Source organism: Gymnoscopelus microlampas (genome assembly GCF_963454915.1).
Source record: "Gymnoscopelus microlampas genome assembly, chromosome: 11".
Classification (NCBI taxonomy): domain Eukaryota; kingdom Metazoa; phylum Chordata; class Actinopteri; order Myctophiformes; family Myctophidae; genus Gymnoscopelus; species Gymnoscopelus microlampas.
Genome location: NC_139948.1, coordinates 40853340 through 40997518, shown reverse-complemented (window position 1 = coordinate 40997518; position 144179 = coordinate 40853340). Strand labels below are relative to the sequence as shown.

General features: G+C 40.7%; 5 protein-coding genes and 1 long non-coding RNA gene across 6 annotated transcripts in view; 5 read left to right on the top strand and 1 right to left on the bottom strand.

Moving 5' to 3' along the window:
• Nucleotides 1-5074: 5074 nt before the first annotated feature.
• nr1d1 (nuclear receptor subfamily 1, group d, member 1) lies at nucleotides 5075-17608 on the bottom strand. The gene is made up of 8 exons (XM_084071389.1): nucleotides 17094-17608; nucleotides 10005-10292; nucleotides 9783-9871; nucleotides 9437-9581; nucleotides 8442-9190; nucleotides 7847-8032; nucleotides 7303-7513; nucleotides 5075-6881 (listed from the first exon to the last, which is right to left on the bottom strand). Exons 1-8 carry the CDS (start codon nucleotides 17122-17124, stop codon nucleotides 6661-6663), a joined length of 1920 nt encoding a protein of 639 aa, XP_083927515.1. The 5' UTR covers nucleotides 17125-17608; the 3' UTR covers nucleotides 5075-6660.
• A 9185-nt stretch (nucleotides 17609-26793) lies between these two features.
• Nucleotides 26794-133683, top strand: LOC311054759 (uncharacterized protein; the record flags this gene model as incomplete). Its single annotated transcript, XM_084070764.1, has 35 exons — nucleotides 26794-26851; nucleotides 35495-35806; nucleotides 36066-36371; nucleotides 36557-36844; nucleotides 37380-37679; nucleotides 39357-39650; nucleotides 39784-40110; nucleotides 40241-40375; nucleotides 41815-41941; nucleotides 43490-43693; nucleotides 49081-49147; nucleotides 51623-51833; nucleotides 52555-52689; nucleotides 53221-53362; nucleotides 54037-54188; nucleotides 60385-60522; nucleotides 62515-62601; nucleotides 63074-63367; nucleotides 77536-77829; nucleotides 101145-101438; nucleotides 101622-101948; nucleotides 102078-102212; nucleotides 103622-103748; nucleotides 107597-107800; nucleotides 108799-108822; nucleotides 113066-113152; nucleotides 113748-113842; nucleotides 114744-115037; nucleotides 128476-128766; nucleotides 128896-129054; nucleotides 129930-130229; nucleotides 130327-130653; nucleotides 130770-130892; nucleotides 132309-132435; nucleotides 133488-133683. 35 exons carry the CDS (start codon nucleotides 26794-26796, stop codon nucleotides 133681-133683), a joined length of 6981 nt encoding a protein of 2326 aa, XP_083926890.1.
• Nucleotides 84394-92490, top strand: LOC311055726 (uncharacterized protein). The gene is made up of 10 exons (XM_084071995.1): nucleotides 84394-84445; nucleotides 86649-86681; nucleotides 86782-87093; nucleotides 87205-87507; nucleotides 87698-88000; nucleotides 88882-89208; nucleotides 89793-90122; nucleotides 90815-90949; nucleotides 91483-91624; nucleotides 92285-92490. The coding sequence occupies exons 1-10, from the start codon at nucleotides 84403-84405 to the stop codon at nucleotides 92442-92444; spliced, it is 2088 nt and encodes a 695-aa protein (XP_083928121.1). The 5' UTR covers nucleotides 84394-84402; the 3' UTR covers nucleotides 92445-92490.
• On the top strand, nucleotides 97915-99535 carry LOC311056402. Its single transcript, XR_014601875.1, has 3 exons — nucleotides 97915-98034; nucleotides 98801-99106; nucleotides 99303-99535. It is a non-coding gene; the product is annotated as an uncharacterized lncRNA (long non-coding RNA).
• Nucleotides 117797-123898, top strand: LOC311055725 (uncharacterized protein). Its single transcript, XM_084071994.1, has 10 exons — nucleotides 117797-117814; nucleotides 119968-120000; nucleotides 120128-120439; nucleotides 120553-120858; nucleotides 121041-121340; nucleotides 122095-122424; nucleotides 122518-122652; nucleotides 123133-123268; nucleotides 123410-123514; nucleotides 123660-123898. Exons 1-10 carry the CDS (start codon nucleotides 117811-117813, stop codon nucleotides 123823-123825), a joined length of 1827 nt encoding a protein of 608 aa, XP_083928120.1. The 5' UTR covers nucleotides 117797-117810; the 3' UTR covers nucleotides 123826-123898.
• Nucleotides 133684-137565: 3882 nt separating the features above from the next.
• LOC311056397 (uncharacterized protein) overlaps nucleotides 137566-144179 on the top strand; it is an 11511-nt gene continuing 4897 nt past the window's right edge. Inside the window, exons 1-4 of the mRNA XM_084072970.1 lie at nucleotides 137566-137594; nucleotides 140294-140423; nucleotides 141127-141186; nucleotides 141672-141821. Of these exons, the coding sequence (XP_083929096.1) occupies nucleotides 140295-140423; nucleotides 141127-141186; nucleotides 141672-141821 (339 nt within the window). The 5' untranslated portion in view covers nucleotides 137566-137594; nucleotide 140294. The remainder of the gene's footprint in view (nucleotides 137595-140293; nucleotides 140424-141126; nucleotides 141187-141671; nucleotides 141822-144179) is intronic.

Below are 144179 nucleotides of genomic sequence, written 5' to 3'. Positions count from 1 at the left end.
TCACTGTAAACCATGGCCTCTTGGGGGCTCATTGCTTTATAATATTATTGTTCCCACATCGGCTGGCTATAATGTGTGGCATATACTTTCCCAAATTGACACAAAAAAGTTTCTAGGCTGAATCACACAGCCTGGTATAGGTATTATAACCTCAAAATGGGTGCAGGGAGGATGGGGATGGGGTGTAGGCTACTATTTCGTTGCATCCGTTTCAACTATTCAACAAGTAGAATGAATAGTTGGTGCTATGAGAGGTGAAATGTAACCCCCCACCGCCAGGTAAATCTCCATAGGATCAAGTGATATCACGATGAATGGTGTTCTTTGTGTAAGCTAACGCTTTATACTGTGGCTTAACCGCACCCTGCACCATCTTATTTCCGTGAGCATGGCACGCAGTACATGTGCATGGTATTTGGATATGTTAAAGATGTGCTTGTTTTTTTTATTTAATAGGGGTCCAAGCAGCAAAGTTCCAGGAACTCTCTTTAGCCTAGTGACTAACTACCAAAAAGGGCTTAAGTTTTTTGGGATACCACAACTGGGGGTAGAACAAAACACAACATTTTCCCTCATATCTAAGGCCTCCCATACATTAAATGCCGTCTTGTATAAAATATTTGGTAAGGTCGGGTCTATAATGCGTTATAACCACATTTATAATGCATTACGATGCACTTTGGCATTATGACACTTGTAATATAAACATGAATGTTTATAATTATGCCTAACAAGGTTTATGAAGTATTATAACTTATAATAATATCATTTAGAAGTGCTGGTCATAATGCAACTCAGTGGAATGGCACATTATAACTACCAGTTTACACTTTACTTGAAGGTCGGGTCTTTAATGCACTATAATCACATTTATAATGCATTATAAATGTGATTATAATGCATTATAGACCCGACCTTTAAGCAAAGTGTTACCTAGTCGGAAAGTTGTCAGAAACATGTGAATATCTTGATGAAAGTTGGAAATATAGACCCATGAACACATAATAAAAACTGATATTGATATACTCATTTACTTTGTAACACTGCCCATGGATTGTCACAGAAACACCAATGTTGGAAAGGTGTGGTTCAGTGTTGCCATGTCTGCTTATTATAAGCGACTTTGGGCTTGTTTTTCTGTAAAGTTGCGTGTAAATATTGGTGGTTGTGTTTTTTTGGGCTTGTTTTTAAAGTGTAGCTGCTTATTTGGGCTTGTTTCTAAAGTGTAGTTGCTTATTTTGGCTTCCTTCTAAAGTCTAGTTGCTTATTTCGGCTTGCTTTCAAAAAGATATTATTTAAACCAGTGGTTCTCAAATATTTTCAGGTCTTGGACCCCCAAATTAATATGTATTTGTCCCTCCCTGACCCCCATCTGAAAAAACAGATTTGTGTTGTTAGAATGGCTGTACATATTCCAAATATTCCACATTATATTTCAAGATTATTTTTAAATAGCAGACTTACAAACTCACAACGCAAGCTTGTAGATCGGCTATTTTCAAATAGCCAATGTATGTAGGTTTAAAGTGCTCATGTGGCCTAGTTGCTTTTTTTGGGCTTGTTTTCATAGACCTGGTTGCTTATTTCTCTCGCAGAATCTGGCAACAATGGTGTGGTTGTGCTGAATACAGCATCAATATCACGTGTAAAGCAGGCATAGTCTGGGACTTACATAACCAAATATAAGAAGAAGTGTTCTACTTCCAAACAAAAGGAACTGAAACATTGTCATAATGAAGGCTCCGGTCCAAAACAAATTATTGGCGGTGAGAAGAATGTTGACACAGGCCTATTCAATGTTCCTGCAAGGAAAGGTCACTTGAGGAAAAAGGTCCAAAATGTGAATATACTGTATTAATGATACCTTTCATATAATTATGGAAACAAATTTAATCAACAAACAATTTAATCAGGTTGAAATTGAATTAGAAAGCCTTAATTGAAATGTTTTGAAAATTAATTGGAAAATACTTTCTTAAGAATGGAAAATAACAGTGTAGCTTCTGGCTCGGTGAATTAACCTTCACTTTGTGTACGAAAAGGTGTTTGAGTTCAGTTTTTTTGTTGTCTGTTGACTTTTCATTAACTTTGCATTAACATCCAACTCAAAGACAATGGCATTTACTGGTATCATTTGGCGTTTCTGTCTTTACAGGGTGCCGATGGGTAATGTGATGTCTCGGACGTCATCATTTCTTGGCACGGGAAAAGTCTCTAGGCTTCTAGACCACTAGTTCTCAAAGCAAAATGATTAGCATTTTAAACACTGAAGCCCTATTTTATTTCTACAAGGTCACAACACAATGTGATGCACTGTGAGCTGGGAGCTCTGTTAGTTTTGAAAAATGTTGACAAAATAAACACAGATTCTGCACAAAAATGGGGTCAAATTCGTTATACTACTATGCCACCATGTGTAATGCCCTAGCAACATCTAGATGCTGAGCAATACATCTCATAAGATGCTAGTTAAAAGCTCAGTTAAAAATGTGGGTTTTTCCCCTTTCATGTTGATGGAAGCATGAGGAAAACATCAAAATGTATCAGAAATACTGTATATTGACATTATAGACCAGCACTTTTCCTCATGTGACTTACTTTTTTTTGCAACATTGAATTTGTCCAAATTCTTATGGAGACTTCATTATGTCAATGTTTTGTTGTATTTTATTTGGGACTTGTCATATATTCACTTATGTAACTCACATACAATGCCTGCTCTCCACGTGATATTAACTGGATTCAGCAGCACATCCACACCCTTCCCACAAGCCAGTAGTGTAAAGTAACCAAGTATTTTTTACTTTCTTCAGTATTGTCAATACTTTTACAGTACTTCTATATTACTTCTTATTTTCCAACTTGAGTTCATTTTTCATGTCTTCTTTGAATTTGTGTAAATCTACTCAACCCTGGCTAAAATTGCACATTTCCTAACAGATTCTGTGGAGCAGTGAGCACATGGTTTCTGTTAAGTCATCCTTTGAGCAGCAATGAGCATCATCATGAATTCTTCCCTTCTTGTCCGTCACACTTTTTAAAAAACTTTTCACTCCCCCGCTCATTCCAATAAAGTAAAAAAAAATTAAGGGGTTAGTTTGAACTTGTTTTCAGGAGCTCAAAATTAAGCAACAACTTGCTGGCCTCACCACCCACCTCTCACAGGTTTTCAATCACAGCAAAACAGTTGACTTTCAAACTTCTCTCACTGTGGTCATTTGGTAAATGCCATGCTGCTGATTATAATATTAAAGTTCCCACATCTGCTGACTATACTATGTGGCAAAAACTTTCCCATGTTGAAACACAAATGCTAGGCTGAGTAAAGTATATAGGTAGCCTATTATAACCTCAAAATGGGTGCCGGCGTTGATGGGGGACATGGAAGGAGTAGGGCAGGCTACTATTTCATTGCATTCGTTACTGTTCTATCAGTATAATAGTTGGTGCTATGAGATGTGAAATGTAACCCCCCACCGCCAGCTAATGCATGCAGTTGATGTAGCCTGTTGGCTAAATCTCCATAGGATCAAATGATATCACAATGAATGGTGTTCTTTGTGATGCTTTTATACTGTGGCTAAACCGCACCCTGCACCAACTTATTTCCGTGAGCGCGACCATGGCATTAGCTGGATGTTTGAATATGTTCAAGATGTGTTTGTTTTAATGTATTATGGGGTCCAAGCAGCAAAGCGCCAGGAACCCTATTTGTTTTCTCTCATAATATTTTTTATCCACAAAAAAGTGTTTGCGCAGGAAAGGCCGTAAGACTTAAAAATGCCAAAATGTCCATGTGGTTTGCAAATTCCGACCACTACTCAGACACATACTGTAGACTCTCATTGACCTCAAGGTGGCGCTTTAATAATCAAATTTACATTCTTGCAATGATCTATAATACTGTAGCTTGGCCTAGAGACAAAATTCCTTTAGCATTTTATTTCTCTCAGGTCATCTGAATGTTTGCTCCACTGGTCTTCAAATTTTATGACCGTCAGAGTTTTCTCAGAATCTATTTTCGACATCTTGACAGAAACTGCTGAGTCAGTTGTCCCAAAACGTAGTCAGGATCAACGACATTCTTCACTGGTCTCAAGTTGTTGAATACATTTTTAAATTCCATTCCATTTGTTTGTTTCAATTATACGCCAATATATTTGTATCAAAATAGCAACAAATGTCATGTGAGTCTTCCCTGAAGGTCATATGTTTATGAAAGTAGAGTTATATACCTCACCAGAGCATCAGCATATAACATAGTGGTGAACCATGAATTATTTTAAAGAAAATCAAGAGTTTTGCTTGTTGTCAAGAATCAAGTATTCAATTCATTGCAATATGCTTGCAATCAATTGCACTCATTGCCACTTGAGGCCATGTTTTTATTTCTTTCCTTTTATTTACTTGCAGAGATCAATGGACAAACTAAGGGAGGGATCCAAATTGGCCTGTCACAATTATTACATAATCGTCTAATCGCAATTATTTGAGATAATCGCTATTATTTTTCATAATCGTTTCCATGTTGAGAAATGTTGAGTTCATACATTTTCAAATATTAAAAAAAAGCAGAAATAGCAGATCTACAAGCTCAGCGCGTCATTTCGCTTACAGCTTGTAGATCAGCTATTTCCGCTATTTTAAATGTTCTTGAAAGTATAACATTATTATGTCAGTAATGTCTTTGTATATTTAAGTTACGTGTCATTTCTGCCCTGTGCAATTTTTGATTATTTGTATTCATATGTTCCAATGTTCAATGCCAAAAACACTATTAAATAGTTTGTCGCAATTATTTGTGTGGCAATTAATCGTTAACTTACATTTTTAACCGTGACAGCCCTAGATCCGAAATGAGTGGAAAGAAGAAAAATAGCATTTGATATAATTCAAATTGACTTAGTTTATGTTTATGTAGGTAAACTGTTGCCTGCTGTCGAGAAAAAACATGGCAAATGATTTGACTCCTTGGTAGACCAACCAAAACCAAAAACACACCGGCTGTGCTCATTGACGGTGCTTGAAATGTGACTCAGGTTGACTTTTAAAAACCTTCAGGCACACCAGAGCTGAGAGTGCCCAAAATCCATTTCTTTGGGAGGTAGAGGGAGGAAGCTCACACGAGACAAAGTGATAGATGTTTTTTTTTATTCTTAATATTATTTATAATAATGCCTCTTACAACATAAGACACAGTTTAAAATACAGACAAACAGGATATTTGAATGAATTCCTTAAAATGCATGTCATTTTTTGTTTTGTTTAAACCTTAAACAATTGTGCCCCACACAGTTTCATGGAATAATCACATTTGCGCCATGAGCGAATGTCATGGTATATTAACAAAATATATGTTTTATACACAATTCCCCAATCTCTTCAAGTATATGTTTTGTATTCAATGGCTTTCACAATGGATTTGTACATGGGAACTGTGTATGCGTTTGTGTGGGTGTGTAAAACAAATGCACACTACTGCATAATGTATCACTGCATATGGTTAGAGAATGGGCTCTTTGAGGCATCAATATGAACACAAAATGATCTCTTGGAGGGTTCATGCTTGTGTGTGTGTGTGTGTGTGTGTGTGTGTGTGTGTGTGTGTGTGTGTGTGTGTGTGTGTGTGTGTGTGTGTGTGTGTGTGTGTGTGTGTGTGTGTGTGTGTGTGTGTGTGTGTGTGTGTGTGTGTGTGTGTGTGTGTGTGTGTGTGTGTGTGTGTGTGTGTGTGTGGATGGATGGATGTTGCTGGTTGAGTGGCCTGTCTTTTTGGAAAAGTAGGCTTCTTGTATCATTTGTGTCTACAGTTCACTGAAATACAATAAAAATTCAAGTCAGAGTTCTACCCCTTTGCTTTTGAAGCACACCATTTACTACAGAAGTACCCCCACACCATGTCCTTCATATAGTTCTTGCTTTGCAAGTATTCAGTCACCAAGTCACCACTAAATGCCCCTAACCCCATTGGCTGGCATTGGATGCCAGTCAGTTAAAATAGGGACAAAGGGGATTCAGTTTTTTGTCCCCTTAAAGTTTTAAAGACAAGTGGCCTTCTCTTGTATTTGTCGTGTACTTGGTCAATAAAACAGGATCCATAGCCTATGCTATCTTCTTTTATCCAGTGGGTTCAATTGTTTATAGTGTTAATAATTTATTCCACTGCAGGTTTGCCGTAAACTTTGTTTGGCAATGAGTCAATGTGTCACTTGCTTGTCACACAGCAAGCATTGGGATTAAGTTACTTCTCGGGGGAACGTTGCAAAAAGTCTTGTCGGGCAACAATTCTAAAAGTCTTGTTCTTACCGTGGAAAGCGACATGTTGCCCATGTCGTCGCCACACGCCAATAAAAGATGATGAAAATAACCGGGCCTCAAAGAAATTCTACAGTGGTAGTTTGATGATGCAATTTTCAGGCGTCAGAGGGGAGGGAAGAGAAGTGCCTGGAAGCGGCATCTAGTTTCTTTCCCCTGTACAGACTTTGACACTATTTGATGACCTCATCGGCAAGAAGGGATGATGACAAGGATGATGCAATAATCAGAGAGGCCAATGTGGTTGGAAGGTAGGAAAGAAGACAGGGTTTCTTTCCAGGTGGGACATGGCTGTCGCCGTCGATGTTATCGCCCCGGGCAACACGACGGCCACGCAGCGATCGGGCATCAGACGATGCGGAAGGAAAGCAGGTTCTCGGAGTGCATGTTGTTGAGCGTGCGGAGGTCCGGCAGCTTCAGGAGGAGCTTGGTGAAACGGGCGGAGTCGCCGTGAAGAAGGTTGTTGTCGATGCCGGGCGAGGATGACTTGTTGACCAGCGTGCGCAGAGCTCTGATTAGATTCTCCTGGAGGTGTTCCACCGATGCCACATTCTCTATACCAGACCGGTCTGAGAGAGAGAGAGAAAGAGATAGAGAGAGGTCAAATACCCGGTAGATGCAGAAAAAATGGAGGCATGTTATCCTGTCATGTCCATGCATCTTGGATGGCAAGTCACTTTTTGGATTAATCGAATAATCGAGAAGTTAACGTTTTTCTTTAATATATAACCAATCGATTGACCACTTAAGCCCTATTTTATACTTCGCCACACAAAGATGTTGTGCCACAAAGAAAGGAAATAGCACGTAAGCAAGTGATCAATCTGCTATTTTCACCATTTTTAAAGGTTTTTGTATTTTTTCACTTCACCTATAATGACATGCCCATTTATTATTATAATTTTTTGTATCATCAATTAAATCGATTGGCTCAATAAACTGTTGCCCCCTTACATCCATCCATCCATCCATCCATCCCTGCATGCCTACCTGCAGACACCAGCACCACGGCGGTGAACAGTCCCAGCTCCTCCGGGCTGAGCTCCAGGAGGGCCAGTTTGTGGCTGAACTCAAACATGGCCCCCAGGAGCTCCCCCATGCCCATGGCGCGGAGCTCCTGCAGCCCGTAGGTGGCGCCGGAGATGAAGGTCAACGTCTGCTCCTGGACGTTGAACAGCGAGGAGAAGCGCACCATCAGCACCTAGATGGGGGAGGGTGTCTTTAGTTGTGGTTGATTGCTGAGAACAATTGTTTAACCTTTTTGTATTAAGTTAAAAGGATGTTTGCATTCTAGAGTGCTTGTATGTGTGTGTGGTTTTGTATGTCTTCCAACAGTATAGGTTGGTGTCTGTGTGTGGGTCTTTCTATTTGTGTCTAAATATATCTAATAATCTCTATACTAAATGTGTATATGGGCTCCTGTGTGTTTCTGTTCCCCATGACACCTTTAGTCTTTCTATTGGTGTTTCTATTCTTGGTGTGTACACTCTACTCTCAGGCTGTGGTTCTATTCCGGGAGGTGTGCCGTGTGTACCTCGAAGGTGCCGGCCTTCAGCAGGGTGACCTGGTCGTTCTGAGAGAGAGCGCTGAATCCCGGGATGTTTTTGGCGAACTCCACCACCTCCCTGACGGCCGGGGTGAAGGACAGGGAGAAGTCCTCCCAGATGTCCTGGGCGGACTTGGACGGGTCCGCCTGCGGGTACATGTTCATAGGACATGCCTGAACACACAGAGAGAGAGAGAGAGAGAAGAAGGAGGTTTAGGATTGATGCTCAGTCAGTTTAAACGGTGCACAGAAGAACATAGTTCTCAAAGGTGGGGTACAGGGACTTGAGGTTCCCTGGAGCGAAAAGAGGAACAGTTTAAACACTTATGCCCTGTAAAAAAAAAACGGCTATTTGAGAAAAGCAGATCTAAAAGCTCACAATGCGTCGCATTGGGGCGTGTTGTAAATCAGATATTTATAAGAAATGTTGACAAATCTTGTCACGTGTCACAAATCTTCTCTTCTTTTCAAATGGGGTTCCGCGGCCAAATTCATGTACATTTGGGTTCTTTGACATGAAAAGGTTTGAGGACCACTGTGCTAGAACATGCTATAACGTTTGTGCCTGCGCGCGTGTTCTTACCAGCACTATGCCTGAATGGTTTTTCATTGGGCAGTTCTGCCCCTGGAATGCGTGGCCGCCACCCAGTCCCTCTCCTCCAGTCAGGTTCATGTTATGCAGGCCCCGCCTCCCGTTGTTGTGGTGATTTTGTGGAATGTTGCGTCCGTTGTCGTGTGCCGCCGGGCAGCCGTTGCGCCCGGACGCCAGGCTGTTGTTGTTGTGGCGGAAGATGGTGTTGTCGAGGCCGTTGGCATGGTAACTGCTGGGGCAGCGGTTGGGCCCCCAGTTGTCCAGCTCGCCGTTGTGCTGGCCGCCGGCGTGGTGGTGGTGCGGCGGCGGCGCCGGGGGCGTGGCCAGCTTGTCGTGGGCGTACAGGAAGGTCTCGCGGTGTGCGCGGGCGATGGCGCTGATGGTGGTGTCCACCCCGGCCGGGCTGGGGGCGCAGAAGGGGGTCGGAGCAGGGGAGTGGGCTTGGGGAAGGCTCTGAGGGGCCAGGGCAGCGAACGGGAGAGAAGGAGGGGAGGAGGACGCCGGGGCCGGCGGGGAGGGGGAGGACGGGGCCACGGCCAGGGGCAGCGCCGTGGGCTGCGGCTGGGGGGCCAGGGTCACGCCTGGGCACGGGGAAGCGTGGGGAGGGGGGGAGGACGAGGAGAGGCTGGCGAGCTGGAAGTCGTTCTGCAGCTGGTTGTTCACCATGTTGTTCATGGCACTCTGCATCTCCGCCAGCATCCTCTGCTTCTCGCGCTTTGGAATGCGACCGAAGCGCACGGCTGCAGAGAGAGGAGAGAGAGAAGAAAACATTTAAGCAATGCTGTCCTCCAGTACAACAAAGTCCAAAGTATAAACAAATTCTAGATGAGGGGACTTCCATGGACGTCAAAGAGACAGGCAACTATCAAGTGATTGATAGTTGGGTACCGAATGGTCCCTTACAGGTCTGTAATGCATGCCAAACTGGGGGTTCTTGAAATTGAAAAGGTTTGAAAGCCACTGGTGTGTGTATAGTGTGTATTCACCATCTCTGCTCATGCCTACTGACAGGCACTTCTTGAAGCGACACTGCTGACAGCGGTTCCTATTGATCCTCATGATGATGCAGGTCTCATTCTTCAGACACTTCTTATACTGGATGTTCTGCTGGATGCTACGGCGGAAAAAGCCCTGGTGGTGGAGACCAAAGAGACACGTTACTGACTGATTCTACTTGACCGGCATTGAGTAAAGGTCAGTGTCTGACTTCCTGATGAATGACTGACTTATCAGACTGACTGACTGACTGAGCTCGTGGACGACTGACTGCCGGATAATTTAAATCAAACCATTGTGTGTGTGTTTGTGTGTGATTCTTCAGTAGCGTCTCACCTTGCAGCCCTCGCAGGCGTGGACTCCATAGTGGAACCCTGAGGCCACGTCACCGCACACCTTACACAGCAACACCATGCCATTCAGCTCTGTAAGACACAAACACACACACACACACACACACACACACAATGTCAGTGGTGGTCAGAACACAATGCTCAGAAACCAGCGTAACAATTTTACAAAAACAAAATGGTTGATGGAGTGATTCTGAACACTTACTGGTGAGACTGGCCACAGACTTGCTGGGAGAGGCCCTGAGCGAGGCCCCATCGTCCCTCCCCCCCCGCGGGGATCCGCCGGATGAAGATGAGGAAGAGGAGGAGGACAAGCTGCCCTCCTCCCCCGCGGAGCCTGAGCCCGAGCCTCCTCCGCCGCAGAGGAAGGAGGGAGGCGAGGAAGAGGCCGAGGTGAAGAAGGTCAGGGAGTCGGAGGTGTCGCTGTACATGGAGACGGGACTGGTGCGGCTGGGAGAGCCGGCGCTCGAACCCACGTAGGAGATCACACCTCCTGGAGGAGAGCGAGAGGAAAGGAGGGAGGGGTGAGATTATTATTGTTTTTCATTATTATTTTGTTTTTTTCTTATCTTTTCTTTGCATTCTTTCATTCATCCTGATGTGGGAGTAGAGTCAATTAAAGCGAGGGAGGCTTGTCTGTTTTCTTGCCTCCATGGCAACAGTGTTTGTGTGTGTGTGTGTGTGGGGGGGGGGGGGGGTGCCCTTGACTCAAAACAACTCTACTTTCTAGGAATTTTGCAAAGGGAGGGGATGGGAGTGAGGAGGAAGGAAAAATATTTGTCTGAAGCAAAAACAAGATGGGCTTTTTCTTTCTTTTTTCTCCGTTCCTTCTCCAGTCTTTACTTTCCATACAAGCAGTTCCCTGACCTTATTATAGACTGCTTAATATCATAATAATTTCAGATATAATATCTCTAATGTTATATGTATTGGATAATACAATACATATAACAGTTGGTATGTTTTTTCTAGACTTGCCAGATTGGTTTGGACTGTAAACCTTCTTTTCCCCCCGAAATCGAAAGAAAATAAGTGCGATTTAGAGGGCAAGAAAAAAACCGTGTGTGTGTGTGTGTGTGTGTGTGTGTGTGTGTGTGTGTGTGTGTGTGTGTGTGTGTGTGTGTGTGTGTGTGTGTGTGTGTGTGTGTGTGTGTGTGTGTGTGTGTGTGTGTGTGTGTGTGTGTGTGTGTGTAGTGTGTGTGTGTGTGTGTGTGTGTGTGTGTGTGTGTGTGTGTGTGTGTGTGTGTGACCAGACACAACCAGTCCCTCCACTGTTTTCAAAAATATATATAGTTGAAAAAGATTTGAACATTAGCCCAAAACAGCACCGCCAGCGTTAATATGGTTAAAGGGTCCAGAGCTTTATTTTCAGCTTCTCTGTCACTCAGGTTTGAACTTCCTGGAATGAGACTTTGTTGCTGGGAAATGTTGGCCCAAGCTCTTCCCTTCTGAATGTTTGGTTTTCACAGTCTGGAAATGTTTCTTTTATTGTCAACAAGATTTGTTCCGTTGTTACCAGGTGCTTTATGCCAATAACAAACAAATACACTAATAATAAAAAATAGTATACATTAAGCAATGAATTGGTTGATTCAATTACCTCAGCTAATTTGTCTCATGAAGATATTTCTGATTAAATCACTAAGACAGCATCAGCTGTTTTTTCTTTTAATATTTCTATCACTAACCGCAGTTATGTAACTAATCAATATACAGATGGCTAATCTGACATGTATGGCCTGCCCTACAGCATAACTAATCAATATAACGATGGTCCTTACTGTTTGAAGATGGATGACCCAACTTCACCTCTTCCACCCCCCAACGCCCAACTTCCCCTCAGAGAACCCCACCGTTCCACATGTGCAACAGCTTAGCCTGTTTTATAGACCGTCCTGCATTAGCCATGAAGACTAGTCCCACTGACTTAACTGGAAAAGGTTGATTTACTGTCAAGATTATGGGACACATGATATGAGGAAATAGGCTCCAGCACCAAATTGACAGAGATGTGGTTCCAGGGAGCTGCTTGAAGGAAACTTTTCCAGTGCGTGAACTGAAGCTCCAATTACCGGTTATAGATTCAGCACTTAAGTTTGTGATTACCGCTAAACCGCAAATGGACGAAGAAAGAGCGTCAGCTTACCCCTCTGTGACACATCTAGTCTTTATATGAATGACATATCTAGCTTATTTATTTCCCTGGTTGAGGTGCTGCTGACCACAGAATATAAGGGCTGTAGATGTAGGAAGCCAGCCAGTGTCCCACAAATGTTCCATTTTCATTATTCAGTCTGTGCTGCACAGACAGGTGGTAGGGACATGCTGATTTGATTTTAAGGACACAGAGCCCTCGTTGGAGGGAGTCGAGTGTTCCGGCCTTTCTCATCGTCCTGTGGCGGTGCCTGTGCACGTGCCAGGCCTGCACGTGCATGGGCCCATCTCCTCTCCTCTCCGATGCCACTTCTCCTCCTGTTCTGTCTCTGTGGGGCGTGGAAGACTTATGAACGATTTATACGTTGGTGTTGCGCAATGAAAATAGCAGATCGACAAACTTTTAGATTGCCTGTTTCCGTCGCTTGCCACAAGTAACTGATGTTTGTCACGCCATGCGACATAAATTAGGCTTTACACACACACACACACACACATATATACCGTTTTTGTTTGTTTGTTTTTCTCCCACGATTTTGTAGACCATTTTCTCACCCAGTGCCAATTGCCTATGTAATCATGGGCGCTACTCTCCCTCTGCCAGCCTGGGTAGAGCCCAGAACTGAGCTCATGCCTCCTTCAATGCATATACCGTTTCTGACAATGTTGTTGGCACTTTCCAAAATGTACTCTGCAGTGTTCAGTTACTTCTGTGGTTTTGTCCCTAACTGTATTCTGGAAATTGTAGTTCATAGACAGTCGCTGTAGGGACAACAGACAGAGCTACCAAAGGTGTTGCCAAAAAGGCTATACTAAAATGAATGTTACACAGTATATGACTTTAAATAGCTGAGCGAGACTCCACTGTGTCCTGTTTCACAGAGATGTACACAGATAGCTAATCATCTAAATAGTTCCCATTCAATATTTGTTGTATAACAGGACACTGAAAACAGCACCATTGCTGTCAGAGAGGCCATTAGCCTCTCTGATAAGTGATAACGATAAATATGCCTTCCTGTTGCTCAGTGTTGTTGTCTTGAAGTCAAGTCTAAAGGCCAATTGATGTTTTCATTCATTCGTTAATCTAGCTAGCAGGTAAGCAAGCCACTTGGGAAGCCACCCAGCCAGCCCATCATGAGTTATCATGATTACTTAACTTTGTAGGGACAAGCACAGAGGGTCACAGGGTCACTGTGTCACCACAACAGAGCACGTGCTCTGAGGACATGGTACTCATCTTGGCTCCTCCCCTCACCCTGCAACACATGGTACCGCTGTGTTTCTCTGTCTATCCAGACCACCAACCTGCATTCTCCCTCCCTCCCTTCCTTCCTCTTCTCTTTCCTTCTCTATCTCTGTTTCGTCTTTCTTTCTGTCGCGAATTATTTGTGCATATAAGGAGAGGCTTACAAGTCAGCTGAGAATAGTTGGTTGCTTGGTAGCCTATTGGTAGCCTATTTGAGTTGTTTATTGTGGTTGAAGACCAGTTGGTTAATTATTCAACACTGTATGTCTAGTATGGGGGTCAGAGGGGTCAAGTTCAAGAGACTGAACTCCAGTCAATGGCTGGACGTTTTTCTTTTCTTTTTTTCACAAAATGCTGACATTCTACAACATTAACCTGATGCGTAGACCTTGAATTAATGTTTGTGTCCCTGAGGTTTTTTTAAAACGTGTTAAATGGGGTTACATGGTGGTAGGCGGCAGCAAATTTGCCCGCACTCAGAATTCGATAAGTCACCGTTTTCGGTGCAACGCGTGGTTTATTTGCTGCACAACAGAAGATCGTGAGCGCTGGAGATCCCTGACTGCCCAAGCATCCACCATGACACCCCTACGGCCCCCTAGGCCATGGGATGAGTGAGTGAGAGCCCAGGTCTATGAAAACAAACAATTTGAGCCGATCTACAAGCTCACAATTGTAGATCTGCTATTTTCAAAAAGAGGAAATAATAATCTTGAAAAAAATAGGTAATTTTGGAACTTTTTTTAAAAACATTTTAACAATACAAATATTGTAAGGGGACTAGGGATGGAGTCCCTGGCACTACATTTTCGTGGTCCATGGACAAAATACAATGTTTGAGAAGTGAACCACTGGTTTAAACAACATTTAGAAAACAAGCCCAAATAAGCAAGTACACTTTAGAAACAAGGCCCCAAAAACCGCAACCCGCAACTACCAATTTTTACATGCAACCTTACAGAAAAAGAATCCCAAAGTCGCTTATAATAAGCGGACATGGCAACCCTGGCTCTGTCTGTACGCTGTATGAGAGGCTGGCGTCACGTGTTCCAGGCCACGTGCATCCCTCCAACAGCAGGCCAGGCAACGAGACCGGCTCTGCTGTACGCCCCGCCCCCCGCCAGGGCACCGCCCTCTTTAGAAGGTTCTCACGTTTCCTCCATTCATTCCCTAGTGCACGCGCACGTGGACGGATTTCTCTCTGTGTGGCGCTGTCCTTGGTACCTGGATCTGAGGACGCTGTTATAATACTACTACTAGGCCACTAAGGCCACTGGTGTGGTTCTCAACCTTTTCAGGCTGTGACCCCCCAAAATAATCATATTTGAACTGGGGACCCCCCACCCTGATAAGCACTTGAAATGTAGGAGTTGAGGCATTTAGTTTGACTCGGTTCCACAGATGAATATCGTGATAATAGCCGATCTACAAGCTCACAACCTTGTAGATCGGCTGTTTTCACAAATGTAACCTCTTTTTTTTATATTATTTGACAATTTGGCCAACGTTTGACCAGTTTTTATAGTATAGTTTGCTGATCAATTTTGATGCAGTAATGGTGTTTTTCTTTCTTAGATTTCTTTTTTTTAGGTATTAAAAAGATCTTAAAAGTCCTTAAATTTATCACTTCACTGTCATCTGGGGACTCTCATTTGGAGACCCTCCTGGGGGTCCCGACCCACAGGTTGTAAACCACTGTAGGCTGCTGGAATAGTACTGTTGGTATCCATGGGGGGGGGGGGGGGGGGGGGGTGTACAACAGCAGATGCTCACTGCGACAAAGAGCTGTCTCAAACTCTTTCTTGAATGAATGAAATAAACATTCCTCTATTTGTCCTTTGCATAAGCATTCTCTTCACAGATACACAAGTGCCTGTGGGGATATTACTGTCATGTTCTCTGGATTTACTATAGCGCAGTTTAATTAATGCGTTTATTGTTGTACAGGACAGGTGATGGATGAGAGAGAGGGGGGGGGTTATTGATCCCAAAGGAAATTCCACAACGGCCGGGGGGAAAACAGTCAAAGCACATGGCAGGCATGGCTTGCGTCACTCAAAGTTAAGTGGGTCGAGGATGGAGGGAGGGGGTGATAAGATAAGATCAACTTTATTGATACCAACAACAAAGATAAAATAGAATACTGTACTGCTGGCCCTATGAATAAATACAGACTAGTGAATGTAAAAATGGATCATGTTGTACAGTCTACAATGAGTAGCCTATATAGTGCATTTATGCACCTATCTAGTTCGAATTCAGACATCCACTCAGTGCGTGTCAGTCAGATATAGGGAATGTGAGAGTGTATGAGGGAGAAGGATGGCAGAGAACCGTGTGTAGTAGGCTATAGTCTACTCTGACATGGGATTATGTAATGAGCTCAACCTGTGGTCAGTCAGTGGCAGGACGCCGTGGAGAAAACAAAACGCACATGGCTCGGTTTACCGGCCATGTGAACGATAACTAGTGCTGAGTGGGACACGCAGCGGCCCGTCGGTCCACCACGCACCACCTGACACCAAAAGAGGCTGCATGACCCAGTTCTCTAAACTAGGCCACAGGACTTTGACTAGAACCAAACTTTTTAATTATTGGGCCAGTCTGTATACTTTGAGTCCTTCTAACTCATTCTAATGCTTGCATCGGTTGCTTATACTGATATATACCAGCATCTCTCTGTTATTCTGATAGACTACACAGCAGGCCACGTTTTTTTCTATAGGTGGTCACGGACGGTATTGATTAAAAAGTACACGGGCCAAGATATTCAACTGGTCGATGTTATTTATTGCCACCCTTGTCGAAAATGGGATGTTATATGATATCACTCATCAGCCTTCGCCATCCGTTGAATGTCGTATGAATGAGGGTAGCAAAGCAGCCCCAGAATGTATAGGCTAAACCCAGGGAGTCGCTATGATTCTGATGCAGAATTTGGTAATTCCCTGATTAATGAATTATGTATTTACGCACAAGGCACAAGCATATCCACCTTGCAGTCTCATTTAACCCAACCAAAGACTATAATTGAGAGTGATCCGGTCATCCGGATACGTGATTAAACATCAATATTGACCAATTGACGTTTCATGCAACACACCATGCAGGATTGCCGTAAAAAATAAATTACGCGTTTAAGCGCATTTTACGCACAAGACGCTCAACTGGTATTGGCTGAGCTATATACAGCTATAGGCTACTATAACTCCATCAACATTTAACATCAGTTCCAAAGTCACAACAATGCAGATCGCATACTGAAACTAACATGTAGGCTAATATATCAGTGGTAATGGTTAATAACGTCATAGACTAGTTACGCACAACACCGTCTCAGCCAAAACAGGGGTTATTATAGGTGGATGACGTGCTGTTTGGCATCTAGAGAGCGATGCGCTGGTTTCCCGGGAAGTTGTATTTAACTCCGCATCGAGGTTTTCCATAAAATACATTTTAAAGCCACAGCACGCGCAGACCCAAACTATAACCTCATCTCAGGCTATATATATAAACCACCCGATACCTTGATTATCAGCCCATAGATTGGGCTCCAATCGGCATACAATCATTCCATACATTTGGGCCACTTGGGCCCAAGAGACCCAACTAGTTGCGTCTTATCAGCCCATAGATTGGTCTCCAAATCAACAGAAATCATTCCATACATTTAAGCCCAACTGACCCAAAAATGTGGAATGATTGAATGCTTGTCTGCTGATTGGAGCCCAATCTCTGGGCTGATAACCTATAGGTATCGGGTGCATGGACACACACACACACACACACACACACACACACACACACACACACACACACACACACACACACACACACACACACACACACACACACACACACCACACAATCTTGTACAATGTGGTAAATTACCTGTGTTGTTGTTGGTGTCCATCGCAGTCATTCTGAGTCCCAAAAGGTCAAGTGTCACGCTGCAAGACGGAATCTTCTCAAAAACCTGGGAGCTGGATCTCTTCTCTGTCTCGGCTATAATAAGCCCGAGAATATTAACGGACGGCAGAGTTTTGCCCTGTCCTATTTTTTCTTCACTTTTCAGATCAGATATATAGCGACTCCGAATATTCAGATATCGAACAAATATCTGACTGTGATTTTTTTCCCCTTCACTTCTTGACTTTATTCACAAGTTGACTTGTGAAATTAACTATCAGAAATATAACCTCCTCTCGTCCCCCAGATGGCAGGAGATGAGCAACAGAAACAGTGATTTCTGTGCACTGTGTGCGGGGACCAGCGGTAGACTCGGTGTTCCAATACTCATTCTCAGTTTCACGGGGTTAATGTGGAAAAACAAAAATGCGTCGACGTCAGTGATGTCTGTCTGTTGTCTCTGTCTGTGTTTACTCCGTCTCTATCGATCCGTCGGATTCTGTCTGTGTCTAGAATAGATGTGAGACAAGCTTTGCCTCTCCTCTGGCTTTTTGCTGCTGGCTCCCTCCTCCCTCTTTGCCTCTCTCTCCCCTCCTCTCTCCCTCCCCCTCTCTCTCTCTTTCTCTCTCTCCCCTGCCTCTCACTAGTGATGTGAAGTAACTAAGTACATTTACTCAAGTATTGTACTTGTTAAGTACAACCTTTGAGGTCTTTTTTTTTACTTTACTGGAGTATTTTCAATTTTCAGTAGCCTACTTTTACTTCTACCCCACTACATCTCAGAGGCAAATATTGTACTTTTTACTCCACTACAATTGTTTGAAAACTTTAGTTACCAGTTACTTTGATTATCATTACAAAACATACATTAAACCACTTCAGCCCTATACACATTTCAGCCATTTGAAAATAGCAGATCTACAAGCTCACAATGCGTCTGCTGTGAGCTTGTAGATCTGCTATTTTCAAAAGATTTTTATACATTTGCAAACTTGTGAAATGGGGCATTCTGCACAATGAGTTCAACTTTGGGTAGGCCTATAAGAAATGTTTATGTCAATTCTTTTGTACTTTTACTCAAGTAAGCTTTGAATTCAGGACGTTTACTTGTACAGAGTAGCCTATTTCTACATTGCAGTATTGATACTTTACTTTTACTTAAAGTAAAAAATGTGAGTACTTTTATTTTCCACCACTGCCTCTCTCTCTCTCTCTCTCTCTCTCTCTCTCTCTCTCTCTCTCTCTCTCTCTCTCTCTCTCTCTCTCTCTCTCTCTCTCTCTCTCTCTCTCTCTTTCTCTCTCTCTCTCTCTCTCTCTCTCTCTCTCTCTCTCTGTGGTGCGCGCGCACCGAGAGGGAGGCCTGTCTTCTTCGGTCGCACGCGGCAGAAAAAGGGCCCACGTGACCGCGGGGGGAGAGCCTCGTGCCCCAGTGACACACTTTCTCAGCCCACAGATCCCAGTGTACTTTCTGAAATCCCCGTGCACGTGGAGTCCCGAGCGACCATGGGACATGTAGTCATTTTCTAGTCAAAATGTAGTCATGTTGTTTTTCCCCCTTATTTTTTTTTTGGGTGTTCTAGATTCTTCAAACGTTAGAGTCGTGAGACTCGTGAGATGTAACATAAATTATGCAGATCTCAAAATGTATAGGCTATCTATATGACTGTGTGTGTGTGTGTGTGTGTGTGTGTGTGTGAGAGAGAGAGAGAGAGTGTGTGCGTGTGCCTCTGTGAAGTGGTGGAAAGAGTATAGGCTACTCACATTTTTTAGCCGCGAGCTGAAAGCGCTGCGGTTCTACAGACAGCCTCAGACATCGTCACTCGCGACACGACATGTTTTCGACATGTTTTCGGGACACCTATTTGTCTATTGGCTGTCCTGGCTGTCCTTCACTACTTTACAGCCAATGGGGAGACACTACTTTAAAGCCCATGGACGGCCCATGGACGGCCAATGGACGGCCGTCATTCACAGCACCCGCCTCCCCTCGCAGCACCCCCCCCCCTCCGTCTCCATCTGTCCCTCTCCCAAGTCCCTCTCTCTCTCTCTCTCTCTCACACACACACACACACACACACACACACGCGCGCACGCTCTCTTTCTCTCTCTCTCTCTCTCTCTCTCTCTCACACACACACACCAGCTCCAGCGAAAAGTTTGTGGTTGCTTTGTTGATGTGTTAGCAACATGCTATGCTAACCGTAATAGTGAGAGGACAGAGTGAGAGGCTGAGAGTCATAAAGTCATTAAGTCATAAAAAGTCGGCCAGCGGAGAATCTTCTAATCATCTGTGACTTACAACAGCCGCAGGGCTTCAGTGTTGATTTAACTCTGAGGAGCAGTGGAAGTACTCAAATGTTTTACTTGAGTAAAAGTATTAATACTGCAATGTAGAAGTACTCTGTTACAAGTAAAAGTCCGCAATTCAAAATTTACATGAGTAAAAGTACAAAAGTGTTGGTATCCAAATGTATTTAAAGTACCAAAAGTAAAAGTACACAAATGTTTGAAAATAGCAGATCTACAAGCTCACAACGTGTCGCGATGCGACACTTTGTGAGCTTGTAGATCAGCTATTTTCAAATAGCCTTGGTATAAAATAGGGCTAAAGTGGTTAATGTATGTTTTATAATGTAATAATTTATATCTGCAAAGTAACTAGTAACTCAAGTTTTCAAATAATTGTAGTGGAGCAAAAGTACAATATTTGCCTCTGAGATGTAGTGGAGTAGAAGTACAAGTACTGAAAACTGGAAATACCACAGTAAAGTGAAAAATACCTCAAAATTGTACTTAAATACAGTACTTGAGTACATGTAGTTACTTTACACCACTGATGACATGCCTGTCTAAGACAAGTCCCAGAGTATTCCTAAAACTGTATATATCTGTAGGCTATTTTTATTTAGTTATTATTGTCCATTTTATTTTCTTGCTTAATATTTTCTTTTCTTCATTATATCAATTATATGTAGAACCATCTGTGGTACAAGTTCCAACAACATTTCGCTGCTTGTATCTTTATGAGTCAGTAACAAATAAAGCTTCTTGAATTCTGCACAATCCTAATGTTGTAATTCACTGCAGAAGGACTTGTTTTGTACCACAATAGGTAGCCTAGTCCTATACCGGTTACTTATTTTTATTTTAATGTTAAGACATTTATGCTTGAATGACAGTGATTAGGCCATAACATGTTACAGCACTATACAAAAACAAGACATGACAAAGTCATAATATAGCCGCAAAATGTCATATTGAGGTATGCCATTTTTTGGCAGAGTTCTTCTACATTGCAGTATTGATACTTTAACTTGAGTAGTTGGGGGGGGGGACACACACACAATACAGCTGCTAATAATATGAATGTCAAATCATATTCAAAAGGACATATATATTTTTTTTAAAGTTTTTTTTTTTTTTTTTTTTTCAAAACGTTTTTTTTTTTCATTTTTTTTTTAAATTTCAATTTCTCAACGGCAGATTGGGGCAAAAAAAGCCTGCCGCTCGCGGCTAAATTATGACTTTAGTCATTTCTTGTTTTACTTCAGACTTTAGATCTGTTATTTTCAAATGGCCGAAATATATATATAAGGCTAAAGTGGTTAATGTATGTTTTGTAATATAATAAATATCTATCAAATAATTGTAGTGGAGTAAAAAGTAGCCTACAATATTTGCCTCTGAGATGTAAAAGTATTGAACATTGGAAATACTCCAGTAAAGTAAAAATACATCAAAATTGTACTTAAGTAAGTATGTGTACTTAGTTACTTTCCACCACTTTGTGTGTGTGTGTGTGTGTGTGTGTGTGTGTGTGTGTGTGTGTGTGTGTGTGTGTGCGTGCGTGCGTGCGTGTGTGTGTTGGGGGGGGGGGGGGTTGGAGCAGAGGAGGAACATGCATAGCTAGAAGAGAGTGTAGGTCAGCATGCTGTCCACATACACATACTGTAGTTCAACGAGTTCATGTTTAAAGCCAGCCATGTGAGCTGTGGATTGGAGATGCACTGAAACAACCCCTGAGGCACAATGTATATCAGGATGATGATGATAATAACAGTCAGCACTCAGCAAGTGTTGAGTTATCTGCTTAAGTGCCAGCAATGGTATTTTAAAAATAATATTTAAGTGAGTCATGGACATTTTTACTGACACAGATCATAAGCACAAATAAATGGTTGCACACCATGACACCAACAGTCAACAGTTAAAGGATGAAAACCCCAAAAGCTCGAGAAAATAATGTCCATTGTGGTCCTTTTGGTGTAAGTTGTCGATGATGGATGGATAGACAGACAGACAGACAGACTAATTAACTATGTGCATCGCTTAACATATATATTATATAAGTATCCAAATATTTAGTCAATTATTGACTACATATTTGCTAGTCAATAATATATTCACTCCTCTGAGGCTAATAAAATGGGCAGGGAGAAGATGTGTTCTATGAAGTTTAACCCATTAAGAAGACCTGAGGCCGATTCTACAAATGCAACTTTTTTTTGTGCCAAGGACGACCCCCGAAATGATATATTTGGCCGCGGACGCCCATCTGAAAATATTTTGTGCCAGGGACCCCCAGAAGAGAAGATTTGTGTTAAAAATAAAAAAAAGATATTAAACATTTTTCAAACACTTTCAACATTTTTCAAGAATGTCAAAAAATAGCAGATGTACAAGCTCGCAGCATGGCTCAAAGTGACGCGCTGTGAGCTTGTATATCTGCTAAAATCTAAAATGACACAGATGCTTTGCCGGTTTTAATGGATTAAGGAAACTTTTGTCTCTCTCCAGATTTATTTAGTTTATCGTCTAATATAATATGCAGCCTAAGTAAATAACAGATTCAAATTCACCTATACTGTACCACTCTCAACCTACTGTATAGGAGACTTCTTTAGTTTGTCATTAGACCCAAAGAGTATTGACTATGTTTTCACAAGATGGAGAGACAACTTATTATCTGCTTAACCAGACACTGATTGAGTTCTGCACAATTTTTCTACCTCTGATTTTCCATTGTGAGAGACTAGGAGAGCTGAATCACCAGCTGCTTTAGCCTACTTAGAATGATTAGTGGTGTTTGCTCCACTGGAAAAAGGAAAAGTGCCAGGCAGCCAGGTATTGAAGACACATAGCTCAGCCTGTCAAGTACTTGGTAAATGGTGCATTTATATAGCACCTTTATCCAAGACGCATTACAATGTGCATTACATTCACCTATTCACACCGACAGTAGAGGAAAACCATGCAATTACTCAAGTACATTTTTAATTCCGGACTTGTACTTGTAACAGAGTACTTCTACATTGCAGTATTGATAATTTTACTTAAATAAAACATTTGAGTACTTTTTCCACCATTCCACCATTGGGAGGTCAGTTGTTTGAAGCTATATGGACCAGCAGAGGACATATTTTAAAGAACCTGGGTGAACTAGCTGCTTCACCAGCACTGCTGTGGTAACCTTGAGCATGGCACCCGATTCATCCGCAACGCGTTGTGAGCTTGTAGGTCGTTTATTTTTGGCAAGCAACGCTGTCATGCATAAATTAGAGATTACAACGACTGTTTATGTTTGCTACTGGGACAGCCATTCTGGGGGAAAAAGAGGAAATAAGAAAATTCTTTCGGAAGATATTTATTCATTCATCATAACATGTACACTCTCAGAGTAAAATTAACCCTCAGGATTTTACTGTGTAGAATCTGACTTTTAATTGGTCTATGACACCTAAGCAGTCTATGACACCTAAGGTTTGAACATTCAAGGTGAATGAAACTATTAATAGTTATATGGATAATACCAATACCAATAATAACAATCATCGTAATGGCACGAAAAAGTTTTAGAACTACTGCTGTAGAGCAAACCATGTTGGAGCAGACCAGACCACCAAAAGAACAGTTTTGAAACCTTGTTGGTCAAAATGGAACCACACAGAAGACTACTCAGCAACTTAACTTCTAAATGTGACATTAACACTGATTAGAGATGTAGGTTAAAGTATTTAAGGTTGTCAGCAAGAAACCCAAGAACGACCATGAACAATCTGTGCCGTGTAAGCCAATTCATAGCAGCCCTCATCTCAACTATTGTTAACCGCTGTACCTGTGAGCAAGCCTATTAACTGCTCCAGTGGAGCAGGTGAGTGGCCAGCAGTGAAAGACTGTACACAGTAAAAAATAATCAGTGATAATTTAACCCTGTGGTTCTCAAACTTTTGAATTTCAAGGACTCCCATAACGTTTTTACTGTGTACAGTAGTAGTAGTTTGTAATTGCATGTACACGTATTTGTTACTGCACGTCCTTAATTAAAAATACACCATAGTCTCCCACATGACTTGAGTAATTAGATGTAAACTAGAAGTTTTAGGGAAATGTGTGGGAAGGCAATAATTGACCCACTTACCACAATCTGGTAAGTGATGAAGTCGCCCACTGTTGCCATGACCTCTAGGGCCACACACATTAACACACTTTAACTTATCTATGGTATCATGCAGTCTCCAGCAAATTTAATGAGAGAGATGGAAACATAATGGTTTGATTGGACATCTCAACCTACTGCCATTAACAGGATTCGAACTCTCAACCTTCAGACTAATAGGCTGCAACACTACCTATAGTGCTATAGCTTTGTCCAGGCTGATATTGTCTGTTGAAGATCATAAACTCTTGCCTTCTTTCATGAACCAAGCCCCTGTTTCACTAACACTAAGATCACTCGTTCACAAACCATTTACCAATGAATAAATTGTACATCTCCTCAGAACCAAAACTAGTGAAAGTAGCCGATCTACAAGCTCACAAACCATGAAAAGTTGTGAGATTGTAGATCAGCTATTTTCAGAATGAAGTATGTCATACGTTGAAAAAACGTACTCTCAAATAAGCATTTCAGGTTATCTTTACCATTTGCATATGTATTCATTGATACAGTCATGTTGTTTGCAATTCAACTTAAATTAAGTCTGCATCAAGTGAGGCTTGAACTGGTTTGGTGGCAATGTCATGTTGGTGATTGAAGCCACTTTGGTCTTGTTGCATTTAAGAAGCAGCATGGTCTCTAGGGGGTAAAGTAGGGCTTTAGGCTCTTAGTCTTGTTGATGAAGAGATGAATTTTACCCATTGTAAGCATCCTAAACTCTGTCATACTGATTTTAACAGTAAATTCTTTCACATGTTAAAACATGGTATCGGGGTTGTTCAACCCCTCGGCCCGATTTTTCAGAAGAGGATTATTTATTTTGCCTTTCTTTCTTTAATACTTTACACTCACACTGGTGAGAAACACAGCTCCATTAAGAGAACACAGAAAGATGTGGAAAAGTGGTGCTATGTGCTGCCATTAAATTGCAGAGAAGGCTGCAGAGGGAACTTTCTTGCCTTACCCTAGACATCTTTGTGTGTGATGTGTCATCACCTTCATTAACAATGATTGATCACCTGGTATTGATTCTTCTCTTTAAAAAGTGAGCAAACACTGTATTATTCACACTGATGAAGGCTGGATAGCCGAAACGTCCATCATGTTTGAGGCATATGGAACAATAATAATAAAACATTTACTTTTATTTCTGATTGCAACCCTCAGCATTATGATTTATTTAACTTTCTTGCCTTATTCATGTCATTGAGAACTTCCTTTCAGGATAATACAAATTTCACTCTTTTGAATTTGAATTGGCAGACCCTAACCCCAACCACTTCTAAAATAAAACTAAACAGAACCTTTTGATAGGTGGAGCTTATTGGGGGAGGTACACAGTCTGGGAGTAAGTGATGCCTGCAGTGTGGATAATTTCAGGGCAAGAATGTCCCTTAACCAAGAAAGCTGGTTGCACCAGACCACTTGAAATTCTAGCAAGGCATATAGCCAAAGTATAAAAAAGGGTTAAAGTGGTTAAATTAACACATTTTGCTGGGGACCCGAACCACTGTGAACCTGTGACTGACCATACCTGCCAGCAAGCCCCCTCAAGCTCTGTAATACAGGTCTGCACTGTGAGACAGAGGACCTTTGTAAGGAGATATCTAGGTCTGCTCTAATCAGATTCAAAGCATTTAATTCCCAGTTAGATTACCCTGATCTGGGCATTTACCATTTAAACAAGGTGTAACACCTGATATCACCACACAACAATGACAAGAGGAGTGAGCTTTCGGGAAAACTTCACTGAATGATCCAATACAGTAAATCTTTGTATGAATCCAAATGGGTCACGGGTGTCTTTAGAAATCCACACACACAATGGTGGTGTGTATAGGGCCAGAAGTGACTGCTGTTCTATGAGTATGGAATGGCCCTTTTGTCTCTCCAGAAAATAGAGCACATATTTACATGACATGACATGGATGAATGAATCTCTCTCTGGGAGCACTGTGACCAGTTTTCCTTACATCCTGGTGAGTGCACTTTTGGCATGTACAAGGTTTGGTATCTCTTAGCAGAGAACAGTATAGCCCACATTCACCCAGAGCATCATACAGGCTCACAGCGCCATACCCTGCTGTGCTGATTGCATGCCAGGGATGGCCGGAACATATTTTGTGCTCAGTGACACGTGTAAGAGAACACAATGTGAGCTAAAATGGGACAGTACAACCAGAAACGGGCAAAGAACAAGTAATCTCAGTGAAATTACTTTAAAAAAAGAGAATACCGGTATGCTGAAAATGAAATCTTTGCCTGTGCCCATTGATAGTGATGAGCTTGGCCTCTGAATGATTTCAAAGTGCTATAGAATTTATTTCAACAAAATAAAAAGTACCTAATGTTCATGGTGTGTTATTTTTATACTGAAAAAGGGTTTCTAACCCTGACAAAAGTCATCAGTAATATTCAGTTTCAGTTGGTTCAGTTGGTGTGTTATTTTGGTGCAGATAATCCTTTTGGAATGAAACCTTTCACTTGCAAATTATGCAGTTTGATGTTTGTTGCATCCTTCTTAGGTGCACATCTATGTCGTCTCACCCGTCTGGCACTCCCTAAGCAAACACAATTTCTAATTATTTGACCCAAGTCTTATACGTTCTAACCTGGCTCCAGCCCCTGAATCGATAGCCTCGCATTCAGTGAAACGAAATGAAAATTCAGGCCGTGTCAGTGTCAGGCTAATTATGTTCAAAAATAGAAAAAGAAAAGAAGGAACTCAAAGGCAGAGCGTAGGCGTAAACTCCCTTTCAAGCGCTCCAGAGCAGGAAGTTGGTGAAAGGGCAATTTCCACCCCTCGCTTTCATTCAAAGGGCTTCTAATACCAGCAGGGCTGTCACTCAGTAAACGTAATCCTTTGTGGAATCAAAGTATTTTTGTTATGATAACAGATTAATGGATGGATTGATGGATTGATGGATTGATGGATTGATGGATTGATGGATGGATTGATGGATTGATGGATTGATGGATTGATGACTGTTATCTGTTTGTACACGAACAAATACCCCTCGCTGTCACACACACACACACACACACACACACACACACACACACACACACACACACACACACACACACACACACACACACACACACACACACACACACATATATATACAGGCTATGTAGCCTATAACCCTTAGTAGATCATAGCCTATATCCAAAGCAACTTTCCGTGGACCAAACACAGCACCACATCATATTAATCAATGTCACACATCACATGCCGGGTTTATAATGGCCCCTGCTGACGATGCATCATCAGACATTGCGTCTCATCACGTTTATGCCTCACGTTGGTTACCTGTAGCCCCCCACCCTCCACCCACCCACGAGGCAAAGATAGATGATGAGGCAGGCAGCTCCCACTCATCACTAGCTGATCAGTGCCAGAAGTGTGGACAGTGGTAGAAAAAGTGTACTCGCATTTCTTACTTAAGTAAAAGTATCAATAGTGCAATGTAGTAAAGTCCTGCAGAACCACTGTGGAATGTGTGGATGTGTAAGGTAGGCTTTTGGATGAAGGCATTCATTCTCTTACATGCCACCTTCTCACCTGTTTATGTTTATGAATATGTGATTTGATTGGATCTACTGTAAGCAAACAAAAGAAAAGAAAAAAAGAAAGAAAAAAAGCCCTGCTGTTGGAGGCTTTGAAAGTCTTTTAAAGTTCACGTGGAGGAGATGAAGTGTAACTTTTACAAGTGGGTCATCCCATGCATATTTAGCCCACCCACCTGCTAACCTACTGTCCGCGTGACTGCATGCACAGTCCCGGTAGCCCGCAGCCAGTGGTGTAAAGTAACTAAGTAGGCTACATTTACTCAAGTACTGTAGCCTACTTAAGTACAATTTTGAGGTACTTTTACTTTACTGGAGTATTTCCCATTTTCAATACTTTTACTCCTAGGCCTACTCCATTACATCTCAGAGGCAAATATTTTACTCTCTACTCCACTGCAATTATTTGAAAACTTTCGTTACTAGTTAGATTTGAATTATTATTACAAAACATAACCACTTCAGCCCTAATTAAACTTTGGCTATTTGAAAATAGCCGATAACAAGCTCACAGCGCTTTGCACAGTGTGAGCTTGTAGATCTGCTATTTTCCAAAGATTTTTTATACATTTTAGACATTTGAAAACTTGTGAAATGGGACATTCTGCATATTGAGTTGCCTACTTTTACTTTTGGTCCTTTAAGTATATTTTAATGCCAATACGTTTGCACTTTTACTCAAGTTGTCCTACATTTTTTGTAGGACTACTTGCAGTGATACTTTTACTTAAAGTAAAAAATGCGAGTACTTTTTCTTCCACTGGATATATAAAAGTAAAAGTATCAATACTGCAATGTAGAAATACCCTGTAGGCCCACAAGTAAAAGTTTGGAATTCACAATTTACTCGAGTAAATAAAGTACAAAAGTATTGCCATCAAAATGTTGTTAAAGTACCAAAAGTAGAAAGTAGGCTACTCATCATACAGAATGTCCCGTTTCACAAGTTTTAAAATGTGTAAAAAACTTTGGAAAATAGATGATCTACATTACAAGCTCACATTGTGTTGCATCAGGAGGCATTGTGAGCTTGTAGATCGGCTATTTTCAAATGGCCAAAATATATAGGGCTGAAGAGGTTAATATATGTTTTGTAATGATAATAAAAATGTAAGTAACTAGCAACTAAAGTTTTCAAATAATTGTAATGGAGTAAAAGTATAATATTTGCCTCTGAGATGTAGTGGAGTAGAAGTAAAAGTACTGACAATTGGAAATGCTCCAGTAAAGTAAAGAAATGACCTAAAAAATACTACTACAAAATAACAAGTAGAGTAGCCTACTTGAGTAATTGTACTTATAGTTACTTTCCTATATGAGGATGAACTTGAAAAGATGCCGACGTCTCAATTCTGCCAGGTAGCCTACTTTAGATTAAAATGAAAATAAAAATAGGCTACAGTCAGTAGCCTACTTATAGCCTACACTCAGCACCCCATGGATAATCCTGACATGATAAATAGGCTTATAACTACACTGTAAACCAACCACTGTCGCATAAGTGTCATCATCATGCCATGTGAACAGTGTTGCCAGATTTTGTGAGAGAAAAAAGTAGATCTATGAAAACAAGCCCAAAAGAAGCGACACATCAGCTATTTGAAAATAGCTGCATCGCGACGCCTAGTGAGCTTGTAGATCTGCTGTGTTCAAAGAAAAATCTTGAAAAATAAATGTTTTTGAAACATTTCAAACTTTGTATTGGGGTCCCTGGCACGAAATATGTTCAGATCTGTGGCCAAGTTCATGTTCATTTGGGGGTCCTTGACATGGAAAAAGTTTGAGAACTGTACTGGTTTAAACAACATTAGGAAACAAGCCCAAATAAGCAACTTGACAGAAAAACAAGCCCAAAGGCACTTATAATCAGCATACATGGCAACACTGATGTGTGTGCGTGTGTGCACGCGTGCGTGCGTGTGGTACTGGAGTCGAATCCTCACTTCACCCGCATGACGACAGAGGAGGGTCAAGTTTAGATCACATAGGCTGGAGGGATCGTGCTGTGATTGGCTAGTCTGATGTTGTCAGGCAACCGCTCGTGCGTGGAAACCCATTTGCATGCCTGTGGACCTAACTCTATGCTGTGGACAGTATTTAACCTGAAAATACTGGAAATACTCCAGTAAAGTAAAACAAAAAAAACTCAAAATTGTACTTAAGTACTGTACAGTACTTGAGTAAATGTACTTAGTTACTTACTTTACACACCACTCATTGTTTATATTTAATCTACACATTTGCCTGACAACCGTCTGGCCAATCACAGCGAGTGCGTCCGCCCGGGCTATGGGGTGAGTAGCTTCTGCAGAGGGAGGAGCTAATGTGACGGGTGTCCCGCTCGGTCACCAGGCTGCTACACGTGAGCGGGACAGTGTTGCCATGTCTGCTTATAAGCGACTTTGGGCTTGTTTTTCTATAAAGTTGTTTGTAAATATTGGTATTGTTGCAGGTTGCGTTTTTTGGGGCTAAAGTGTAGTTGCTTATTTAGGCTTGCTTCCTTATGCTGTTTAAACCAGTGTTTCTCAAACATTTTCATGTCAATAACCCCCAAATTAATATATATTTGTCTGTGGACCCCCAAAAATAGCAGATCTACAAGCTCACAAGATCGTCTATTTTCAAATAGCCAATTATGTTTAAAGGGCAAAGCGCTAGCTTCTTTTGGGCTTGTTTTCCTTGGCCTGGTTGCTTCATTCTCTCGCAAAACCTGGCAACTAATTATGTTATTCATTTTTTATTATTAACTAATTTTGCTGGGGACCCCCAAGACGGTTCTCAAACTTTTTGGTGCCATTAAGGACCCCCAATCTTTGAATATGTTGTGCCAGGGAGGGGACCCACTGAATAGATGATTTGTGTTAAAAAATGCAACATTCTTAAAAAATCTTCAAACACTTTCAAGATTTTTTGAAAATGTTCAAAAACAGCAGATGTACAAGCTGGGAGTGCAGCACGAAGTGACAAGCTGTGAGCTTGTACATCTGCTATTTTTGAATAGCCAACGCATACAATATGGATAAAGGGCTTAAAATGTATTAACACATTTAGCTGGGGACCCCCTGGAACTCCCTCAAGGACCCCTGGCTGGGGGTCCCCGGACCCCACTTTGAGAACCAATGCCCTAGACACTCAAGGACCATGGGGGTCTGCGGAGTCCGGATCCCACTTTGAGAACCCCAGTTATAGAGCAATCATATTGATTTTGGGTCTCATCTAAAGTGTGAGCACTGATATATTGACTGAAAACAGTGTCAGTAAGAATTAAGAAACCATCAGCAAATCAGTGGATAGGAATTATTTATTTAATTATGTATTTAATTAAGTATTTGTGTTGTTTGTCATTGTTAGGTTTACAATTTATTTTGTCAATGTACTGTACTGTATAGGCTACAGCCTTATAGGCACCTGACACCTTTTTGTAGGCTACATAGCCTGTAATTAAACAAGCGTAGCAGATCTACAAGCTCACAACTTGACACGTCTTTGTCACGGTCCGCTCCGCGGGCCGTGGACTCATTGCCCTTATATGGTCGTGGACACTTTAGGCCTGTTCTTTAGGCCTGTCACGGTCCGCTCCTCGGTCCCTTATAAGGTCTTGGACTTATTATGCCTTTGTTCTGTTCTTTACCTAGTTTGGTTATTCTGTTACTCTGTTGTTGTTTCCCTGCGTTTGTTGTGTACCTTATTTTGTAGTCTTGTTTCCTGCATGTTGTGCCTAGTTACCGTTACCTGTCTTGTCTCACCTCCCTGTTGATTAGTCATGTTCTCCTCCTGTGTCCTCTTAGTCCCTCAGCCTATCCCAGTGTTGATTGTCTGTTGAGTTCACCTGTGTCTTATTATTTCCCTGTCTATTTAATCCCTGTGTTTGCAATCTTGTTTGTTCATTGTATTATGTTGCGTGCTGTTACATCCTGAGTTCAGTCCCTTGCCTGTATTATCACCTTTTGAGTTATTAAACCTGTTAAACCGACCAGTTCTGCCTCTGTCTCTCCTGCACTTGGGTCCTACAATCCTGCCCTGACTCAAACCGTGACAGTCTTCAGCTAAGAGATTTGGTATAGAGGGGAAAAAAGTATTTGACTCACACCCATCTGAAAATATTTTGTGTAAATCTTGTATGGGGGTCCCTGACTCCCATACAAGATTTGTGATGTTAAAATATTTGCACAACGTATCACATCACCACATGTTTGAGTTTGTAGGTCGGCTATTTCCAAATAGCTGATGTATATAGGGTTAAAATGGTTAAACAGACCTCTGATGCTATAGGCCTATTAGCATTTTTTTCCTGGGGACTCCCTGGAACTAACCTGACTACGTCAAATGGAAGAAGCTTGCGACACACATTTTGTTTCGCAGCCTACTTCCTGAAATCAAATGCAAATGAGATTTCCGGAGGGAGGGGGGTTTACCAGGCTACCCTGGAACCCCCTCAAGGTAGATGGACCCACCAGGGGTCTAAAGCTATAACTTCCCACCAAACAGACTACTTCACACTACCCTAAACCTTATCCTAAATGCTAACTATAAAGCCTGAAATTGCATGTATCTGCAGGAACTCTGATGTGTGTTTGTATAGGCTATGATATTAAAATTCCTCATTTAATAATTGTGGAAACTGAAATCCTCCAGTCCAAACAACTAGACTAGAGTATCAGTATCAGATGAAGCCACCAGTCAAGAGATAATGGTCTTGCCTGGAACAGTTAGGCCTATTCTCAGATGTCAGCTCATGCTTTAGGCTACTGTTAGAAGGAAGTTAATGTACAGCAACTACTGTCTTTAACACTTTTAAGCGGTCATTGAGGCTTCCTCTTTCTGCAATCATTGCGCTGCATGTTGACACGTTTTTTTTCACACTTTAAAAATTTAAAAAGTATTCTCTCTGTCTACACACCACACTAACGACTATGAACTATGAAAAAATGTAGGCACATCAATGTTGTAACACTACTGGCAACTCAAAAAGCACAGTTCAGAGGAAGTCATAGACAGACTGGAGGTGATGGTGTGGTGCCTGATCCGTCCTTCATGTTTGATTCTGGTAGTGGTAGTAGGTTTTCTTTTTTTGAAATAATTACTATAATCTTTATTGGCCTACTACCTTCAAATACAAATTCACACTAAACGCTGTTAACATAAGTTGCCTACTATAATAAAAGTGTCATTTGTGCAGAGAAATACTAACCTCTGCTACGGTCTAAAACATTCAGGGACATTTACTATGTTCCTACATTCATACATTAAACTGGTTGTTTAGGTTCAACTTGGGTCACAGTCTCAGTTACATAATCAAACTCTCTGCCCCAATACTGATACTGAGACAAACAGTGCCCTCGTGCTGTGATGAAGAAGAACTGTGGTTGAAAGGACCTGGCTAGTGACTACAATGTTTATTCTAAAACATTAAACAATGTCAAGATGTCCTTATGATGTTTTCATAAAATAATGTCTTCTGTGTGTGACAAAAAGATTGTTGTCAAAATGTGCTGAGTTAGTTGTTTCCTTTGTCAGTAGTTGTCCTCTGACATTTCTATGTATCAATGTGATAATTGCCCTTGTGATAATTGCCCTTGTGTTAATATGTCTCTGAAGTCACTTAAATCACCTATATCTACCCCATTCTGATGCTCGATTTGAACTGCAACAGATTGTCTTAACCATGTGTGCATGCCTAAATGCATTGAGTTGCTGCCATGTACTGTAATTAGCTGATTAGAATGTGTGTTACCGTGCAGTTGGACAGGCGTACCTGATAAAGTGGCTGGTGAGTGTATATTCCAATAGTAATCATTGTTGTACAGTCTTTGTTCAGTAACAGGGGTTTCCCTGCCTCTCCGCCTCTTTAGTAAACACAAAATACATTTTCAAGTGGGTTGTATATTTAATCCAATCAGGATATAGAACCCCACAAACTCCACCTTTTCACATCAGGTTGCTCCTCTATAGTAAACCTGAAAATGTATTTTCTGTTTGCTATAGAGCTGGAGAGATGGGGAGACGATGATTACTATACTGCGTAGAGCTATTTAACACTTATTTTAACAAAAAAACACTTACACTACCTTTAAACACTGCACTGCTAGAAAGAAACTGACAGTAGACAATAGGCACAAGACACGACCACACAAAATACATACGCTTTTAGGGTTTGTTTGCATGTCATAGCTTGAGGATGTAAATTATTTAAGAAGGTGGACCTTCATGGAAAAAGGTTTGGGAGCCATTGTGAGAAGTAAACAATGTTCATTGTAGTGGAATTTGTATAGCTGTTTTATTTTAACCCATTTTGGATGGGAACCCCTATTTGTAACTATACCTTTCAAGACAGGAACCCCTTCTGGGGTTGTTATTGCTAAGTTAAGACCCTGCTTGATACAATCTCATTGTTGATAGTTATTGTCATTGGCCTTTCTTCTAGTTCAATTAACTGAAACAAGGCAAAGAATTCTGTAACTATCTATAGTGTTGCTTTCTTCTTATTGTCATTAAGAAGGAAGTCACACTAGAAGGAAGTCGCACAAACAGATTCTAGATGAGCACAGCACTAATTACATCTTCCTAGTTCAGTCTTCAACTCGAGACTGGCAGAGAAGACTATCAGCCTCTCCACCATGGGACTCATAATATGGAGACAAATCCTGTATTTGAACATGCGTGAGTGCCATGTTTTATTCTTTGATCAATTGATAATTATATTAAAATATAGAAAATATATTTCCCCCCTTTTCAGATCCTTAAAGTTTCTATTTGAATCTTAGTGAAGTGAGAGGGGTCAAATTCATAGAGTGTCCATTTCTCTGCATGAATATACAGCTGTGGGCCTACAGTATGTTTGGATTGACAATTGGCATGTAAATAACAAAAACGAATTATCTTACAGTGAATCCTCTGCCAACAACAATGATATACCTAAATCTATTATATGCTGCTGTATAATGATTTATTGCTGTAATTTGTTTACATATCTTTATGTAATTTGCACTGTTATCACAGCACAGGATATATACGTACTGTATGTACATAACTGTATACAGAACATATCTATTGCTGATGGTGTACCACTACATTATGTCTGCATACAGTCTGCTGTGTATTGTCCATTTATTTTACATTATCTGGGTATTATTATGCTGTCCTGTGTATTGCACTGTAGCCTATATTGAGCTGTATAGAAGAACATGGAAATATTAAGTTAGCACCGCATTGTGTTTAGCTTGGTTTGATCGCTTTGCTGCTGCTGTGGTCCTCAGATTCTTCAACCATCACATGGTTTCACCATGTGTATATGTGGTTTTCCCAAATAATACAGTTAAAGTTAAAGAATTATTTACACCCATAAGGCTCCTTCATGTATGGACTATTAATGGCCTCATCATAGAATTAGCTAAATGAATCAACTTCATTATTCAAGTCAATGTTTAATATACAATACAATCTGTCAAATATGAAGTTTCGAGATATACTGTAACATAACACAATACAATGTCATATCAGCTTTGCACTGCTTCTTGTTTGCTCTATATGTTTTATTCACATTTCATCGTCAATTGTCTCGCATTTTCTCTCAGTTTTGGAGATAGAGCTCTTGTGCTTCCTCATTAATTGAATGTCAAGATAAAGAGGACTTTGCTGGCTTCACCCTGCAAAACACAACCATAAAAAAGTTGTATCTGTAGCACGACGGTACTTATACTTAGGCCTGTCACAATTATTACTTAATAATCGTATAATCGCAATTATTTTGTCATAATTGTTTCCATGTTGAAAAATGTTCATACATAAAAAAGCAGAAATAGCTGATCTATTTCCGCAATGTTTACCTTTTTTTTTATAAAATGTATAAATGTCAGTCATTTATTTTATTTCAGTTATTTGAAATATCTTCCCTGTGCAGTTGTTTACTAAGCCTAAAAGGCAAACAGAAATGTATTTTGTATTCATATGTTCCAATGTTTAATGCCAAAAACTAAATTGTTAATCGCAATTATTAGTGTGACAATAATTGTCAACTTAAATTTGTAATCATGACACTGCAGCCCTACTTATACTGAGCTGTTATTAAGAAGATTTTCACTGTGGAAAATGTTAACATATCAAGGTTTTACTAAAATGGACACAAATGACAGAAAGCTATATAGATGTTGTATCAATGTGTCTGTAATGCCACGGGTGATACTTTGTCACGATTAGGAAAACATGAAAGTAACTCGGTGTTCTCTGCTTTTCCACCTACAGTGTCTGTTTTCCTGTACATACCTACACATACAGGTCAGCATCGTCTCTGAAATAAAAAAAATATATACATATTTTGACAAAACAAACAGTTAATGAAATGAAATGTAAAATGTGAATGTTTGTTTTTTGTTTATAGAAGCTGCCCAGATTAGATTAGTCGGGTCTTCTCTGTGCTCTGGAAGAGTGGAGATCTATTACAACAACCGCTGGGGAACAGTCTGTGATGACTTCTGGGACCTGAATGATACTGAGGTGGTTTGCAGAGAGCTGAACTGTGGGAGGGCACAGAGTGCTCATAAAGGTGCCTATTTTGGACAGGGGAATGATCCAATCTGGATGGATGATGTGGGTTGTTCAGGAAGTGAAAAGTCTCTAACTCAGTGCCCGCACAGTGGATTTGGTGTACAGAATTGTGGTCATGGTGAGGATGCTGGTGTCGTCTGCTCAGGTAAGAATGGATGTCATGTGACTCACCCAGTGTGAGTAAGCGGTGCCTACTCTGATGAGTGTGTGCTGTCATTCAGGCGGTACAAATCTGTGTGTGTGTGTGTGTGTGCATGTCTTGAAGTGGCGCATGTGTTGCATCTTTGCCGTGCTCAAACGGACGGACGGACCCACACACACGGTCAAATGTAGAGCGGCTGGCACCGCTAAAAAGAAAAATCTTGAAGGTACAACACCATTTCATTTTATTTCTTTCTGTCCAGGTCCAGTGGTGAGGCTAGTAGGTGGTGGACGGTGCTCTGGCACGATGGAGGTCTATCATAGTGGTCAGTGGGGGACGGTGTGCGACGACGGCTGGGACAGCAATGATGCCGCTGTGGTTTGTAGAGAGCTGGGTTGTGGGAGCGTTACAACCACTCTCACACCAGATTATGCAAAAGGCATCGATAAGATCTGGATGGATCATGTTGCTTGTTCTGGTACTGAATGCTCGGTGACTCAGTGCTCACATCGAGGATTTGGGAAACATTCCTGTAGCCATTCAGAAGATGTTGGTGTTGTTTGTTCAGGTAAACTGATTAATCTTGATGAGATAGAATTACTGTTGATAGAACCTGGATGAATATGATTCCAGTTCACTGAATGAGTGGAGTTCAATATTCTCAAAAGCATTAACACTTAATTCATAATTGCAGTTCCTCCAAATAGTGATCGGGAACAGCAGTTGTTCAATGTGAGATGTTTTCTTCTGCAGGACAAACATCTACTGGATCATCTTATAAACCATCGCCTAGATTGTCTGCATCCAATTCAGCTCTTTCACCAGGAGAGCAGTTGATCCTCACTTGCTCAGTTTCACCCCAGCTCTGTCCACCTCTTCTTGTTAACTTTTACAAGGATGGATCTTCCATTCAACGTCAGACCAATGGTGAGACGTTCACACTGTCCAGTGTAGACTCTTCTCACCAGGGACGTTATACTTGTCAATACTCAACTCACAGCACCACAAGCTCCTACAGCAACCCAGTAAACATCATTGTTGGTGAGTCAAGACATTTTATGGGACCTTTTGGAGCCAGAGATCATGGTAGAAACTCTACAAACAAACCTAACCCAGGATTAATGGAACTATATGTTATTATAATTACTGTATTATATGTTTCGCTTTTGGCAGAGATTAGAGGGACATTGATGCCATGTTTTTAACCACTTGAACCCCAGCATGCCTATTCTGGTGGGAACATTCGCCGAAAATAGCCGATCTACCAGCCCACAACATGTCGTGCTGCGATGCGTTGTGAGCTTACAGATCGGCTATTTTTGGCGAAGAGATGTAGATGGAAAAAGGTGGTCCAAGTACAGTTGTAACTCAGGTCTGTTTTTTACTAAGAATTAGATAGAGGGTTTCAGTGCTTAAATCATCTGTCAAACTAGCACTTGTTTCCAAGGGACATAACATCCAGAAAGTAGGCTTGATTGGCTGCTTTTATAAAAGCACAAACTACAAATATACATGATTGTCAAAAACTATTATTAAAACAGCGTATTCTTTTACATTCATATGCTACTATTTTCAGTGACTCTCCCAAAGCCCAGCATCTCAGTGAATCCTGTCAGTGAGGTTACCTGGGGTAACACAGTTGACATCACCTGTTCCATCACGACTCAGCATGTGGGAGGAACATTCACTTTGCAAAAGACCTCCGATTCATTTAGAAAGATCCAAACCACCAGTGGCAGTGACACGTCATATACCTTCAAAATCCCTAATGTGGACTTTGTTCATGAGGGGTCGTACCAATGTCAGTACGAAACAACAGTCTCAAGCAGACCCTTCAAATCTCCTCAAAGTGACTATTTTAGATTCTCTGTTACAGGTGAGGAAATAAATATTGTATTAATTTCATTATATTAAAATGTAGTGAAATAATTCTAAAAGTACAGCTGCTGCGCAGCAATGGTCAGGGTCAGGTTATTTGAGGACTGGTCGGACATGTGCAGAGTTTTGTTGATGCTACTCATACACCGAGTTGGCGGTGCCTGTTACATGAACATGTCCCGACATTTTGGGGAAAGTTTCAAAGTGATAGCACGTTTTAAAATGTAGATGGTTACTTTAGTGCCACCCTTAGGAGTATCGGCCCACAATGCCAGTTGAGGAAGTTTGTCATAGGAATGGACCTGTGTGCAAAGCTTTGTTTATTTTCATGCATGGGAAGGCAGGATTCCTTATTGGAAGAGATAAGAACAAGAATGACAGGAGTGCACAGCTGCTCGGCCCCTTATAATATACAAGGCTACTAATTAAAATGTTTTTATTCTCTTCCCCATTCATATCCTACTATTTTAGTGAGTCTCCCAAAGCCCAGCATCTCAGTGAATCCTGTCAGTAAGGTTACCTGGGGTAACACAGTTGACATCACCTGTTCCATTTCAACTCAACATTTGGGAGGAACCTTCACTTTGCAGCAGACCTCTGGTTCATTTAGAAAGATCCAAAGAGTAGCAGCTCCTATACTTCCCTAATATATTCCCCTATATATTCCCTAATGTGGACTTTGTCCATGAAGGGTGGTACAAATATCAGTATGCTATAACAATTTCAAGCAGACCCTTCAAATCTCCTCAAAGTGACCCTGTTATGTTCTGTTACAGGTGAGGAAATAACTATTGCATTATTTTACTTAGCAATGTAGTGACATCATTCTGAAAGTACAGCTGCTGTGCAGCAATGGTCAGGCCGGTCTGGACCTATGTGCAGAGTTTTGTTGACACTCATAATGAGTTGGTATTGCCTGATAACGAACACAGAACCTTGTGATTCAAAGTGGAGTGCTCTACCGACCAAGCTACCCAGGCACACACCATGTTAGTTACTGTTCAGTACATGGATTTAGTGAGAAATATAACCAAGCAAAAGTCTGTCATTCAAGGGAACCTTTTGCAGAATTGTACTAAGCAGAAGTGGTTCTGCTTATAGTTTCTTGCTTTACTCAAGCCTGTTATACCACAGCATGAAACTCATCCTCCGTTGACATGATCAATTGCTCTACTAAGTAGCTATCTGGTAAATATTATCAATTAAAATGTTACACCTACTATTTAGTTAAATTCAGATCACCTTAAAGGAGCAGTTCACCCCAAAAAAAGTACTTATTTTCTATCAATTACACACCCCATGAAGCCTTGCATTCATGGAGATTATTTCGTTTTTGTCGCCTTCCTAAGCCAATAATTTAATGACTGTTGGGTAGGAGACTTGCAGAGTCTTCTACCGGAGACATTAGCATCTTTCCGCCATAAAATGTAGATGGTTACTGTAGCGCCACCATTAGGAGAATCGGCCCACAATGCCATTTGAGGAAGTTTGTCATAGGAATTAACCTGTGTGCAAAGTTTTGTTTATTTTCATGCAGGTTTCCTTATTGGAAGAGAAAAGAACAAGAATGACCGGCAGCATAGCTGCTTGGGCCCTGATAATATATGCTAATATATAATAATAATTAAAATGTTTTTTTCTTCTTTTCTTCCCAATTCATATCCTACTATTTCAGTGATTCTCCCAAAGCCCCGCATCTCAGTGAATCCTGTCAGTGAGGTTACCTGGGGTAACACAGTTGACATCACCTGTTCCGTCTCAACTCAGCATTTGGGAGGAACCTTCACTTTGCAGCAGATCTCCGGTTCATTTAGAAAGAAACAAACCACCAGTCGCTCGTCATATACCTTCAACATTCCTAATGTGGACTTTGTCCATGAAGGGTCGTACCAATGTCAATATGAAACAACTGTTTCAAGAAGACCCTTCAAATCTCCTCCAAGTTACTCTGTTAGGTTCTATGTTACAGGTGAGGCAGAAAACGATAGCATTATATTATGTTAACTGCTTAAAATGTCTAAGAATTCACACCCTGGACTCAATGGTATACACCAACGTAATGTTCCATTATAAAATTATGAATTATGTTTCTGTGTGACCAGTGAGGCTGCCGCAGGCCAACATTTCTCTGACAACTCCATACGCAGTGCTGGTCTGGGGTCCTGGGCATTCAGAGGTCACCAGGGGTTACAGCTTCTCCATCACCTGCTCCATTCTCCCCCAGTATCCTGGAGGCTTCTTCTCCCTCATCTTCTCTGGCTCCAACAGCAATATCAAGCAGCAGTCAGCAGTCAACCACTCTGCCTCTTTCCAGTTCCCTGCAGCAGAGTATGAAGACCAGGGCAACTACAGCTGTGTCTATGACGTCACCGTCTCCACACGCAATTTCACTTCTAAATGCTCAGAGCTGCTCAGCGTCTCAGTCAACCGTGAGAAGATTTATATAAAGGATCAGCAAATACACACACTATCACAAACTAGATCTCAGTTACTTGTATCTTTCAAAATGTTATATAACTACATTTTTTAATAAATACAACTTTTTTTTCTTTCTTCCAGCCTCTCCAATCCCTCTGCTAGTGGGCGGAACTGTAGGAGGTGTGGTCCTGCTCTTACTTCTGCTGCTGATCGGTCTCTGTCTGATGTGGAGGCGGAGACACAGAAAGCCTGTGGTCAAGACTGATCCCACAGGCTGTGAGTAATTATCTCGGCCAGGCCGAAAGGCCGGGAAGCTGGCATTATGTTTTCGACCCTATCCGTGTGTGTATGTCTGTCTGTGAGCAACTAATCTCGGACACAGCTTGACCAGTTGCAGCTTTGCATGCACACACCCTGAGTAGGCCAAAGAAAGCACACACATTTTTTCATGAATGCTTTATGCTGTGTTCTTAGATCAAGACGCAACTGCCCATAAAGGCCACACCCATTTTGCGGTTTCTACAAAACCCACTTTTTGCTACTCCTACACCACTGAGGAAGATTCTAATTCTTAAAGGAGATGTACACCATGTTCAAAGTGGTTGGATAATGGCAGCAAAGTGGATGACAAAATGATTTTACATTTAGAGACAATGCATGATAAACTGACTGATAAACTTTGCATCCAAATCCCATTTTAATGAAGTTGAGTTCATAAATATGATGATGTTGTGTATTTAGTTTTATTTTATTTTATTTTGAGCGTGATTTCCTCTACTATGACATCATAATAGAGCATGTCAGTTATTCCTGGACTACAATGGCACATGTTTTGTGTAGTTCCAGTCAGATCGGCCCCTCCAACTGATGTCTCATATAGATAGCACATTCTGTGGTTTCCTGTTCATATTGCAACTCGTGTTTGGGTTGTGAACAACAAGAAAGTTGACAGTGATACAAGAAGTGGTAACGGACATACACTTCATTGTGGGTGTGGTTGTGCTGATGTAGCTATTTTCTTCTCTGTCTTGAGAGCCTCATAATCATAAAAAATCCCCTAATGTGTTAAACATCTGCAAAATATGAAGGTATCAACATCTCTCATTCAATCTGATGCATCAACTCTAACTAATGCTATGCTCAGTATATTCTTTTGACCTCACATCGTGTAACAAAATAACAACATTTCTGCATCCCCCGTTTTAAGAAAAACCTTTTGTGCTCGGGTAGCAGAATCAGTAGAGCGTTAGCCTTTGAATCTTAAGGTTCTGGGTTAGCTCCAGGGTTCAAGTGTGGTGCTCTACCTCAGCAATTCATCTTCCAAGGGTCTAGCTACTTACTTTTAAAAGTATTATTTTTCCTCGAGTAATTCTATTTTACTTAAGGAAACTTTCCTCAAAGTGAGAGTGCTTTTACCTGCTTACAATATATAGAGTGTAATTAGATTAGCTTTTCTTTCTGTTTTATTTCAACTTCCTCTTATTTTTACATATTTTTTTTGTCCTTTTATAAATGTTTATTTTGTGTATTAATGCTTTGTTTATTAATATCTTGAAGTTTTGTGTAAATCTGTTTGAATTGATTTATCGTTGAAATGCGCTATATAGATACACTTGCTTTACTATGTACCAGTATTGGAATTCAATGAGATCAAGCTGATATAACATATGACACCAACACTGATATACATTATGTATGTATGTATTTCTTCCAAGGTGTGATGAACACCTACAACACTGTGGTCAGAGCCAATGATGAAGGTGATGAAGGAACCTATGGCAATGCAGGGGCCATCATCTGTCACCAAAGCGACGATGATGACAGCGATGATTATGAGAACGGGTCAGTTAACTGAGGGTTTGAAATGAACCTCACTTGAAGAATGTCTCAAGTGAATTAACCTGAGTGAAAAGAGATAACAATGCAATACTATACTGATCATAATAGCCTAATAGTAGTAATAATCATCATAATCATCATCAGCAGCAACAACAACATTACATTACATTACATTACATTACAGTCATTTAGCAGACGCTTTTATCCAAAGCGACTTACAATAAGTGCATTCAACATAGGTAGGGAACGAAACTACTAATCACCAGAAGTCTTAAGTGCATTTCCTGTAAAAACAAGCAACCAAGAGTATAGCTAGCGCTAAGGTAAAAGTGCAATATATCAGCTACCTACTTTCTTAAACACATGAGATAAAATAGCCAAATCAAATGAGCACAAGCTAATACAAAAGTGTATCGACTAAGCAAGATCCAGTACAGCAATACAACAATAGTTCCTACAACTAGTTAACAACAACAACAGCAGCAGCAGCACACATGAGGTGTCATCTTTTCTTTTAAGTTCTTTTAAGTTTAAGTTGGTTTTAATGGAGGCTAAATGTGTTCCCATCTCATGTGCCATTCATTAACTTATACACATTACACTGAAATGATGTAAATGCGTAAATAAGTAAACTTGATTGATATAGCACTTCTCACAGAGAGGACTAACACAGTGCTTTACAGATTAGGATTTAGACCTGAGGCCAATTCTAAAAACACCTTCTAAATCCTGAACTAAGTTTTCTGAAAAATAACTACACACAGAGGTGTTCCCGGCTTGAAAGGTATATATAACAACACATAGGTGTAACAAGGCAAACACGTTACACACATATTAAGATTAAGGACATTCCACAAACACTTGTTTAAACAGTAGTGTTTTAGGCCGTTCTTAAAAGTTACAAGGCTACAGCTCTGAAGACCTGTGGAAGTAAAGGGCTTTAAATTCCAAAGTCTGGGAGCTGAAGATGAAAGGCCCTGTCACCTTTAGTTTTTAGTCTAGTACGGGGAATAACTAGTAGACCCTGGTCAGCAGACCTTAAGGTCTTGCTGGGCATATAAGGTTGGAGAAGGTCAGTTAAATATACAGGGGCCTGACCATGTAGATATGTGAGCACCACAGTGCCAGTCCAAGGCGGCCACGACCGAAGTAATATGACACCTTCTGCTGGACCTGGTTAAGAGTCTCGCAGTAGCATTTTGGATTAACAATTATCTCTAACTCATGGTGTGAGACAAGCGACCTGAGCTTTGTAATGTTCCTACGGTGGAAAAAACATGTATAGAACTTGATGTACGTGTCGAGGTGCATATAGTCTGTTCAAAACTGGTGCCAAGGTTTCTGATGTTGGAGCGCACATTGGTTTTGAGGGACCCAATACAACCAGCCACCTTAGGAACAATTCTATCAGAGGCAACACTGAGCACCACAGTTTTAGCCTCGTTTAACTAAAGGAAGTTACTCGCCATCCAGGCCTTAATGGCACACAAACACTCCAGCAATACATAAAAATCAAAACGAACACTTCTCTTCTTCTCTTGTCGACCTCAGAGACTTCATGGCAGCCAGTAACATGGACAAACATGTCTACAACCCTGGTGCGGTAGAGGAAGAGGAGGAGGATGATGATATCTATGCCAATGCAGACATGTACCCCGAGAGCAGCACCAAAGAACACCTCAACCCTGGAAGGAGAGTAGTGGAGGGTCAGAGTGATGAAGATGAAGACAACATCTATGCTAACTATGATGGCTAGTAGGTAATGACCATGGTCATCATCAGTTACTTTGAATACATTCAAGTCAGTTCAGAATTCAGTTTATTTAGTTGGTTCAAATGTGTGTTACCGTACATTGATTTCATTACAGAATGAAAACAGTACCATACATGTTTGTTATTTTGAGTTATGAACACATTTGGATGTCAGGAGAGGGATCTCCTCTGGTAGACTTGACAGTTAGTTCATGTTTGTATATTTTGAAACATTCGGCTAAAAAGAAAATGTTGAACTGTCCTTGATTACAATGAGCTAATGAAACTGGGAAATATTTGAGAGCTGACCAAAATAGGCTAGTATAATCTCTTGAAAGCTGTAAATTAAAAGTTTCTGTTATTTAGGTTGCATGCATTTTCAGGAAACCTTTATGATCTACATCATTTTAAAGTTGTGGTTAAACTCACAAATGTTCCAAAGGAATTGGTTTAGGTTGTAATTGTGCTTTTATTACTGTTGCCATTGCTGTCTTGTTTTGGTTTATGTACTTTATAGATATAAAAAAAATCTCTAATGAGGCCCATTATGTGTTGACTGTCAACTGCAAACTTCAACTCACCATCCCAATAGTTTGACCATGCATGAGACCCCATCATTCCATTTCAATATGTATTAGGGTGAAACTCTGAATTGGAGCTTTTTAATGTCACAAGGATGACACTGCATAACTTAAAAAATATTTGTGTTGTGCTTTGGATATTTGTTAATTACTTTTTTGTTTTTAAGGTACATCTATGGTGCTTGATTTTTTTGTTGAAATTAATAGATGTCAAAATGTGTGACTGTGTGCTGCATTCTATGTGTGCTGCATGTCACTGCTCTCTAAAAAGAGAGTACATGGGGCCCTCTTGTGACCAAAAAGGGAATCTTAAATATCTCTAGTCTTTTCTTGTTTTAATTTCTAAACTACAACTAAAGTATTTTGTTAACGCTCATGATTGTCATCATGAGTGTTACTGTTGATGATGTTTTATTAAAAAAAAGTTAAGATGTTATATTCTTGTGTTTATTATTACTCTTTGCTTGAACTCACATTTGGAATTAATTGTATTATAGTATAGTATATTATACATTTCTGCCCTACTGGGGAAACATCCTGTTCATCCTTTTATTAGGCCTAATCATTCAGTCTACACACAGTATATTAGCATGTTAACAAATGGTAGCCTACTTTCATCTTACAGATCTGCATGGGAGATGACGGCATTGTCATCAATTGGGATTGTGCAGAGGAGGATTTTAACCACTTACGCCCTATGGCAAAATTGCTTATCCAGAAGCTCACAAAGTGTCTCATTGCTACAATGAATTTATTTGTAAATACATAAAATGAAGAGAATTGAATAGCAAGCTGGACATGGGTATGCTGATGGATCTGTGAATATAGAAAAAATAAGAAAATGCCTACAAATATTGCAACAGATGAGCTTTGAGTGTAACGTATGATGAGGATCGCTTACTCTACTCTGGCTGCTGACTAATAAGTAACATCTTCAGTAATGCCTCGCAACGCATACTGTGCTTCCATTCGGGGTAAACCAAGTTGCTGGCAGTTTGAGGGAAACAGTGGCATGTTTGCAAAGCGCCATCTCTGAATATATCCAGCTGATGAACATCAAGGTCAACAAATATAGGAATCACAGGAATGACTGCAACTTCTCTCTTTGACTACACAAGCGTGAGCCAATCATTATTCACACAACATAACATGCCCCTTATGACATCACTCCCCCAGCTACCCAAACTCTGTCTCTATTGATGTCCATCCATCTCAACCCGTAGAGTCAACAAAGTCTACACATAGACACATATCCACACAAACTACTTTTAGGGTGTGTTTGCATGTCATGGTAGCTTGAGGATGTCATGGAGAAAAAAAGAGGTTGGGAACCACTGTGAGCATGTGCAGTCAATGAAAAATTTCCAACAACAAACAGGAAGACACTGATTAATACAATGTTATTGTTACTTTTAGTGTAATGTTTGGCTCTATGGCTATTTTCTCCCAGTTTAGAACAGTAGAAACAAAATCTTACCTTCTATACCTTGTTCATAATCAGTTTGATCCAACTACTTTTGAACCATACTGTTTATTGTTTGTTATTGGTGATCAATGATTATAAACTAAATAACTATAGAGAATGTAAATGGAAGAGAACTAAATGTCAATATAGAGGAAGTCTCAGTTCATGGTTTCCTGCACATAGAGCTCACCACATCTTCCTATATCAGTCTTCAACTCCACTGGAGACTGACAGAGAAGACTTTAGAGAAGTCTCTCCACCATGGGACTCTTAATATGGAGAAACATCCTGTACTTGAACATGAGTGAGTGCCTGTTTTTATTATTTCCTGCGTATTAATATATTTAAAATGTGTTTTGTCCTGTGTACCAAGTTTGTTTTGTTTTTTGTTGTTTTTTGTCAGGGCTTTTGTTGTGTGGATGCTGAGAATGTTAATCAATACTGTTTTGTACACTGCTGATATACATAATATGTGTATGTGAAATATCAATGCAAAACCTAAATGATAAAAAATATATTTAAAATAACTGTATGTCTATAGGTGTGCTTTCCCCATTAACACATTCTTAAAGTTTCTATTTGAATCTGGGTGAAGTGAGAAGTATTGTAGCTAAATAAGTAAGACGTATTTATGATAATAGCTGGTAGCCTACTGACTTGAGGGCATTCTGTGACTGTTACGTCACCCTTAACACATTGTATGTATTGAATATTAAACCAACTGGTCACAGCCCAGCTTTTCTGTGCAGTGTTGTCTGCTGTTAGATGGATCCCAGAAATACATTGTGACATTGATATTGCCCTCCTCAGCGGTCACATGGTTTCACCATGTAGTCTCTCCAAATGCAGTTACAGTTAGTAAAATATGTTAATTTTAACGCTCATAAGCTTAAAGAAGTTATTGGCCTCATCACATAATTAACAGAATTAATGTTTACCATATTAATTATGACGTTTCAATATACTGTATATTATGAGTGACAACTTACATTTCTAAATACTTTAGAATTGAGTTACAGAACAGAATTGGGCTATTTTTGTGTCAGGCCGTGTGGCGATTTCCTCACAACCATGACATCATGCATATCATCATAATGTGAAAAGAGGAAGTTGACTGAAGTTGCACTGAAACGGAAGACTGAATGAGATACACTTGCTTCAATTGTCAAATAGGCCTTGAATAGAATAGATACTTAGCCTGCTTGAAGGTTCTCACCCTCATCATGGAGTGGATTGGAGGGGTTTGTCCCTCATTCTCTTTTCCAGATTACTGTCACTAATTGACATAATGAGCATAATGTGCATTGAATGAGATAAAAGCCATTGGACAGGTTTTGATTGGCACCTATCAGTATCAGTATTTAATTGTGCCAAATTCTCTTTATACCAAAATGAGCATTAAAGTGTCTTAGTGTGATTAACTTCTGTGTGATGCTGTTCTTTTTTTCAGATACGTTTAAGAATGCACTTCAAAAACAAAACAAAACTGTTAGAACAGAGAATACGTTTAATCTGCTCGTACTTTCATGTTACTATACAGTATTGAGTTGTTATGAAGAAAGTTTTCACAATAAAAAGTAACCTACTACAATATCACATGTCAGGGTTTTACTTAGATGGACACAAACAAGATACAGGAATGCACATTCCAGAAATGATCCCCAAATCTTATGTTTTGCTTCATTGTCCCATTGCAATCATGGTGAATGTCATTTTTGTCTCCACCGAGACCATGTTTTTGCCCCTGTCCCCTGTGCATGTGTCCGTTCGTCCATGTGTCCGTCCGTCTGTGTACAGCTAATCTCTGGCACCGTTGGCCCGATCAATGAAATTGTGCACACACACACACACACACACCCTGGAGGCCAGAGCAGGATCCTCTGCCCCAAACTCTGCCCTTTTCACGTCGTTCTGTTATAACGCCACCTGGAGGCAGATTTTGGCAAATCACATTTTTTTTATATTACTACTATAGATTTTGTCCAAACATCACGCATATTGGTACACATGATCTCTATAGTCATGTGATCAAGACGGATCTGTCCAATGTTTCATAATCCATTGGCTAAGATTGGCTTCCAAAGTTTGCAGGAGTGAACAAAATGCGAAGTGAACAATATTGCGACCGGTAGAAGCTGGGCCATTAATAGGAACTGCATGCTAAGAGAACACGGAAGAGAGCTTCTATTCCAGCACCTATTCCTTGGGCCTTGGTACCCATTACCTCTATAGTCATGTGATCAAGAAGGATCTGGCTAAGATTGGTTTCCAAAGTTTGCAGGAGTGGCCTGTTTTGAACAAAATTCCTCAAATCATGAACGCAGCGTCAGATTGCCTTGAAACATTGTTGGCCCACAATAAGCTACCTGCCCTGGCGGAGCTGTGCTCTGAGGAGCACATTTTTCTAGTCTATAAATGTATTCCAAAGTGTAATTTGGACCCCAGGAAGAATAGTCTTCACTGTGGTGAGGACTAATGGGGATCCGTAATAAACTAAACTAAACTAATGCCACTGGTGATATGTCATATGTTGACATGATTCGAAGATCATTCATGAAAGTAACTCAGTATGCTCTGTTTTTCCACCTACAGTGTCTGCTTTCCTATACATACCTTCACATACAGGTCAGCACCTTCTCTGAAAAAAAAAACATAATATCTTTTGAAAAAAGAAAAAGTTAATTAAATGAACTAATGTGGATGTTTTTTTGCTTTTATTTATAGAAGGTGCTCAGATCAGATTAGTTGGGTCTTCTCTGTGCTCTGGAAGAGTGGAGGTCTATCATAACAGCAGCTGGGGAACGGTCTGTGATGACTCCTGGGACCTGAATGATGCTGAGGTGGTTTGCAGAGAGCTGAACTGTGGGAGGGCCCAGAGTGCTCCTGAAAGAGCCCATTTTGGACAGGGGAATGGTCCAATTTGGATGGATAAATTGCGTTGTTCAGGAAGTGAAAAGTCTTTGACTGAGTGCCCACACAGTGGGTTTGGTAAACATAATTGTGGTCACAGTAAGGATGCTGGTGTCACCTGTTCAGGTACGACTGGATGTTGTGTCATTCATTTGAAAGAAATGATTATTATGAAAAATCACAAAAGTGCAATATAATCTTTTCTATATTTTTCTTTCCTTCTTTCTGACCAGGTCCAGTGGTGAGGCTAGTAGGTGGTGGAAAGTGCTCTGGCAGGGTGGAGATCTATCATAGTGGTCAGTGGGGGAGGGTGTGCAACAACAACTGGGGCATGTGGGAGAGTTACAAACACTCAAATAAAGTTTGGAAAAGGCATTGGTAAGATCTGGATGGATAATGTTGCTTGTTCTGGTAGTGAATGCTCTGTGACTCAGTGCTCACATCCAGGATTTGAGAAACATGACTGTGGCAATTCAGAAGATGTTGGTGTTGTTTGTTCAGGTAAGATATGTAAAATGTATTTGAAATTATTGCTTCACTTTTGATAGAACCTGGATGAATATTTGATTCCAATTCACTGAACAAGTGGAGTTCAATCTTCACAAAAGCGTAACAGTAATTCATGATTGCAGTTCCTCCAAACAGTGATCTGAAGCAGCAATTGCTCAATGTGAGATGTCTTCTTCTGCAGGACAAACTAGGCCATCTGCTAGACCAGCCCCTATATTGTCTGCATCCAATTCACTTCTTTCAGCAGAAGAACAGTTGATCCTCACTTGCTCAGTTTCACCCCAGCTCTGTACACCTCTTCATATGAATTTTTACAAGGATGGATCTTCCATTGGACGTCTGACCTTTTTAGGATCCCAAAAGACCAATGGTGGGATGTTAACACTGTCCAATGTTAAATCTTCCGACCAGGGAAGTTATACTTGTCAATACTCAGCTCACAGCATCAGAAGCCCCGACAGCAGCCCAGTATACATCTTTGTTGGTGAGTCAGGAGTTTTTATGGGACCTTTTATTTTTTCTTGATTGTTTTCTATGCCTTTATTTATAGAGGGATAGGGAAAGTAAGCTGACAGGAAATGGGGAGAGAGATGGGGGGGGTGACATGCAGCAAAGGTCGTCAGGACCGGGAGTCGAACACGCAACACGCTCAGGTCAGGTCAGGCTGGCATTGCAGCCTAGGGTGCCTGGACCGTCACGCTATGGCCCAGGCCTTATGGAACCCGTTTCTGAATGGATTCAGTAGAAACTCTACTGTCCACAAACGTAACCATGGTGCTGAAGATACAGTTCCAAGTAAACTCTAAATGTGATTAATTGGAGAAGGACTATGTTATGAAGTAATTTTGGCTTTTGAAATTAGAGGAAAATTAAACAAATAGTACAAATAGTACTGTAACAAATAGTGTCACTCTAAATGTATGCTTTTTTGTGTTTGTCAAACTAGGCATTTGTCAAAAGTTAATTTAAAAAAAAGAGAAGAAAATGCTAATAATTAAAATGTACAACATAGTCCTTACTTCCCAATAATACTATAAAGGTTCATCCAAATCAGAAAACATGGATAAACAGCAATGCAAGACATCACTTTTGCGTTTGGGATTAAGGAGAAACACACAGCTCGCTACGTCCTCAGAAGTGAGGGTAATTCAGCCGAAACAACAATATGCAGAAAATGTTCAGAGTCAACTGAACAACAATGATAATCACAAAGCACATTTGGAGTGGTTTACACACCATTACTGACTTCACAGCCATACCAGCTGGGTCTCCTCCTCTCTTCCAGACAAGCTATACTGCTTTTACGCCAGATTTGAAATGACAGATAATCAGAATCAGAATAAGCTTCATTGTCACGATCACATTCACATTACAGGTGTAAAGAAGTGGGTGAACTTCATTTTTTTGCTGTATGTGAAATATCTTTCTTTGTGTGTGTGAGCAGTGAGGCTGCCGCAGCCCAACATCTCCCTGACGTCTCCCCACACAGAGCGGGTCTGGGGTCCTGGGCGTTCAGAGGTCACCAGGGGTGACAGCTTCTCCATCACCTGCTCCATTCTCACCCAGTATTATGTCATCTTCTACCTCAACGTCTCTGGCTCCAACAGCTATATCAAGCAGCAGTCAGCACCGAATGCCACCCACTCTGCCTCTTTCCAGTTCCCTGCAGCAGAGTATGAAGACCAGGGCAACTACAGCTGTGTCTATGAACTCGTCTCCACACGCACGTTTACTTCTAACAGCTCAGAGCTGCTCTACGTCTCAGTCAACCGTAAGAGACTAATTCATGTAAAGGGTCAAGACCAGTGGTGGAAAAAGTACTCAAATGTTTTACTTTAAGTAAAAGTATCAATACTGCAATGTAGAAATACTCTTACAAGTTACAAGTAAAAGTCCGGGAATCATAATTTACTTGAATAAAAGTACAAAAGTATTGGTATCAAAATGTACTTAAAGTTCGAAAAGTAGAAAGTAAGCAGAAGGTCCCATTTCACAAGTTTTCCAATGTATAAAATGTATACAAATCTTTCAAAAATAGCAGATCTACGAGCTCACAATGTGTCGCATCGCAACACATTGTGAGCTTGTAGATCTGCTATTTTCAAATGGCCAAAATGTATATAGGGCTGAAGTGGTTAGTGAATGTTTTGTAATAATAATCAAAACCTACAAAGTAACTAGTAACTAGTTTAGTTTTCAAATAAATGTACTGGAGTAAAAGTAAAATATTTGGATCCGAGATGTAGTGGAGTAGAAATAAAAGTATTGGAGATTGGAAATACTCAAGTAAAGTGCAAATACCTCAAAATTGTTTTTTGCTGTATGTGAAATATCTTTCTTTGTGTGTGTGAGCAGTGAGGCTGCCGCAGCCCAACGTCTCCCCACGCAGAGCGGGTCAGGGGTCCAGGGCGTTCAGAGGTCACCAGGGGTGACAGCTTCTCCATCACCTGCTCCATTCTCCCCCAGTATTATAGAGGCATCTTCTACCTCAACTTCTCTGGCTCCAACAGCTATATCAAGCAGCAGTCATCAGCACCGAATGTCAGCCACTCTGCCTCTTTCCAGTTCCCTGCAGCAGAGTATGAACACCAGGGCAACTACAGCTGTGTCTATGAAGTCGTCTCCACACGCACGTTCACTTCTAACAGCTCAGAGCTGCTCTACGTCTCAGTCAACCGTAAGAGACTAATTCATGTAAAGGGTCAAGACCAGTGGTGGAAAAAGTACTCAAATGTTTTACTTTAAGTAAAAGTATCAATACTGCAATGTAGAAATACTCTGTTACAAGTAAAGGTCCGGGAATCAAAATTTACTTGAATAAAAGTAATAATAATAATAATAATAACTTGGATTTATATAGCGCCTTTCAGAAACCCAAGGACGCTTTACAGTACACACAAAAGTATTGGTATCAAAATGTACTTAAAGTTCGAAAAGTAGAAAGTAAGCAGAAGGTCCCATTTCACAAGTTTTCCAATGTATAAAATGTATAAAAATCTTTCGAAAATAGCAGATCTACAAGCTCACAATGCGTCGCATCGCAACCCATTGTGAGCTTGTAGATCTGCTATTTTCAAATGGCCAAAATGTGTATAGGGCTGAAGTGGTTAGTGAATGTTTTGTAATAATAATCAAAACCTACAAAGTAACTAGTAACTAGTTTAGTTTTCAAATAAATGTAGTGGAGTAAAAGTAAAATATTTGGATCCGAGATGTAGTGGAGTAGAAGTAAAAGTATTGGAGATTGGAAATACTCAAGTAAAGTACAAATACCTCAAAATTGTACTTAAGTACAGTACTTAAGTAAATGTACTTAGTTACTTTCCACCACTGGTCAAGACACAGCTTCAAATGTAGATCTCTGTTCACTTACATGTTTCTTTCTTTCTTTCTTTCAGCCTCTCCATTCCCTCTGCTAGTGGGCGGGACTGTAGGAGGTGTGCTCCTACTCTTACTTCTGCTGCTGATTGGTCTCTGTCTGATGTGGAGGCGGAGACACAGAAGGCCAGCGGTCAATACTGATTACACAGCCTGTGAGTAATCATCTTCGTCTTAATACATCAACGTATTCCACTGATTTCCAACTCCAGTCCTCTAGCCGCAGATTACTGCTGGTTTTCATTATAATCTAATGGGGACAATGCCTGATAGAGCTAGATAGTTGACTCAAACACAAGATGAAGCCACAGAGAGTTTTTTATCACACCGTAACCACTTAAACCCCATACGTTGTTGAGCAGAATACCTCAGGGCTCTATAATAGTGCCCTTTTTGTTTTCCTTAGACATTAAATATCTTTGCTGAAAATAGGACACGATGCTCATCAGTCTTGATAGTAATCCACTTCTTTGTGGATGTGATTGCACTAATTTTACTCATTGTACTGTAGCTTTTTCTTCGCTGTTTGAGAAACTCATGATCATAAAAGAAATCCCCTAACATCCTAAACAATGTTCAAACCATGAATATATCAACCTCTCTCATTCCATCTGGTGCAACTTGTTGCCTCTGAACCTGTTACTGCTCAACCCTGTTACCTCTCAACAAGTAAAATGTATTCCCAGGTGTGATGAACGCCTACAACAAAGCGGGCAGAGCCAATGAAGATGAAGATGATGATGAAGAAGACTACATCAGTCCAGATGTCTCCACCTGTCACCATGGCAACGATGATGACAGTGATGACTATGAGAACGTGTCAGTACGGTGAGTGTTTGTAAATGAACCTCATTTGAAGAACGTCTTCAGAGATAATCATTATAATGGCTATTATCATCATCATCGGCCCGGACTGCTGGCGTAGAGGTCCGGGCTCCTAGGCTATAACGTATCCTGACATCGCATCGCGGGTTCGAGTTGCGTTCACGACGATATATGCTGCATGTCTCTCCCCATCTCTCTCTCCGTGTTTCCTGTCAATCTCTACTTCCCACTATAAAAATACAGGCAGAAAAGCCCCAAAAAAATCTTGTCAGGTGTTTGACCTGGAAGGGAAAAGAGTCTTTGACCACTGTGGCGTGAATGTTTGTTTGTAATGCTGCAATGTGTGTGTTTGATTTATCAATGGAAACGGGAAAATCTAATTTTATCATATTTATGCTGATATATGGGCTTGGGGCTGTATGGGTCTGGGGCTATGATATATATAGGCCATTTAATTATTTTTTTTCGGAAATTCTGCAGATGATGTGTCCAATTCTTTTTTTTTTTTTTACCACTTTCAACCTGGTGTCCCTATTATGGGAACATTTCTAGTGTTTTTTACCCTCAAGATTGGGTACAGATGTATGTGACATCTTATCTTTTATTTTAAAGCTCAAGTTGATTTTAATGGAGGCTAAATGTGTTCCCATCTCCTTGTGTGGTTCATTAACTTACAGACATTACGTTGAATTCATGTCTTCTCTTGTCGGCCTCAGAGACTACAAGGAAGAGCAAGAGGAGGAGAATGGTGCTATCTATGCTAATACATATATGTACCCTGAGAGCAGCACCAAAGAACACTTCAACCCTGGAAGGAGAGTAGTGGAGGGTCAGAGTGATAAAGATGAGCAAGACAACATCTATGCTAACTATGAAGGCTAATGTGCTATAAGACCTTGTTCAACATCAACGTAATTAGATTCATGTCAGATTCATGTCAAACAACACCACCCGTAGTTTTTGTGCTGAGACTCAATCATTTGATGACAAAATGTTGTGGAATGTGGACCAGAACAAAAAAAAATACACCCAGTGTGAAGTGGGCGGTGTGTGGTCATCACAACATGACTCACTTAAAAAAAAAAGGATAGATGACTTTTTTTTTAAAGTCCATACTGCTATTCATAGGGCTGCACATGTGTCATGTGCTTCGCTAGCCAATCACAGTCCTGAATTTGCAAAGTCAGCCAATCACATTACAGCTAGTGGTGATGACACTAGCTGTAATGTGATTGGCTGACTTAGGCAAAAGTATAGATTTGCATTGACAATGGAAGGGTTAGGGTTGTAGACTGCGTTGTAGACCATTGGCCAATCACGGTGCAGGATTGGTCAGTGTCCAAAACTCACTTATAGGGGGCGGTTACACCGCCCCAAAAACAGCACTAGGAGGTGTGCTCCTTCTGACCAATAAAGTAATAATCTTAAAAATCTCCTATTCTACTCTTGTAGAGTAGAATAACAGTAAATGTTTCCAAACAATAAATGTCCAAACAATAAATGTCCAAACAGCAAATGTTTGGATGTTCATTTCTATTTTGTGTTATTTGAAATAAAGCTATATATTTCAGAGAACATTTTATATATGTATATATTGACTATATTGACTGATACATATTTTGTATCATTCCAAGTGTTACAGTATTACTGTTGATAGTTTAATAACATTTTGTAGAAAGGTAATGATGTTATATTCTTGTGTGTTTGTTATTTACTATTCAATAAAATGCAGTGTGAACCAAAGTAATATTTTGAATTCAATGTGTTATGGTGCCTTCTGTTATTTATTTATTTATTTGGTCTGCCCTACTGGGGAAATATCCTGTCCAGTCTGTTTGCTGCTCATTCAATGTACAATATTATAGCATGATGGTAGCCTACTTTCCTTTTACAAATGTGCATGGTGGCATTAGCATAAGAAAACTCAGTAATATTGAAACGAGTTAGAGTCATGCTCACACCCTTTGGTGTAGGGAAGAAAGAGCAGACCCAGTACAGACCCACTGGTCAAGTTTAATAAGTACTGAGGGTTCAAGTGTTTAAATGTCTGAAATAAAAAGAAAACATGAATTTACTCAAGTGTATGGATCTACAGTATCTATGAAAAAGTTTAATCTAACACAATTTCATACATTATGTAGTGGGGGTCCCTGCTTCATCTCTCTCTCATAAGCGGGTCCCTTCCATCTCTCTCTCAGCTAAGAAGCTAGAAGGTGCTCAGATCAGAATAGTAGGGTCTCGATGCTCTGGAAGACTGGAGATCTATTACAACAGCCGCTGGGGAACAGTCTGTGATGACAGCTGGGACATGGAAGATACTCAAGTGGTTTGCAGAGAGCTGGATTTTGGCATTTTTGGCATGTATTTGGTTTGGTATCTCTTAGCAGAGAACAGTATAGCCCACATTCACCCAGAGCATCATACAGGCTCACAGCGCATACCCTGCTGTGCTGATTGCATGCCAGGGATGGCCGGAACATATTTTGTGCTCAGTGACACGTGTAAGAGATCACAATGTGAGCTAAAATGGGACAGTACAACCGAAACGGGTGAAGAACAAGTAATCTCAGTGAAATTACTTTAATAAAAGAGAATACCGGTATGCTGAAAATGAAATCTCTGCCTGTGCCCATTGATAGTGATGAGCTTGGCCTCTGAATGATTTCAAAGTGCTATAGAATTTATTTCAACAAAATGAAAAGTACCTATTGTTCATGGTGTGTTATTTTTATACTGAAAAAGGGTTTCTAACCCTGACAAAAGTCATCAGTAATATTCAGTTTCAGTTGGTTCAGTTGGTGTGTTATTTTAGTGCAGATAATCCTTTTGGAATTAAACTTTTCACTTGCAAATGATGCAGTTTGATGTGTGTTGCATCCTTCTTAGGTGCACATCTGTGTTGTCTCACCCGTCTGGCACTCCCTAAGCAAACACAATTTCTAATTATTTGACCCACGTCTTAATTACGTTCTAACCTGGCTCCAGCCCCTGAATCGATAGCCCCGCATTCAGTGAAACGAAATGAAAATTCAGGCCGTGTCAGTGTCAGGCTAATTATGTTAAAAAATAGAAAAGAAAAAGAAAAGAAGGAACTCAAAGGCAGAGCGTAGGCGTAAACTCCCTTTCAAGCGCTCCAGAGCAGGAAGTTGGTGAAAGGGCAATTTCCACCCCTCGCTTTCATTCAAAGGGCTTTTAATACCAGCAGGGCTGTCACTCAGTAAACGTAATCCTTTGTGGTATCAAAGTATTTTTGTTATAACAGATTCATTGATGGATTGATGGATTGATCACAGTTATCTGTTTGTACATGAACAAATACACTGTAAATACCCCTAGCTGTCACACACACACACACACACACACACACACACACACACACACACACACACACACACACACACACACACACACACACACACACACACACACACACACACACACACATACAGGCTAGGAAGCCTATAACCCTTAGTAGATCATAGCCTATATCTAAAGCAACTTTCCGTGGACCAAACATGCACCACATCATATTAATCAACGACACACATCACATGCCGGGTTTATAATGGTTTATAATGGTTTATAATGGCCCCTGCTGACGACGCATGCCAAGTGCACACGTGCATCGATGAGAGAGAGGAGGAGGAGGAGGGGTGTCACACAGCAGCGTAGGGTGTTTTACATGACAGGAGAGATTATGATGGGATTGTTTGTCCAGAAGACATTTGAGGCGACGAGAGTTTTAGATATTGACCGAATAAAACAGATGGGAGGGAGAGGAAGAGAGGAAGGGGACACGGAGAGAGAATGATGGGGAGGGGGAGGGGGAGAGAGAGATGCATCTCATCACGTTTATGCCTCACGTTGGTTACCTATAGCCCCCCACCCTCCACCCACCCACGAGGCAAAGATAGATGATGAGGCAGGCAGCTCCCACTCATCACCAGTTGATCAGTGCCAGAAGTGTGGACAGTGGTAGAAAAAGTCTACTCGCATTTCTTACTTACGGTAAGTAAAAGTATCAATAGTGAAATGTAGAAATACTCTGTATTAATTAAGTAAAAGTCCTGCAGAACCACTGTGGAATGTGTGGATGTGTAAGGTAGGCTGAGGTGCTTCAAAATGTCTGAACGTGCTCATGGGTTTTGGATGAAGGCATTCATTCTCTTACATGCCACCTTCTCACCTGTTTATGTTTATGAATGTGATTTGATTGGATCTACTGACAAGGTTCAACCACAATGATATAAGCTTGTTTACAGTGGTGTAAAGTTACTAAGTACATTTACTCAAGTAATGTACTTAAGTACAAATGTTATGTATTTTCTACTTTACTGTAGTATTTCCAATTTTCAACATTTTGAATACCGGAATCTTTACTTGTAACAGAGTAATCCTACCTTGCAGTATTCATACTTTAACTTAAGTAAAACATGTGAGTACTTTTTCCACCATGCTCATTTATTTTACAACGTAAGCAAACAAAAGAAAAGGAAAAAAGAAAGAAAAAAGCCCTGCTGTTGGAGACTTTGAAAGTCTTTTAAACTTCAAGTGGAGGAGATGAAGTGTAACTTTTACAAGTGGGTCATCCCATGCATATTTAGCCCACCCACCTGCTAACCTACTGTCCGCGTGACTGCATGCACAGTCCCGGTAGCCCGCAGCCAGTGGTGTAAAGTAACTACAGTAAGTAATAATTCATACTCAAGTACTCTAGCCTACTTAAGTAATATTTTGAGGTACTTATACTTTACTGGAGTATTTACAATTTTCAATACTTTTACTTCTACTCCACTACATCTCAGAGGCAAATATTTTACCTTCTACTCCACTGCAATTGGAAGAGGAGGAAGTGGATAAAAATAAAAATAGGCTACAGTCAGTAGCCTACTTATAGCCTACACTCAGCACCCCATGGATAATCCTGACATGATAAATAGGCTTATAGCTACACTGTAAACCAACCACTGTCGCATAAGTGTCATCATCATGCCATGTGAACAGTGTTGCCAGATTTTGTGAGAGAAATAAGCAGGTATATGAAAACAAGCCCAAAAGAATTAAGCGACACATCAGCTATTTGTATATAGCTGCATCGCGACCCCTTGTGAGCTTGTAGATCTGCTGTGTTCAAAGAAAAATCTTGAAACATTTCAAATTTGTATTGGGGTCCCTGGCACGAAATCTGCAGATCTGTGGCCAAGTTGTGGACACATTTGGGGGTCCTTGACATGGACAAGGTTTGAGAACCACACTGGTTTAAACAACATTAGGAAACAAGCGCAAAAAAGCAACTTGACAGAAAAACAAGCCCAAAGGCACTTATAATAAGTAGACATGGCAACGCTGATGTGTGTGCGTGTGTGTGCGTGCAACGCTGATGTGTGTGCGTGTGTGTGCGTGCACGCGTGCGTGCGTGTGGTACTGGAGTCGAATCCTCACTTCACCCCGCATGACGACAGAGGAGGGTCAAGTTTAGATCACATAGGCTGGAGGGATCGTGCTGTGATTGGCTAGTCTGTTGTTGTCATCATAGGCAACCGCTCGTGCGTGGAAACCCATTTGCATGCCTGTGGACCTAACTCTATTCTGTGGACAGCAGGCATGTGCACACATAGATATGAAAGGGGGTTCGAGCCCCTGCCCTTTTACCCGTCGGGGAAAAAAAGTGCCCTCTCCAGAAAGAAAAAAAAAAAAATCTATTACCCAAAAAAAGAAAGAAATGTCAACTACCCCTAGCGGCCTAACGGTAACGCCGACGGAAGTGTTGTAGATGTGTTGGATGCAGCTCAAAGTTAACTTTACTCAGGTATCTAGTTTGTCGCCGTCCGACCTTCCTAGCCCGTGTTATTAATGAAAAACGGGGCGACAACGGCCAACACTTAATCAAAAACCGGCAAAAGTGGCCGTTTTCAAGACGTTTTGGCCATCATCTCTGGAACAGAAGGTCCAATCTGCTCAGTTCAAAGCTTGTTGGCTGCGTGACGTTGAGGACATTAAGTACGCAATGACGTCTTTTTGGGTTTTCGGGCCTAAAAGTATGGTAATTGTTCGGGCCGAACTTCAGGCCGGCTGGCAATATGAATTATGAATAAATTCCAGCCCCTGCCTCTCCAAATCCCTCTGCACGTCCCTGGTGGACAGTAACTAAACTGAAAATACTGGAAATACTCCAGTAATGTAAAAAAAAATACCTTCCTCATTAATTGAATGTCACGATAAAGAGGACTTAAAGAGGACTTCGCTGGCTTCATATTCATATCCCTGCAAACCACAACCATAAAAAAAGTTGTATCTGTAGCACGACGGTACTTATACTTAGGCCTGTCACAATTATTACTTAATCGTATAATCGCAATTATTTTGTCATAATTGTTTCCATGTTGAAAAATGTTCATACATAAAAAAGCAGAAATAGCTGATCTATTTCCGCAATGTTTACCTTTTTTTTAAATAAAATGTATAAATGTCAGTCATTTATTTTATTTCAGTTATTTGACATATCTTCCCTGTGCAATTGTTTAGTAAGCCTAAAAGGCAAACAGAAATGTATTTTGTATTCATATGTTCCAATGTTTAATGCCAAAAACTAAATTGTTAATCGCAATTATTAGTGTGAATAATTGTCAACTTAAATTTGTAATCATGACACGGTTTACCAGGCTACTGCAGCCCTACTTATACTGAGCTGTTATTAAGAAGATTTTCACTGTGGAAAATGTTAACATATCAAGGTTTTACTAAAATGGACACAAATGACAGAAAGCTATATAGATGTTGTATCAATGTGTTTCATAGTGTAATGCCACGGGTGATATGTGATGTGATACTTTGTCACGATTAGGAAAACATGAAAGTAACTCAGTGTGCTCTGCTTTTCCACCTACAGTGTCTGTTTTCCTGTACATACCTTCACATACAGGTCAGCATCGTCTCTGAAATAAAATATATATATATACATATTTTGACAAAAAACAGTTAATGAAATGAAATTTAAAATGTGAATGTTTGTTTTTTGTTTACAGAAGCTGCCCAGATTAGATTAGTCGGGTCTTCTCTGTGCGCTGGAAGAGTGGAGATCTATTACAACAACCGCTGGGGAACAGTCTGTGATGACTCCTGGGACCTGAATGATGCTGAGGTGGTTTGCAGAGAGCTGAACTGTGGGAGGGCACAGAGTGCTCATGGGAGTGCCTATTTTGGACAGGGGAACGATCCAATCTGGATGGATGATGTGGGTTGTTCAGGAAGTGAAAAGTCTCTAACTCAGTGCCCGCACAGTGGATTTGGTGTACAGAATTGTGGTCATGGTGAGGATGCTGGTGTCGTCTGCTCAGGTAAGAATGGATGTCATGTGACTCATCTCAAATGTTTATTTAAAAAATCACACCCAGTGTGAGTAAGCGGTGCCTACTCTGATGAGTGTGTGCTGTCATTCAGGCGGTACAAATCTGTGTGTGTGTGTGTGTGTGTGTGCATGTCTTGAAGTGGCGCATGTGTTGCATCTTTGCCGTGCTCAAACGGACGGACGGACCCACACACACGGTCAAATGTAGAGCGGCTGGCACCGCTAAAAAGAAAAATCTTGAAGGTACAACACCATTTCATTTTATTTCTTTCTGTCCAGGTCCAGTGGTGAGGCTAGTAGGTGGTGGACGGTGCTCTGGCACGATGGAGGTCTATCATAGTGGTCAGTGGGGGACGGTGTGCGACGACGGCTGGGACAGCAATGATGCCGCTGTGGTTTGTAGAGAGCTGGGTTGTGGGAGCGTTACAACCACTCTCACACCAGATTATGCAAAAGGCATCGATAAGATCTGGATGGATCATGTTGCTTGTTCTGGTACTGAATGCTCGGTGACTCAGTGCTCACATCGAGGATTTGGGAAACATTCCTGTAGCCATTCAGAAGATGTTGGTGTTGTTTGTTCAGGTAAACTGATTAATCTTGATGAGATAGAATTACTGTTGATAGAACCTGGATGAATATGATTCCAGTTCACTGAATGAGTGGAGTTCAATATTCTCAAAAGCATTAACACTTAATTCATAATTGCAGTTCCTCCAAATAGTGATCGGGAACAGCAGTTGTTCAATGTGAGATGTTTTCTTCTGCAGGACAAACATCTACTGGATCATCTTATAGACCATCGCCTAGATTGTCTGCATCCAATTCAGCTCTTTCACCAGGAGAGCAGTTGATCCTCACTTGCTCAGTTTCACCCCAGCTCTGTCCACCTCTTCTTGTTAACTTTTACAAGGATGGATCTTCCATTCAACGTCAGACCAATGGTGAGACGTTCACACTGTCCAGTGTAGACTCTTCTCACCAGGGACGTTATACTTGTCAATACTCAACTCACAGCACCACAAGCTCCTACAGCAACCCAGTAAACATCATTGTTGGTGAGTCAAGACATTTTATGGGACCTTTTGGAGCCAGAGATCATGGTAGAAACTCTACAAACAAACCTAACCCAGGATTAATGGAACTACATATGTTATTATAATTACTATATTATATGTTTCGCTTTTGGCAGAGATTAGAGGGACATTGATGCCATGTTTTTAACCACTTGAACCCCAGCATGCCTATTCTGGTGGGAACATTCGCCGAAAATAGCCGATCTACCAGCCCACAACATGTTGTGCTGCGATGCGTTGTGAGCTTACAGATCGGCTATTTTTGGCGAAGAGATGTAGATGGAAAAAGGTGGTCCAAGTACAGTTGTAACTCAGGTCTGTTTTTTACTAAGAATTAGATAGAGGGTTTCAGTGCTTAAATCATCTGTCAAACTAGCACTTGTTTCCAAGGGACATAACATCCAGAAAGTAGGCTTGATTGGCTGCTTTTATAAAAGCACAAACTACAAATATACATGATTGTCAAAAAGTATTATTAAAACAGCGTATTCTTTTACATTCATATGCTACTATTTTCAGCATATATATAAAGCCCAGCATCTCAGTGAATCCTGTCAGTGAGGTTACCTGGGGTAACACAGTTGACATCACCTGTTCCATCTTAACTCAGCATGTGGGAGGAGCCTTCACTTTGCAAAAGACCTTTGATTCATTTAGAAAGATCCAAACCACCAGTGGCAGTGACACGTCATATACCTTCAAAATCCTTAATGTGGACTTTGTTCATGAAGGGTCGTACCAATGTCAGTACGAAACAACAGTCTCAAGCAGACCCTTCAAATCTCCTCAAAGTGACTATTTTAGATTCTCTGTTACAGGTGAGGAAATAAATATTGTATTAATTTCATTATATTAAAATGTAGTGAAATCATTCTAAAAGTACAGCTGCTGCACAGCAATGGTCAGGGTCAGGTTATTTGAGGACTGGTCGGATATGTGCAGAGTTTTGTTGATGCTACTCATACACCGAGTTGGCGGTGCCTGTTACATGAACATGTCCCGACATTTTGGGGAAAGTTTCAAAGTGATAGCACGTTTTAAAATGTAGATGGTTACTTTAGTGCCACCCTTAGGAGTATCGGCCCACAATGCCAGTTGAGGAAGTTTGTCATAGGAATGGACCTGTGTGCAAAGCTTTGTTTATTTTCATGCATGGGAAGGCAGGATTCCTTATTGGAAGAGATAAGAACAAGAATGACAGGCAGCACAGCTGCTCGGCCCCTTATAATATACAAGGCTACTAATTAAAATGTTTTTATTCTCTTCCCCATTCATATCCTACTATTTTAGTGAGTCTCCCAAAGCCCAGCATCTCAGTGAATCCTGTCAGTAAGGTTACCTGGGGTAACACAGTTGACATCACCTGTTCCATTTCAACTCAGCATTTGGGTGGAACCTTCACTTTGCAGCAGATCTCCGGTTCATTTAGAAAGCAACAAACCACCAGTCGCTCGTCATCTACCTTCAACATCCCTAATGTGGACTTTGTCCATGAAGGGTCGTACCAATGTCAGTATGATATAACAATTTCAAGCAGACCCTTCAAATCTCCTCAAAGTGACCCGGCTGGATTCTCTGTTACAGGTGAGCAAATAACTATTTCATTATTTTACTTAACAATGTAGTGACATCATTCTGAAAGTACAGCTGCTGTTTTGTTGATACTCATAATGAGTTGGCAATGCCTGATAACGAACGCAGAACCATTGTGACTCAAAGTGGAGTGCTCTACCAACCAAGCTACCCAGGCACACACCGTGTTAGTTACTGTTCGGTACATTTATTTATTTAGTGAGAAATATAACCAAGTAAAAGTCTGTTATTTAAGGGAACCTTTTGCAGAATTGTACTTCCACTTCTGCTTATAGTTTCTTGCTTTACTCAAGCCTGTTATACCACAGCATGAAACTCATCCACGCCCTCCGTTGACATGATCAATTGCTCTGCTAAGTAGCTATCTGGTAAATATTATCAATTAAAATGTTACACCTACTATTTAGTTAAATTCAGATCACCTTAAAGGAGCAGTTCACCCCCAAAAAATTACTTCTTTTCTATCAATTACACACCCCATGAAGCCTTGCATTCATGGAGATTATTTCGTTTTTGTCGCCTTCCTAAGCCAATAATTAAATGACTGTTGGGTAGGAGACTTGCGGAGTCTTCTACCGGAGACATTAGCATCTTTCCGCCATAATATGTAGATGGTTACTGTAGCGCCACCATTAGGAGAATCGGCCCACAATGCCATTTGAGGAAGTTTGTCATAGGAATTAACCTGTGTGCAAAGTTTTGTTTATTTTCATGCAGGTTTCCTTATTGGAAGAGAAAAGAACAAGAATGACCGGCAGCATATAGTTGGGTCATTTATGGCACTTCCGTGACCGTGGAGAGCGAAGGTCCGTTTCTCAATGGATTTGTCATCTAGGAGGGTTATTAAACAAATTTAGCCGGGGTGTATTTTTTTAAACGGCGGGGAAAATTTGTGGGAGACCAAAATCCAAAATGGCTGCCGTGAAAATGAACTTTTTAATGGTTTGACCTACAATGATGCACAATACATGGTTTCAGAGCTTATTTTGGTCAAGGAATACATATATGGTGTTTATATAATGATTTGACCTATTGTCGACCTTCAAATGCAAGATGGCTGCCAATTATGAGCTCCAAAAGGGAGTTTTTTCGAAATCGTCACAGAGCCTTCATATTAGGCTCAAATGAAAGCTCTGCTCATGATGAGTTGAATACTATACAGTATAAGTACACAGAAGTAATCTCTGAGGTCAATAAAGTCAATGTTTGTGTGTAAACAGCAGTTGCTGATTTGCGGTTTCCCATTAAATAGGGTAGGCTACTGAGAATATGGTGTCCAGTTCATCCCATCACATTTTCATAATGAACCAAAGATAAATGAGCTCTATAGCCTAACATAAAATAGTATTCTGTATGCAAAGCTAGAAAGGTTAGTTGCTTGAGGTGAATTTAAAGGTCAACTCATTTGTCACCCTTATTTTGTAGTATTGCTCCCAGTGTTTCCTGTCTGCCTAGTTACTTTTACCTGCCTTGTCTAACCAGTCTTGTGATTTTGTCAGTGTTTCCACCTGTGTCCTCCTAGTCCTCCAGCCTATCCCAGTGTTGATTGTCAGTTGAGTTCACCTGTGTCCTGTTAATCCCTGTATATTTAAGCCCTGTGTTTGCACTGTGGTCTTGTTGGTCTGTAGTCATGTGAGGTGAGGTTTTTAGTTGTTGTTCTTTGTGCTCAAGAATCTTGGACATTAGAGCGTCTGCTATTCCAGATCCCTTGAATCGCTTGTAGATGGCATAGATGTAGGACATCAACTGGTGGAAAGTTACGAGGATTGGGAGGATGTCCTTGAACATTTCTGGATTCTCCGCCTTGAGCTGAGTGAACGTCTTGTAGGTGGGCAGGTGACCAACAAGAAAGGAGAATGGAATATTCTTCTGCCGCATGGCCTCCACATGTTTCACCATTATGTCATTCACCACTGACTTGCTTGGAGGTTCATTGTATGTTGTGTGGTAATTAGGCATGCTCTTGTTGGGTGGTGGATGACAGCAGGACTGGGCACCACTGTATCCTGGAACTCGCTGCTCTTCAGGTGGTGGTCTTCTGCCATGATTGTCTACACGAGACAGTGCATGTATTACAGAGCGAGCACGCTGCGGAGCTGACCCATCCACTGGTGGATCTACCCTGGGACAAGCAGGTGACTCACTCTTGCTACCAGGGGGGGCATCTGTACTGGCAAACCTTTGTCAGTTCCGCACACTTCTGCTTTAGCTGTGCAGAGATTTCCTTCTTCTTGGTGAGCGTTTCAGCAGTCTCTTCGCCTGGTTTCTTTCCATAGATCTCTGGCTGCATGTACATGACATTTGTTCGATGGACTGGTGTAGAGTCACCTGTCATAGTGTCAATCTTGAAGTCGTCATTGTCGATGATCACGATAGCTGGCTTGCTGTCTGCGATCTCGTGTGGGCAGGTTGCTGATGCCTCCACATCCATCAGAGCCCAATGGTCATAGAGGAGCAGTGTGTCTGCAAAGCTGATGCAGACACCGCTCTTGTGCAGAGTGTCTACCAGATCTTTACTCCTTGTCATGCCATGGACATTTACTCCCAGGTTGATAGCAGAGCTCCGCAGTGTGCTCGCTCTGTGATACATGCACTGTCTTGTGTAGACAATCATGACAGAAGACCACCACCTGAAGAGCAGCGAGTTCCAGGATACAGTGGTGCCCAGTCCTGCTGTCATCCACCACCCAACAAGAGCAAGCCTTATTACCACACAACATACAATGAACCTTCAAGTAAGTCAGTGGTGAATGACATCATGGTGAAACATGTGGAGGCCATGTGGCAGAAGAATATTCCATTCTCCTTTCTTGTTGGTGACCTGCCCACCTACAAGACGCTCACTGAGCTCAAGGCAGAAAATCCAGAAATGTTCAAGGACATCCTCCCAATCCCCGTACCTTTCCACCAGCTGATGTCCTACAGTACATCTATGCCATCTACAAGCCATTCAAGGGCTCTGGAATGGCAGACACTCTGGTTACAGCAGGGGTAGTAGTGGAGGGGTTGGTAGACCAAGCACTACGAGGAAAGCACTACAGACAGGGCGTGCTGTGCATCCTGCTCTGGCGAGAGGTTCTTATCCAAAATCACTTGTCCAAGATTCTTGAGCACAAAGAACAACGACTAAAAACCTCACATGACAAAGGTCTACAGACCAACAAGAACACAATGCAAACACAGGGCTTAAATATACAGGGATTAACAGGACACAGGTGAACTCAACTGACAATCAACACTGGGATAGGCTGGGGGACTAGGAGGACACAGGTGGAAACACTGACAAAATCACAAGACTGGTTAGACAAGGCAGGTAAAAGTAACTAGGCAGACAGGAAACACTGGGAGCAATACTACAAAATAAGGGTGACAAATGAGTTGACCTTTAAATTCACCTCAAGCAACTAACCTTTCTAGCTTTTGTAGTGCTCACTTGTGCCACTAGTCGGTGAGTGACACTTCTAGTTGTAACTTGTGTAATCGTGTAATCTGGGCTAGTCTAGGTTTAGTTCTAGGTTCGACTGCTGGAGCTGTGGGGAATACTTAATGAGACTCAGATACAAAATGTTAAATGATTGCCGGCTATTTATATTGAAAAACATTAAACATAAAACAAACAAACATGTAAGCAACAATGGGGAAATACAAATACTTTTGGTACCAAACACTGTGGCAATTGCTTGTCACTTCAATTCTCACAGTTCACTGTATCTATGGGTGCACCCTTCTAACTTGAACCTCAGTAGTCACCTTTAAATTCAAGCTTGTTCTGTTCCAGTTATATCAAATCAACAATCTCAAAATAGGACAATTGTGTCATACAACCATAAACATCCACCCTTTAAATAAAGTAAGTATTTCCACTCAGTCACAATTCCCAATGTGAGGAGGTAAGGTAAGGTAAGTGTCAGTATACGTGTTAAGGTTCCAGGGGTAGACCAGGAGGGTAGGTCAGTATACGTGTCAGAGTTCCAGGTGGGTTCCAATACCTAGGAGGTAAGTATCTGAGTTCAGAGTTCCAGGGTGTGTGTGTGTGTGTGTGTGGGGGAGAGTGGGAGAGAGGGGGAATTGGGAGTACTGCAGCTGAGAGTGGGGGAGTCTGCAGTAGGCCTACCACACAGTAGAGTGCAGTAGAACTGTCCAGTGATCGCTGTCAATCACTCTCTAGATCCTGGGTGGGTTAGCTCGCCATCAATTGGAACGGTCACTGGAAAAGATCCAATCCAACAAAAAACCTGACCTGTCATCAGACAGGGTCAGAGAAATCCAATCAGTATCATAGATTCTACTGTCTGTTTTCTATTCAGTTTTTAACCATGAAATAACATTACATGAAACTTTTTAAATGAAACAATAAATGAAATACTGTTTGCAACACTCTGTGCATACTATATGCAACACTGTGCATTTACTCTTTGTACATACTTTTTAAACAACATATGTACTTTAAACAAAACCATCTTCACATGAATTCAATACACTCTTGTCAAATGCAATGCAAAATGGATTACATACATTTTGTAATCAACACTTGAAAACAAACTCCATTTTTAACTACTACATAGAATGTGTTCACCATTAACTCAAATTACAAAAACATCATCCCTTAAATTAAAAGAATGAACAGTCTCACCGATTCTGTGAAACAGGCTGGGCACAAACATGAAATGGCTGCCCCAGTGAATCCACAATTGGGTTCTAGAAGTCAAACAATACCACACATCAAAACCAAAGTAATTTTAACTTATTTGTTACTCTTCAAATGAAATTGTTACTCTTCAAATGAACTTATAACAACGGGTGAGTTACCTTGCTTCTCTGTGGTTTGCATATATTTATTTCTTCTAGATCTCAACTTCTCCTCTCTGTGTTCTGTGCTGTCTGCTCTGTGCAGCAGTGGCTTTTTTTTCTGGCTGCCTCTAACCTCAACAGCTGAACTGACTCTAGCTTGATTGGGGAGTGGTTTGATTAGTGCAGGGCTGCAGGTGTGAGTAACTGGCTGCCTCTGAAGGTCAGCATGACCTGATTGACTGCTAAATTGGCCAGAACCACTTGTCACTCTAATGTCAGTGGGAGATAATGTGCAGGTATTCTGCACCACTCAGTTGTGTAGTCCATTCCATGTGTGTTACATCCTCCCTTCTTGACGGTATGCACGTCCCTGTGCATTCAGATGACGAAGGTTGCATATCAAAGGTCTCCTAAATAGTCTGAGCAATCGAAACCTTGCATGGAACTTGCAAATGCCTCACTCAGGCCTTGGAAGAGGGAGTTCACAACAAATGATAAGGGTTGACCTAAACTAGAATATTGAAGTCTCTCAGGCCTCTCACGTTGTCTCTGAGAACGACGGACAGAGGTCTCAGTATCTTGGGGTAGTTCATTCTGTGTCTCTACTGAACTGGACTGGTCAGGTGCAGTTCCATTTTTTCCAGATTCCTCCTCTTCTTGCACATCTGACAACATTGGGGATGGCTCATGTACAGTGAGGGCCGTTTCCTCAGGTGGTTGCAGACATGTGTCCAGAGGGGAGCTGTCAATGTCCTCCAAGTCATTTTCAGGTAAGGGGTCTGGTCCGGTTAAATCATCACATTCGGATGGGATGTCCTCATCAGGTAAGTTGACATGTTCGGGTAGGTTTTCCTTTACAGGTTCTTCAATTTCCGGTTCCACGGAATCAAATAAATTATGTAGAGATAATTCTCCATCTGTGTCCTCTTCAGGGGATTCAACTGCCGAAGGAACTTCAGGAGATGACACATCAGGTGCATGTGATTGTCTGGTCACACAAGGAGCATTCCTCAACTTGTGAGTATCTTGGTCTTGTGTCTGACTAGGATATCTAACCATGGTAGGTAGATTCTCTGAGTCAGAATCCTCGTCCTCTTCACTCTCAGGATCAGGATTCTGTCTTGTCCTTGGTCTCCTGACAGTAGGCTGTCTGACAGGTTCGTCCATTGAGGTTGCGGGTAGAAAGCCACAAGGGAGCAACAGGTCTCGATGTAAGGTGCGTACAGGTCTATCTTTACCCTCAGGCTTGACCGTGTAGACCGGCATCTCTCCAGCTTTCTTGATGACGACATAGACATCATCCTCCCACCTGTTTGCTAGTTTGTGCTTTCCACGTATCTTGACATTACGGACAAGAACTCTATCACCCACTTCCAGGGTTGACTCTGTGACTCGTTTATCAAATCGGTTCTTGTTGCGTTCAGCATTCTTCTGGGCGTTAGAGGTTGCAATCCTGTAACTCTCTTCCAACCGGCACTTCAAGTCACTGACATATTGAGAATGAGACTTTCCACTGGTATTGATGGGTAAACCAAAGGCTAAGTCGATTGGAAGCCTTGGTTGTCTCCCGAACATTAATTCGTAAGGAGAGAATCCTGTCACCTCGTTTTTAGTGCAATTATAAGCATGAACAAGAGGCTTGACAAAGTCCTTCCAGTGCTGTTTATCCTGTTGACTTAGTGTCCCAAGCATTTGGAGGAGAGTACGGTTGAATCTCTCGACCGGGTTCCCTCTGGGATGGTATGGTGTAGTTCGCACCTTCTTCATGCCCGTTATCTCACAGAGTTCTTTTATGGTCTTTGACTCAAAGTCAGGGCCTTGGTCACTATGTAAACGCTCAGGAAACCCATAGTGAACAATTAAGTTTTCCCAAAGACTCTTTGCTACAGTACGTGCTCGCTGGTTTGGAGTCGGTATTGCTACCGCGTACTTAGTGAAGTGGTCGGTGATGACTAATATATCTTTAGTGTTGGACCGGTCTGGTTCCAAGGATAAGTAGTCCATACACACCAGTTCAAGAGGTCTACTGGTCTTTATGTTAATTAGTGGAGCGGCTCTCTCAGGTAGGGACTTGCGAAGAACACAACGCTCACAGGTTCTGATCATCTTTTCAATGGCCATGTACATTTTTGGCCAGTAAAATCTGGCTCTTGCCAGATCCACTGTCCGCTCAACTCCCATGTGGCCCATGTCGTTGTGGAGGCTCTTAAGTGCTACTGCTCTCAGCTCCTCAGGAAGCACTAGCTGGAAGACGATATTGGGTCCATCTTGCCTCCTTCGATACAGCACTCCATTCCGCAGTTCCAGGCGGTTCAGCTCACGTAGCAGTAAGGGAAGTTCAGGTAGTTCTTCTCTGAGACTGGTAGGTGGAGTTTGACCAGTTTCAATCTGAACGATCACCTCATTGATTGCAGGATCGAATCTCTGCTTCTCTCTCAACTCATCCTCAGACAGAGAGGGAATTAGAGGGAAACCATCAACTTGTTCTTCCTGGAAGCTGTCTGGAATGGCTGTAGAATGATGAGCAAGGGACTCAACTAGAGCTAACTCGGGACTAGAGATTTCGGCATCGTTGCCTTCAGTAACGGTGACAATGTGTCGGTCACATATAGCTTGGACCACATCTTGAGGTACAGCGTGTGAATGTTCGGCATCACTCAGGTGATAATCCGTGAACTGCTGGATTCTTTCACTCTCCTTTCGTGATGTCGGGTCATCCTCCGGTGTACCATGAGAGCGACGAGACAGTGCGTCGGCATCTAGGTTTTGCTTGCCAGCTCTGTACTGGAGTTGGAAGGAATAGGTGGAAAGGGCAGACAGCCACCTGTAACTTGTCGCATCGAGTTTGGCCGATGTTAGGACATAAGTCAGGGGGTTGCTGTCAGTCACCACCGTGAAGTCTGTACCATATAGGTAGTCAGCGAATTTATCAGTAACTGCCCACTTGAGGGCCAAGAATTCAAGCTTATGGGCAGGGTACTTGGTTTCACTCTTTGAAAGTCCTCGGCTTGCAAAAGCTATGACTCTAGGTTGTCCATCCTGGATTTGGTACAATGCAGCCCCCAAGCCAATTGTACTGGCATCAGTATGTAGGATGTAGGGAAGCTGAGGGTCTGCAAAGCCCAAAACCGGAGCTGATATCAGTTTTTGGATTATCAGGTCAAAGGCTTCCTGGCAACGGGGTGTCCACCTTTGACCGAAGGACTCTTTTGGGTTGTGGTACTCTGAGCTTGCACCTTTTTCAGGTTTCTTTCGTCCCTTTCCAAGTGGTGGATATCCAGAGGTTAGCTCGTTAAGGGCCTTTACGATGTTCGAGTAACCCTTTATATACCTTCTGTAATATCCCGAAAATCCGAGAAAACTACGGAGCTCCTTAAGGTTGGTCGGGACAGGCCACGTTGTTAAAGCCATGATCTTTTCTGGGTCGGTTTCCACACCCTGCTCTGAGACTATATGACCAAGGTATTTCACCGAGGTCTGGAAAAATTTACATTTTTCTGGAGCCAGCTTCAATCCATATTCCTTCAGTCGCTGTAGTACATGCTTCAGGCGCTTCTCATGCTCTTCTAAGGATGATGAGAAAATGATCAGGTCATCAATGAACACTAAAACCTCCTTTAGGTTCATCTGTCCCATACACTTCTCCATGAGCCGCTGGAAGGTTGACGGCGCATTAGTGATTCCCTGGGGCATTCTGTTGAATTCCCAAAATCCTAATGGGCAAACAAACGCTGTCTTCTGTTTGTCGGATTCTTCCATTTCTATTTGGTAATACCCCGACTTCAGATCGAGAACAGAGAACCACTTTGACCCAGCCAGCGCAGAGAATGCCTCCTCTAGCTTTGGAAGGGCATACGCGTCCTTGATGGTTTGAAGGTTTAGCTTCCTGTAGTCTATGCAAAGACGAACGGAACCATTCTTCTTCCGTACGACTACAATGGGGGAAGCAAATGGGGACTCTGATTCTCGTATCACTCCTGAGTCGAGAAGTTCCTGAAGATGTTTCCTCACTGCATCCACATCATGTGGATGTATGGGACGGCCTCTGAACTTAAAAGGTGTGTCATTGTTCAGCTTGATATGGTGTTTGACCTTATCTGTCTGTCCAAAATCCAGGTCATGTTGAGAGAAGACTTCTGGCATGGAATTAAGCATTTGTGTTGCTCGTTCCTTCCATTCGGCAGGTAAGGGAGAATCACCGAAATCAAAGCTCAACTTTTCAGGTTGACTGGACTCTTTCTGCATCTCTGAGTTTTGTTCTTTCACGGTCTGTTCTTTGTGAAGCACTCGCACTACGGCATTAACATCTGCCAGTACTGTTCTGGGTGGTATGACAATGTCATGATCAGTTTCATTTTTTAGCACAACAGGCAACCTGCAGGGCTGCTTCATTGGCAAAGTGACTAGGCTGGTTGAAACCAGTAGGCCACCAGGTAAGGAAGAGACTGATGGTTGTTCCAGGATGACATACTTCTCAGTATGAGCATTGGACATGTTAACTGTTCCCTCCAGAACGATGGTCTGTCCTGCGAGGACAACCTCAGGGCTCTTTCCTTGCATCTTCACCCCGCCAAGGGTATCACTGCTGGAGATATTCTGACGCAGTCTGAGGATTTTAAGAACAGCTCGGTAGCCATAAGCTGAAGGCTGAAATGTAGAGAGGTTCTGATCAGCAGAGAAGTCTGCATAAAGCACGTCAAGAGTGTTCGTGCCAATAAGCACATCTTGGCTTCCAGAGCGGAGGTGGGGAATAACCAGGGCTAAGGTGTGAACCTCAATATCAGAGCCTACAAAGTCTTTAGAGAAAGTGATGGGGACCTCTATATATCCTAAGTAGGGGACTGATTCACCATTGGCACCCTCCACATCAAGAAGACCATTTAGTGGATGGATAGTCAGGTCTGAAAGATGGTTTTCATAGAAAGACTGGGGTATAGTTGTCACTTGGGACCCCGTGTCCAAAAGACAGTTGGTGTCATTTCCTTTGATAATCACTTGGGCTGTAGTTTTATTTCCAACAAGGCCCTTTGGAATTATTACAGACTGTTCTTTGGCCTGAACTCTCTTCAGGTCGGATTTGTTTGGTCTGGGACTAGATTTGTTTGGTGTTGCTCCCATATGTCCCTCGATAGGAGCAGCAGTCAGTTTAAATGGGTCTTGTCATCAGAGGCATTAGCAGTTTCCCACATTGCCTGCTTTTCTCTCAACTGCTTTTTCTTGGCAGCTACAAGAGAAGGATCTGGCTCATTGTCACAAGCAGTCTTGATGTGACCATCCTCACCGCATTGAAAACAATACCAAGGGCGTGGCATGCTGTTGGTCTTGGTGGTAGGTCTCTGCGGTTTGGTTTCTTTATTTTTCGCAGGTCGGGCCTCCGCACTTGCTGCAGGGGACTGAGATTTATCTTGTTTCGGGTTCTGTTTATTGCTCTCACTCTTCATGCTGCTCAGCTTGGCGCTGAGGTCTGCTATTTGTTTTTTCAGCATTTCGAATTCCGTGACATGACCAGAATCAGCAGTGGCATGTGCTGTTTGTAGATGAGACATTGTTCTCTGCTTAGTGATACTAGGAGCAGGCTTGACAGTACCTAAGTGCTGCCTCATACGGCTGACTTTCGCGGCCTGTATATCCTCTTCTGTTCTTAGCATCAGCAGAAGTTCTGGGAAGGAAGGCGGAGTCTCCCTTCTTTTTCCTAGCTGGAGGTCAATTATTAGAGCATTATCCCAGCAGCCACGGCAGAACTGCTTTAGGAGCTGCTTGTCAAATTCTTGTGCGGACACACCACCGCGCCGCATAGTCAGGCTCAGACACACATGCAATCTATGGAGAAATGCGGACGGCTTTTCATCATGATCCATAAATGTACTCATGAACCTTGCGTAGAGTTCATCACCATCTTCCACCGTTCCATAGGCAGAGTCAAGTAGTTCAATATAGGCAGAGGGTTGAGCCTGTGGGCCTAGATGCTTGATTAACTCCGCAGCAGGTGGAAGGAGACTGTCAAGTATGCGGTGTGTGCACTGCAAGTCAGAAACGGAAGGATCTTTCATAAGGACTTCAACGCTTGCGCGCCAGGTGTCATAATCTGCTTCGTTGTTGGGTCGAGGGTTTTTCCCTGAAAATGCTCGTAGTCTATTTGCAGTGAAGTGTGACGAGGTTTCACTACTGCGAACGACGTGTTTGACCACCACTCGTTGCACGTTGGGTGTATTTAAATCAATTGTGGGCGGTAATCTGCCCTGAGCAACAGCTGGTGTCGCTGACATTGAGAGGGAGTCGGTCAGGTTTTTAGTTGCTGCATCATGAGGGGATTCAAGGACTGGAGGATTAGAAGGGTGAGAACTTTGAGAAGACAATGGATGAACTGGTACTGGTTGTTCTGTGGAGAGGGATTGCCTCTGATCAGAGGAAGAGGGGGGAGGGGGAGGAGTGAAAGACAATGTAAGACTCTCCAGTTCTTCTTTTAGCATTTGCGCTAGAGAGTTTCCGCTCAGGCTGGCAATTGCACGCAGCTCGTCCATGTACGTTTTGGTAGCATTAACGCGGGCATTTAGCGTATAGACACTTGCCAAACTCTGTATTTCGTAACCAGTATTTGCAAGAGTGGAACTATTAAGCTTAAGCGGCAGCAAGGGCTCTAATGTTTCCATGGCAGTGCCACTTTTGAACTCTGCTATACAGTGTTGGTGAAAATCAGAATTTTTGTCATCAATGGGTATGAGTCGATTAATTTCACCATATTGCTTAAGATAAGTATCGACTTCATCATCAGCAGATGTCCCTGTCAGTCCACTAACTATTACAGAGTTGGGGATTTTGATCGATTCTTTCATTACAATTTCCATGTTGCCTGACTTTTGTTTAGATACCAGATTTTGAATGTAAACAGTTGCAGATCAGTGATAACCAAATAAGTCTGACAATTAAGCATCCAACACAGCTCCTGGCTAGCTCGCCAAATGTAGTGCTCACTTGTGCCACTAGTCGGTGAGTGACACTTCTAGTTGTAACTTGTGTAATCGTGTAATCTGGGCTAGTCTAGGTTTAGTTCTAGGTTCGACTGCTGGAGCTGTGGGGAATACTTAATGAGACTCAGATACAAAATGTTAAATGATTGCCGGCTATTTATATTGAAAAACATTAAACATAAAACAAACAAACATGTAAGCAACAATGGGGAAATACAAATACTTTTGGTACCAAACACTGTGGCAATTGCTTGTCACTTCAATTCTCACAGTTCACTGTATCTATGGGTGCACCCTTCTAACTTGAACCTCAGTAGTCACCTTTAAATTCAAGCTTGTTCTGTTCCAGTTATATCAAATCAACAATCTCAAAATAGGACAATTGTGTCATACAACCATAAACATCCACCCTTTAAATAAAGTAAGTATTTCCACTCAGTCACAATTCCCAATGTGAGGAGGTAAGGTAAGGTAAGTGTCAGTATACGTGTTAAGGTTCCAGGGGTAGACCAGGAGGGTAGGTCAGTATACGTGTCAGAGTTCCAGGTGGGTTCCAATACCTAGGAGGTAAGTATCTGAGTTCAGAGTTCCAGGGTGTGTGTGTGTGTGTGTGTGGGGGAGAGTGGGAGAGAGGGGGAATTGGGAGTACTGCAGCTGAGAGTGGGGGAGTCTGCAGTAGGCCTACCACACAGTAGAGTGCAGTAGAACTGTCCAGTGATCGCTGTCAATCACTCTCTAGATCCTGGGTGGGTTAGCTCGCCATCAATTGGAACGGTCACTGGAAAAGATCCAATCCAACAAAAAACCTGACCTGTCATCAGACAGGGTCAGAGAAATCCAATCAGTATCATAGATTCTACTGTCTGTTTTCTATTCAGTTTTTAACCATGAAATAACATTACATGAAACTTTTTAAATGAAACAATAAATGAAATACTGTTTGCAACACTCTGTGCATACTATATGCAACACTGTGCATTTACTCTTTGTACATACTTTTTAAACAACATATGTACTTTAAACAAAACCATCTTCACATGAATTCAATACACTCTTGTCAAATGCAATGCAAAATGGATTACATACATTTTGTAATCAACACTTGAAAACAAACTCCATTTTTAACTACTACATAGAATGTGTTCACCATTAACTCAAATTACAAAAACATCATCCCTTAAATTAAAAGAATGAACAGTCTCACCGATTCTGTGAAACAGGCTGGGCACAAACATGAAATGGCTGCCCCAGTGAATCCACAATTGGGTTCTAGAAGTCAAACAATACCACACATCAAAACCAAAGTAATTTTAACTTATTTGTTACTCTTCAAATGAAATTGTTACTCTTCAAATGAACTTATAACAACGGGTGAGTTACCTTGCTTCTCTGTGGTTTGCATATATTTATTTCTTCTAGATCTCAACTTCTCCTCTCTGTGTTCTGTGCTGTCTGCTCTGTGCAGCAGTGGCTTTTTTTTCTGGCTGCCTCTAACCTCAACAGCTGAACTGACTCTAGCTTGATTGGGGAGTGGTTTGATTAGTGCAGGGCTGCAGGTGTGAGTAACTGGCTGCCTCTGAAGGTCAGCATGACCTGATTGACTGCTAAATTGGCCAGAACCACTTGTCACTCTAATGTCAGTGGGAGATAATGTGCAGGTATTCTGCACCACTCAGTTGTGTAGTCCATTCCATGTGTGTTACACTTTGCATACAGAATACTATTTTATGTGAGGCTATAGAGCTCATTTATTTTTGGTTCATTATGAAAATGTGATGGGATGAACTGGACACCATATTCTCAGTAGCCTACCCTATTTAATGGGAAACCGCAAATCAGCAACTGCTGTTTACACACAAACATTGACTTTATTGACCTCAGAGATTACTTCTGTGTACTTATACTGTATATTATTCAACTCATCATGAGCAGAGCTTTCATTTGAGCCTAATATGAAGGCTCTGTGACGATTTCGAAAAAAACTCCCTTTTGGAGCAAATAATTGGCAGCCATCTTGCATTTGAAGGTCGACAATAGGTCAAATCATTATATAAACACCATATATGTATTCCTTGACCAAAATAAGCTCTGAAACCATGTATTGTGCATCATTGTAGGTCAAACCATTAAAAAGTTCATTTTCACGGCAGCCATTTTGGATTTTGGTCTCCCACAAATTTTCCCCGCCGTTTAAAAAAATACACCCCGGCTAAATTTGTTTAATAACCCTCCTAGATGACAAATCCATTGAGAAACGGACCTTCGCTCTCCACGGTCACGGAAGTGCCATAAATGACCCAACTAATAGCTGCTTGGGCCCTGATAATATATGCTAATATATAATAATAATCAAAATGTTTTTTTCTTCTTTTCTTCCCAATTCATATCCTACTATTTCAGTGATACTCCCAAAGCCCCGCATCTCAGTGAATCCTGTCAGTGAGGTTACCTGGGGTAACACAGTTGACATCACCTGTTCCGTCTCAACTCAGCATTTGGGTGGAACCTTCACTTTGCAGCAGACCTCTGGTTCATTTACAAAGAAACAAACCACCAGTCGCTCGTCATATACCTTCAACATTCCTAATGTGGACTTTGTCCATGAAGGGTCGTACCAATGTCATTATGAAACAACTGTTTCAAGCAGACCCTTCAAATCTCCTCAAAGTTACTCTGTTAGGTTCTATGTTACAGGTGAGGCAGAAAACGATAGCATTATATTATGTTAACTGCTTAAAATGTCTAAGAATTCACACCCTGGACTCAATGGTATACACCAACGTAATGTTCCAGTATAAAATTATGAATTATGTTTCTGTGTGACCAGTGAGGCTGCCGCAGGCCAACATTTCTCTGACAACTCCATACGCAGTGCTGGTCTGGGGTCCTGGGCATTCAGAGGTCACCAGGGGTTACAGTTTCTCCATCACCTGCTCCATTCTCCCCCAGTATCCTGGAGGCTTCTTCTCCCTCATCTTCTCTGGCTCCAACAGCAATATCAAGCAGCAGTCAGCAGTCAACCACTCTGCCTCTTTCCAGTTCCCTGCAGCAGAGTATGAAGACCAGGGCAACTACAGCTGTGTCTATGACGTCACCGTCTCAACACGCAATTTCACTTCTAAATGCTCAGAGCTGCTCAGCGTCTCAGTCAACCGTGAGAAGATTTATGTAAAGGATCAGCAAATACACACACTTTCACAAACTAGATCTCTGTTACTTGTATCTTTCAAAATGTTATATAAATACATTTTTAAATAAATACAACTTTTCTTTCTTTCTTCCAGCCTCTCCAATCCCTCTGCTAGTGGGCGGAACAGTAGGAGGTGTGGTCCTGCTCTTACTTCTGCTGCTGATCGGTCTCTGTCTGATGTGGAGGCGGAGACACAGAAAGCCTGTGGTCAAGACTGATCCCACAGCCTGTGAGTAATTATCTCGGCCAGGCCGAAAGGCCGGGAGGCTGGCATTATGTTTTCGACCCTATCCGTGTGTGTATGTCTGTCTGTGACACAGCTTGACCAGTTGCAGCTTTGCATAAACACACGCAGTAGGCCAAAGAAAGCACCCACATTTTTTCATAAATGCTTTATGCTGTGTTCTTAGATCAAGACGCAACTGCCCATATAGGCCACACCCATTTTGCGGTTTCTACAAAACCCACTTTTTGCTACTCCTACACCACTGAGGAAGATTCTAATTCTTAAAGGAGATGTACACCATGTTGAAAGTGGTTGGATAATGGCAGCAAAGTGGATGACAAAATTATTTTACATTTAGAGACAATGAATGATAAACTGACTGATAAACTTTGCATCCAAATCCCATTTTAATGAAGTTGAGTTCATAAATATGATGATGTTGTGTATTTAGTTTTATTTTATTTTATTTTGAGCGTGATTTCCTCTACTATGACATCATAATAGAGCATGTCAGTTATTCCTGGACTACAATGGCACATGTTTTGTGTAGTTCCAGTCAGATCGGCCCCTCCAACTGATGTCTCATATAGATAGCACATTCTGTGGTTTCCTGTTCATATTGCAACTCGTGTTTGGGTTGTGAACAACAAGAAAGTTGACAGTGATACAAGAAGTGGTAACGGACATACACTTCATTGTGGGTGTGGTTGTGCTGATGTAGCTATTTTCTTCTCTGTCTTGAGAGCCTCATAATCATAAAAAATCCCCTAATGTGTTAAACATCTGCAAAATATGAAGGTATCAACATCTCTCATTCAATCTGATGCATCAACTCTAACTAATGCTATGCTCAGTATATTCTTTTGACCTCACATCGTGTAACAAAATAACAACATTTCTGCATCCCCCGTTAAAAAAAAAACGTTTCGTGCTCGGGCAGCAGAATCAGTAGAGCGTTAGCCTTTGAATCTTAAGTTTCTGCGTTAGCTCCAGGGTTCAAGTGTGGTGCTCTACCTCAGCAATTCATCTTCCAAGGGTCTAGCTACTTACTTTTAAAAGTATTATTTTTCCTTGAGTAATTCTATTTTACTTAAGGAAACTTTCCTCAAAGTGAGAGTGCTTTTACCTGCTTACAATATATAGTGTGTAATTAGATTAGCTTTTCTTTCTGTTTTATTTCAACTTCCTCTTATTTTTACATTTTTTTTTGTCCTTTTATAAATGTTTATTTTGTGTATTAATGCTTTGTTTATTAATATCTTGATGTTTTGTGTAAATCTGTTTGAATTGATTTATCGTTGAAATGCGCTATATAGATAAACTTGCTTTACTATGTACCAGTATTGGAATTCAATGAGATCAAGCTGATATAACATATGACACCAACACTGATATACATTATGTATGTATGTATTTCTTCCAAGGTGTGATGAACACCTACAACACAGTGGTCAGAGCCAATGATGAAGGTGATGAAGGAACCTATGGCAATGCAGAGGCCATCACCTGTCACCAAAGCGACGATGATGACAGCGATGATTATGAGAACGGGTCAGTTAACTGAGGGTTTGAAATGAACCTCACTTGAAGAATGTCTCAAGTGAATTAACCTGAGTGAAAAGAGATAACAATGCAATACTATACTGATCATAATAGCCTAATAATAGTAATAATCATCATAATCATCATCAACAACAGCAGCACACATGAGGTGTCATCTTTTCTTTCAAGTTCTTTTAAGTTTAAGTTGGTTTTAATGGAGGCTAAATGTGTTCCCATCTCATGTGCCATTCATTAACCTATACACATTACACTGAACTGATGTAAATAAGTAAATAAGTAAACTTGATTGATATAGCATTTCTCACAGAGAGGACTAACAAAGTGCTTTACAGAGTAGGATTTAGACCTGAGGCCAATTCTAAAAACACCTTCTAAATCCTGAACTAAGTTTTCTGAAAAATAACTACACACAGAGGTGTTCCCGGCTTGAAAGGTATATATAACAACGCATAGGTGTAACAACGCAAACACGTTACACACATATTAAGATTAAGGACATTCCACAAACACTTGTTTAAACAGTAGTGTTTTAGGCCGTTCTTAAAAGTTACAAGGCTACAGCTCTGAAGACCTGTGGAAGTAAAGGGCTTTAAATTCCAAAGTCTGGGAGCTGAAGATGAAAGGCCCTGTCACCTTTAGTTATTAGTCTAGTACAGGGAATAGCAGACCCTGGTCAGCAGACCTTAAGGTCTTGCTGGGCATATAAGGTTGGAAAAGGTCAGTTAAATATACAGGGGCCTGACCATGTAGATATGTGAGCACCACAGTGCCAGTCCAAGGCGGCCACGACCGAAGTAATATGACACCTTCTGCTGGACCTGGTTAAGAGTCTCGCAGTAGCATTTTGGATTAACAATTATCTCTAACTCATGGTGTGAGACAAGCGACCTGAGCTTTGTAATGTTCCTACGGTGGAAAAAACATGTATAGGACTTGATGTACGTGTCGAGGTGCATATAGTCTGTTCAAAACTGGTGCCAAGGTTTCTGACGTTGGAGCGCACATTGGTTTTGAGGGACCCAATACAACCAGCCACCTTAGGAACAATGCTATCAGAGGCAACAATGAGCACCACAGTTTTAGCCTCGTTTAACTAAAGGAAGTTACTCGCCATCCAGGCCTTAATGGCACACAAACACTCCAGCAATACATAAAAATCAAAACGAACACTTCTCTTCTTCTCTTGTCGACCACAGAGACTTCATGGCAGCCAGTAACATGGACAAACATGTCTACAACCCTGGTGCGGTAGAGGAAGAGGAGGAGGATGATGATATCTATGCCAATGCAGACATGTACCCCGAGAGCAGCACCAAAGAACACCTCAACCCTGGAAGGAGAGTAGTGGAGGGTCAGAGTGATGAAGATGAAGACAACATCTATGCTAACTATGATGGCTAGTAGGTAATGACCATGGTCATCATCAGTTACTTTGAATACATTCAAGTCAGTTCAGAATTCAGTTTATTTAGTTGGTTCAAATGTGTGTTACCGTACATTTATTTCATTACAGAATGAAAACAGTACCATATGTTTGTTATTTTGAGTTATGAACACATTTGGATGTCAGGAGAGGGATCTCCTCTGGTAGACTTGACAGTTAGTTCATGTTTGTATATTTTGAAACATTCGGCTAAAAAGAAAATGTTGAACTGTCCTTGATTACAATGAGCTAATGAAACTGGGAAATATTTGAGAGCTGACCAAAATAGGCTAGTATAATCTCTTGGAAGCTGTAAATTAAAAGTTTCTGTTATTTAGGTTGCATGCATTTTCAGGAAACCTTTATGATCTACATCATTTTAAAGTTGTGGTTAAACTCACAAATGTTCCAAAGGAATTGGTTTAGGTTGTAATTGTGCTTTTATTACTGTTGCCATTGCTTTCTTGTTTTGGTTTATGTACTTTATATATATTATAAATTCTCTAATGAGGCCCATTTTGTGTTGACTGTCAACTGCAAACTTCAACTCACCATCCCAATAGTTTGACTTTGCATGAGACCCCATCATTCCATTTCAATATGTATTAGGGTGAAACTCTGAATTGGAGCTTTTTAATGTCACAAGGATGACACTGCATAACTTAAAATATATTTGTGTTGTGCTTTGGATATTTGTTAATTACTTTTTTGTTTTTAAGGTACATCTATGGTGCTTGATTTTTTTGTTGAAATGAATAGATGTCAAAATGCATTCTATGTGTGCTGCATGTCACTGCTCTCTAAAAAGACAGTACATGGGGCCCTCTTGTGACCAAAAAGGGAATCTTAAATATCTCTAGTCTTTTCTTGTTTTAATTTTTAACTACAACTAAAGTATTTTGTTAACGCTCATGATTGTCATCATGAGTGTTACTGTTGATGATGTTTTATAAAAAAAAGTTAAGATGTTATATTCTTGTGTTTATTATTACTCTTTGCTTGAACTCACATTTGGAATTAATTGTATTATAGTATAGTATATTATACATTTCTGCCCTACTGGGGAAACATATCCTGTTCATCCTTTTATTAGGCCTAATCATTCAGACAGTATATTAGCATGTTAACAAATGGTAGCCTACTTTCATCTTACAGATCTGCATGGGAGATGACGGCATTGTCATCAATTGGGATTGTGCAGAGGAGGATTTTAACCACTTACGCCCTATGGCAAAATTGCTTATCCAGAAGCTCACAAAGTGTCTCATTGCTATGCATTGTAAACTTGTAGAAGGTCTACCCACTGAATCTATATTTATTGCACGGAAAAAGCGGATGACTTTTTATGACCTCTCCCACACTGACTCCAAAATTGCCCTCTGACGAGTGGCTAAGATTAAAAAAAGAAATGCATTGTTTTCATGCATTAAAATCTGACCAATAAAACATTACATCTGACTCATTACGCAGGTTCAAGTCCAATGCTTCCTATAGGTGATATAGGCAGCTGCCTAGGCCGCCATCCCGAGGGCCTTGCCAATCTGAAAAAACAATAATTTCACATCATTTGCACATCTCATCACTGTTTGGGTCTATTAACCTTGCTGGAATGGGCACCCTGACTATAGTTTGTAAGCTATACAGGCTACTATCTGGGAATGTCTGAAGGGGCGGTTCGCCCAGGGCGCCATAACGGCTAGAACCGGCCTTGTGCAAGGGGGCCTTAAGTCTGTAGCCATGCTGCAGTGGGACTACCCTGTGGCTCTGCCCTGGAACCCTGTGGAGGTTTTATTTAATTTATTGACAGCCATGTAAGTAAGTAAGCCATGCCGAGCCATGCCAAGCCTAAACTTCAAACTTCAGTGAATGTTGGAAACATTGTGTCAAATAATACAATGAATTTATTTGTAAATACATAAAATGAAGAGAATTGAATAGCAAGCTGGACATGGGTATCCTGATGGATCTGTGAATAGAGAAAAAATAAGAAAATGCTGACAAATATTGCAACAGATGAGCTTTGAGTGTAACGTATGATGAGGATCGCTTACTCTACTCTGGCTGCTGACTAATAAGTAACATCTTCAGTAATGCCTCGCAACGCATACTGTGCTTCCATTCGGGGCAAACCAAGTTCCTGGCAGTTTGAGGGAAACAGTGGCATGTTTGCAAAGCGCCATCTCTGGATATATCCAGCTGATGAACATCAAGGTCAACAAATATAGGAATCACAGGAATGACTGCAACTTCTCTCTTTGACTACACAAGCGTGAGCCAATCATTATTCACACAACATAACATGCCCCTTATGACATCACTCCCCCAGCTACCCACACTCTGTCTCTATTGATGTCCATCCATCTCAACCCGTAGAGTCAACAAAGTCTACACATAGACACATATCCACACAAACTACTTTTAGGGTGTGTTTGCATGTCATGGTAGCTTGAGGATGTCATGTGGTTGGGAACCACTGTGAGCATGTGCAGTCAATGAAAAATGTCCAACAACAAACAGGAAGACACTGATTAATACAATGTTATTGTTACTTTTAGTGTAATGTTTGGCTCTATGGCTATTTTCTCCCAGTTTAGAACAGTAGAAACAAAATCTTACCTTCTATACCTTGTTCATAATCAGTTTGATCCAACTGCTTTTGAACCATACTGTTTATTGTTTGTTATTGGTGATCAATGATTATAAACTAAATAACTATAGAGAATGTAAATGGAAGAGAACTAAATGTCAATATAGAGGAAGTCTCAGTTCATGGTTTCCTGCACATAGAGCTCACCACATCTTCCTATATCAGTCTTCAACTCCACTGGAGACTGACAGAGAAGACTTTAGAGAAGTCTCTCCACCATGGGACTCTTAATATGGAGAAACATCCTGTACTTGAACATGAGTGAGTGCCTGTTTTTATTATTTCCTGCGTATTAATATATTTATAATGTGTTTTGTCCTGTGTACCAAGTTTGTTTTGTTTTTTGTTGTTTTTTGTCAGGGCTTTTGTTTTGTGGATGCTGAGAATGTTAATCAATACTGTTTTGTACACTGCTGATATACATAATATGTGTACGTGAAATATCAATGCAAAACCTAAATGATAAAAAATATATTTAAAATAACTGTATGTCTAGTGTGCTTTCCCCATTAACACATTCTTAAAGTTTCTATTTGAATCTGGGTGAAGTGAGAAGTATTGTAGCTAAATAAGTGAGAAGTATTTATGATAATAGCTGGTAGCCTACTGACTTGAGGGCATTCTGTGACTGTTACGTCACCCTTAACACATTGTATGTATTGGATATTAAACCAACTGGTCACAGCCCAGCTTTTCTGTGCAGTGTTGTCTGCTGTTAGATGGATCCCAGAAATACATTGTGACATTGATATTGCCCTCCTCAGCGGTCACATGGTTTCACCATGTAGTCTCTCCAAATGCAGTTACAGTTAGTAAAATATGTTAATTTTAACGCTCATAAAGCTTAAAGAAGTTATTGGCCTCATCACAGAATTAACAGAATTAATGTTTACCATATTAATTATGAAGTTTCAATATACTGTATATTATGAGTGACAACTTACATTTCTAAATACTTTAGAATTGAATTACAGAAGAGAATTGGGCTATTTTTGTGTCAGGCCGTGTGGCGATTTCCTCACAACCATGACATCATGCATATCATCATAATGTGAAAAGAGGAAGTTGACTGAAGTTGCATTGAAACGGAAGACTGAATGAGATACACTTGCTTCAATTGTCAAATAGGCCTTGAATAGAATAGATACTTAGCCTGCTTGAAGGTTCTCACCCTCATCATGGAGTGGATTGGAGGGGTTTGTCCCTCATTCTCTTTTCCAGATTACTGTCACTAATTGACATAATGAGCATAATGTGCATTGAATGAGATAAAAGCCATTGGACAGGTTTTGATTGGCACCTATCGTATCAGTATCTAATTGTGCCAAATTTTCTTTATACCAAAATGAGCATTAAAGTGTCTTAGTGTGATTAACTTCTGTGTGATGCTGTTCTTTTTTTCAGATACGTTTAAGAATGCACTTCAAAAACAAAACAAAACTGTTAGAACAGAGAATACGTTTAATCTGCTCGTACTTTCATGTTACTATACAGTATTGAGTTGTTATGAAGAAAGTTTTCACAATAAAAAGTAACCTACTACAATATCACATGTCAGGGTTTTACTTAGATGGACACAAACAAGATACAGGAATGCACATTCCAGAAATGATCCCCAAATCTTATGTTTTGCTTCATTGTCCCATTGCAATCATGGTGAATGTCATTTTTGTCTCCACCGAGACCATGTTTTTGCCCCTGTCCCCTGTGCATGTGTCCGTTCGTCCATGTGTCCGTCCGTCTGTGTACAGCTAATCTCTGGCACCGTTGGCCCGATCAATGAAATTGTGCACACACACACCCTGGAGGCCAGAGCAGGATCCTCTGCCCCAAACTCTGCCCTTTTCACGTCGTTCTGTTATAACGCCACCAGGAGGCAGATTTTGGCAAATCACATTTTTTTTATATTACTACTATAGATTTTGTCCAAACATCACGCATATTGGTACACATGATCTCTATAGTCATGTGATCAAGACGGATCTGTCCGATGTTTCATAATCCATTGGCTAAGATTGGCTTCCAAAGTTTGCAGGAGTGAACAAAATGCGAAGTGAACAATATTGCGACCGGTAGAAGCTGGGCCATTAATAGGAACTGCATGCTGTAAGAGAACACGGAAGAGAGCTTCTATTCCAGCACCGATTCCTTGGGCCTTGGTACCCATTACCTCTATAGTCATGTGATCAAGAAGGATCTGGCTAAGATTGGTTTCCAAAGTTTGCAGGAGTGGCCTGTTTTGAACAAAATTCCTCAAATCATGAACGCAGCGTCAGATTGCCTTGAAACATTGTTGGCCCACAATAAGCTACCTGCCCTGGCGGAGCTGTGCTCCGAGGAGCAAATTTTTCTAGTCTATAAATGTATTCCAAAGTGTAATGCCACTGGTGATATGTCATATGTTGACATGATTAGAAGATCATTCATGAAAGTAACTCAGTATGCTCTGTTGTTCCACCTACAGTGTCTGCTTTCCTGTACATACCTTCACATACAGGTCAGCACCTTCTCTGAAAAAAAACCCCATAATATCTTTTGAAAAAATAAAAAGTTAATTAAATGAACTAATGTGGATGTTTTTTTGCTTTTATTTATAGAAGGTGCTCAGATCAGATTAGTTGGGTCTTCTCTGTGCTCTGGAAGAGTGGAGGTCTATCATAACAGCAGCTGGGGAACAGTCTGTAATGACTCCTGGGACCTGAATGATGCTGAGGTGGTTTGCAGAGAGCTGAACTGTGGGAGGGCACAGAGTGCTCCTGAAAGAGCCCATTTTAGACAGGGGAATGGTCCAATTTGGATGGCTAAATTGCGTTGTTCAGGAAGTGAAAAGTCTTTGACTGAGTGCCCACACAGTGGGTTTGGTAAACATAATTGTGGTCACAGTAAGGATGCTGGTGTCACCTGTTCAGGTAAGACTGGATGTTGTGTCATTCATTTCAAATAAATTATTATTATGAAAAATCACAAAAGTGCAATATAATCTTTTCTATATTTTTCTTTCCTTCTTTCTGACTGACCAGGTCCAGTGGTGAGACTAGTAGGTGGTGGACGGTGCTCTGGCAGGGTGGAGGTCTATCATAGTGGTCAGTGGGGGAGGGTGTGCAACAACAAGTGGGGCATGAATGATGCCGCGGTAGTTTGTAGAGAGCTAGATTGTGGGAGCGTTACAAACACTCAAATAAAGTTTGGAAAAGGCATTGGTAAGATCTGGATGGATAATGTTGCTTGTTCTGGTAATGAATGCTCTGTGACTCAATGCTCACATCCAGGATTTGAGAAACATGACTGTGGCCAGTCAGAAGATGTTGGTGTTGTTTGTTCAGGTAAGATATGTAAAATGTATTTGAAATTATTGCTTCACTTTTGATAGAACCTGGATGAATATTTGATTCCAATTCACTGAACAAGTGGAGTTCAATCTTCACAAAAGTGTAACAGTAATTCATGATTGCAGTTCCTCCAAACAGTGATCTGAAGCAGCAATTGCTCAATGTGAGATGTCTTCTTCTGCAGGACAAACTAGGCCATCTGCTAGACCAGCCCCTATATTGTCTGCATCCAATTCAGTTCTTTCAGCAGAAGAACAGTTGATCCTCACTTGCTCAGTTTCACCCCAGCTCTGTACACCTCTTCATGTGAATTTTTACAAGGATGGATCTTCCATTGGACGTCTGACCTTTTTAGAATCCCAAAAGACCAATGGTGGGATGTTAACACTGTCCAACGTTAAATCTTCCGACCAGGGAAGTTATACTTGTCAATACTCAGCTCACAGCATCAGAAGCCCTGACAGCAGCCCAGTATACATCTTTGTTGGTGAGTCAGGAGTTTTTATGGGACCTTTTCTTTTTTCTTGATTTTTTTTCTATGCCTTTATTTAGAGAGGGATAGGGAAAGTAAGCTGACAGGAAATGGGGAGAGAGATGGGGGGGTGACATGCAGCAAAGGTCGTCAGGACCGGGAGTCGAACACGCAACACGCTCAGGTCAGGTCAGGCTGGCATTGCAGCCTAGGGTGCCTGGACCGTCACGCTATGGCCCAGGCCTTATGAAACCGTTTCTGAATGGATTCAGTAGAAACTCTACTGTCCACAAACGTAACCATGGTGCTGAATGAGGAAAATTAAACAAATAGTACAAATAGTACTGTAACAAATAGTGTCACTCTAAATGTATGCTTTTTTGTGTTTGTCAAACTAGGCATTTGTCAAAAGTTAATTTAAAAAAAAGAGAAGAAAATGCTAACAATTAAAATGTACAACATAGTCCTTACTTCCCAATAATACTATAAAGGTTCATCCAAATCAGAAAACATGGATAAACAGCAATGCAAGACATCACTTTTGCGTTTGGGATTAAGGAGAAACACACAGCTCGCTACGTCCTCAGAAGTGAGGGTAATTCAGCCGAAACAACAATATGCAGAAAATGTTCAGAGTCAACTGAACAACAATGATAATCACAAAACACATTTGGAGTGGTTTACACACCATTACTGACTTTACAGCCATACCAGCTGGGTCTCCTCCTCTCTTCCAGACAAGCTATACTGCTTTTACGCCAGATTTGAAATCACAGATAATCAGAATCAGAATAAGCTTCATTGTCACAATCACATTCACATTACAGGTGTAAAGAAGTGGGTGAACTTCATTTTTTTGCTGTATGTGAAATATCTTTCTTTGTGTGTGTGAGCAGTGAGGCTGTCGCAGCCGAACATCTCCCTGACGTCTCCACACGCAGAGCTGGTCTGGGGTCCTGGGCGTTCAGAGGTCACCAGGGGTGACAGCTTCTCCATCACCTGCTCCAGTCTCACCCAGTATTATGTCATCTTCTACCTCAACGTCTCTGGCTCCAACAGCTATATCAAGCAGCAGTCAGCACCGAATGCCACCCACTCTGCCTCTTTCCAGTTCCTCGCAGCAGAGTATGAACACCAGGGCAACTACAGCTGTGTCTATGAACTCGTCTCCACACGCACGTTTACTTCTAACAGCTCAGAGCTGCTCTACGTCTCAGTCAACCGTAAGAGACTAATTCATGTAAAGGGTCAAGACCAGTGCTGGAAAAAGTACTAAAATGTTTTACTTTAAGTAAAAGTATCAATACTGCAATGTAGAAATACTCTTACAAGTTACAAGTAAAAGTCCGGGAATCATAATTTACTTGAATAAAAGTACAAAAGTATTGGTATCAAAATGTACTTAAAGTTCGAAAAGTAGAAAGTAAGCAGAAGGTCCCATTTCACAAGTTTTCCAATGTATAAAATGTATACAAATCTTTCGAAAATAGCAGATCTACGAGCTCACAATGCGTCGCATCGCAACGCATTGTGAGCTTGTAGATCTGCTATTTTCAAATGGCCAAAATGTATATAGGGCTGAAGTGGTTAGTGAATGTTTTGTAATAATAATCAAAACCTACAAAGTAACTAGTAACTAGTTTAGTTTTCAAATAAATGTACTGGAGTAAAAGTAAAATATTTGGATCCGAGATGTAGTGGAGTAGAAGTAAAAGTATTGGAGATTGGAAATACTCAAGTAAAGTGCAAATACCTCAAAATTGTTTTTTGCTGTATGTGAAATATCTTTCTTTGTGTGTGTGAGCAGTGAGGCTGCCGCAGCCCAACATCTCCCTGACGTCTCCCCACGCAGAGCTGGTCTGGGGTCCAGGGCGTTCAGAGGTCACCAGGGGTGACAGCTTCTCCATCACCTGCTCCATTCTCACCCAGTATTATAGAGGCATCTTCTACCTCAACGTCTCTGGCTCCAACAGCTATATCAAGCAGCAGTCAGCACCGAATGCCACCCACTCTGCCTCTTTCCAGTTCACTGCAGCAGAGTATGAAGACCAGGGCAACTACAGCTGTGTCTATGAAGTCGTCTCCACACGCACGTTCACTTCTAACAGCTCAGAGCTGCTCACCGTCTCAGTCAAACGTAAGAGACTAATTCATGTAAAGGGTCAAGACCAGTGGTGGAAAAAGTACTAAAATGTTTTACTTTAAGTAAAAGTATCAATACTGCAATGTAGAAATACTCTGTTACAAGTAAAAGTCCGGGAATCAAAATTTACTTGAATAAAAGTAATAATAATGATGATAATAACTTGGATTTATATAGCGCCTTTCAGAAACTCAAGGACGCTTTACAGTACACACAAAAGTATTGGTATCAAAATGTACTTAAAGTAGAAAGTAAGCAGAAGGTCCCATTTCACAAGTTTTCCAATGTAAAAAATGTATACAAATCTTTCGAAAATAGCAGATCTACGAGCTCACAATGCGTCGCATCGCAACCCATTGTGAGCTTGTAGATCTGCTATTTTCAAATGGCCAAAATGTATATAGGGCTGAAGTGGTTAGTGAATGTTTTGTAATAATAATCAAAACCTACAGTTTAGTTTTCAAATAAATGTAGTAGAGTAAAAGTAAAATATTTGGATCCGAGATGTAGTGGAGTAGAAGTAAAAGTATTGGAGATTGGAAATACTCAAGTAAAGCACAAATACCTCAAAATTGTACTTAAGTACAGTACTTAAGTAAATGTACTTGGTTACTTTCCACCACTGGTCAAGACACAGCTTCAAATGTAGATCTCTGTTCACTTACATGTTTCTTTCTTTCTTTCAGCCTCTCCAATCCCTCTGCTAGTGGGCGGGACTGTAGGAGGTGTGCTCCTACTCTTACTTCTGCTGCTGATTGGTCTCTGTCTGATGTGGAGGCGGAGACACAGAAGGCCAGCGGTCAATACTGATTACACAGCCTGTGAGTAATCATCTTCATCTAGATCTACATCAATGTATTCCACTGATTTCCAACTCCAGTCCTCTAGCAGCGGATTACTGCTGGTTTTCATTATAATCTAATGGGGACACTGCCTGATAGAGCTAGATAGTTGACTCAAACACAAGATGAAGCCACAGAGAGTTTATTATCACACCGTAACCACTTAAACCCCATACGTTGTTGAGCAGAATACCTCAGGGCTCTATAATAGTGCCCTATTTGTTTTCCTTAGACATTAAATATCTTCGCTGAAAATAGGACACAATGCTCATCAGTCTTGATAGTAATCCACTTCTTTGTGGATGTGATTGTACTGATTTTACTCATTGTACTGTAGCTTTTTCTTCGCTGTTTGAGAAACTCATGATCATAAAAGAAATCCCCTAACATCCTAAACAATGTTCAAACCATGAATATATCAACCTCTCTCATTCCATCTGGTGCAACTTGTTGCCTCTGAACCTGTTACTGCTCAACCCTGTTACCTCTCAACCAGTAAAATGTATTCCCAGGTGTGATGAACGCCTACAACAAAGCGGGCAGAGCCAATGAAGATGAAGATGATGATGAAGAAGACTACATCAGTCCAGATGTCTCCACCTGTCACCATGGCAACGATGATGACAGTGATGACTATGAGAACGTGTCAGTACGGTGAGTGTTTGTAAATGAACCTCATTTGAAGAACGTCTTCAGAGATGATCATTATAATGACTATTATCATCATCATCGGCCCGGACTGCTGGCGTAGAGGTCCGGGCTCCTAGGCTATAACGCATCGCGGGTTCGAGTTGCGTTCACGACGATATATGCTGCATGTCTCTCCCCATCTCTCTCTCCGTGTTTCCTGTTAATCTCTACTTCCCACTATAAAAATACAGGCAGAAAAGCCCCAAAAAAATCTTGTCAGGTGTTTGACCTGGAAGGGAAAAGAGTCTTTGACCACTGTGGCGTGAATGTTTGTTTGTAATGCTGCAATGTGTGTGTTTGATTTATCAATGGAAACGGGAAAATCTAATTTTATCATATTTATGCTGATATATGGGCTTGGGGCTGTATGGATCTGGGGCTATGATATATATAGGCCATTTAATTATTTTTTTTCGGAAATTCTGCAGATGATGTGTCCCTATTATGGGAACATTTCTAGTGTTTTTTACCCTCAAGATTGGGTACAGATGTATGTGACATCTCATCTTTTATTTTAAAGCTCAAGTTGATTTTAATGGAGGCTAAATGTGTTCCCATCTCCTTGTGCTGTTCATTAACTTACAGACATTACGTTGAATTCATGTCTTCTCTTGTCGGCCTCAGAGACTACAAGGAAGAGCAAGAGGAGGAGAATGGTGCTATCTATGCTAATATGTACCCTGAGAGCAGCACCAAAGAACACTTCAACCCAGGAAGGAGAGTAGTGGAGGGTCAGAGTGATGAAGATGAGCAAGACAACATCTATGCTAACTATGAAGGCTAATGTGCTATAAGACCTTGTTCAACATCAACGTCAAACAACACCAACGTCAAACAACACCACCCCAGTTTTTGTGCTGAGACTCAATCATTTGATGACAAAATGTTGTGGAATGTGGACCAGAACAAAAAAAACAGCACTAGGAGGTGTGCTCCTTCTGACCAAAAAAGTAATAATCTTAAAAATCTCTTATTCTACTCTTGTAGAGTAGAATAACAGTAAATGTTTCCAAACAATAAATGTCCAAACAGCAAATGTTTGGATGTTCATTTCTATTTTGTGTTATTTGAAATAAAGCTACATATTTCAGAGAACATTTTATATATGTATATATTGACTATATTGACTGATACATATTTTGTATCATTCGAAGTGTTACAGTATTACTGTTGATAGTTTAATAACATTTTATAGAAAGGTAATGATGTTATATTCTTGTGTGTTTGTTATTTACTATTCAATAAAATGCAGTGTGAACCAAAGTAATATTTTGAATTCAATGTGTTATGGTGCCTTCTATTATTTATTTATTTGGTCTGCCCTACTGGGGAAATATCCTGTCCAGTCTGTTTGCTGCTCATTCAATGTACAATATTATAGCATGATGGTAGCCTACTTTCCTTTTACAAATGTGCATGGTGGCATTAGCATAAGATAACTCAGTAATATTGAAACGAGTTAGAGTCATGCTCACACCCTTTGGTGTAGAGGGAAGAAAGAGCAGACCCAGTACTACAGACCCAATGCTCAAGTTTAATAAGTACTGAGGGTTCAAGTGTCTAAATGTCTGAAATAAAAAGAAAACATGAATTTACACAACACGGTTGACAGTGCTGTCAAACAAGTGTATGGATCTATCTATGAAAAAATTTAATCTAACACAATTTCATACATTATGTAGTGGGGGTCCCTGCTTCATCTCTCTCAAGCGGGTCCCTTCTCCATCTCTCTCTCAGCTAGAAGGTGCTCAGATCAGAATAGTAGGGTCTCGATGCTCTGGAAGACTGGAGGTCTATTACAACAGCCGCTGGGGAACAGTCTGTGATGACAGCTGGGACATGGAAGACACTCAAATGGTTTGCAGAGAGCTGGATTTTGGCATTTTTGGCATGTATTTGGTTTGGTATCTCTTAGCAGAGAACACTATAGCCCACATTCACCCAGAGCATCATACAGGCTCACAGCGCATACCCTGCTGTGCTGATTGCATGCCAGGGATGGCCGGAACATATTTTGTGCTCAGTGACACGTGTAAGAGATCACAATGTGAGCTAAAATGGGACAGTACAACCGAAATGGGTGAAGAACAAGTAATCTCAGTGAAATTACTTTAATAAAAGAGAATACCGGTATGCTGAAAATGAAATCTCTGCCTGTGCCCATTGATAGTGATGAGCTTGGCCTCTGAATGATTTCAAAGTGCTATAGAATTTATTTCAACAAAATAAAAAGTACCTAATGTTCATGGTGTGTTGTTTTTATACTGAAAAAGTTTTTCTAACCCTGACAAAAGTCATCAGTAATATTCAGTTTCAGTTGGTTCAGTTGGTGTGTTATTTTAGTGCAGATAATCCTTTTGGAATTAAACTTTTCACTTGCAAATGATGCAGTTTGATGTGTGTTGCATCCTTCTTAGGTGCACATCTGTGTTGTCTCACCCGTCTGGCACTCCCTAAGCAAACACAATTTCTAATTATTTGACCCACGTCTTAATAACGTTCTAACCTGGCTCCAGCCCCTGAATCGATAGCCCCGCATTCAGTGAAACAAAATGAAAATTCAGGCCATGTCAGTGTCAGGCTAATTATGTTCAAAAATAGAAAAGAAAAAGAAAAGAAGGAACTCAAAGGCAGAGCGTAGGCGTAAACTCCCTTTCAAGCGCTCCAGAGCAGGAAGTTGGTGAAAGGGCAATTTCCACCCCTCTCTTTCATTCAAGGGGCTTCTAATACCAGCAGGGCTGTCACTCAGTAAACATAATCCTTTGTGGTATCAAAGTATTTTTGTTATAACAGATTCATTGATGGATTGATGGATTGATCACAGTTATCTGTTTGTACATGAACAAATACACTGTAAATACCCCTAGCTGTCACACACACACACACACACACACACACACACACACACACACACACACACACACACACACACACACACACACACACACACACACACACACACACACACACACACACACACACACACACACACACACACACACACACACACACACACACATACAGGCTAGGAAGCCTATAACCCTTAGTAGATCATAGCCTATATCTAAAGCAACTTTCCGTGGACCAAACATGCACCACATCATATTAATCAACGACACACATCACATGCCGGGTTTATAATGGTTTATAATGGCCCCTGCTGACGACGCATGCCAAGTGCACACGTGCATCGATGAGAGAGAGGAGGAGGAGGGGTGTCACACAGCAGCGTAGGGTGTTTTACATGACAGGAGAGATTATGATGGGATTGTTTGTCCAGAAGACATTTGAGGCGACGAGAGTTTTAGATATTGACCGAATAAAACAGATGGGAGGGAGAGGAAGAGAGGAAGGGGACACGGAGAGAGAATGATGGGGAGGGGGAGGGGGGAGAGAGAGATGCATCTCATCACGTTTATGCCTCACGTTGGTTACCTATAGCCCCCCACCCTCCACCCACCCACGCGGCAAAGATGATGAGGCAGGCAGCTCCCACTCATCACCAGTTGATCAGTGCCAGAAGTGTGGACAGTGGTAGAAAAAGTCTACTCGCATTTCTTACTTACAGTAAGTAAAAGTATCAATAGTGAAATGTAGAAATACTCTGTATTAATTAAGTAAAAGTCCTGCAGAACCACTGTGGAATGTGTGGATGTGTAAGGTAGGCTGAGGTGCTTCAAAATGTCTGAACGTGCTCATGGGTTTTGGATGAAGCCATTCATTCTCTTACATGCCACCTTCTCACCTGTTTATGTTTATGAATGTGATTTGATTGGATCTACTGACAAGGTTCAACCACAATGATATAAGCTTGTTTACAGTGGTGTAAAGTTACTAAGTACATTTACTCAAGTAATGTACTTAAGTACAAATGTTACGTATTTTCTACTTTACTGTAGTATTTCCAATTTTCAACATTTTGAATACCGGAATGTTTACTTGTAACAGAGCAATCCTACCTTGCAGTATTGATACTTTAACTTAAGTAAAACATGTGAGTACTTTTTCCACCATGCTCATTTATTTTACAACGTAAGCAAACAAAAGAAAAGGAAAAAAGAAAGAAAAAAGCCCTGCTGTTGGAGACTTTGAAAGTCTTTTAAACTTCACGTGGAGGAGATGAAGTGTAACTTTTACAAGTGGGTCATCCCATGCATATTTAGCCCACCCACCGGCTAACCTACTGTCCGTGTGACTGCATGCACAGTCCCGGTAGCCCGCAGCCAGTGGTGTAAAGTAACTACAGTAAGTAATAATTCATACTCAAGTACTCTAGCCTACTTAAGTAATATTTTGAGGTACTTTTACTTTACTGGAGTATTTCCAATTTTCAATACTTTTACTTCTACTCCACTACATCTCAGAGGCAAATATTTTACCTTCTACTCCACTGCAATTGGAAGAGGAGGAAGTGGATACAAATAAAAATAGGCTACAGTCAGTAGCCTACTTATAGCCTACACTCAGCACCCCATGGATAATCCTGACATGATAAATAGGCTTATAACTACACTGTAAACCAACCACTGTCGCATAAGTGTCATCATCATGCCATGTGAACAGTGTTGCCAGATTTTGTGAGAGAAATAAGCAGGTATATGAAAACAAGCCCAAAAGAATTAAGCGACACATCAGCTATTTGTATATAGCTGCATCGCGACCCCTTGTGAGCTTGTAGATCTGCTGTGTTCAAAGAAAAATCTTGAAACATTTCAAATTTGTATTGGGGTCCCTGGCACGAAATCTGCAGATCTGTGGCCAAGTTGTGGCCACATTTGGGGGTCCTTGACATGGAAAAGGTTTGAGAACCACACTGGTTTAAGCAACATTAGGAAACAAGCGCAAAAAAGCAACTTGACAGAAAAACAAGCCCAAAGGCACTTATAATAAGTAGACATGGCAACGCTGATGTGTGTGCGTGTGTGTGCGTGCAACGCTGATGTGTGTGCGTGTGTGCGTGTGTGTGCGTGCACGCGTGCACGCGTGCGTGCGTGCGTGTGGTACTGGAGTCGAATCCTCACTTCACCCCGCATGACGACAGAGGAGGGTCAAGTTTAGATCACATAGGCTGGAGGGATCGTGCTGTGATTGGCTAGTCTGTTGTTGTCATCATAGGCAACCGCTCGTGCGTGGAAACCCATTTGCATGCCTGTGGACCTGACTCTATTCTGTGGACAGTAACTAAACTGAAAATACTGGAAATACTCCAGTAATGTAAAAAAAAAATACCTTCCTCATTAATTGAATGTCACGATAAAGAGGACTTAAAGAGGACTTCGCTGGCTTCATATTCATATCCCTGCAAACCACAACCATAAAAAAAGTTGTATCTGTAGCACGACGGTACTTATACTTAGGCCTGTCACAATTATGACTTAATCGTATAATCGCAATTATTTTGTCATAATTGTTTCCATGTTGAAAAATGTTCATACATAAAAAAGCAGAAATAGCTGATCTATTTCCGCAATGTTTACCTTTTTTTTAATAAAATGTATAAATGTCAGTCATTTATTTTATTTCAGTTATTTGACATATCTTCCCTGTGCAATTGTTTACTAAGCCTAAAAGGCAAACAGAAATGTATTTTGTATTCATATGTTCCAATGTTTAATGCCAAAAACTAAATTGTTAATCGCAATTATTAGTGTGACAATAATTGTCAACTTAAATTTGTAATCATGACACGGTTTACCAGGCTACTGCAGCCCTACTTATACTGAGCTGTTATTAAGAAGATTTTCACTGTGGAAAATGTTAACATATCAAGGTTTTACTAAAATGGACACAAATGACAGAAAGCTATATAGATGTTGTATCAATGTGTTTCATAGTGTAATGCCACGGGTGATATGTGATGTGATACTTTGTCACGATTAGGAAAACATGAAAGTAACTCAGTGTGCTCTGCTTTTCCACCTACAGTGTCTGTTTTCCTGTACATACCTTCACATACAGGTCAGCATCGTCTCTGAAATAAAATATATATATACATATTTTGACAAAAAAAAACAGTTAATGAAATGAAATTTAGAATGTGAATGTTTGTTTTTTGTTTACAGAAGCTGCCCAGATTAGATTAGTCGGGTCTTCTCTGTGCGCTGGAAGAGTGGAGATCTATTACAACAACCGCTGGGGAACAGTCTGTGATGACTCCTGGGACCTGAATGATGCTGAGGTGGTTTGCAGAGAGCTGAACTGTGGGAGGGCACAGAGTGCTCATGGGAGTGCCTATTTTGGACAGGGGAACGATCCAATCTGGATGGATGATGTGGGTTGTTCAGGAAGTGAAAAGTCTCTAACTCAGTGCCCGCACAGTGGATTTGGTGTACAGAATTGTGGTCATGGTGAGGATGCTGGTGTCGTCTGCTCAGGTAAGAATGGATGTCATGTGACTCATCTCAAATGTTTATTCAAAAAATCACACCCAGTGTGACTAAGCGGTGGCAGGGTGCCTACTCTGATGAGTGTGTGCTGTCATTCAGGCGGTACAAATCTATTTGATGTGTGGGCGCTGGCATTCAGACGGTACTACTCTATTTGATGTGTGGGTGCTGGTATTGAGGCGGTATTAAAATAGTTTTTATACTCTTTTTATCAACTTTTAAGTATTTTTTCTCATTTTGACTATGTTTAAGTATTTGTACTCATTTTAACTATGTTTAAGTATATTTACTCATTTTAACAACCTTTAAGTATTTTTACTTATTTGAAGTACTACTGAGTATTTTTACTCAATGTAAGTACTGTTAAGTATTGTTACTCAATGTATTTACTTTAAAGTCTTTTTAATCACTTTATTTACTTTAAAGTCTTTTTTACACATTTTTACAGTATTTTTACTCTTTTTATCAACTTTTAAGTAAGTTTACTATTTTTTTGCGGTCCTTACGTGTGTGTGTGTGTGTGTGTGTGTGTGTGTGTGTGTGTGTGTGCGTGTGCGTGTGCGTGTGCGTGCCTGTGTGTGTGTGTGTCTATGTCTTGAAGTGGCGCATGTGTTGCATCTTTGCCGTGCTCAAACGGACGGACGGACGGACCCACACACACGGTCAAATGTAGAGCGGCTGGCACCGCTAAAAAGAAAAATCTTGAAGGTACAACACCATTTCATTTTATTTCATTTTATTTATTTCTGTCCAGGTCCAGTGGTGAGGCTAGTAGGTGGTGGACGGTGCTCTGGCACGATGGAGGTCTATCATAGTGGTCAGTGGGGGACGGTGTGCGACGACGGCTGGGACAGCAATGATGCCGCTGTGGTTTGTAGAGAGCTGGGTTGTGGGAGCGTTACAACCACTCTCACACCAGATTATGCAAAAGGCATCGATAAGATCTGGATGGATAATGTTGCTTGTTCTGGTAGTGAATGCTCTGTGAGTCAGTGCTCACATCGAGGATTTGGGAAACATTCCTGTAGCCATTCAGAAGATGTTGGTGTTGTTTGTTCAGGTAAGATATGTAAACTGATTGATCTTGATGAGATATAATTACTGTTGATAGAACCTGGATGAATATTTGATTCCAGTTCACTGAATGAGTGGAGTTCAATATTCTCAAAAGCATGAACACTTAATTCATAATTGCAGTTCCTCCAAATGGTGATCGGGAACAGCAGTTGTTCAATGTGAGATGTTTTCTTCTGCAGGACAAACATCTACTGGATCATCTTATAGACCATCGCCTATATTGTCTGCATCCAATTCAGCTCTTTCACCAGGAGAGCAGTTGATCCTCACCTGCTCAGTTTCACCCCTGCTCTGTCCACCTCTTCTTGTTAACTTTTACAAGGATGGATCGTCCATTCGACGTCAGACCAATGGTGAGACGTTAACACTGTCCAGTGTTGACTCTTCTCACCAGGGACGTTATACTTGTCAATACTCAACTCACAGCACCACAACAAGCTCCTACAGCAGCCCAGTTAACATTGTTGGTGAGTCAGGACTTTTTATGGGACCTTTTGGAGCCAGAGATCATGATAGAAACCCTACAAACAAACCTAACCGAGGATTAATGGAACTACATATGTTATTATAATTACTATATTATTATATTTTTGGCTTTTGGCAGAGATTAGAGGGAAATTGATGCCATGTTTTTAACCACTTGAACCCCAGCATGCCTATTCTGGTGGGAACATTTGCCGAAAATAGCCGATCTACAAGCCCACAACACATCGCGCTGCGATGCGTTGTGAGCTTACAGATCGGCTATTTTTGGCGAAGAGGTGTAGATGGAAAAAAGTGGTCCAAGTACAGTTGTAACTCAGGTCTGTTTTTTACTAAGAACAGCTAGAGGGTTTCAGTGCTTAAATCATATGTCAAACTACCACTTGTTTCCAAGTGACATAACATCCAGAAAGTAGGCTTGATTGGCTGCTTTTATAAAAGCACAAACTACAAATATACATGATTGTCAAAAACTGTTATTAAAACAGCGTAATCTTTTACATTCATATGCTACTATTTTCAGTGACTCTCCCAAAGCCCAGCATCTCAGTGAATCCTGTCAGTGAGGTTACCTGGGGTAACACAGTTGACATCACCTGTTCCATCACAACTCAGTATTTGGGTGGAACCTTCACTTTGCAAAAGACCTCCGGTTCATTTAGAAAGAACCAAGTGAGGAAAATAACTATTTCATTATTTTACTTAACAATGTAGTGACATAATTCTGAAAGTACCGCTGCTGTGCAGCAATGGTCAGGCCGGTCTGGACTATGTGCAGAGTTTTGTTGATACTCATACTGAGTTGGCAATGGCCGATATCGAACGCAGAAACCTTGTGACTCAAAGTGGAGTGCTCTACCGACCAAGCTACCCAGGCACACACCATGTTAATTGCTGTTCAGTACATGGATTTAGTTAGAAATATAACCAAGCAAAAGTCTGTTATTTAAGGGAACCGTTTGCAGAATTGTACTTCCACTTCTGCTTATATTCTCTATATACCACAGCATGAAACTCATCCACGCCCTCCGTTGACATGATCAATTGCTCTACTAAGTAGCTATCTGGTAAATATCAATTAAAATGTTACACCTACTATTTAGTTAAATTCAGATCACCTTAAAGGAGTAGTTCAACCCCCAAAAAAATACTTATTTTCTATCAATTACACACCCCATGAAGCCTTGCATTCATGGAGATTATTTCGTTTTTGTCGCCTTCCTAAGCCAATAATTTGATGACTGGTGGGCAGGAGACTTGCGGTGTCCCCTACCGGAGACATTAGCATCTTTCCGCCATAAAATGTAGATGGTTACTGTAGCGCCACCATTAGGAGAATCGTCCCACAATGCCATTTGAGGAAGTTTGTCATAGGAATTAACCTGTGTGCAAAGTTTTGTTTATTTTCATGCAGGTTTCCTTATTGGAAGAGAAAAGAACAAGAATGACCGGCAGCATAGCTGCGTGGGCCCTGATAATATACAAAGCTAATAATTAAAATGTTCTTCTTTTCTTCCCCATTCATATACTACTATTAGTGAGTCTCCCAAAGCCCAGCATCTCAGTGAATCCTGTCAGTGAGGTTACCTGGGGTAACACAGTAAACATCACCTGTTCCGTCTCAACTCAACATTTGGCTGGAACCTTCACTTTGCAGCAGACCTCTGGTTCATTTACAAAGAAACAAACCACCAGTGTCTCGTCATATACCTTCAACATCCCTAATGTGGACTTTGTCCATGAAGGGTCGTACCAATGTCAATATGAAAGAACTGTTTCAAGAAGACCCTTCAAATCTCCTCAAAGTGACTCTGTTAGGTTCTCTGTTACAGGTGAGGCAAAAAACTATAGCATTATATTATGTTAACTGCTTAAAATGTCTAAGAATTCACACCCTGGACTCAATGGTATACACCAACGTTTAGAAATAGTCTGAAGAATAGATTAAAATTGACAACTAAGACATGTCTTAATGTTCCAGTATAAAATTATGAATTATGTTTCTGTGTGACCAGTGAGGCTGCCGCAGGCCAACATCTCTCTGACAACTCCATACACAGAGCTGGTCTGGGGTCCTGGGCATTCAGAGGTCACCAGGGGTTACAGCTTGTCCATCACCTGCTCCATTCTCCCCCAGTATCCTGGAGGCTTCTTCTCCCTCATCTTCTCTGGCTCCAACAGCAATATCAAGCAGAAGTCAGCAGTCAACCACTCTGCCTCTTTCCAGTTCCCTGCAGCAGAGTATGAACACCAGGGCAACTACAGCTGTGTCTATGAAGTCACCGTCTCCACACGCAAGTTCACTTCTAAATGCTCAGAGCTGCTCTGCGTCTCAGTCAACCGTGAGAAGATTTATATAAAGTATCAGCAAATACACACACTACCACAAACTAGATCTCTGTTACTTGTATCTTTCAAAATGTTATATAACTACATTTCTAAATAAATACAACTTTTTTTCTTTCTTCCAGCCTCTCCAATCCCTCTGCTTGTGGGTGGAACTGTAGGAGGTGTGGTCCTGCTCTTACTTCTGCTGCTGATCGGTCTCTGTCTGATGTGGAGGCGAAGACACAGAAAGCCTGTGTTCAAGACTGATCCCACAGCCTGTGAGTAATTATCTCGGCCAGGCCGAAAGGCCGGGAGGCTGACATTATGTTTTCGACCCTATCCGTGTGTGTATGTCTGTCTGTGAGCAACTAATCTCGGACACAGCTTGACCAGTTGCAGCTTTGCATGCACACACCCAGAGTAGGCCAAAGAAAGCACCCACATTTTTTCATGAATGCTTTATGCTGTGTTCTTAGATCAAGACGCAACTGCCCATATAGGCCACACCCATTTTGCGTTTTCTACAAAACCCACTTTTTGCTACTCCTACACCACTGAGGAAGATTCTAATTCTTAAAGGAGATGTACACCATGTTCAAAGTGGTTGGATAATGGCAGCAAAGTGGATGACAAAATTATTTTACATTTAGAGACAATGAATGATAAACTGAAACGGTCACTTCACCGATTTTGCATGTTTATTTCGTTTTTTTATTTTATTTTGAGCGTGATTTCCTCTACTATGACATCATAATAGAGCATGTCAGTTATTCCTGGACTACAATGGCCCATGTTTTGTGTAGTTCCAGTCAGATCGACCCCTCCAGCTGATGTCTCATATAGCACATTCTGTGGTTTCCTGTTCATATTGCAACTCGTGTTTGGGTTGTGAACAACAAGAAAGTTGACAGTGATACAAGAAGTGGTAACGGACATACAACACTTCTTTGTGGGTGTGGTTGTGCTGATGTAGCTATTTACTTCTCTGTCTTGAGAGCCTCATAATCATAAAAAAAATCCCCTAATGTGTTAAACATCTGCAAAATATGAAGGTAACAACATCTCTAATTCAATCTGATGCATCAACTCTAACTAATGCTATGCTCAGTATATTCTTTTGACCTCACATCGTGTAACAAAATAACAACATTTCTGCATCCCCCGTTTTAAAAAAACGTTTTGTGCTCGGGTAGCAGAATCAGTAGAGCGTTAGCCTTTGAATCTTAAGGTTCTGGGTTAGCTCCAGGGCCCAAGTGTGGTGCTCTACCTCAGCAATTCATCTTCCAAGGGTCTAGCTACTTACTTTTAAAAGTATATTTTTACTCGAGAAATTCTATTTTACTTAAGGAAACTTTCCTCAAAGTGAGAGTGCTTTTACCTGCTTACAATATATAGTGTGTAATTAGATTAGCTTTTCTTTCTGTTTTATTTCAACTTCCTCTTATTTTTACATATTTTTGTTTGTCCTTTTATAAACGTTTATTTTGTGTATTAATGCTTTGTTTATTAATATCTTGATGTTTTGTGTAAATCTGTTTCAATTGATTTATCGTTGAAATGCGCTATATAGATACACTTGCTTTACTATGTACCAGTATTGGAATTCAATGAGATCAAGCTGATATAACATATAGCCTATATGACACCAACACTGATATACATTATGTATGTATATATTTCTTCCAAGGTGTGATGAACACCTACAACACAGTGGTCAGAGCCAATGATGAAGGTGATGAAGGAACCTATGTCAATGCAGAGGCCTTCACCTGTCACCAAAGCGACGATGATGACAGCGATGACTATGAGAACGGGTCAGTTAACTGAGGGTTTGAAATGAACCTCACTTGAAGAATGTCTCAAGTGAATTAACCTGAGTGAAAAGAGATAAAAATGCAATACTATACTGATCATAACAACAACAACAACAACAGCAACAGCAGCACACATGAGGTGTCATCTTTTCTTTTAAGTTCTTTTAAGTTTAAGTTGGTTTTAATGGAGGCTAAATGTGTTCCCATCTCATGTGCCATTCATTAACTCATACACATTACACTGAACTGATGTAAATAAGTAATAAGTAACTTGATTGATATAGCACTTCTCACAGAGAGGACTAACAAAGTGCTTTACACAGTAGGATTTAGACCTGAGGCCAATTCTAAAAACACCTTCTAAATCCTGAACTAAGTTTTCTGAAAAATAACTACACACAGAGGTTAGGGTGCATCAAAAAATACAATTTTAACCTGCTGATCTGTTAATGTGATAAAAGTGTTCCAATGCATGTTGTTACAACATATGCAAAATATTTTTGCAATACGAGGTGATTTAGAGGTGCAACGGCCATCAGCTTTTATGGCAAAAGGGGGTAACCAGCATATTATGCATGTTTTTACCTTTTGTTTATTTTTTATTCATTTTTAAATCTAATTTCATATTACTGCCATCACCAACACATCGTGCATAATGCACTTTAGCTACAACTTTCATTTCAACATTCAACATAATGTTTATTTGGTAGCCATGCTAACCTGAGAGAATCAATTAAGGACAATTCTAATGCTAACGAAGCACAATGCTGTGAGGCAAAATGACTCCACCCTTGACCTGAAGACAATTGAGGTAATCTACTCTCTATTGTACTTTTATTAAGGATATTTTCATATGAGTTGTACTTTTGGGAGCTGCCTGGCAGGCACGCTTTACCAAGGAGCAGCAGGAAATGACAGTGAAGTCCAGAATGGCGATGTTGGAGAGTGAAAGTGATGAGCATAGCGATACAGAAGACTGGCACCACAGCCTGCTTTCCACCCTACATCCTCAGCCGGCCGAGTCTCGTGTCACTGGCTACACTGTTGAAGATCACACCGATGCAGCAGGCTGCCTTCACGCGCAAGTTCAGAGTTGGGCGGTAATTGTGCAAATATTTCAGCATCCTATGCGACAGCAGATCGATCACGCGGCCAAGTGCTGGAGGCTGTCAATAAAGAACACCACAAGCAGTGGACACCATCTCCCATGTGCACCCTGCACTGGGACAGCAAGTTGACACTGATGTTCAGCAATGTGCGCCAGTTGGAGGAGTGTTTGACAGTGGTGGTTGGAGATGCGGAGCAGCTCAAACTGCTTGGTGTGCCAGCGTATACAAAGAGGAAAGACGAGGCGTGCGGAGAGATCATCGCCCTGCTGACATTTAAGCTACTGCAGGACTGGTGCTGTGCCGACCAGGTTATCAACATGGTATTTGACACCACTGCATCACAGCAGCCTGCATTGCCATCCAGCTCTCACTTGGTAGACCACTGCTCTGGTCCGGGTGCCGGCATCACATTGGTGAGGTGCTCCTCAGCCACATTTTCACTGATCTCAAGGTGGAGACGTCACGCTCACCAGAAGTTACCTTGTTTAGGCATCTGCAGGACAACTGAACTTGCTGCCGCACAATTACAGTGGCCCATTGTCCCACTACATTACTGCCAATGCCGAACAACCGTTACTGGGCAAGTTACGTGCTGAACTCACTGTGTGTACTGCAGCAGTGATAGACTACAAGCGAGGCGACTACCACACGTTTGTGCAGCTGTGTCTTGTCTATCTGGGTGCAGATGATGCAGCACAGACTGCAGTATACTTTCAACGGTTGGGAGCTCTGCACAAGGCGTGCTGGATGGCCAAGCTCCTCTACACTCTCAAGCTGGCTTTGATGGAGCAGCATATCGCCATGCTTCCCCAGGGCATCATCACCACATGGCAGTAGGTGCCGAAGATTCGGGTGTTTGCCATCTTCATTACGCACATCTACAGTACGCAACATGGTGGCTGACCTGTGACACAGCCGTAGATGCCGCATAGAATGACCTCACACTCTACCACAACCTATCAGCCATGAAAGCGCTGGAGAGGCACCTCAGGTACCTGACCGGTGAGATGATGCCCCTGGCACCCTTCAGCACCAAGGTGCCAGCTGCGTCGTGCACTTGTGGATGCCATCTTGGAGCACAAGCTAGATGATCTTCCCGAGGGTAACAGTCTTCCACGCCGACATCTCGCCACTCCGACTAGTGGCTTCCGCGTGCGGTTAGGGTTAGGGTGAGGGTTAGGTATAGGGTTCGTTAACGTCGGAAAGGCGACATGTCGGAAAGCCGCCATGTAACCCTTCCCATGCAAGCCCCAAAGCAGCGTTTTGGCACTGGTTTCGGCAAGCCAAAGCTTCCAGTCCTCTCGCCGACCACTAAGTTGGCCGACCTCGCCAACCCAGACTGCTGGTTCGGTATGCACCAGCTGCACATCGATCCAGAATTTCTGGATGAAGAGGATTGGGCTACCAGTGCATCATTCCAGGCACGTGTGGTGAATGTGCGTGCCATCAACATTGTGAATGACTGTGCCGAGCGTGGAGTCAAACTCACAACGGACTTTGTGGCAGCAGCCGAGAGTGAGCAACATCTGCAGAATCTGCAGGCAGTTGAGCATGACCACTGAACAGCCCAATCTTCGCTGCTGCAAGCGCAAGCTGAACACAGTGTTTTTTTTTGTTTTTGTTAGAATGTTCGAATTTTTTATTTTTCTGAAAATGTTTCAATGATGTTCAATGAAAATGTCAAATGTTTCTTCTTAATAAACACATTTTGCTATTTTCAAAAACATCTTCTCAATAACTGTTTGTTGTATTTTTGAGAAATTACCATGTTATGTTATCAAGAAATGGGAGTTCAAAAAGCACCAAAAACGGCAATTTTTGGAAAAATAGCAAAAGTTGACATGTTGCGTTGCACCTCTAAATCTGAATGAATTTCCCCCAAACTTTGCACAAATCATTTGTATAGACAATGGAACAAAATGCAACACCTAACAGTTTGATATTTTGAGATTAAAATTTTTGCATTGAATTTTGATGCACCCTAACAGAGGTGTTCCCGGCTTGAAAGGTATATACAAAACGCATAGGTGTAACAACGCAAACACGTTACACACATATTAAGATTAAGGGCATTCCACAAACACTCGTTTAAACAGTAGTGTTTTAAAAGTTACAAGGCTACAGCTCTGAAGACCTGTAAAAAGGGCTTTAAATTCCAAAGTCTGGGAGCTGAAGATGAAAGGCCCTGTCACCTTTAGTTATTAGTCTAATACGGGGAATAACTAGTAGACCCTGGTCAGCAGACCTTAAGGTCTTGCTGGGCATATAAGGTTGGAGAAGGTCAGTTAAATATACAGGGGCCTGACCTTGTACTGTAGATATGTGAGCACCACAGTGCTAGTCCAAGGCGGCCACGACCGAAGTAATATGACACCTTCTGCTGGACCTGGTTAACAGTCTCGCAGTAGCATTTTGGATTAACAATTATCTCTAACTCATGGTGTGAGAGCTTTGCAATGTTCCTATGGTGGAAAAAACATGTATAGGACTTGATGTGCGTGTCAAGGTGCATATAGTCTGTTCAAAACTGGCGCCAGTCGTTTCTGAGGTTGGAGCGCACATTGGTTTTGAGGGATCCAATACAACCAGCCACCTTAGGAACAATGCTATCAGAGGCAACAATGAGCACCACAGTTTTAGCCTTGTTTAACTGAAGGAAGTTACTCCCCATCCAGGCCTTAATGGCACACAAACACTCCAGCAATACATTAAAATTATGTCTTCTCTTGTCGACCTCAGAGACTTCATGGCAGCCAGCAACATGCTCAAACACGTCTACAACCCTGGTGCGGTAGAGGAAGAGGAGGAGGATGATGCTATCTATGCTAATACAGACATGTACCCCGAGAGCAGCACCAAAGAACACCTCAACCCTGGAAGGAGAGTAGTGGAGGGTCAGAGTGATGAAGATGAAGACAACATCTATGCTGACTATGATGGCTGGTAGGTAAAGACCATGGTCATCATCAGTTACTTTGAATACATTCATGTCAGTTCAGAATTCAGTTTATTTAGTTGGTTCAAATGTGTGTTACATTGATTTCATTACAGAATTAAAGCAGTACCATACATGTTTATTATTTTCAGTTATGAACACATTTGGATGTCAGGAGAGGGATCTCCTCTGGTAGAACTTGACAGTTAGTTCAGGTTTGTATATTTTGAAACATTCTGCTAAAAAGAAAATGTTGAACTGCCCTTGATTACAATGAGCTAATGAAACTGTTATTTAGGTTGCATGCATGCTCATGATAACATCATGAGTGTTACTGTTGTTGATGTTTTATAAAAAAAAAGTTATAATCTTGTGTTTATTATTACTCTTCAATAAACTGTTGCTTGAACTCACATTTGGAATTCATTGTATTATAGTGCCTTCCATTATAAATTTCTGCCCTACTGGGGAAACATATCCTGTTCATCCTTTTATTAGGCCTAATCATTCAGTCTACACACAGTATATTAGCATGTTAACACAATGGTAGACTACTTTCATCTTACAGATCTGCATGGGAGATGACGGCATTGTCATCAATTGGGATTGTGCAGAGGGGGAGTTTAACCACTTAAGCCCTATGGCAACATTGCTTATCCAGAAGCTCACAAAGTGTCGCATTACTATGCATTGTAAACCTTTAGATCGGCTATTTTCACTATTCTTGAAAATTCATTAAAACAAATCATTTTTTTAAAATCTTTTGAAAGTTTGCCCAAAATAGGGATGCCAGAGTTCATGTGGAAGGTCTACCCACTGAATCTATATTTATTGCACGGAAAAGCGGACGACAAAATGTATATTGAACCGCATACTTCTTTATGACCTCTCCCACACTGACTCCAAAATTGCCCTCTGACAAGTGGCTGAGATTAAAAAAAGAAATGCATTGTTTTCATGCATTAAAATCTAATCAATAAAACATTACATCTGACTGTTTGTGCAGGTTCAAGTCCAGCGCTTCCTATAGGTGATATAGGCAGCTGCTTAGGGTGCCATCCCGAGGGGTGTGCCAATCTGAAAAAAACAATAATTTCACATCATTTGCACATCTCATCACTGTTTGGGTCTATTTACCTTGCTGGAATGGGCACCCTGACTATAGTTCGTAAGCTATACAGGCTACTACCTGGAATGTTGGAAGGGGCGGTTCGCCCAGGGCGCCATAACGGCTAGAACCGGCCCTGTTTAAGGGGGCCTTAAGTCTGTAGCCATGCTGCAGTGGGACTACCCTGTGGCTCTGCCCTGGAACCCTGTGGAGTTTTATTTAATTTATTGACAGTAAGTAAGTAAGCCATGCCGAGCCATGCCAAGCCTAAACTTCAAACTTCAGTGAATGTTGGAAACATTGTGTCAAATAATACAATGAATTTATTTGTAAATACATAAAATTAAGAGAATTGAATAGCAAGCTGGACATGGGTATGCTGATGGATCTGTGAATAGAGAAAAAATAAGAAAATGCTGACACATATTGCAACAGATGAGCTTTGAGTGTAACGTATGATGAGGATTGCTTACTCTACTCTGGCTTCTGACTAATAAGTAACATCTTCAGTAATGCCTCGCAACGCATACTGTGCTTCCATTCGGGGCAAACCAAGTTCCTGGCAGTTTGAGGGAAACAGTGGCATGTTTGCAAAGCGCCATCTCTGGATATATCCAGCAGATGAAAATCAAGGTCAACAAATATAGGAATCACAGGAATGACTGCAACTTCTCTCTTTGACTACACAAGCGTGAGCCAATCATTATTCACACAACATAACATGCCCCTTATGACATCACTCCCCCAGCTACCCACACTCTGTCTCTATTGATGTCCATCCATCTGAACTCGTAGAGTCAACAAAGTCTACACAGATACAGTTTATTGGAAGTACATCATCATTTATGAATGGACTTTTTTTTTGTTGGTCTATTCTTCTTTTCCTTCACATTCTCATAAAGTGTATCCAAAATACACTCACTTATTAGCTTTGCAAACAAATACCTTTAGTGCATTTTTTTAGCAAGAGTTTATGGCTGAAAAACATGTTTCTCACTTCCTCATGTGACACAGGACCGAGCTAGTGTATATATATATATGTACACAGTGCTTTACACACTCCTTCATATCAAGGACCCCAAAATTTGATATGTATTTTGCAGAACCCTCATCTGAACAGATTTTATGCCAGGGGGCCCCAAATTCAAATCTTCCTGCTCCTTTACTCTGAAGCATTTTTTGAAGACTAACATCCAGGAACTACACTTAAAAACACTAAAAGAAACAAGTGTAAATGTGTCGAGGTGCTGTAGAGCAGCGGATAGTCGGTAGACGCCGCTGTGGTGTCTTTTAACAGGGCCACAGGTTCAAGTCCAGCCTAGTCACCTAACCCTTTTCCTATTACTCCATGGAGACTTGAATTCATGGAGATTTTTTTGTTTTGTCGCATTCCTAAACCAATTAATTGAAGACTGGCGGCAGCTCCGGTAGGAGACACAAAGAGTCTCCTTTGAGTCTCCTACCAGAGACATTAGCATATTTCCGCTGGTCATCAAATTATTGGCTTAAGAATGCGACAAAACGCGTGTGTTTCTGGGGTGCTGCTGTCTGCTGCCCACTGTTCTTCTCTAACTAAGCTTGTTTCTTCACACTTGTGATTTATTGAATATTGCTACCCATGGTTAAATATTGGAATGCTGCCAGCAGCAGGTGGCGCTCACTAACACAGGGGTCCTTGTGGCTTGAAAACACACACACACACACACACACACACACACACACACACACACACACACACACACACACACACACACACACACACACACACACACACACACACACACCATCATCATCAGATCTTCAATCAACAATTAGTGTTGATTGAAATCAAACTGGGATCCATTCACTCCAGACTGGATGTGAGCAGTGCTTATTAGATATAAATAGAAGGCAGGTGAGAGATTCCAGGGTGGATCACTTCAGAATGGAACCTGTCCCCTCTGCTGCAGGTAAATACAAATTGTTTGAATGATATGACAATTTTTGCCTGAATATTTAACATTATTGTTTAAGAATTGGGTTTGTAGCCTAAACTAAACCATAGCCTACAACTAAACTACAACTACTAAAACCAACCCAATCAGTTGTTTTCAAAACGTTTCCATATCAAGGACTCTCATCTGACAGGGACCCCATAAGGCTACAAGATTTGTGTAGTATTCTAAACAATTCCAGAAGTGTGTGTGTGTGTGATCTTGTGCGTTGGTCCCTGGCACATGTTTTCAGATGGGGTCTGTGGCCAAATATAATTGAATTTGTGGGTCCTTGACATGTAAATGTTTGAGAACCACTAGCTGTCTTTAGTTGTGAATTTCTGATGTCTGAAAGACCATAAGCATGGTAGTGAAGGCTTCCAAAATGTGACCCTGTAGCCCTACACCTGTGGTTCTCAAACTTTAGGCCTACACCTGTGGTTCTCAAACGTTTTCATGTAAGGACTCCCAAAATGATATGTATTTGGCCCCCTCTCATATATCTGGTTCCAGGGACCCCCAGAAGCAAAGCTTTGAGTTAAGCTATGAGCTTGTAGATCTGCTATTTTTGAATAGCCAAAGTATAAAAGGTTAAAGTGGTTAAAATGATTGTGATGCTGTATTAAGCCATTTTGCTGGGGACCCCCTGGAACCCCTTGGGGGTCCCCGGACCCTACTTTGAGAAACAATGGCCTACACAACTGAACTGTTTTGTCTTTCTTTCCAGAATCTGAAGTTGACCAGAAGAAGACATCTTGAGGACATGCAGGTGGCTGGAGTGACAGAGGAAGACGCAGATGGAAACGGATGATCCGCTGTGACGATCTAGGTTTCTATATCTATGGCTGTTGCTGCAGGGTGTGCAGTGAAGATGGCAGAAAGGTAGGAACTATGATGCTGTTGCTGCAGCGTGTGCAGTGAAGATGGCAGAAAGGTAGGAACTATTATGCTGCTGTTGCTGCAGTGTGTGCAGTGAAGATGGCTGGAAGGTAGGAACTTTTTAAAATTCTTTGCTGCTGCTGCTTAGGGTTAGGGAGGTCACTTGTGTTGCGTCATAAAATGGGCCATTCGCAAAAGAAATGCGCCAATGCAAAAAAAGAAAACAATGGCCTACACAACTGAACTGTTTTGTCTTTCTTTCCAGAATCTGAAGTTGACCAGAAGAAGACATCTTGAGGACATGCAGGTGGCTGGAGTGACGAGGAAGACGCAGATGGAAATGGATGATCCGCTGTGACAATCTAGGTTTCTATATCTATGGCTGTTGCTGCAGCGTGTGCAGTGAAGATGGCAGAAAGGTAGGAACTATGATGCTGTTGCTGCAGTGTGTGCAGTGAAGATGGCAGAAAGGTAGGAACTATGATGCTGTTGCTGCAGCGTGTGTAGTGAAGATGGCTGGAAGGTAGGAAGGAACTTTTTTTAAATTCTTTGCTGCTGCTGGTTAGGGTGCTGCTGGTTAGGGTTAGGGAGGTCACTTGCGTTGCGCCATTCGCGTCATAAAATGCGCCATTCGCGTCATAAAAAAAACAAACGCAAAAAAAACAAAAAAATGGTGCTGGTCTGGTTCTCCTGGTTTTACTAGGACAGGGTTCGAATCCCTGTGGTGCCCTGCTCATGGTTTGCGTTGCATTTACATTTCCCTAGTTTATTAGCACTTTATTGGTTACGTTGTAAGGGGGGGGGGGGGGCAGCAGTGTTAAAATGTGTCATAGGAGGGGGGAGGTACAGGTTAAAATGAATACATTACTGCATGCATTTAAATTTTTTCTAATCTTCAGTTCACCAATCCTCTCCCATCACCTGCAAGAAATGCACGGCACCTTCCATCACCATGTCCTGAGACACTTGTTCAGACCTAAAGTCTATTCTGTGTTCAGAATGTTAAGTTCTTTGACATGCAATGATGGGGTCCTTTCCATGTGCAGTCATAGAGGGGAGTGCCACCCCCTGTACTTTTGTCCCTGTTGGCTTTTGTGACTCGGGACTGTGTGTGTGTGCATATATATATATGTATATATATGTATATATATGTATATATGTGTATATATGTATATGTCATCTTGATCGTTATCATCATTGCACATTTCTTTTTGAAGTTCAAGTTGATTTTAGTGCAGGCAAAATGTGTTTCCATCTCCTTTGCTGTTCATCAACTTATATACTGAACTCATGTCTTCTCTTGTCGATCTCAGAGACTACAAGGTAGCCAGCAACATGCACAAACACGTCTACAACCCTGGTGAGGAAGAGGAGGAGAATGATGATGACTATGAGACTGGGTCAGTACACTGAGTGTAGGAGCCAAACATGTGGTTGGACTAACTCAAATGTAATTGTTATTTAATGTGTGGGCACCGGGTGTCTCTGTTTTAATCTCTATGTCTTGTCAGGTGTTTTTTGACCTGGAAGGGAAAACAGTCTTTGACCGCTGTGGTGTGAATGTTTGTTTGTAATGCTGCAATGTGTGTGTTTGATTTATCAATGGAAACGGGAAAATCTAATTTTATAATTTATGCTGATGTATGGGCTTGGGGCTGTATGGGTCTGGGGCTATTATTTATATGTATGTATGTATGTATGTATGTATGTATGTATGTATGTATGTATGTATGTATGTATGTATGTATGTATGTATGTATGTGTATATATATGTGTGTATATGAAAACATTGGCATTGTAAATTCTGCTGATGATGTGTCCATTTTTTACCACTTTCAACCTTGTGTCCCTATTATGGGAACATTTGTAGTGTTTTTTTACCCTCAAGATTGGGTACAGATGTATGTGACATCTCATCTTTTCTTTTAAAGCTCAAGTTGATTTCAATGGAGGCTAAATGTGTTCCCATCTCCTTGTGTGGTTCATTAACTTCAGACATTACGTTGAACTCATGTCTTCTCTTGATGGCCTCAGAGACTACAAGGAAGAGGAGGAGAATGATGCTATCTATGCTAATACAGACATGTACTGTACCCTGAGAGCAGCACCAAAGAACACTTCAACCCTGGAAGGAGAGTAGTGGAGGGTCAGAGTGATGATAACAATGTAGTGACATAATTCTGAAAGTACAGCTGCTCTGCAGCAATGGTCAGTGCTGGGCAGTTTGAGGACTGGTCTGGACCTATGTGCAGAGTTTTGTTGATGCTACTCATACACTGAGTTGGTATTGCCTGTTATCGAACACAGAACCTTGTGATTCAAAGTGGAGTGCTCTACCAACCAAGCTACCCAGGCACACACCATGTTAGTTAAGTGTTCAGTAGATGGATTTAGTGAGAAATATAACCAAGCAAAAGTGTGTTATTTAAGGGAACCTTTTGCAGAATTGTACTTCCACTTCAGCTTATAGTCTCTTGCTTTACTCAAGCCTGTAATACCACAGCATGAAACTCATCCACCCCCTCCGTTGACACGATTAATTGCTCTACTAATATCTGGTACATTTTATCAATTGAAATGTTACACCTACTATTTAGTTAAATTCAGATAACCTTAAATGAGTAGTTCACCCAAAATAATTACTTATTTTCTATCAATTACACAACCCATGAAACCTTGTAATTTATAGAAAATATGTTTTTTTGGGGTGAACTGCTCCTTTAAGATAGAGAGGTGGTTAATGTTAACATAATTAATAAATTAATTAAGTGTGTGTGTGTGTGTGTGTGTGTGTGTGTGTGTGTGTGTGTGTGTGTGTGTGTGTGTGTGTGTGTGTGTGTGTGTGTGTGTGTGTGTGTGTGTGTGTGTGTGTGTGTGTGTGTGTGTGTGTGTGTGTGTGTGTGTGTGTGTGTGTGTGTGTGTGTGTGTGTGTGTGTGTGTGTTACTGTACAATGTTTAATGATTAAAACAGTTAATTATTTTTATTTTCAGTGACTCTCCCAAAGCCCAGCATCTCAGTGAATCCTGTCAGTGAGGTTACCTGGGGTAACACAGTTGACATCACCTGTTCCGTCTCAACTCAACATTTGGCTGGAACCTTCACTTTGCAGCAGACCTCTGGTTCATTTACAAAGAAACAAACCACCAGTGTCTCGTCATATACCTTCAACATCCATAATGTGGACTTTGTCCATGAAGGGTCGTACCAATGTCAATATGAAAGAACTGTTTCAAGGAGACCCTTCAAATCTCCTCAAAGTGACTCTGTTAGGTTCTCTGTTACAGGTGAGGCAAAAAACGATAGCATTATATTATGTTAACTGCTTAAAGTGTCTAAGAATTCACACCCTGGACTCAATGGTATACACCAACGTTTAGAAATAGTCTGAAGAATAGATTAAAATTGACAACTAAGACATGTCTTAATGTTCCAGTATAAAATTATGAATTATGTTTCTGTGTGACCAGTGAGGCTGCCGCAGGCCAACATCTCTCTGACAACTCCATACACAGAGCTGGTCTGGGGTCTTGGGCATTCAGAGGTCACCAGGGGTTACAGCTTCTCCATCACCTGCTCAATTCTCCCCCAGTATCCTGGAGGCTTCTTCTCCCTCATCTTCTCTGGCTCCAACAGCAATATCAAGCAGAAGTCAGCAGTCAACCACTCTGCCTCTTTCCAGTTCCCTACAGCAGAGTATGAACACCAGGGCAACTACAGCTGTGTCTATGAAGTCACCGTCTCCACACGCAAGTTCACTTCTAAATGCTCAGAGCTGCTCTGCGTCTCAGTCAACCGTGAGAAGATTTATATAAAGGATCAGCAAATACACACAGTACCACAAACTAGATCTCTGTTACTTGTATCTTTCAAAATGTTATATAACTACATTTCTAAATAAATACAACTTTTTTTCTTTCTTCCAGCCTCTCCAATCCCTCTGCTTGTGGGTGGAACTGTAGGAGGTGTGGTACTTCTGCTGCTGATCGGTCTCTGTCTGATGTGGAGGCGAAGACACAGAAAGCCTGTGGTCAAGACTGATCCCACAGCCTGTGAGTAATTATCTCGGCCAGGCCGAAAGGCCGGGAGGCTGACATTATGTTTTTGACCCTATCCGTGTGTGTATGTCTGTCTGTGAGCAACTAATCTCGGACACAGCTTGACCAGTTGCAGCTTTGCATGCACACACCCAGAGTAGGCCAAAGAAAGCACCCACATTTTTTCATGAATGCTTTATGCTGTGTTCTTAGATCAAGACGCAACTGCCCATATAGGCCACACCCATTTTGCGTTTTCTACAAAACCCACTTTTTGCTACTCCTACACCACTGAGGAAGATTCTAATTCTTAAAGGAGATGTACACCATCACACCAGCACACATGAGGTGTCATCTTTTCTTTCAAGTTTAAGTTTGTTTTAATGGAGGCTAAATGTGTTCCCATCTCATGTGCCATTCATTAACTCATACACATTACACTGAACTGATGTAAATAAGTAAATAAGTAAACTTGATTGATATAGCACTTTTCACAGAGAGGACTAACAAAGTGCTTTACACAGTAGGATTTAGACCTGAGGCCAATTCTAAATTGAACCGGCCCTGTGCAAGGGGGCCTTAAGTGTAGCCATGCTGCAGTGGGACTACCCTGTGGCTCTGCCCTGGAACCCTGTGGAGGTTTTATTTAATTTATTGACAGCCATGTAAGTAAGTAAGCCATGCCGAGCCATGCCAAGCCTAAACTTCAAACTTCAGTGAATGTTGGAAATGCAAACATTGTGTCAAATAATACAATGAATTTATTTGTAAATACATAAAATTAAGATAATTGAATAGCAAGCTGGACATGGGTATGCTGATGGATCTGTGAATAGAGAAAAAATAAGAAAATGCTCACATATTGCAACAGATGAGCTTTGAGTGTAACGTATGATGAGGATCGCTTACTCTACTCTGGCTGCTGACTAATAAGTAACATCTTCAGTAATGCCTCGCAACGCATACTGTGCTTCCATTCTGGGCAAACCAAGTTCCTGGCAGTTTGAGGGAAACAGTGGCATGTTTGCAAAGCGCCATCTCTGGATTTATCCAGCAGATGAAAATCAAGGTCAACAAATATAGGAATCACAGGAATGACTGCAACTTCTCTCTTTGACTACACAAGCGCGAGCCAATCATTATTCACACAACATAACATGCCCCTTATGACATCACTCCCCCAGCTACCCACACTCTGTCTCTATTGATGTCCATCCATCTCAACCCGTAGAGTCAACAAAGTCTACAAAGATATAGTTTATTGGAAGTACATCATCATTTATTTATAAATGGACTTGTTCTTGTTTTTGGCTCTATTTTCCCTTTTCCTTCACATTCTCATAAAGTGTATCCAAAATACACTCACTTATTAGCGTTGCAAACAAATACCTTTAGTGCATTTTATTAGCAGGAGTTTATGGCTGAAAAACATGTTTCTCACTTCCTCATGTGACAAGAGCATTCACAGGACCGAGCTATTGCACTGAGCTGTGTGAGAATGAAACAGACAGTAGGCACTAGACAGTATAGGCCCAAGACACATATCCACACAAACTACTTTTAGGGTATGTTTCTATGTCATGGAAAAAAAGAGGTTGGGAACCACTGTGAGCATGTGCAGTCAATGAAAAATGTCCAACTACAAACAGGAAGACACTAATACAATGTTATTGTTACTTTTAGTGTCATGTTTGGCTTTATGTCTATTTTCTCCCAGTTTAGAACAGTAGAAACAAAATCTTACCTTCTATGCCTTGTTCATAATCAGTTTGATCCAACTACTTTTGAACCATACTGTTATTGTTATGGTGATCAATGATTATAAATTAAATAACTATAGAGAATGTAAATGGAAGAGAACTGAATGTCAATATAGAGGAAGTCTCAGTTCATGGTTTCCTGCACATAGAGCTCACCACATCTTCCTAATTCGGAGTCTCAACTCCACTGGAGACTGACATAGAAGACTATCAGTCTCTCCACCATGGGACTCTTAATATGGAGAAACATCCTGTACTTGAACATGAGTGAGTGCCTGTTTTTATTATTTCCTGTGTATTAATATATCTAAAATGTGTTTTGGCCTGTGTACCAAGTTTCTTTTGTTTTTTGTTGTTTTTTGTCAGGGCTTTTGTTTTGTGGATGCTGCGAATGTTAATCAATACTGTTTTGTACACTGCTGATATACATAATATGTGTATGTGAAAAAATCTATACAAACCCCCTAAATGATAAAAAATATATTTAAAATAACTGTATGTCTATAGGTGTGCTTTCCCCATTAACACATTCTTAATGTTTCTATTTGAATCTAGGTGAAGTGAGAAGTATTGTAGCTAAATAAGTGAGAAGTATTTATGATAATAGCTGGTAGCCTACTGACTTGAGGGCAATATGTGACTGTTACGTCACCCTTAACGCATTGTATGTATTGAATATTAAACCAACTGGTCACAGCCCAGCTTTTCTGTGCAGTGTTGTCTGCTGTTAGATAGATCCCAGAAATACATTGTGACATTGATATTGTGAGTTGTTCAAATTGCTAGACTTTTTCAGCTTTTTTGATATTCCAGGGTTCAAATTCACAGAGTGAACGACTATACCGGTCGTGGGCTTTGGAACACAATGTCTAAGTTACACACCAACAATGATACACCAGTAATACATTAAATGAGTTAATGTTAAGGGCAGTCCACACCAAGAACGATGTTTAAAACTACTAACAACTGCAAATATGTCCTTCAAACTCAAGAGGATGGCAGAGTCGACAACCCAACTATAACAAGTGGTGAACGATATTGTTGGGGTCACTGTCAGAGCGATTTGGTTTGACACTTCACCCAAGTTCAACATCATTATCATTTTGTTAAAACATTTTGTTCCCATAAATGTCTTTTTTAAATGTATTTCTTAAGACATTTGTTCAATCTGCTGTGTATTGTGTATATATTTTAGACAGTGTATTGTTATGCTGTCCTCTACATTGCACTGTGTATGTACTGTGCTGCACCATTAAGTAGGACATGGTCCGATCATTTTCGATGGCAGCCGTTGAGGCCTTTGCCCTCTTCGGTGGTCACATGGTTTCACCATGTAGTCTCTCCAAATAAATGCAGTTACAGTTTATTGTTGTTAACGCTCATAAAGCTTCAAGAAGTTATTGGCCTCATCACAGAATTAACAGAATTAATGTTTACCATATTGATTATGAAGTTTCAATGTACTGTATGTATAGTATGAGTGACAACTTAGTTTTCTAAATATTTTACAATTGGGCTATTTTTGTTTCAGGCCGTGTGGTGATTTCCTCTTAACCATAACATCAAGAATATCATCGTGTGAAAAGAGGAAGAAACTGTTAGAACAGATAATACGTTTAATCTGCATGTTACTTTCATGTTACTTATACTGAGTTGTAATGACGAAGGTTTTCACAAAGAAAAGTAGCCTATAATACAATATCACATTTGCACATTCCAAAAATCATCCCCAAATGTTTTGCTTTATTGTCCCTTTGCAATCATGGTGAAAGTCATTTTTGTCTCCGCCAGGCCGAAGGTGTGGCCAAGACTATGTTTTCACCGTCCGTGCATGTGTCCATCCGTGCATGTGTCCGTCCGTCTGCGTACAGCTAATCTCCCACACCGTTGGCCTGATCAACGTGAAACTGTGCACACACACTCCCTGGAGGCCCGAGCAGGAACCTCTGACCCACATTTTTCACATCGGTCTATCATAGCGCCACCAGGAGGACGATTTTTGCAAACATATTTTTTTATATTACTCCTATAGATTTTGTCCACTTGGTACACATTATCTCTAGTCATGCGATCAAGACGCATATAGTGATGATTTAAGAAATTACTTTAAACTAGCGATTGAAAACATAAACTGTTAATGAAAATGTCTACTAAGGTAATAAAATCAAGTTTAACGTCTGGCCAAAACCTCATTCGGTTCTTGAGAGTATATCAAATCATGAACGCAGCGTCCGATTGCCGTGAAACATTGCTGGCCCACAATAAGCTACCTGCCCTGGCGGAGAGCTGTGCTCCAATGAGCACATTGTTCTAGTCTATCAATGTATTCCAAAGTGTAATGCCACTGGTGATATGTGATATGTTGACATGATTAGAAAATCATGAAAGTAACTCAGTATGCTCTGTTTTTCCACCTACAGTGTCTGCTGGCCTGTACATACCTTCACATACAGGTCAGCAGCTTCTCTGAAATAAACATAATATATAGAAAAATAAATAAAATGGAAATACATACATGAAATTAAATGCAGACTAAATTAAGATTTTAATGTGGATGTTTTTTTTTGTTTTTGTTTATAGAAGCTGCCCAGATCAGATTAGTTGGGTCTTCTCTGTGCTCTGGAAGAGTGGAAATCTATCATAACAACAGCTGGGGAACAGTCTGTGATGACTCCTGGGGCACGATTGATGCTGAGGTGGTTTGCAGAGAGCTGAACTGTGGGAGGGCACAGAGTGCTCATGGAAGAGCACATTTTGGCCGAGGGAATGGTCCAATCTGGATGGATAATGTGGGTTGTTCAGGAAGTGAAAAGTCTGTGACTCAGTGCCCACACAATGGGTTTGGTAAACATAATTGTGGTCACAGTAAGGATGCTGGTGTCACCTGTTCAGGTAAGAGTGGATGTTGTGTCACTCATTTGAAATCAATGATGGTGTATGAAAAACTACAAAGGTGCAATAAAAACATTTCTATATTATGTATTTCTTTCCTTCTTTCTGACCAGGTTCAGTGGTGAGGCTAGTAGGTGGTGGACGGTGCTCTGGCAGGGTGGAGGTCTATCATAGTGGTCAGTGGGGGAGGGTGTGCAACAACAGCTGGGACAGCAATGATGCCTCGGTGGTTTGTAGAGAGCTGGGTTGTGGGAGCGTTTCAGCCACTCCCACAATAAATTATGGAAAAGGCATTGGTGAGATCTGGATGGATAATGTTGTTTGTTCTGGTAGTGAATGCTCTGTGACTCAGTGCTCACATCCAGGATTTGGAAAACATTCCTGTGGCCATTCAGGAGATGTTGGTGTTGTTTGTTCAGGTAAGATATGTAAAATGTATTAGAAATGATCTAGTTGAGATTGCATCACTTTTGATAGAACCTTGATTCCAATTCACTGAACAAGTGGAGTTCACAAAAGCAGTAACACAGTAATTCATGATTGTAGTTCCTCCAAACAGTGATCTGAAGCAGCAGTCACTCAATGTGATTTTTTCCTGCAGGACAAACATCTACTGGACCATCTGCTAGACCATCTCCTAGATTGTCTGCATCCAATTCAGTTCTTTCAGCAGAAGAGCAGTTGATCCTCACCTGCTCAGTTTCACCCCAGCTCTGTACGCCTCTTCATGTGAATTTTTACAAGGATGGATCTTCCATTGGACGTCACACCTATTTAGAATCCCAACAGACCATGTTAACACTGTCCAATGTTAACTCTTCCGACCAGGGAAATTATACTTGTCGATTCTCAACTCGCAGCACCACAAGCGCCTACAGCAGCCCAGTATACATCTTTGTTGGTGAGTCAGGAGTTTTTATGGGACCTTTTCTGAAGCCAGAGATCATGGATTCAGTAGAAACTCTTACAGTCAACGATGCTGAAGATCCAGCTCCAAGTAGAATCCAAATGGAATTAATTGGAGTGGGACTATTATGTTATCAAGTATTTTTGGCTTTTTGAAAGAAATTAGAGGAAAATAAAAAGTACTGTAACGAGTAGTGTAACGCTAAATGTTTTTTTTTTTTTTTTTAATCTTCTGTCAAACTGTCCTACATCACTTGTATCCGAGTCACATAACAATCCAGACATTTGGCTTGATTATATGCTTTTATAAAATACAAATGTTATACATGTTTGTCAAACTAGGCATTGGTCAAAAGTTGACAAAGAAAATAATATGCAATGCTAATAATTAAAATGGACAACATTAAGGAGAAACACACAGCTCGCTCTGTCCTCAGAAGTGAGGGTAATTCAGCCAAACGAAACAACAATATGAGGAAAATGTTCAGAGTCAACGAGAATCACAAAACACATTTGGAGTGGTTTACACACCATTACTGACTTTACAGCTAGAACAACCAGCAGTGCGAGGGTCTCCTCCTCTCTTCCAGACAAGCTATACATGCTTTTATGCCATTTTAGATCACAGATAATCAGACTCTGAATAAACTCCATTGTCACGGGGATCACATTCACATTACAGGTGTAAAGAAGTGGGTGAACTTCGTTTTTGCTGTATGTGAAATATCTTTCTTTGTGTGTGTGAGCAGTGAGGCTGCCGCAGCCGAACATCTCCCTGACGTCTCCACACACAGAGCTGGTCTGGGGTCCTGGGCGTTCAGAGGTCACCAGGGGTGACAGCTTCTCCGTCACCTGCTCCATTCTCTCCCAGTATTATAGGGGCAACTTCTACCTCAACTTCTCTGGCTCTGACAGCAATATCAAACAGCAGTCAGCACTGAATGTCAGCCACTCTGCCTCTTTCCAGTTCCTTGCAGCAGAGTATGAAGACCAGGGCAACTACAGCTGTGTCTATGAAGTCGTCTCCACACGCACGTTCACTTCTAACTGCTCAGAGCTGCTCACCGTCTCAGTCAACCGTAAGAGACTAATTCATGCAAAGGGTCAAGACACATCTTCAAATGTAGATCTCTGTTCACTTACATGTTTCTTTCTTTCTTTCTTTCTTTCAGCCTCTCCAATCCCTCTGCTAGTGGGCGGGACTGTAGGAGGTGTGCTCCTGCTCTTACTTCTGCTGCTGATTGGTCTCTGTCTGATGTGGAGGCGGAGACACAGAAGGCCAGCGGTCAATACTGATTACACAGCCTGTGAGTAATCATCTTCATCTAGATCTACATCAACGTATTCCACTGATTTCCAACTCCAGTCCTCTAGCAGCGGATTACTGCTGGTTTTCATTATAGTCATCTAATGGGGACAGTGCCTGATATAGAGCTAGATAGTTGACTCAACCATAGTTCATAAAGATGAAGCCACACAGAGTTTATTATCACACCTTAACCAAACAAGATGCTCATCAGTCTTGATAGTAATCCACTTCTTTGTGGATGTGATTGTACTGATTTTACTGATTGTACGGAGTGTGCTGTAGCTTTTTCTTCGCTGTTTGAGAAACTCATAATCATAAAAGAAATCCCCTAATATCCTAAACAATGTTCAAACTATGAATATCTCAACCTCTCTCATTCCATCTGGTGCGTCAACCCTGTTACAGTGTTCAACTTGATGCCTCTGAACCTGTTACTGCTCAACCCTGTTACCTCTCAACCAGTAAAATGTCTTCCCAGGTGTGATGAAAGCCTACAACACAGTGGGCAGAGCCGATGAAGATGATGATGAAGAAGACTACATCAGTCCAGATGTCTCCACCTGTCACCATGGCAACGATGATGACAGTGATGACTATGAGAACTTGTCAGTGCGGTGAGTGTTTGTAAATGAACCTCATTTGATGAACATCTTATGAGATTATCATTATCGTCATTGCACATGAGGTTTTATCCCATCTCTTTTGCTGTTCATTAACTTATATACTGAACTCATGTCTTCTCTTGTCGGTCTCAGAGACTACAAGGGAGCCAGCAACATGCACAAACACGTCTACAACCCTGGTGAGGACGAGGAAGAGGAGGAGAATGATGATGATGACAGTGATGACTATGAGAATGGGTCAGTACACTGAGTGTAGGAGCCAAATATGTGGTTGGACTAATCCAAATATAATTGTTATACTGTGTGGGCACCAGGTGTCTCTGTTTTTAATGTCAGATTACAGATATTACGTTGAACTCATGTCTTCTCTTGTCGGCCTCAGAGACTACAAGGAAGAGGAAGAGGAGGAGAATGATGCTATCTATGCCAATACAGACATGTACCCTGAGAGCAGCCCCAAAGAACACTTCAACCCTGGAAGGAGAGTAGTGGAGGGTCAGAGTTATGAAGATGAGCAGGACAACATCTATGCTAACTATGAAGGCTAATATGCGATAAGACCTTGTTCAACATCTACTTAATTAGATTCATGTCAGTTCAGAATTAAATAAGCCTGTGATATTTTACACACAAGTAAGTATATTTTATGTTGACACTCATGAAAAACATGTCTCCCTCTCTCTCTCCTCATCTAGGCCTACTGTCTAATTCTGTCTAAGTCCCCTCCTGGAATTGGAACTGAGCTTTAGTGTATTGCTTATTTTTTATTGGATACAGGATGAGTGGGCACCAAGGATATTAAATGGGCAATTCTTTCCAAAATGTGCAAAAATAATGCATTTGGGTTTTGGTTTTAAGTAATGTTAAGTAACATTATTATAAGACTTAAACGTACCCTTCAATATCTTTTTTTTGCCCAGAATGACTGGCTATAGGCTACAGGTTTTGTAGCAATTTGTAGTAATTGTAGAAATAGTAGGGCTAATTGTTCAAGCATGTTTTAAGCATGCATATGTAACATTACTTCATTACATTATTTCTGAATATATATATATATAAATATATATATTTTACAGTTTGTAAAAAATATTTAACATCAAATATTTAACATCAAATAGTTAACTGCTTAGCAGAAATGGAAATTAAAAAAGAAAATGTAAAGATATTTTAAAACATATTTTCGTGAATGGAAGTGCCAGTTTCCTCAATCGGATTTCGGGAGTTGTAGTTCCAGACTCTATATAGCATTCGGAGATTGTGGAATAGTTGTCTGGCTACGCGAGACTATGATGGATTAAACCCTCCCTGCAGCTTTCACCTCAGCCTCTAGAAAACATACTTTTCTAAACAATCTAACTCAAACATTTTAAAGTTGATGTAAAACTCACACATGTTCTAAGGGGATTTACTTTGCTTATTTTTACCCACTTTAAGATGGAGGGCAAAAACATCATAGCAAAAAAATAAGTTCTTGTTTTGGTTTTTGCACATTATATGAATTCTCTGTCAATGAGTTATAGTTAAAAGAAAGTTTATTTTACTGTCAACTGCAAAAAACACCACCCCAATTTGTGTGCTGAGACTCAATCATTTGATGTCAAAATGTTGTGGAATGTGGACCAGAACAAAAAAGAAACAGCACTAGGTCGCCCCCTTCTGACCAAAAAAGTTATAATCTTAAAAATTATTTAAGATTATTCTACTCTTGTAGAGTAGAATAACAGTAAATGTTTCCAAACAATAAATGTCCAAACAGTAAATGTTTGGATGCTCGTTTCTATTTTGTGTTATTTGAAATAAAGCTATATAGTTCAGAGAACATTTTATATGTATATATATATATGTATATATTGACTATATAGACCCCTTAACAGACGACGTCATACTGGCTGCGTGCAGCCAGTATGCGCGCAACGAAACCCATTATATCAGGTCTCGTTAGGACGCGTCTCACTAGCCAACACACACAAGAGGGGGTTGGGGTGTGCTGAAACCAGTGCACCCCGAAACAGGTTGGGAATTGATTGCGTGAAACAATCACCTGTGCGTCCAGGCTCAATGTTAGTAAACAAATAATTGGTCTATAGACTGATACATATTTTGTATCATTCCAAATGTTACAGTATTACTGTTGATAGTTTAATAACATTGTATAGAAAGGTAATGATGTTATATTCTTGTGTGTTTGTTATTTACTATTCAATAAAATGCAGTGTGAACCAAAGTAATATTTTGAATTCAATGTGTTATGGTGCCTTCTATTATTTATGTATTTGGTCTGCCCTACTGGGGAAATATCCATTTTCTGTAAATATCTCTATGTTAGCCAGCTTGATAATGCTATCTAAACATAATACAAACATGAATGGAATGTTTATTGTGCATTGGAATTAACATTAATGATGTGGTGATCTATGCATTTAAAATAAATACCTACATAGAAAGTAAATGGAAGAGAACAGCATGTCAGTAAAGAGGAAGTCTCACCGTTCATTTCCTGCACAGATTCTAGATTCTAAGAACTCACCACATTACATTTGGGGTCTTCAACTCCACTGACAGAGAAGACTCTATCAGTCTCTCCACCATGGGACTTGTAATATGGAGAAATATCCTGTATTTCAACATGAGTGAGTGCCAGGTTTTATTATTCTATCAATTGATGTTTCATGTATTTAGATAATGAAAATACAGGTATGACTATTATAGGTCAATAGGTCAGTTTGTCAATAGTTGATTTATCATTTAAAACTATACTGTATACTGTAAGTATTTAATAGATCATAAACAAATATTTAGTTAATGAGTTATTAATTACATATGTGTTAATCGTTTAAACTATTAACAAGCTAGTACACTAGTGTAAATGGTTGGTTAACAACATTAATTGCGTGTAAACCATCTCTTCTGCCAACTCCTCTTACTATTCTAATATCAGTTCTGGAAAAGACTAAACCAGAGCCCTCTTCACCAGTCAGCCACCCTCCCTCTCCTAACAAATATATTTACTAACCTTTAAATAATGATTTGTTACAAACTTCTTAAACATGCATCAATTTGTGTTTAGATCTATTTTATGCTGCTATAAGTCATGAATTTACCGATCATAAGTAATTTACACTGTCAATCAGCCCACTACATCCATGTATACCTGTACATAATGTTTATTGCTGCTTATTGTGGGCTCGCTGCAGATACTTCCACATGTTTTCCACTCATACTTTTTCGTAGAAACATGATTCAAACTTTAAACAGCGCACAAGATGTTTTCATGGTTCAAATGGTAGTTGATTATGTCATAAGTTTTTTCAGAAATCACAAATGTTGTGTTTTTTTCAGATGTGTTTCCATGTGTCTGTGTCTCTAAGTAAATACAGTTAAAGTTAGAACATTTTTTTTAAATCTTAACACTCTTAAAACTGAACATTACCGTTACGAAGGTACATTCTCCAGGATACTCATATAGATTTTGTCCAAAACTCACACAAATCGGCACACACTCTTCATTTGGTCATGTGATCAAGAAGTATGAGTCAGATTTTTCATATTACATTCCGATTGGCTACGATTGGCTTCTGAAATTTGTGGGAGGCCGGGAGGGACCCGTTTGGCAAAAGATGGCACAAGTCATGAACACAGCGTCCGATCTGTCCCAAATTGACACACATTGTTATTATTATGTTTAACAAAGATGGACACAAACAAGATACAGGAATAATACACATTCCAAAAATCTCAAAAGGTGGTGTTTTACTTTGTAGTCCCTTCGCAATCATGGTGAAAGTCATTTTTGAGATGAGTCTCTGTATTATATCCATGTGTTTCTTGCCACTGGTGATATGCTGACACATTAGAAAAACATGAATGTAACTCAGCTTGCTCTGTTTCCCCTCCTGCAGTGTCTGTTTTCCTGTACACACCTTCACATACAGGTAAAGAATGTTCTCTGAAAATAAAGGAATAAAAAAGAAACAGCTATATTTTGAAAAAAAGGAAAAGTTAATGAAATGATAATTTGTGGATGTGGATTTTTTTTATTTTATTTTTTTTACTGATAGAAGGTGCTCAGATCAGATTAGTAGGGTCTCGATGCTCTGGAAGACTGGAGATCTATTACAACAGCCGCTGGGGAACAGTCTGTGATGACAGCTGGGACATGGAAGACACTCAAGTGGTTTGCAGAGAGATGGATTGTGGGACAGCTTCAAGCTTCCGCAACTATGGGGGTGGCAGTGATAAACAAATCTGGTTGGATGATGTTGCTTGTTCTGGTAATGAATGCTTTCTGACTCAATGCTCACATCCAGGATTTGGAACACATAACTGCCAGCATTCAGAAGATGTTGGTGTGGTTTGCTCTGGTAATATTTGTAATCTCTTCTTTCAAAATTGATCTTGTTAAGATAACATTTCCATTGATAGAACCTTGGTGAATGTTTGAGTCCGAATCACTGAAGTAGTGGAGTCCAATGTTCACAAACGCAGACTTAGTTCATTATTACGATAATAATTAAGATGAACACAAATTGATGTTTTCTTCTGCAGCAGGACTACCATCTCTTATTCTGTCCCCATCCAGTTCAGCTCTTTCACCAGGAGAGACGTTGATCCTCACTTGCTCGATTTCAACCCCGCTCTGTATACATCGTGATGTGAATTTTTACAAGGATGGATCTTACATTGGACAACAGACCAGTGGGATATTAACACTGTTCAATGTCGACCCTTCCCGCCAGGGAAGTTATACTTGTCGATACTCAACTCGTAGCATCAGAAGCTCCTACAGCAGCCCAGTAAACATCATGGTTGGTGAGTAGGGTGCTTTTATGAACTTAACCAGTAGGCCTACTGAGGGTCAAACTATGAGTAGAGTCTAAATTAACTGGACTCCAGGATTAATGGGATAAGAAGAAATATGTTTGGCCTTTGGCAGAGATTTGAGGAAAATAAAAACTGCTGAAGTATAGTCTCTAACCTCATGTCATGTTTTTTAGAACTTCTGTCAAACTACCTTGCATCACTTGTGCCCAAGTGACATAAAAGCTTTTTACACATACTCTATATATAACTTTATACATGTTTGTCAAACACTGAGAAATAAATTGTATTAGTCAGCTAGTTGTTTGTTTCAAACTCCTTAAAATAATATACTGTACAATGTTTAATGATTAAAACAGTTCATTCTTTTTTATTTTCAGTGACTCTCCCAAAGCCCAGCATCTCAGTGAATCCTGTCACTGAGGTTACTTGGGGTAACAAGGTTGACATAACCTGTTCGCTCTCAACACAGCATTTGGGTGGAACCCTCACTTTGCAGCAGACCTCCGGTTCAAGAAATATCCAAACCATCAGTGGCACGTCATATACCTTCAAAATCCCTAAAGCGGACTTTGTTCACGAGGGGTCATACCAATGTCAGTATGACACAACAGTTTCAAGTAGACACTTCAACTCTCCTGAAAGTGACCCTGTTAAGATCTCTGTTACAGGTGAGGATATAACTATTTAATTAATACAAGTATTTTAAATTACAATGTAGCCATACATTTTAAACTAATAAACAATGCCAATAATTCAAACTTTAACTTTATTTCCCACTCATATCCTACTATTTTCAGTGAGTCTCCCAAAGCCCAGCATCTCAGTGAATCCTGTCAGTAAGGTTACCTGGGGTAACACAGTTGACATCACCTGTTCACTCTCAACTCAGCATTTGGGAGGAACCTTCACTTTGCGGCAGACCTCCGGTTCATCTAGAAACGGCAAAATTACCAGAGGCTTATACCTTCAACATCCCTAATGCTAACTTTGAGCATGAAGGGTCGTACCAATGTCAGTATGATATAACAGTTTCAAGCAGACCCTTCAAATCTCCTCAAAGTGACCCTGTTCAATTCTCTGTTACAGGTGAGGAAATAACTATTGCATTCATTTTATTATTTTAAATAACAATGTAGCGACATAATTCTGAAAGTACAGCTGCTATGCAGCAATGGTCAGTGCCGGGCCGTTTGAGGACTGGTCTGGACCTATGTGCAGAGTTTTGTTGATGCCACTCATATACTGAGTTGGCAGTGCCTGTTATCGAACACATTCAAATAAATAAATTTATTTGTACAAAGATTGATTGCAATTAGTTACATGAGGATAGACTTGAAATTGCTGTCAAAAAGTTTTTTTTTTAAATGCACCACACTGCATCAACTATGATGTGAAATGAAAATAAAATCCATGAACATTGGCGCTTTATTTAGCGAGAAATTGCTGTAGATGTTTACAGTAGTACATTTTTTGGATGGACTCATCTACCAACTCAAACTACATAAAAAAGTCTTTACATTTTGGTGAAAGTTTCAAAGTGATAGAATAAATGACTGATTCGATTTTTAGAGTTTTAAAATGTAGATGGTTACTGTAGCGCCACCATTTGTAGAATCGGCCCATAATGACAGTTGAGGAAGTTTGTCATATGAATGGACCTGTGTGCAAAGTTTTGTTTATTTTCATGCATGGGAAGGCAGGTTTCCTTATTGGAAGAGAAAAGAACAAGAATGACCAGCAGCACAGCTGCTCGGCCCCTAATAATATACAATGCTAATAATTAAAATGCTTTTTTCTCCTTTTCTTCCCCATTCATATCCTACTATTTTAGTGAGTCTCCCAAAGCCCAGCATCTCAATGAATCCTGTCAGTGAGGTTACCTGGGGTAACACAGTTAACATCACCTGTTCCATTTCAACTCAGCATTTGGGTGGAACCTTCACTTTGCAGCAGATCTCCGGTTCATTTAGAAATATCCAAACCACCAGTGTCTCGTCATATACCTTCAACATCCCTAGTGTGGACTTTGTCCATGAAGGGTCATACCAATGTCAGTACGAAAAAACTTTTCAAGTTTCAAGTAGACGCTTCAACTCTCCTCAAAGTGACCCTGTTAGGTTCTCTGTTACAGGTGAGGAAATGAATGAAAGAATACATTCAATTGGATGACTAAGACATTTCTTCCAAGTTCTAGTATAAAAGTATGAAATATATCTCTGTGTGAGCAGTGAGGCTGCCGCAGGCCAACATCTCCCTGACGACTCCATACGCAGTGCTGGTCTGGGGTCCTGGGCATTCAGAGGTCACCAGGGGTTACAGCTTCTCCCTCACCTGCTCCATTCTCCCCCAGTATCCTGGAGGCTTCTTCTCCCTCATCTTCTCTGGTTCTTACAGCAATATCAAGCAGCAGTCAGCGGTCAGCCACTCTGCCTCTTTCCAGTTCCCTGCAGCAGAGTATGAACACCAGGGCAACTACAGCTGTGTCTATGAAGTCACCGTCTCCACACGCAATTTCACGTCTAAATGCTCAGAGCTGCTCAGCGTCTCAGTCAACCGTGAGAATATTATTTATATAAAGGATCGGCAAATACACACACTATCCCAAACCTGATCTCTGTTACTTGTATCTTTCCAAATGTTAAATAAATATTTCTTTCTTTCTTTCTTCCAGCCTCTCCAATCCCTCTGCTAGTGGGTCGAACTGTAGGAGGTGTGGTCCTGCTGCTGATTGGTCTCTGTCTGAGGTGGAGGCGGAGTCACAGAAAGCCTGTGGTCAAGACTGATCCCACAGCCTGTGAGTAATTATCTCCACCAGGCCGAAAGGCCCGGGAGGCAGAGATTATGTTTTCGACCCTATCCGTGTGTGTATGTCTGTCTGTGAGCAACTAATCTCGGACACAGCTGGATCAGTTGCATGCACACACGTAGTAGGCCAAAGAAAGCACCCACATTTTTTCATGAATGCTTTATGCTGTGTTCTTAGATCAAGACGCAACTGCCCATATAGGCCACACCCTCGCCCATTTTGCGTTTTCTTCAAAACTCACTTTGCTACCACTCCTACACCACTGAGGAAGATTCTAATTATTAAAGATGTACACCATGTTCAAAGTGGTTGGATAAAGGCAGTAAAGTGGGTGACAAAATGATTTCACATTTAGAGACGATGAATGATTAACTTAAAGGGTCACTAAACCGATTTTGCATCCAAATCCTGTTTTAATGAAGTTGAGTACATAAATATGATGTTGTGTATTTTGTGTGTTTTATTTTATTTTATTTTGAGCATGATTTCCTCTACTATGACATCATAATAGAGCATGTCAGTTATTCCTGAACTACAATGGACAGCCCATGTTTTGTGTTCCAGTCAGATCGGCCCCTCCAGCTGATGTCTCATATAGATACTGTAGCACATTCTGTGGTTTCCTGTTAATATTGCAACTCGTGTTTGGGTTGTGAACTACAAGAAAGTTGACAGTGATACAAGAAGTGAGAAATTGGTAACGGACATACAACACTTCTCTGTGGGTGTGGTTGTGCTGATGTAGCTATTTACTTCTCTGTCTTGAGAGCCTCATAATCATAAAAAATCCCCTAATGTGTTCAAAATCTGAAGGTATCAACATCTCTCATTCAACTCTAGCTAATGCTATGCTCAGTATATTCTTTTGTCCTCACATCGTGTAACATAATAATAATAATTTCTGCGTCAACCGTTAAAAAAAACAGGGGATGCGCTCGGGTAGCAGAATCAGTAGAGCGTTAGGTTCTGGGTGGAGCCGACAGATGGTGTGGTGCTCGACCTCAGCAATTCATCTTCCAGGGGTCTAGCTACTTACTTTTACTCGAGTAATTCTATTTTACTTAAGTAAAATGTCCTCATAGTAAGAGTGCTGTTACCTACTTACAACATATAGTATGTAATTAGGTTCTCTTATCTTTCTGTTTTATTTCAACTTCCTCTTATTTTTACATTGTTTTTTAAATGTCTATAAAAGTTTATTTTGCGTATTAATGCTTTGTTTATTAATGTCTTGATGCTTAATGTTTCGTGTAAAGCTGTTTGAATTGCCTTATTGGTGAAATGTGCTATATAAACAAACTTGCCTTACTATGTACCAGTATTGGAATTCAATGAGCTCAAGCTGATATAACATATATGACACCAACACTGATATATATTATGTATGTATGTATTTCTTCCAAGATGTGATGAACACCTACAACATAGTGGGCAGAGCCAATGATGGAGATGATGAAGGAACCTATGACAATGCAGAGGCCTTCACCTGTCACCAAAGTGACGATGATGACAGCGATGACTATGAGAACGGGTCAGTTCACTGAGGGTTTGAAATTAACCTCACTTGAAGAATGTCTCAAGAGTATTAACCTGAGTGAAAAGAGATAACGATGCAATACTATACTGATACTAATAGCCTAATAATAATGATAATAATAATCATCATCATCATCATTAGCAACAACAGCAACAGCAGCAGTATCTTCATCGACATCGTCTTAGCACATGAGGTGTCATCTTTTCTTTTTGAAGATTAAGTTTGTTTTAATGGAGGCTAAATGTGTTCCCATCTCGTGTGCCATTCATTAACTTATACCCACTAGTCCATACCCGGGGATGTGTGCAGTCAAAGTATTAACAGGCTTTGGGTTATGTGCTGTGCTGTACAGCAATAGTCCCAAACCTTTTTGGCCCCAAGGAGGACCCCTTCCTCCCATAGCTTGGGGGGCTGTAACCATGGCGATGGCTGTAAGTATGGCGACGATAGCTCCCATAGCCCGAATTCTTTTACATAAAAACGTTAATTAACAGCTTACATTTTGGGAAAGTGAAAGACGGGCAAGGCATAGCTGTTTCGTGCACATGCTTATGGTCAATGGCCGTGTGCAAATACAGATCAATTGCTCCAGCCACTGAGGAGAATAAGTAAACTTGATTGATATAGCACTTCTCACAGAGAGGACTTGATGTGCATGTCGAGGTGCATAGTTTGATCAAAACTGGCGCCAAGGTTTCTGAGGTTGGAGCGCACATTGGTTTTGAGCAAGGACGTGTTGGGTGTTTTTGTTACATTCATTCGGTTCATTCGGTACAAAAAATGTACTCCATGAAGTGTAGATGTCGGAGATTTTTTTTATCCCCCCCCCCATGTCAACCCCCCCCTCCTGCGTCCCTGGTTTTGAAGGACCCAATACAACCAGCCACCTTAGGAACAATGCTATCAGAGGCAACAATGAGCACCTCAGTTTTAGCCTTGTTTAACTGAAGGAAGTTACTCGCCATCCAGGCCTTAATGGCATACAAACATTTCAGCAATACATTAAAATTAAAATTATGTCTTCTCTTGTCGACCGGCGACCACAGAGACTTCATGGCAGCCAGCAACATGCACAAACACGTCTACAACCCTGGTGCGATAGAGGAAGAGGAGGAGAATGATGCTATCTATGATGATACAGACATGTACCCTGAGAGCAGCACCAAAGAACACCTCAACCCTGGAAGGAGAGCAGTGGAGGGTCAGAGTGATGAAGATGAAGACAACATCTATGATGGCTAGTAGGTAAAGACCATGGTCATCATCAGTTACTTTAAATACAGTCATGTCAGTTCAGAATTCAGTTTATTTAGTTGGTTCAAATGTGTGATACATTGATTTCATTACAAAATTAAAGCAGTACCATACATGTTTGTTATTTTGAGTTATATGAACACATTTGGATGTCAGGAGAGGGATCTCCTCTGGTAGAACTTTACAGTTAGTTTTCAGGTTTGTATTTTGAAACATTCTGCTAAAAAGAAAATGTTGAACTGTTCTTGATTACAATGAGCTAATGAAACTGCGTAATGTTTGAGAGCTGGCCAAAATAGGCTAGTATAATCTCTTGGAAGCTGTAAATTTAAGGTTTCTGTTATTTAGGTTGCATGCATTTTCAGGAAACCTTTATGATCATTCGAAGTGACATCAGTGCCATCAGCCAAGCTAACATTTAGTCAGGAGATATTAGCAGAAAAAGTTCCAATCTTGGAATAAATTCCTTACCAAAAATCCTGCTGCTGGCGGAGACTTGTGCTCAGGAACAGTCAGGAACAGTACTTTCCAGTACAAGTAGCACATACCAAGGAACAGTACTTTCCAGTACTTTACAGTACAAGGAGCACATACCAAGAAGAGAGGAGTGCGTACCGAGAGGAGAGGAGAGGAGCGTACAGCGAGAAGAGAGGAGCGCACAGTGAGAAGAGAGGAGCGCACACCGAGAATAGAGGAGCACACCAGTACAAAGTGAGATCACAGCTGAGATCACACAATGCAACTAACTCTCATTACGCAAACTGAAGAAGCAGGAAATTATCGTCTGAAACCTCATGAAGAAGCAAAGGCGCAATGCCGACAGCAGAAAGCCAAAGCTAAGAAACAGAGACAAAGACCACTTGAATCCCTAAATGACAAAAAACAAAGACAAGCCACAAATGCTGACAACATGACACAGCAAAGATTGCTACATTCTCTGGAAGAACACAAGTCTGCTGGCGGAGACTTGTGCTCCGTGGAGAACATTTTCTAGTTTGTTTTGGTTTAGTGTATGTACTTTATAGATTTTTTAAATTCTCTAATGAGGCCCATTTTTGTGTTGACTCTGTCCACTGTAAACTTCAACTCACCATCCCAATAGTTTGACGGTGGATTAGACCCCATAATTCCATTTCAATACGTATTAGGGTGGAAACTTGAAGAAATAAGATCTAGCTTTTTAATGATCCTGCATAACTTAAATATATTTGTGTTGTGCTTTGGATATTAATTAATATGTTTTTAGGTTTTAAGGCACATCTATGGAGCTTGATTTTGTTGTTGAAATAAACAGATGTCAAAAGGTTGTGTGACTGTGACTGAATTCTATGTGTGCTGCATGATGTCACTGCTCTCTAAACAAACACTACAGGGGGCCCCCTTGTGACCAAAAAGGGAATCTTTAACAACTTAAACAACAAAGAAGTTGTGTTATATTTATTTAATTTGATGAATAGAATATAGGCCTACATGACATGTTTGTTATTTTCAGTTGTGAGGAGCAGATTTGTCATTATTAAGCCTGTGATATTTTATGTTGACTTAACCCTTCATAAATGTTAAGTCTCTCTCCCTCTCTCCTCATCTTCTGTCTATCTCTTTCTGTCTCCTTCTGGAATTGGAACTGAGCTTTAGTTCAGTGTATTGCTTATGTTTTAATTGGATACAGGAAGAGTGGGCACCAAGGATGTTAAATTGGCAATTATTTCCAAAATGTACAAAACATCAGCATTATCAGACTTAACCTTCTTTTTATGTTTAGAGTTCAAAGATAAATTTGCATTTGGCAAGATTTATTGCAGTGCTTTGCAGTTTGCACTCTTGTGTATGTTATTATCCCCCCCCAAAAAAGCCTGGCTGGGTCAGAACGTACTGGCCTGTTGCTGTCCATTGACGGTGCTGAACCATTCCCAGTAGAAGCTGTGTGTGTGTGTGTGTGTGTGTGTGTGTGTGTGTGTGTGTGTGTGTGTGTGTGTGTGTGTGTGTGTGTGTGTGTGTGTGTGTGTGTGTGTGTGTGTGTGTGTGTGTGTGTGTGTGTGTGTGTGTGTGTGTGTGTGTGTGCGTGCGCGTGTGTGCATAAAATAAATCCTCAATTTATTGTAAATTCTCTCTCTTTCTCTCTCTCTGTCTGTCTCTGTCTCTCTCTCTCTCTCTCTGGAAAGCTAGACTGTACTTTATAGTGTGTGTGGTGGAGAGAGAGAGAGAGAAGGAGAGGGGGAAGGAGGGAAGTGGAGAGAGGGCGAGAGGAGAGGGAGAGCCTATTTCACTTAAGCAATAATCCATAAAGGGATACAGAGAGCCTATTTCAGCTTGTATAGGCTACACTACAGTGTATAGCTTATATCGAGATTTTCTTTAACCGTTTTTATAAATATAAATATTTGACAGCTGACCAAAATAGGCTAGTAATCTCTTTGATGCTGTAAATAAACTGTTTTTTTATTGTTATTTGCCTGCACCTTTATGGACTATTCTAAACAATCATAATTTTAAAGTTGATGTAAAACTCGTTAATGTTCTAAAGGGATTTACTTTGCTTATTTTTACACACTTAAAGATGGGGATCAAAAACATCACAGCAGAAAAAAAACTGTCAACTGCAAACAACATCATTCCAGTTTTTGTGCTGAGACCCAATAGACCAATTATTTGTTTACTAACATTGAGCCTGGACGCACAGGTGATTGTTTCACGCAATCAATTCCCAACCTGTTTCGGGGTGCACTGGTTTCAGCACACCCCAACCCCCTCTTGTGTGTGTTGGCTAGTGAGACACGTCCTAACAAGACCTGATGTAATGGGTTTCGTTGCGCGCATACTGGCTGCACGCAGCCAGTATGACGTCGTCTGTTAAGGGGTCTATAATTTGATGTTGTGCAACTGTGGATCAGAATTCTAAAAGGAACAGCACTAGGTCGCCCCCTTGTGACCAAAAAGTCATAATCTTAAAAATCTCTTATTCTGCTGTTGTTCTTCTTCTTTTCATTTCTACACAAACCAAAGTAAGTACCAATGTTTGGATGTAAAATTTCTATTTTGTGTTATTTGAAATACAGCTATATATTTCAGAGATTCTTTTACATACATATATAATTTCACTGTACAAAATATTATATTATTGCTAACAAATGGTAGCCTACTTTCCTTTTACAAATCTGCATGGTGGCAGTGGCACTATAATAAGCTCTGCCTGTGATTGTTCACAGACCAGTAATTTAGTTATAGTCACATTTTTGTTATCTTTTGTCAAAAGTTTTAGTTTTAGTCTAGTCGTAGTCTATGTATATCATAAGATTTTAGTCGACTAAAATTGTCGAAATTGTCAATATATTTAGTCTTAGTCAACATAGCTTAGTTTTTATTTAGTTTAGTCGACGAAGATTTTTCGTCACAGTTTTAGTCAACGAAATTCTCTCTCTCTCTCTCTCTCTCTCTCTCTCTCTCTCAAAATCCGGATAATTAATCATACAATATTATTTTAATTTGTGGATTAGAAAATGTTCTAATGTAAAGTAGCCTATACATTCGACATTAAAGTCTAATGTTTCTGCAATTGCTACAAATTGCTTAAAAACCAGTATATCCAATCATTTTGGGCATAATTAGTTGAAGCATACATTTAGGTCTGATAGTGTTGTTCAAATTATGTATTTTTTTGCATGTATTACTTAAGAATGATTTTCAAATATTTTATTATTTTTAATTTTGGAAGACATTTTACATCGAGATGCCCACTTTTCTCGTGTCCAGGCTAGAGTCTACGACGTGATGACGTGAACTACAACGTTTGTGATACACCCACGTGACGTCATAACGGGGAGGTCCCATAGTAGCCTACAGTCGTTTCTTTTGTTTTCATTGGCGCGAGGAGGCGACTTCTGTTTGGCTATAATAACAAGGTAGGATAATAATAATAGCCTAACTGGACAAATGCTAAAGCCTATCACTCTCCCGCATTATTTTATTTTAAGCTATATGGGCTAAACTTATTTCGGACCCGGTGTTTCAATTTGTAACGAGACCGGCCGGTGACAAAGATTAAGACGAGACCAGATTAAAGTGAGACCGAGTCTACTGTTGTCCTAGCTGTAGTATACAACCCTAAATACGTCTACGAGGGTTGTATACTACAGCTACTGTTGTCCTAGTATCAGCAGATGTTGTCCACGGTTAAAAAACACGTAGCTGTCCTCGTCAATGCCTGTTGTTTTTTTGTTTTCATATCACAATGGCAAAACATACCGATTTGATTATTGTTTGGATGAAGAAACGCCAGACAGACGAACACTAACGTTGCGTTGTGGACGGCTCTCCGTTGGTTTTGTTGTAGCTCCAATCGGAACCTCACCCTCCGCTGTATAGCTCCGAGATGAGGTTCCATATCGTTCTCTGCCGTTCGGCTGAAAAATGTCCGCACATTTGCCACTTTACATGTTTCTTACCCCTTTCTGCACATCGTGTCCAAAAAGTAAAGGTATTCTGAAATGATCACAGATGTTTGAAATTTTAACTCACCATAAAATCTAACAAACGAGTTGAAAAAAGCACTTTATTCGCCTCTCTCCTCCGCCGGTTACATGTTTTTAAGACATTGCGCAAGAGTTGCGCCCATAGAGATAACATTACTGATTCCCCTACTGGTCAAATGTTGAATTGCATCTTCTAATGCATAATATTATTGAACCGGCTGAGGAGAGAGGCGAATAAAGTGCTTTTTTCAACTCGTTTGTTAGATTTTATGGTGAGTTAAAATTTCAAACATCTGTGATCATTTCAGAATACTTTCACTTTTTGGATCGGATGTGCAGAAAGGGGTAAGAAACATGTAAAGTGGCAAATGTGCGGACATTTTTCAGCCGAACGGCAGAGAACGATATAGGACCTCATCTCGGAGCTACATAGCGGAGGGAGAGGTACTATATGGGGCTAGTTTTGTTGTTGTTGTTGTTGTTGTTGTTGATGAGGAAAAGGAAGACAACCACTTCCTGTGTCAGTCTCTCTAACAATAGATTTACACGTTTTTATAAATGCAACTATTTGCCATTGGAGTCGGAGTCAACATGTGTAAGGTACAATCACTATTCAGCCCATTCAAAGCGTGCAAATAAACGCATCAATGAATCAATAAATATATAAATAAATGTTCATTCCCTCCTGGGATTCGAACTCTTCCCAATGTCAGCATAAATACACCAGACAGGCGCTTACTCCGGTGCGCCATTCTTTTCACAACCATAAACAACTCAGTCATAGAGTATACAACCAGCCATTATAAAACAAAACAGACATGGTCACTAGATAGATCAGATCAACTTGAGACCTCAGTCACCACACTGATTTTATTGTACTTGTTGCAGCCAATTTGATGATTTTAATATTTGTAAATGAAGGGGCTGTGATATTGTGATGGTGCTGTGATTCTATACTAATTGACCTGGGCATAGGCGGGGACTCAGCCAATTTCAGGGAACAGCCTACCATATGGGGATGTCACAGCTGCACAGCATTAGGGATTGGGAATCACCAGAGGGAAGCCACACAGTTTTTTCTGTTTATTTCCTTGTCACAGTTAGTTGTTTAGTTACAGTTAAACACCCGGCTTTTGTTTTGCTAAATGTCATCCTGCAATCTAAATAAACATCCTTAAATGCACTCAAGAGAAGACCTGCTTTACTTCACGGTGGGTTACATCCCAGCACACCACCTTCTCTGTATAATACACTTTTTGGGCAGAAAATAAAACATGTCCACCAGACGGAATTATTTAAATTACTCACCTGCGCCCTCTACAGATCTGGTCAATATAAATAACCATTAATCATTAGGCCTAGCATTGATCATAAACGAACAGTTTATCTAACCTATCATGCGTCACACTTACTATTTCTAAGTAGCCTATAACATAATGAATAATAGATGATCATGGTGAGATATTTTAGAAACAAATCTGTATTAAACAACCGTGTTGGAGACCAGTACAATAAAATCAGCGTGGTGACTGAGGTCTCAAGTTGATCTGATCTATCTAGTGACCATGTCTGATGGGACCATCATTTACCAAAACGCATATCATGGTGATTGAAAGAAGACTAGCGACTGGAAGCATATAGTGTTTATGACAATGTTTACTAAGGTAATACAATCAAGTGTGTCAGAACACTATAACCAAGTCGACAATGTCTAAGTGAAAGGCTGTTTATTGTACTAATTACATGACTGTGATTTAATTCGCTAGACAATCATTAATGCAGTTCTAGTAATAACATTCAGTGTTAAATGATAGCATCTCATATCAATTTTATAGGCCCCTGAATCGAATCACATTTTATCATATTGTGGCTAAATGTATGATATAAATAAATCATTATCTGAAGAATCAATATGGTATTGTGTGGAGTGGGTGATTCACACCCCTAGAAGTAACCCTGACCCAAAATATTTTTTAGTAGTTTATTTATGTTTTGTGTGGTTTAATCGTTTCATTTTAGTTACATTTTGGCATGGCTTTATGTATTTACCTATAGTTGAAGTTAAGCAGATGAGGTTTCATCTACCTAGATATTAGATATTAGATATTTTTTATGATTTTGTTTTTCAGAATGGAACAGCCAAATACTTCAATGGCCAAACAGTTGTCGGAACCCCTATCTCCACTCCTGAAAATGAAGAACAACAAACGTAATGTACCCCCAGAGGGCTATGTTTCACTTCAGGGCCTAGTAACCTATGTAAGTCTAATGTATAAGTGACTGAACTATATTTTATTTTTTTCAGTTTTGTAAAGCCAAGTTAAAGTCTACAGTATTATTGAATCCCTTTTATCGATTCATAAGGCAAATAAAAAGTAAGAACCGCGATCTGATCAAGGTGTGTAATGCAATTTCAGTAAATGCATTTTGAATGAAACTGCTACAGTTCCACTTCAATAAGGACATCTTATCCAAAATTGCATGTTTAAAAACAAGTTTAAATGGTATGCACTATAGTTTGAGAATTGTACCCATTAAGACCTGAAGACCCCCCCCCCCCATTTGAAAATGTTTTGTGCCAGGGACACCCATGCAGAAGAGAAGATTTGTGTTTTTAAAGAAAAGTGTTTGAAAAATCTTTTTTCAACCTCAAGTGTCAAAAATAGCAGATACATGTACACGCTTGCAGTGCGGCACAAAGTAACGCGCTGTGAGCTTGTATATCTGCTATTTTTTTGAGAACCATTGTTCTAAACCACTATTCTAAATAAAAAGAAAAAGAGTTTTCTGAAAAACTCCAGCTGAAAATGACACAGATGCTTTCCCGGTTTTAATGGGTTAAGTCTCTTTTTATTTGATAAAATCTATAATTTTGAACATAACCTAATGAAATGAAATGTTACACATGTTTAAACGGTTCAAAATGGTCTTACTTTTCTATTTCTTTTAAAATCACTTTCAGATGTTTCTCCGGACGATTGATGGACAGGGACCTCCTTATCTCCTGCGAAAACTAAAATTGGTATAAATAGGTCATATTTTTAACTAGCCATAATGCTATCAGCTCTTTGAATATCTGCATGTCAAAGCTTATAAATAGGTTAGAAAATGTTTTTATAAGAATGTACTTGGAGTGCAGAACTCCACCAATGCCTAAATATTTCCCAGTTTGCTCATTCAAAGTTAAGAATAGGATTTTACCACTTCTTTCTTTCTTTTTTCTTTTTATTGAACATCATACAAAAAAAAAGTCACATTAAAACGATGTGTTCGAGAAGGAAACTCAAAACTCAAAACAAAAAAAAAACCTTATCAAATTACGTGATAATGGAGCATGAATTTTCACACCAAATTATATGGCAATATTGCCCTTATATGTGTAGGTCACAGTCAGATGGACATACAGTCAGACACATAACTTCCTTGGCTGATTTACACAAACAAATTTGTGGCCAACATTTAAATATGTATGTTTCTCCTTTTGAAGTTTATTTGTCTTTTTTTCAGGATGACGTAGAGGTTGAGGTTGCATTGTGGAGAGAGGCCGCCAAAGCAGATGTAGCTGAGGGGATGAGCGTAAAAATATCCCATCTCAAAGGGGAACTCAAACCACGTTATGGACTGACATTTAATTCCACCACGTTCACCAACGTTGAGGTAAATAATACATACATTATACATTATTTGTATTGGCCCAGTAGTATAGTATTGGACCAATCAGTGATAAACATAAATAAATGGGTGACCTTAAACATAAAGAAATAGCAATGGAGACACATTTTCATTCTCTGTGAGTGACTCAGCTCTTGATAGAACAGCTAATACATTAATAAACTTGAGCTCAGTTATTTTTAAACGTTATTGGCTGTATTTTGTAGCACAATATTCGTGGTTTAACCTTCCGTGGTGGCATTGTTTCGTTAGCGGTAGTTAATTTACATTGAAGACACAGACAATAACTGAACACAAAAGGTTTTAATAAAAGGGGGAAACATGACCGCTAGTTTATATTCTCTCACATGTTCCACTGCGTCTTTCCTTCTGGTGTCTGCACCTGCATGACTTCTTTTAATTACTCGCCTCAAAGGAGAATTCCTGAAATGCCTACACATACATCATGTCCTAATAACAACGAATAGGAGAAGGGGATCAACGTCACGTGGTGCCTTTGTTTAGCCCAAAAAAACAAAGGTGCTTATTGGTCAAAAACCCGGATGTGTGTCTCAAATAATAGCCTTTTTCTTACCTTTATCTCTGAAGTTATTATATCCTAGAACGAGTGGTACTGTAGAAAATGTTCATAACTCCATCCCGAGTCCACCGCCGCTAAAAACGTGAGTGGATGGTCCTTGTGCTAAATCGCGTAGTTTTTATCGCTTGAAAATTGTTGATATCTGACGTTCATAATGACAGAAACCTCGCCACAGTTTTTTTGTCCCAAATTGGGCCGCCGTAGTGTTTTCAAGCAGACTTGGATGAAATCACGGGTGAAATCTCGTCTTGCGAGACGTTCAGAGGGGTGCATCTAACAAACACTGTGGAGAGTTTTCTGTCAATATGAACGTCAGATATCTACAAAAAAAATCTAAAAATACACGATTTAGCACAAGGACCATCTTTCACGTTTTTAGCCGCGGTGGACTCGGGATGGAGTTATGAACATTTTCTACTGTACCACTCTGTACGTTCTAGGATATAATCAGATAAAGGTAAGAAAAAGATAACCCTCAGACAGGAAACAAACGTGACATGACTGGCTTGTTTAAATTGATAAATGTAAATGCTAAATTAAAATAGTACAATGATTTTATGTATTTTTATAGCTATTTTTATAACTAGTACTGTATGTCCAAGACAAATATCGGGACAAATTAAGAAATGTTGAACCTTGAAGTTTGTAAGCCAATAGACATAATCACCAAACATATTGCACAATTGTGATGGATTAATGATAGACGATTATATTAATTCTTTGTTTTAAAAAATAAAACCATTAACAGATGTGCTATTCAAAGAGACTAAAACAGGTTTATTTGTATATTCGATAACAATGTGCAATATTACCAATAATTTAATTCTTGGCCAACTGAACTTTGCATAGTAAGAAAAATAAGGGCATATTGTTATAATACAGGGTAAAGTAGTAGTTATAAGTAATGCAGTATACAGCTTAAGATCACACCTTCCTTGGTTATTGATGTAGAATATTATGTATGTTGCAACCAAAAATGAAAACTATACAGAATGTACAGTAGACTGAAAAGAATGGATACATAATATACCTAACATATAGTACATTCATTACAAATAGCAGTTCTGTCCAATAGAATGTTGATAACAGGATGTTGGCCCGCTTGGTCCACCCTCAGCCCTCCTCTTCCGGTGGGGCGCCTATGTTTCCATTCCCACTAACAACATTTCTCCTACAGAACACTAACAACATTTCTCACACAGAACATGGATGTTATAGACGACAAGCTTTTTGCTAGCGTACGTACGTACGTTGCTCAATTACATAATATTGAACATGTAAAACCTCTTCAGCACATTTGTTTGAAGTATTTGATAGATTGGTTTGTTTCCAGTGGGAACACATTAGAAAGCGAACGCACAGATGTAAATCCAGCCCACTACATTTGATTGGGTAAAGCGTGACTTGCCTCCTGATCTAAGGCCCGTCCACTTGTAAGCCTATGTTCACACCTTCTGAATGGCCCTCCCGACAGATGCAGTAGCGCAGCTCGGAATCTGTTCTTACATGGATTGACTTTGAAAAAGACAGTTATAAAGTGTCTTTATACATAAAGACACTTTATAACTAACTAAGTGTGGTAGTTCATGTATTGTTCCGATGAGCTCATAATACATTATGACCAGCACTTGTAATACTTCATAAACCTTGTTATAGGTAGTTATGCATAATTATAAACATTTATAAAAAGGGTTATGAAGCCTTATTAATGCTTTATAATGCATTATAAATACGATTATAATGCATTATAGACCCGACTTTTA

Bases quoted from the DNA above. Each gene is read 5' to 3' on its own strand.
- LOC311055725 (XM_084071994.1), top strand. The intron at 122,425-122,517 runs GTAAGAGACTAA...TCTTTCTTTCAG, and splicing joins GCTCACCGTCTCAGTCAACC to CCTCTCCAATCCCTCTGCTA. The intron at 123,515-123,659 runs GTCAGTACACTG...TGTCGGCCTCAG, and splicing joins AGTGATGACTATGAGAATGG to AGACTACAAGGAAGAGGAAG.
- LOC311055726 (XM_084071995.1), top strand. From the start codon at position 84,403: ATGGGACTCTTAATATGGAGAAACATCCTGTACTTGAACATGA. The intron at 84,446-86,648 runs GTGAGTGCCTGT...TTCCACCTACAG, and splicing joins CATCCTGTACTTGAACATGA to TGTCTGCTTTCCTGTACATA. The intron at 91,625-92,284 runs GTGAGTGTTTGT...TGTCGGCCTCAG, and splicing joins TATGAGAACGTGTCAGTACG to AGACTACAAGGAAGAGCAAG.
- nr1d1 (XM_084071389.1), bottom strand. From the start codon at position 17,124: ATGACTGCGATGGACACCAACAACAACACAG. The intron at 10,293-17,093 runs GTAATTTACCAC...GCTCTCCTCCAG, and splicing joins GGACACCAACAACAACACAG to GAGGTGTGATCTCCTACGTG. The intron at 9,872-10,004 runs GTAAGTGTTCAG...TGTGTCTTACAG, and splicing joins GTCTGTGGCCAGTCTCACCA to AGCTGAATGGCATGGTGTTG.